General features: G+C 38.8%; 7 protein-coding genes across 14 annotated transcripts; 1 reads left to right on the forward strand and 6 right to left on the reverse strand.

Moving 5' to 3' along the window:
* Positions 1–240: 240 nt before the first annotated feature.
* LOC131301929 (GTPase-activating protein GYP1) lies at positions 241–12,457 on the reverse strand. Its single transcript, XM_058328433.1, has 10 exons — positions 12,271–12,457; positions 10,580–10,730; positions 10,091–10,274; positions 7,008–7,078; positions 5,562–5,699; positions 5,357–5,448; positions 2,473–2,744; positions 1,876–1,961; positions 1,572–1,673; positions 241–689 (listed from the first exon to the last, which is right to left on the reverse strand). Exons 1-10 carry the CDS (start codon positions 12,369–12,371, stop codon positions 528–530), a joined length of 1,359 nt encoding a protein of 452 aa, XP_058184416.1. The 5' UTR covers positions 12,372–12,457; the 3' UTR covers positions 241–527.
* Positions 12,458–13,356: 899 nt separating this feature from the next.
* Positions 13,357–27,654, forward strand: LOC131301930 (uncharacterized). 5 transcript variants are annotated; one of them, XM_058328436.1, is made up of 8 exons: positions 13,357–13,644; positions 15,678–15,749; positions 16,722–16,755; positions 17,463–17,693; positions 17,856–19,284; positions 19,755–19,831; positions 22,286–22,367; positions 25,187–27,654. In XM_058328436.1, exons 1-8 carry the CDS (start codon positions 13,562–13,564, stop codon positions 25,201–25,203), a joined length of 2,025 nt encoding a protein of 674 aa, XP_058184419.1. In that variant the 5' UTR covers positions 13,357–13,561; the 3' UTR covers positions 25,204–27,654. The 5 variants fall into 5 exon arrangements, with proteins under 5 accessions (XP_058184419.1, XP_058184421.1, XP_058184417.1 ...); XM_058328438.1 differs by having other exon boundaries at positions 13,358–13,644; positions 17,463–18,792; positions 18,994–19,284; XM_058328434.1 differs by having other exon boundaries at positions 13,358–13,644; positions 17,463–19,284.
* Positions 27,655–33,979: 6,325 nt separating this feature from the next.
* LOC131301931 (uncharacterized) lies at positions 33,980–42,059 on the reverse strand. Of its 4 annotated transcripts, XM_058328443.1 has the most exons (12): positions 41,852–42,050; positions 40,664–40,805; positions 39,416–39,604; positions 38,869–39,057; positions 37,523–37,707; positions 37,292–37,387; positions 36,672–36,717; positions 35,931–36,037; positions 35,653–35,778; positions 34,761–35,559; positions 34,482–34,730; positions 33,980–34,372 (listed from the first exon to the last, which is right to left on the reverse strand). In XM_058328443.1, exons 2-12 carry the CDS (start codon positions 40,674–40,676, stop codon positions 34,236–34,238), a joined length of 2,136 nt encoding a protein of 711 aa, XP_058184426.1. In that variant the 5' UTR covers positions 40,677–40,805; positions 41,852–42,050; the 3' UTR covers positions 33,980–34,235. The 4 variants fall into 4 exon arrangements, with proteins under 4 accessions (XP_058184426.1, XP_058184425.1, XP_058184423.1 ...); XM_058328442.1 differs by having other exon boundaries at positions 34,482–35,559; positions 38,869–39,045; positions 41,852–42,059; XM_058328440.1 differs by having other exon boundaries at positions 34,482–35,559.
* A 6,424-nt stretch (positions 42,060–48,483) lies between these two features.
* Positions 48,484–49,991, reverse strand: LOC131301933 (CBL-interacting serine/threonine-protein kinase 14-like). Its single transcript, XM_058328445.1, has one exon. It carries the CDS (start codon positions 49,914–49,916, stop codon positions 48,660–48,662), a length of 1,257 nt encoding a protein of 418 aa, XP_058184428.1. The 5' UTR covers positions 49,917–49,991; the 3' UTR covers positions 48,484–48,659.
* Positions 49,992–53,239: 3,248 nt separating this feature from the next.
* LOC131301641 (F-box/kelch-repeat protein At3g06240-like) lies at positions 53,240–54,337 on the reverse strand. Its single transcript, XM_058328016.1, has one exon. The coding sequence runs from the start codon at positions 54,335–54,337 to the stop codon at positions 53,240–53,242; it is 1,098 nt and encodes a 365-aa protein (XP_058183999.1).
* A 2,763-nt stretch (positions 54,338–57,100) lies between these two features.
* LOC131301642 (F-box/kelch-repeat protein At3g23880-like) lies at positions 57,101–58,381 on the reverse strand. Its single transcript, XM_058328017.1, has one exon. It carries the CDS (start codon positions 58,379–58,381, stop codon positions 57,101–57,103), a length of 1,281 nt encoding a protein of 426 aa, XP_058184000.1.
* A 7,745-nt stretch (positions 58,382–66,126) lies between these two features.
* On the reverse strand, positions 66,127–67,846 carry LOC131301932 (CBL-interacting serine/threonine-protein kinase 14-like). The gene has a single exon (XM_058328444.1). The coding sequence runs from the start codon at positions 67,494–67,496 to the stop codon at positions 66,216–66,218; it is 1,281 nt and encodes a 426-aa protein (XP_058184427.1). The 5' UTR covers positions 67,497–67,846; the 3' UTR covers positions 66,127–66,215.
* Between the last annotated feature and the right edge of the window lie 39,761 nt (positions 67,847–107,607).

Genomic DNA, 107,607 nt, shown 5'->3' on the forward strand with positions numbered 1-107,607 from the left:
TAAACTGTGATTGAAAACGATGAAGAAAGACGATGCCTTGTGCTCTTTTTTCTCTGGACAAGACATTAACGAAGGTCAGATTTCCGAAAACACTATTCCGTGCTCCAGGAATGTTGCTTCAGGTCTCCCAAGAAGTATACGGTCCTATCCCCTAGTGTGTGGGTCCCATACATCGCCTGTAAGACAGTGAAGCGCATGCTCCTGGGACACTAAATATCAGTCTGCAAAGAACCGCAGGCATTAAAAATTATTGTTTTTCATTAATAAAATTGACAAATTCACAAAAAGTGAATATTTAGTAGTGTTACAGTCGAAAGTTTCGTGCTGTTTGGTCAAAAGGTACTAGTACATAGAACTCATTACACATACAAAGGTTAGAAATCATAATACAAATGGCAACAATAAGTTAGTTTCCCACAAAGGAAAAGGGAAAAAAAAAATACATATAGGAAAAGGAACAACAAAATAAAAAAAAATAAAAAACGTATTGCTCAGTCATCAGGGAAGAAACAAATATTTCCCTTTCATCAACTAGAGAAGTGGCTGGGGGAACTCTTGAACATGGTGTGCCACATATATGCTCTGGAAAGCACCATCTCCAGCTCTACATGGTTCCAGTTCTCAGTTGGAAGGTGTTGGAGGAACATCACCATCTCTTGGAAATCAAGTTTCTGGATCTTATCGGACCACTGAAAGACGAAGCAACATACAATTCAGGATTTTGGATTTCCGGTGAAAAAAGAAGTAAAAAACGAAGCAGCATAGACTTATCATAGATTACCGAAAGAGAGAGGTTTCATAATGCACGTAAGAGAAAGAACCATTCCAAAGGGAGAAGTATTTTTAAAGCTTAGACAAACAATAGCTCTTTATCAACTTACTCGTAAAAATTAGCTCTTTAAATCTGTTCTTTCAGAATTCAAAGCAACTATCCACAGGAAACATTTCAAGTTGGAGAATAAGTGAGTTTTAAAAATGAAACAACGTTGGCATACACCATGTAGGTGTGGATGGCAATAGGTGATGGCTTAGGCAGAAATAAGCATGGGAGATCATGAACATATTAACTACTGAGCAATTTACTTGGTATTATCCATGATTGGGTCGGGGGAGAGATGCATCATCATCCAGCATTGATAGCTTCAAATAAGAACATACTTCCCAACATTTCACCTGGTAAGAGACTCCTACAGTGGTACTGAGATAATGCAAGCTTTTAGAGCAGTTTGCAAGATTGACCTTGTGAAGCTATTTTTTGTGAAACATGTTTTGAACCATAACAGCCTTTCAAGATAACAAAAAAGCCGTATGTAACTGTACAAGTTAAAACAAAGCCGTACATAGTTGTACAAGTTAAAACAATTGTAAAGTTGTCCCAACAGACAAGCTTGAAACATGCATGCTTTAGATCTGTCTTTGACCATGTGTTCTTATTCATCCAACTACCCAAGTTATACAAAGACTCATGTCACTAGCCTGTGTCCTGGTATTCAACTTGAACGAAATTTTACATAGATATACAAACTTAATCACCAAAAAGTTCCAGCAGGTCAATTGGCAGAATATCTTACCGTTAAAAGAAAACTGGCAAATATGTACACAAGGAAATCTGGCAATGCATCTCCTTCAGCAAGGTATGTGTCCCACAACCGGGTAACCAGATGGAAAGGTATCTAAGAGAACATACAAATGCATTAGCTAACATTTCTATAACGGGAAGCACGCACACATCCGCACGTCATTAATTAGTTGGACATCCATTACACCTTGAGAGTTGAGACCAAAGGTTAGGCCTACGTGGAACAACAATGTATGAAAAAACAAAAATAGAAGGAACAACAAGAATCAAAATTTTGCTTAAGGTAAAAAACAAACCTCTCGTATTAGAAGACAATTGAACCACCGGAATGCAAACTGAAGGAATTCAAGCCCTTGCTCCTCAATGTGTCTCGAAACAGGTTCTGGAAAACAAAAAATAGGGCACATGAAAATTAAGTAAACTGGATCCTTAAGTATCTCGACACATGAAAAATCAAAAATTAGAAGGAAAAAAAGAAATAAATAAACACCCTCATTGTGTAACCCTCTCGACTCTCGCCATTTCCTCTTATTCCATTTGTACGCCCACTAGGGCTAGTCCATCAGTCCTGTGCCCTCTCTACAATCCAGTGTGATTCAAGGCTTTCAAGCACCAACAACTAATCAAGTCGAGTTCCGCTCCGATAGATGGTTAAACTACTTTTGCTCCATTTTGGTGGATGCTTTACACTTGAAAAATGAGCACATTTTTCTAGGGGATACAAGGGTTATAGTATTGGAAAAAAAATTAAATCAGGAAAGACTGAAAAATGTGAAAAACAAGCAGAAGAGAAATGGGGGACAAAAAATGATTTTAAAATTAGGAAAGAACATCAGCTTTCCAGAGGGGCACACAACAAGAAATTAAGGCTATTTAGCTATAAGCGGACATACCATCAATCCGCCTAACCAATTCCTTCAGCTTAAATACAAGCCTCTGAATTCCTGGTTGAGCAAAGGTGTAATGGTCTTGCATGCCATCGAGCAATTTTGATAAGCACCAATAGCAATCAGCTTCAATATCAGATATTTTCTCCGGAGGTAGATCCAAAGTTGTCCAATCATCCACACTGCCCTCCAAAAATTCGGATAAGAAAACTACTAAAAAAGGCGTAGCAAGATCATTTATTCCTTGAACATATCCACTTGCAGGATGTCGAATGGCCCTGGGGAACAGTGAGAAGATACAGAAACCTTGGATGAGAAAACAAGAAAAATTAGAAGAGGGAATAAATATGTCTTTATGGCCACACCATACATCTTAAACAGGCTGTTTATACCTTTTTTTAACACGGAAGGGTAAGAGAGTAATTCCACTTACCACCTCCGCTAGGCAATTGCTGACTAGGGAGGGGTATGAGGACCCTCTTAAACACCAGGTTTTTTATACTGAAAAAAGGAATAATTTATTAAAGATCTGAAGATTAGTCAAAGATAATCTAACGAAGAAGTAATAGTAATGGCCTAAGGGTACATCAAACAAAGTAAGGGATGGGTCAGATATAGCTGGTGGAGTTGCATTTTGCGCCTCATATTGAGAATAATCAAGAAACTTTATCCAAAACAATGACAAAATAAGCTTTATATGATATGACCAAGTTGCAAATTCATTGTAGGAGTGGGCCTATAATCCATGGAACTTTAAGATTCTCAATTTTCCTGAAATCTCATTAGTTGTCAATCTCATTGTGGAAGCAGTTCAAATTAAGTAAGTCACTCCCAAATGATAGGATCACAAGACCAACATGGATTCAATTCTAAAACATGAGCTACTGCAGCACAGAATCTATTTACAAAAATATAGGCTCGCAACTGCTCGTCAATATGTAACAACTAACAAGACAACCTTGCATAACCTAGAAAATATAGTATAGCGAAGGCCGACAAGTGCTCCTTGTTTGCATCAAAAACCAGGTGTCCGCACCAGCAAAGGGAAAAAAAAATTGGCTCCAGCGGCAGTCTGGTGGAGTCAGCTCCAAAGTTAAGTACCATGTCCAACACTCACCTATCAAGTCACTCATCATGAAGAGCTAGCCAATCCCCCAAATCCCCTGGTGGGGGGGTGTTGGAAGACAAGGAACAAGAGGAAGAGAAGAAACGAAAGAATGTACCAGGGAAAAACATGATGCATGACAACAATATCCATTACCAACAATAGTTTATAGTTAGTGCAGCAAGCCCGTCAGCGACCACAGCTGCAATTTCCAGTTGAGAACCCCTATCCTATAAGCTAATAGTTGAAATAATATTTTGCTTCCAGAAATCCAACCACCAGCAGTTTCCAGGACATGCAAACTTATCAAACCAAATATTCAAGGGGTGGACAACACACTCTTGCACGGATAACAAAAACTCTGCACGCACGCGTGGGGGTGGAGAGAGAGAGAGAGAGAGAGAGAGAGAGAGAGAGAGAGAGAGAGAGAACTATCGGATGTAAGTTGTTAGGAATTTACTCAAACCAAAACTTAAATCATGTGTCTGGTTATGATGTAATGGCCTTGGTAAGAACTTAAATCATGTATCTGGTTATGCTGTAATGGCCTTGTAGATTACGATTAATTGATTAAGAGAAATTATTTCTTCTTTATGAATAAGTACATCAGCTACTCTTTTAGATAAGCCGAATTTGCGAAGAGGGATATATCGTGGAGTAAGTTAGTGTTGAGACTTGAGAGTTTTACTCCAGTACTCCAGTATGCCTTGTTTGATCCCACACAACCATAGGTCATGCAGGCACATGGAGATTTGACCACAAAAAAAATTCCACTCAGTTTCTTCTAATACTGGTTTCATAACACTCTGTTCTCCTTTATTTGGGACAACCACGAGATCAGTAGCCTTATGAGAGTACCTTGAGCATTCTTGAGCTCTTCATTGCCATTCAACGACCCACACGTTCCAGATTGAATCACTTCACATCAAACCACACTTGCAGTGGCCTTGTATCTTTGGCCCTTTGTAACCGAGCCATCCAAAATGGAAATCAAAGCGTGGTGTGATTCAATCAAAAAGAGCTGATAAGGTAAGAGCAAGTGGAAATCTATCTCGCGGAATATTCAAGAAAAGACTTCAGAGGTCGATGTTCCAGATAAGGTTTGTACTTTCTAGCTTCGGTGGTGGATTTAATTACGTTGTTGAGGATCATTGGATTGTGTAGTTTTTAGCCTTAGGGAATCACTTGTTGAGGTTCATACATGAAAAGCTTAGGTCTCCTTCCTTGCATCTTTTGTTTCCCATGGATTGATAAGTTAGAATGACTAATGAGTTCGAACTAGGATTCTGCCCAGGTAAACAAAAGCTTGGTAAAAGAGACCGAGAAATTAAGTAAGGAGCAATCACACATGTAAGGTAAGCAAAGTGCTACGAGCTAAAGACTTGGGATTTTGTCCAACCACAGTCACTCCAAATCACAGTTCAAGGCACCCTAATGGATTTCAATTGAAAAGGCTTCCCAAAGGCATTGAAGGAAAGGTAGGATATCCGCTTTTATGGCAAAACAGTTACCACAGGCTTAGAGAAAGACAGGGCAGCAATAGAATAGCTCGAATGGCTGTTGTGTTCCTATTTGACCCCCAGTATTCTCAGGTAAAGGAATTATTTACTTGCCCTTCTGAATGAGGACCATGGAACAGAGACTATCCCTGCTTAGTTCAGTGCATATTTGACAAGGCCAGAGAAATCACTTGTTTTCTTGTTTGTATTCCGTATTTACATGTGGTTATCACAAGGCTATCCGAAACCAAATAAGGGAAAATCAAAGGAGAAAAGTGTATCTAACCATGTATAGAGGATGCGCTCCAAGGACTTCTGAACCGCTGCTTGCTGAAAGAAGGTGACATCAGGAACGGTTCTGGGACAATCCACGGAAATCTAACTAGGACAAAGAAGGTAAATCCTGTAAGAGGTTAGAATATGCAGTAGAAAACACGGAACAGTTAAGGCAAGCAATAATTGGAATGGCGTTTAGTTAGTATCCTCACTACCTGGCGAAGCATGGTAATCTCCTCATCTGTACGCTGAATATCTGGAATGTCAAAATACTGAGCAACACAATCGAGATATTCAAGACGCTTTCTTCTCAGAACTCCCTCCCTTCTATCTGAATTAGTGGGTGCATATCCCTGTTGACAGTGAACTTTTTTCATTTAAAAAATGCAACAATTCAATAAACATCTGGTTAGCAAAGCATCACATCAAGTATGCGCTTTCCTGTTTCACAAAAGGAATTAATTGTCATAGAATGCTTCTGAATCAGCAGACAAGGAGCTAGAGTTGTATACACCAATTACAGCCATATTTCAAAGTCCTAAAAGAACCACAACATAATACTTGCAAAACAAGGGTTGGATGACAAAATATGGTTAGCAGACCGATGAGTCCAAGACTATATAAATGCAAAAGAAACAGTAGAATCTCTTGCCTGTAATCTTGGTGAAAAAAGACCACATGCATGTCGAACAATATAAAATTTAAGTCCAAACCTAGTCCACTTATTATTTATTATGTGTGAAAGGAGTTCAGTTTGGAAACCTCCATCCTACTTCATATTTCTTGTTGGTCCCTGCATCCAACGATTACCAACAATATGGGTCTCAGGGAGAGGGAAATAATTGCACAGGAGGGCACTTTTAAAGAAGCTTTAATAAAACTGCACACATAACATGTGATGACATTGCCCAATCATCATGTACCAAGCCCAATTAGGAAAATGATGGAGACACGTATTCTGAAAGAGAACGAAACCATTAAATCAAGCCAAAACCCAAGATTACAGCAGGTAAGAATGCCTTCTAAACAGATATAGTTTGTAATATTGGTATCGGTCCCCATACCGGTATCGGTTGCAATGTGGCGGTTTCAGGGCGTGTCATCCGTAGCGCAAGGGTATCACTGACCATCAGTGACCGTAGGTGTGAATTTTTAAAATTCCGCACAACATATCACTGATACCACCGTTACGTATCAGCCGATACCGTTACGTATAATCGATACATATGCGACTTTCCTTCACACCGCAATATCGGTCGTATCAGAACTTGGTACCTATGATACCGATACATATCAGCCAATACTGATACGTATCAATGATATTTCAAACCATAAGGCTAAGCCCTAGCTTAGCTCCAACCTGGATTGTTATTACTGGTCCATTTGGAAGGCGCCAAATAAATATAAACTAAGCACAACCATAGACAGCATAATCCTGGCACAAATGTAATGGAAAATTCTGCGTATAGACTTGTCTTGTTTTTGTATATACCTGCACTAGTCATGCCAAGCCCTTTATACCATAATGAAGGCATCATCTGCCAACCCAGTAGACAAAAAGCAATGACTTTATACATTCTGATCGTTGGATGCATTGACAAATACTACCAGTCAAAATGCCTCATAAAGTTAGTACTTGGTGTGTTACAAGTCAAGCTTACCAAAAGAAGCCTCCACACAGTTGGCCGCAAATATGGTGGGACGCCACTCCAAGCTAACTCGCGCAATTTGTCTGCAATATAGGTCATCAGGTAATAGAAATTTTTTTGTTAATGTTTGCAGCTCATAAAACGAAAATGTTGAGATGGATGTGTGCCAAGACTTTGCAAGAGAGAATAATAAACGAAACCTTTGCAGAATGAAAGCGGTAGTACCGACAAAAGATAAGATGACAGAAAATAGATTAAGGTGGTTTGGACATGTCTATCACAAATAGTTCGATGCTATAGTGAGGAGCGATATGGTTATTGTAGATGGTAGCAATAAAGGGAGAGGTAGATCAGACTTGACTTTAGAGACAGTAGTTCGAGAAGACCTAGGTCTCTTGGATATCACAGAACAGGATGCCCTCAACAAAGCTCAATGGGGAGAACAAATCATGTAGCCGACCCCAATTGATTAGGACTTAAGGCTCAGTTCGATTTGGTTTGATTACAGCACCTAAAACCTGATATATATATATATATATATAAAATAAAACAGCTCAGTATTTGAATCCTATGTACATAAATCTAACGGCCCAAACTTATCCTTCATAAATCCTACGGCTGCAAAGAGTCAGAGGGCTGGAAAATCCTATTTTCAATCTTCTCTAACCTTTCCTATTCCAACTCTCTTTTGTTATGGAAAGATAGAAAGCAATAAAACTTCATTGTCAAAAAAAAGAGCCGGATTTTGAAATAAGAAAGGGAAGTAATATTTGAAACCTTAGCACTCTCTCTCTCCCCGAAGCAAGGCGAAATCTTCTCTAACTTTTTCCTATCCCAACTCTCTTTTGTTATGGGAAGATAGAAAGTAATAAAATTTCATGTATAAAATTAGTGCAAAGCAAATCGTAAACTAAACAAAAGGGTAAGAAATATTTTTGCTTATCGGTTGATCAATTTCATTTTTTTTGATGTGTTTTTTTTTGTAAACTAAACAAAAGGGTAAGAAATAAAATATGTTTGATCCTAATTTAAGAAAAAAATCTTTCCGTATAAATCAGTTTCGTTGGCTGGGTGGTTAATAGTTCCACAATTCATTTTAGTTGTATTCAAAATGCGTTGCGCCGTGCCTTCAGGCACAGGCAAACTCTAGTATATATATACACAAAATCAAACGGAAAAAACTTTAACTTGTGCCTCAAATTAATATAAAGTAAACTGTATACGAAAATTCCCTAGAGTATGATATAATAGTACGCACATCACTTTTAATCGCCTAAGCGGCAAGCCACGTCGCGGTGGGCCCATTCTGACCCTTCTTAAACACGAGACGGAGGATTTGGATTACGGCATTACACATGGTACTATGTATCCTACTTACTCAGCACTCCCCGAGGATGAGTTGGCCGCTGGGCCGCTACTTTATATAAGGAGGACTTGCAATATTTATCCTCCACCATACACTCTCTTCGCACTATAGGGGCTACACTCTCTTTACAACATGTTAACAATACACTTGCTGCAATATTCTCTCTCTCTCTCTCTCTCTCTCTCTCTCTCTCTCTCCCCACTTTGGTTGCCTTAGCTCTCTCCCTTTACACACACACACACACACACTCACTCTCTCTCTCTCCACTCCGGTTGCCTCAGCTCTCTCCCTTTACACTCTCTTCGCACTATCGGGACTAACTCTCTTTACAACATGTTAACAATACACTTAGTGCAATATTTATTCTCCATCATACATAATTAAAGATATTCCAAGTCAAAAAACTTTTAGATGTACAATAAACAAGGTTTATTCGTTTCCATCTAAATTGTTATGTTAGAGCTTGTCCAACATTGGTTAGTTATAACTGATAACCCACAAAACTAGTATGAGCCTCTACAGCTTTCCCTCCTTACCCAATTGCTTTTGAGTTGGATACTTAAACATTTTTATTTTGAAAGTGACAAAAAGTTGGATATCCCTTATGTCCATCTAAACCGCGTTGTGTTAGAGCTTGTCCAACATCAATTAGTTATAAACTCCAAACTAGTATTTCAGCCTATGCAGCTTTCACTCATTGCCCAATTGCTATTGAGTTGGATACTTAAAACATTTTTTTTTTCTTGAATGGCTAAGAAAAGTTGGATACTTAAACATGGTATCAAAGGTAGGCTTTTGGACAAGACTCCCTTGTTTTTATTGCCCCTTGCCCCCTTGTTTTGCGTTAAGTTCACCTTGTTTTGTAGATCCCTATGTTATAGATATTTGTTCACATCTCCACATGAGTTAGAGGTCGCACACGTAGGCTCTGTCCCACATTGGTTGCCTTCAACCCCCAAATCTAGTGTATCCCTAAGAGTCTCTGCATTCATTCTCAATTGGCTTTGAGTTAGATACTTTTAACAGATTGAAAGGTTTATGTTTCCTAGGAGACCAACATGAAACATAAATAGAATCCCAAAATTTCGACGTTTCAACCAAACATACCAAAACACACCAAAATTCTACAAAACATGCAGAGGCGTTGAGTTGTTTTAAATTCTTTTGACATTTCCATTATGTTTTGGATATGTTTTCCAAGTGATTCTGAAGCATTCAATATACTGCCAAAGCATTACCTTTTCCAAACTGAGACAATGTGCCAAAACAGAATTTTGATATTTGACAATAAATACCAACACAGGGAGTAACTAAGAGAATAGTGTGGCCCCCCCAGTATCTAATTCTGTAAATACTACATGCAATAAACAATGGACAATCAAGCCCCCATTGTTATGCTGGAATTGAACATGCCCCAAGGGGATGTAAACTATTTGTCGTAAAAACAATAAGAGGATAAAAATAGATCATTTTTTGCTCAGCATATCTGCTTGTTGAAATAAGGAACAACCGACAGAATTCTAGAATCAGCAAGAAGATAAACTTAAACGTATAACGGGTAGGATCCTAGAGTATTTGACAGCATCACTAGCATCTACGCCTCTAGAAGAAGCCTTCCGTACAAACATGTTTAACCCTAGAACATCTCCTTTCCAGATTATCATCCTTTTCCATAAACTAAAGAACCAAACCTCAAAGGTAAAAGGGTAGAAAATCAATAGTAGTATACCTAAGATGACTGTTGGGCCTGATAATGCTTTTGTGAACTTCATCAGCCTTGCAGAATCAGTAGCTCTAGCACCAATGGTCGACTTCTGAGACTCTTTGGAAGTATCCTCTCCACTGGAGGTTGATGTTCTTGACTTGTTACCAGTTGAATTAGTACTTGGAGTGCTTTTACTTTGGATATCATCCTTCATTGATGAACAAATAAATGGCTTAAAACAGACGAAATCACCAATGTCCAAGGCATGAGTTTGATATTACTATAATAGTCTTGGTAACCACAGCCCAATCGCCAATAAAAAAAACTACAGAAAATGCAAAAAAAGTTTGAAACACATTTCACAAAATGCAATATTCTTTCACAGATTTTGTATACACTTCTCTAGGATAGCAATGCACTTTTACCCATTAAGGGGCAGCCGTTTGCATTCCTTTTCTATAAATGAACCAAATTATAAGCATGTTATTACTTATTCGTAGTAACTGCCATTACCTCAACAGAGTCATCCAGCCATTCACTTGTTCCGGCATGTTTATTTGAGAAACTCCTGTCGGTATCCGGAGAGCGTAAGCTTGAGTCGCTTAGTGGGTCAGATCTACGTGTTAACATAACCTTGCCAGGGAAGCTGCGACCTTTAAGAAGCCTAAATAGTGATGAAAGGATGAATCAGATACAGAACCATTTTATGTAACATATTCCTCATGTGGACAATGATAGTTAAGCTCCCACCACATACTGATGAAATCACAAAGTTGTATGCAATAAAGGCAATATGCAGTAAACTGTTATAGTTCGAGACAAATTGGTACAATATATCCCTTTGAGGCAAACTGGTGATCTTGAAACTACTAAGAATATGGAACTTGGATTCAATGCAGCAAAGTCAATTTTTAGCCACTAAATGAAATAAATTTATTTACGTACAAGAGCAACAAGCCTAAAACCAATTCATCCAACTCTTGAAACTGAAAGTTATACTACTCGTGACCAGTACAAGAACATGCACACACCACAAAAGCAACAAACCCTATTGGCTTCAATTCTCATAACATTACTAGAGTTTTGCAGATACAGAGACATGGGCGCGCGCACAGCTTATAAGCTTACATGTATATAATTATGCATGCACAGACTAAGGGTGCGTTTCCGCTAAACTAAATGGACTAAATCACATGTTTTCACGAATTTAGGCTCCGTTTGTTTCGATGTAAAATGTTTTATAATGTAAAATATTTTCCATGTAAAATGTTTTTTCAGAAAACAAACTTCCAACTTTTATTTTTCGGTGTTTGGTTGGCACTTGAAAATATTTTCAGAAATCAATAAAATAGTGTAGAAAGAGAGGGGGGAGGGCTTAAACGGTGGAGAGATCTGAGAATATTAGAATTAAACGTGGATCTGGACTGACGATTAAGAAAACTGAGTAGTGAGAATTACAGTAGAAGGCAGCGAGTTCATTTCGAAAAATAACTTACGGAAGATTTAAGGGTAAGTCATTTTCATCCAATTGATGGAAAATGTTTTACATGTAAAATGTTTTTCTAATTTTTTCCACAACCAAACATCGAAAAATAAGTAAAACATTTTACTAGAAAACATTTTACGCCCAAACAAACGGAGCCTTATAGGCAGATCATTCTCCTCACATACATCAACTAAAATACCATTTAGCGGAATCAACTTGACTATTGTCATGCCTGTAGTCCATTAGTTTAGCATAAAAGCACCCTAAGAGAGCAAGAGACAGACAGATAGAGAGAAGATTTGATCTTTCTCGTGTAGAATATACGCTCTATGCAGAAAAAATAGGTTGATAAGCATTGAAAAAACAAGCACAAAATCCTCCAATAAAGTTACAAACCTAAAAACCAGAACACCCACATTACCCTTTTCACTAACCAAATCTAGTGCAAATCAATTCTAAGCTATCCCAAAACAAATCACCAAATCCCAAAACAGATCAGACTACATATTATCAAAACCCACCAAATTCAATCAGATCCGGGCGATTTTCTCACCTCTAAATCTAAAATTTCCGATCCTACAAACATTTCTCCCAAATGGGTACTCCAATCTGGTGAAAAATTAAACGAGTTCCACTGAAATTAAAATTCTGGGTTTTGGAGCACAGTCATTGGGATCCAGATGAACTAAGTAGGGAATTGCAGAAAGGACATACATACCCCTGTACATTTCTTAGCGTTTGGTTGAGACTTGTGAGAGTGGTATTACTGCTATCTTTTCTTCGATCTTCGTCTCTGCTGTTAGTGTTGCTGCCGTTCATGGTTTCAGGGCAACGACCGTACTCTGCTTGTTCTTCCCTTGTCCCTTTTCAAACCTGAGCAGAGCTTATCAGAGAGGAAGTGGAAATTTTCAATTACACCCTTCTACTTTAACCATTTTCATACACACCCTTCAACTATTCTTACATAGTAAATTACGTCTCGACTCTTGAACCTTTACTCAAATTTTAACTTTATGAAGAAAAATTTCATCTGCTATGTTCCAATGGACAAACCCAAACATAAACACAAATTTGAGTAAAAAGGTCTAATGAGAACATAGTTATGAATTGTGAACAACAAAACAATCCTTCAAAAATATGAGTAAATGTTTAAGTCTCTCTTGATTTTGTGAAAATTTTAGAAAAACTAATGTGATTCAAGTTTGAGTCAAGGATTAAAGTAACTTTAGAGGGATTTCTACTCAAAATTTTGTTTTCATTTAGTCACTAAAAAGAGTAAGGTTTGCTTGGCTAGATGCCATGGAATCGATTGATCTATGTACAAACTCACATAGGGCCCAGAAAAATATTGACCATATGGATAATAATTAATTTTTACGCATCCAATTGACACATACGTTTAAACCCTGTATAGAGCTAGACATGGTACTGAGATAAGTCGGCTATGAGGCTTGGTTGGCTTAGTATTAATATTGTTGTAAACGAATTCTATTTGCTCTATCTCTACTTATTAACCCGCTTCTACACAAGTTTTTTTTTAAATCGTTTTTATCACGCTGTAGAGCACTATCCTGATCTCCTTTTCATAATATACAAGGCAGATTTTGTTGCCGCCGGAGATGAGTTGGATATGATTTTACAGTTAAAAAAATAAGTTAATCGCAAATCTATAAATATATGATCAAGACTTTATTTTTGAATCATAATAACCATCCAATTTTCTTGAAAAACACATATTGAAAATCTTCTCAAATTACTATAATTCGCGAGAGCAATAATTGAAAGAGGTCGTGACTCGGGAGCACGAGAACTAATAAAAAAGAGGTCGTGAGCAGTGAGCACCAGTGGAGAGCACAGTTGGAATTGAACTCTCGCTCTCGTTAAACCCTAGATGGATACGAGTAGAATCTCTCTCGCTCTATTTTCCATCAAATTTCTATAAAAAAAAAAAAAAACCGAACCCTAAACATTCAAAATACCTGCGTGCGTGCGTGAGACCAGAAACAGAGATGGAGGAGTTTCTATTGACGGACAGCGAATCGTTGTACGCCAAAGTCAAGTACCAAGAAAAACAGCTCAAACTCAAGAGAAGGTCAGTGCGAATTTCTTTCTTTCAGTTCAACATGTAAAAATATTATGCTCTCAGGAAACCCAGTTCGTTTTTTGTGCTTTTTATTTATTTATTTTGTATCTGTTGGACTGCTGCTAAAAGAACTGCTTTGTTTGCCATCAACTGGTAGAATTCTTCGCTCTTGTTTACCCCTTCTTTATCTTGCCATTCCAGCAACATGCTCTGTTTGGGATTGCTTCAAAAAAAATTTCACGAAGGGAATTTTTTTTATTACTCCCAATCTGTTTGGTGGAGTTTTTGTTTCTTTTTTTTTGGTAACCTGATGTCCGAGCCACCTTACTCTTGAAGTTAACAACCGGGTAATCCCTCCAGGGGCCCAAGGTTTGGATTGTTTTGGCCCAAGTGGATTTCAAACATTCGAACTCATGGAGTTTTACAATTGTTAGTTTTTTCATGCCCACTTGGCCAAACCCCTTGCGGTTTTTGTTCTATATTGGGGTTGTATTTTGTTTTACTTTTCCTATTACTATGACAAACTAAGTATTAGGCCCAAATATTGCTGGGTATGCATTTTTGTTAAAAAATATGAACTTTTTCTCATAAATTAAAAGAGCCATTGATATCTCAGAAATTGTCGAAAAAAGTTTGTTTTTTCTGACAAAACTTATTATGTTTAATTTCTTATTTTGCGGACCGAACAACTTTTTGAGACAGTGAAGGATTCCAAAAAAAGGGAAGAAGAAAATAAGAAGCTTTTTAGACACCCCAAGGAGTGCCTAAGTCTCAATTAATTGGCTCTGCTACTAAAATGAAGCAGAAATCTGCAGTGAAGAAGGAATGGGAACAAAGGGCAGAGTGGAACTAACTCCAGAGTGTATTGTAATTTCTCATATGGCAGAGTGGAACAAATGGAACCAAAAGCATTGCTCCGATAAATTTTCTTTGCAAAATTTGTGGCAATAATATCCTAAAATAGTTAAGATGACAGAGAACACTAAAATGCTATATTTCCCAACTTTATATTTTTGAAGATCTGAAATTATTATGTATTTCAAATCTTCCCCAAAAAGTCAGAAAATACTTAGAGGACATAATTACCCTTAATTTTGCTAAAAGATAGTTATCCAAATAGTTGATCATTTGGGCTGCATTGAAGTTGGACGGTTTCTCTATGGATAACAGGCTCTCAAAATACTAGTGGCATAGTTGTTATTAGGATTCGTTTAACTACGGACAATTGTACAAAAGGAATGTACCAGAAGGACAATTACAAATTTGAGGAATATTTTCCCGTTGTGTAAGTATATGAATTGGTCAGATGGTATACTGTTAAATCTTATGCTCTTAATTTCTGTCATATTTAAATGTTTGAGAGGTTCTACTGGTACAGATGCAAGTATCTGTACCAGTGTGTACAAATCTCTTTTTGGTCCCATTTTGAGTCTCAAAAAAATGATCGGAACCACTCATTTTATTTAAAATACTTTATTTACGGCTCCTACGAAAAATAAGTTCAATCCGGTATCGGTTAGGGCGTCTACAAAATGTCCAACTTTGTCCCAAAAATTAAGCCTGAATTCGAAAGCAAAGTTGGATGTTTCCTAAATGCTCTTTCCGATACCCGATTGAGCTTATTTTTTGCAAGGACCATAAGCAAAGTATTTTAAACAAAATGAGCGACTCCGATTATTTTTTTGAGATCCAAAACGGGCCCAAAAAAGGGTTTGTACCCATTGGTACAGATATAAATCTGTACCATTAGACTTTTTGTATTTAAATCAACTTCTTATAGCATGAAGTTATAGTTACACTCATGCGAAAGCCAAAAGGTGGATCAAGGTTTGGCAGATGTTTAAACAACTACGTTAGTAGTGTATCCACTTTGTGAAATGCAGAATTTCCAGTGGGATAATTTCATTTCATTAAACAACGCATCTTTTTGAGTTAATTTCCAACATTTTCTTTGTAATGAGGTCTGTACCTTCTGATTTTACATGACGTTTCATGGAAATTTTGGGTATGGAGCTTGAGGTAATCAGTTTGGGTCTGGGCAGGTGGTTGATGGGACTTACTTTATCTGATTCTGAGCAACAGCAGGTAATCAAAATGAAGCTTCGGGAAAACAAGTAAGGCCACAATTCTTTCGACCATGTTTGTTTTGAGACTCTAGACTCAAACTTTTCTCTCTGTGCACGGTCTCCAATAAGTTTTTTTCTCTCATTTCTCTATCTATCTCTCTCCACTCATTACCCTAGAAAACTACCTCAAAACCCAAAACAAACATGGCCAAACATGTCCTAAATGAAAGTCTGTGAATATGACTGTTGTATGAATCCAGTTTTTAAAATTTGAGTTTGACACTTGTTGATTGGGTGTGCTGATTAGTTTTTTTTAAATTTCTGTAGAGTGGCATGGGAGTTGTGATAATCCTTATTATATGTGTTGCAACTTGGGTGTTCCTGCCTAAGTGTCAGAGTTTTCATTGTTGACAGGCTTTAAGACTAGTGTGAGGGGAGCGAAGCATATGTGCCCGCTTGTATTCTACATGATGACAGACTACTCTGAGTTTTTTTGCTTACTATTTTCTGAGATTTAACTTCTAGGTGTGGTGGTGTCATTGAGTGATAAGAGCAGGCAATTAATCAATTTTGAAAAAAATATCCAGTTGTAAGCAATGTGGATCTTATTTTCTTCATGTTACTGTTCTGAATCACTCCTATATGTGAATGGGTGATGAATCTGCTTTGCGATCAAGTGTTTGGATTGAATCTCGGTAAAGCAAACCTGTGAGAAGTTGACTCGGCTATTTGAGGACCCAGAAAGACAAGATATTTTTTTGGGTTCACAAATGGATGGTACATACTTAGACTCTTGGGGCAATGCCCACCGAATGAATCAACTAGGAGGCAGTTGAAGACTTAGGCAGCGATCACAATCATCAAAATGAGAGAACAATGATGACTGCCTACAAAGCTTTTGTTCACTTTTTTTTTTTTAAAACTTTTCTTGATTTCTTTATTTTAGGCTTTCCTTGATTTGATTCTTGCTTATGCTGTCATGCTTGCTGATGTATTGTTTTTTTGGTTCTTTATCAACAGGACTTTACTGGAATCATTCCTTAGGGAAGATGATGTAAGTATTCCCCTTAACCTGAAATGATATTGCTAAAAGTTAACCTATAGTTCCATATCATAAGGAGGAGTGCTCAAGTTCATTATGACTGCATATAATGAGGCATCAAGACTCGAGTTTTCTGTTGCTTTAACTGTTTATACTTGTACTCGACGAAATGTAGCACCGACACTCCAAAAGGGCGCCGTGTCCACGTATTGGACACGGGAACACGGCTGGGACACGCAGGGACACATATTGGACATGCCATGAGGCATGTCCAATAATTTTTATTATTTTTTGATAGGGGACACGGCTAGGGGTCAAAATGTAATATTTTTTAAATTTTTGTGGGTTAATATGAAATTATTCAAAACAGTTGGGTTAAACTGTAATTATACCTTTGAAAAAATTTATGCAATTTGTGAAATTATTCATATGCAATGGTTCATAATTTTTTTTTATATGTGTACATATATTTATTTTTTATTTATTTATACACGTGGCGTGTCCCCCGCCATGTCCGTATCCCCATTTTTTTAGAATTGCTGTGTCCCGTGTCCATGTCCGTATCCATAGCCGTGTCCGTGCTACATAGGACTACTACTCGTAGCCCTCATATGTGTCTTAGGGTCTGGGGTGGGTGGTTTTGCTTGCTTGAAGGAAATGATTCCCCAGTTTCTTCTCAATGCTTAACACCTGCTTGATTGTCTCAATATTATTTTCAGGTAGACTTTGAAACCATTAAAGCTTTTGTAGAAAAGGGATTTGGGGCATGCAATCTTGAAAGAGATCACTATGTAGATCAAGATAATAAAAAAATCTCTGATTTGTTAGCTGACTTGAGAAATCATTTGTCCGTGCTTGATGATATGACCAACAAAGGACTTCAACGTTTTGCTGAGGTACTGACAGGTGGCTCAATTAAGTTTGAGAAAACCCGTTTGAAAATGAAAAAGGTAATCAGAGAACTTCTTCCACAAGTGCTTGAAAACTGGAAAGATAGAGATAATCAACTAGCTGATGATATATGTCAGCTTCTCAAAAACCCTGGAAATTTTAAAAATAATGGAATACTTTTTACTCCTTCACCCCAATCGTATCATGCTTCTGTTACTAAGGTACTGGATGGACTTGATGATATACCTTCCCAAACCTTGAGTGCAATGGACAGGAAACTAAGAGGTGTCCATGGATATGTTCCCCATTTATGGCCCTCAAATTCTGGCTGGAGACGAAGAGCTTTAATTGGTCAAGTGAGAAAAAGTTGTATGGCAATACTATCAGAACTTGATGAAGAAGATGAACTACCGGAACCACTAGCTAAAGCAATTGCAGTTCGATGCTTATCAGCAAAGGTAATAGAAGGTTGCCCCTGTATACTACCCGAGTTTTGGAAATTCTCTCCCAAAATTGAAGCCTTACAGGATGGGCTTGCAAAGGCCATATGGCTTCTCAAACCCAAAGGGAAAGGGAAAGAGAAAGGGAAAGTAAGATTTCCAGAGCTGAAGAATTTGCAACTGTTGCTTGACCCAAATTCGGTGTTACCGAAAAGGAAATTACGAACTGCAGTAAGGAAGCTGTTGATCGAGTATCTTTTCGAATGCAGTGATATGGACACAGTGCCCGAATATTTGTTAGAAACACTTTCAATTGTCAATAGAACCTCTAGAAGGGCTCCATATGGATTTGTATCAAAGGAAGAAGTAGAAGAAGAGGTAGAATTCGTGCTGAGTGTAAGTGCTCAGATAAAACAGGTTTCGTGGGACTTGCTTCCTGAATATGAGTTTGACTTAGATTTTGCAGATGCATATGGGGAGGATTTAGAAGAAAGCGACGATGGTGATGCTTATGATGTCTTTGTAAGTGTTGAGCAACAAGAAGTGGTGCTCCCAGAGAATAACGCATGTCATTCTCATGATCCATATGACCAAATAGAGACCATTGGGGAGACAGATCCAGCTAATTCTGAGTCACCGGGCTCCCCTATTGAAGAAAATGAGTCTACCCAGTTTCTTACACCCAATAGAAGGTCAAGCAGTGATTCTTTGCTGAGAAGTGAGCCTGAGCATTTTACAATAAATTTAGTTGATTCTTCTCCTTCTTCCTCTTCGTCTTCTGAACTTTATGGTTTAGAGGATATCGAAGAAAATGATTTCTGTGTAAGAAGTGCGAGGGATTTGGAATCGAGTGATGCCCATTCACTTGCATTCAAAACTACGCTAAGTGGCTCTTCATCCCATTTAACACCAATTACAGGGTTTGATCAGAACCATGTTGAGGGACAAGAACCTAATGTAGACCAAGGAAAGCCCCCTGATTTTGTTTCTTCTAACTTGTCATCTGGGGTAAACTTTATGCATGACAAGCAAAGCATGAGTAGAAACCAGTACATTGCTGTCCAAGAAGCATGTGACAAGACAAGTATTGTGGCCTATCGTCTCATTGGAAATGTATTGGATGAGTTTGCTCAAATAGAACGTTGTAATTTATATTCGGGTGATGTATCATATCTCAGAGGTGATAGTTCAATTCGAAAGAATTCCGAAGGTACGTAAATGCTCTTTAAAGTCCTATATTCGTCTCTCACTGAAATAAGTAAAGTATACATTGCTTTGCATCACTGTCATTGCAAATGCTTGTTCCTGTTCTTCCTCTTGTTCATGTATGTAATAGCAGTCATTTTAGTTGTTTACTAAAGGAAACTGTTATTGAAACGATGTGTGCAGTTTGCAGAATTATGGTTGCATTCCTGTTTCCTTGACCATTTTAATTTCTGTGTTTGAAAGAAAAACTAGATGGTTCAAATTATACTAATGTGTCCACTTACAATTTATTAATTCCAAGGATGTGGGGAATTATATGCCTGTAATTAATTCTAGTAGTTCCATAGCATTGCTGTTCCTGGATGGCAATTGACAAGCACAGGTGTGTTCTGTTGTGAAGTAGTTCTCGATTTGCTTCTCCTTTTGAGCTCAATATATGGAGTGGACACTGTGTAATGTGCAACTCAATTGCAGATTCTGATATATCAGTGGACTATTCAAGAATTCATAAAGATTGCTTTGTTAACTGCACCTTAGTTAGAACCACCAAGGTCTTGATTTTCATCTCTTGTGCTAGTGTGTAATTTTCTCCTCTCATGTTAATAGAAATGAGAGTTAGAAACCCAGTTTAAAAGGGAAAAGAAAGGAAGTAAATGAAAACAGCAAACTTCATTTAGCCTAAAGGCATTGCTTTGAGTGATTCCTTTCCGTGGAGAGCTATCTGGAGCATGCTATCTGGAGCACTCATGCTCGGTGCTCCAACCAAGGTTTCTTTTTTTGTTTGGTGTGCAGCTAAGAATGAGATTCTCACAATAGATAATCTTGTACAATGTAGAATGATAATCGTGAATAGGTGATGCATGTGCTTTAAAGATGGCGAATTGAAGTCACATTTGATTATTCATTGTGCTTTACCCAAGGATCTTTTTTTTTGCTCGGCAAAAGAAAGAGTTATATTAAGGCTCGAAGCGATACATCGAGGGGCTTAATCAAAGTAAGCATAGAAAACTTACACGATCAAGCAGAAAACGGAAAAAAGAGGAACCACCAAACATCGTCCTCCAACAAAACATTGGAAGATCACACCTCAACTAGACTAAGATCTCGACTTACAGTTTTAGAAGCCTAATTCCATCCAAAAAAACCTTAAATTCCTCAACCGTGTACAGCTTGATGTCGAACTTTGCCTTTACCCACATAGCAACTCTAGTTTTTACCTTGTCAACGACGGCCCAACAGATATTGAAGCGTTGTTAAAAACGAACTCGTTACGTACTAACCACAGCGACCACAACGTTGCAAAAAAAGACGCTTCCCACAAACTTTTCTCAAGGTTCCTAAATCTATTATCCATCCACCTCTTGAGATGATCTTGCAGAGATTTGGAGCACACCCATTGTACATGCCACCATTCCAAAATCCGCGACCAAACCTCCCACGAAAATTTGCAGTGTAGAAACAAGTGGTGCGGAGTTTCCAAAAACAGAGAACAAAGAGGGCACAAGGTAGATTGGCCTTCGAGAATCAAGTTTCTGTCCAACAATACCGATCTTGTCGCCACCTTGGATTGAACAGCCATCCAAGCAAATATTTCTACCTTCGGGGGGCTAATGTTCTTCCACAAGCGTTCTCTCCCCAAACTTCCGGACTGCCCACTATTTTCCCACTGATTATACACCGATTTTACCGAGAAACGATTATCAGAGGACCATCTCCAATTCAAGGAATCACGACTGGACGAATCCAGAAAAATTGGTTGTAGCCTCTGCTTTAGTTCCTCCATTTGGTTAGATTCCCAGTCTCGTAGCATTCGGCTAAAGGACAGGTTCCAATTGTCGACTCCCGTTCCACTCCAGAATGCATTGACAACCGCTTCTTTTTGAGTAGAGATCAGGTATAGACGAGGATAGTCCTCTCTAAGAGTCGAGTCCCCCAACCATACCTGGTTCCAAAAGGAGATCTCCAAACCAGAATGTACTTGCATTCTAAAGCCCTCCTGGATTATGTTTCCTATGCATGAGGAAACTTCCCCAATGGCACAAATATCTCTCCAACAGTTCGAGACCTTACCCGATGAAGGCATACGGGTAAGCCAACAGTTTTGTTCTAAACTGTATTTTCCTTTGATTACTTTTACCCAAGGATCTTTGGGTGGCGGTTCTTGTTTGGTGGGGCATTTCATGGTTTTTTCCAGCGACGGTAGTGAAACTTATTCAGGAATGGGTTGGGGCCAGGGTTAATAGAAGAAGACAGAAGCGTTGGAGGTTGACTCCACCGTGCTTGATGTGGCTCATTTGGAGCCTTTTCCTTTCTAGTTTGTTTAGTTGGGAGTCGAGGGAGAGCAATCCTTCCCTTGATCAATTTCTTGACATGTTAGATGTTTTGGCGTTTGGAATAGGCCCACTAGGCGACTAGGGTATAGTTTCTGTTGATTGAGCAGAAATTTTTTTTTCCTGGTTTTTTGGCCTTTTGTTCTTTGCTTTCATTTGTTCATGGGTGGCATCCCCTTATGCCTTTTCACAAAAACATATTATTCATCGAAAAAGAAAAGACAACGCTGATTGCATATCACTTCAACCATATTGTATTGGAAGTAATCCGCTCCTGACATGTCTTCAAGTTCTTTCACAATTCAGGTTGCGTAGTCTTCTACTGTTGATTGGACTCGTGGATACACAGGAGAAACAACAGTTCCATGTTTTATCTATTTGAAAGCCTTTTGTCGGATTTATCATCAGTTTGAGTGAACTTTTAATTTCTGACCCGGCAGTGTTTTCTAATTGTCTTGCATGACTCTTTGTACCTGGCTATCTTTATTATTATCTCAAGCTGCTTCTTGTTTTAAGAAATTGAAATATGCACTTTTTCCTTGTTAATCCTTGTAGCTATAACTGATGACTAAAGAATTTGGTCTCAATCACTGTTTGTGTCCTTTCAATTCTTTTTCTTGTTTTCCTCATTATTTGGAGGGTGATGGATGTTTATATTTTCCAAATTGTGCACAGTTGCAAAAGATGATCAGATGGATGTTCACGGTTCAATTATCATTCAAGCGCTTGAAGAGCTATTACCTTCATTCCCTGAAAGGTACTTTCCTTTCTTCAACTAGCTGTTTTCAACTATATTCAACTGTGTTTTCTTTTGCATTGTTGCTTAGAGTTTTAACTTGAGATTGGTTTTTGTAAATTCAGTTCCCACCACATGTCACTTTTAGTGGAATCATGGAACTAATATTTGTGTTTTCCTGGAGAAGTGAGTGAATTCCTCCAAGATCACCAAAGGGGCTGAACCTCTGTACATGAGGATTGTATAAAGCAATCTATAAGATATCAACAAACTTAAAAGTTTCATATATACGGAAAGAAAGAGTCGCAAAGGAAATCTCCTCTTGACAAAAATGAAAGTTAGAAAGGTTTCATTTATCAGGATCCTCAAAGGTACATTGATTCTGCTTTCAGTAACTAACCGAATTACACGTTCTGGAGCCACTTTGCAAGCCTTCGTCATCCTCTTTGATTAGCACCTAATCGGCTAATCAAGTTGCAAACTGAGTCCCAAATAACCCGTGAGATTCAAAAGATGAAAAAACACACTCCTGTTAAATCTCAAGCCGCGACGTACTAATACAAGAGATAATTGTTAAAGGATCAAAGTCAAAACTGATTGGCATTTGGCAATGGGTGGAGATGCTCCTTGCCTCATATGCAAGTTTCGGTGATGGTAATGAACTGATGTCCAGCAGAGACGTAAACAAATAATCAATGTCATTTGTATCACCAATGAACTAGTTGCTCTTTTTGGCACACATTAGGGGAAATCTGTCGATAAGAACTACATTCTCGCCCAAAAACCTCCCAAAGCCTAGTTCTAATACCGTGTTAAACCTTCCAACTCAAAGCCGATTGACAATGGCTTATACACCAATTTTATAGGTATATTAACCAATATGGGACAAGCTTTGATGATCATGTAGCGACTCTTTTTGATTTATTGTTCATAGAACACCATTTGCAAAGCATCATAAGCCATCCAAATTGCCAATAAAAACATTTTAATCTGATCCATGGCACTGTCCAAACTGTAAGGACACCTGTTGTAAGTTGGAATCCCATTTTCCAGTTACTCTAGCAGTGGAAGAAAAAGTCCAACCTGCAGCCGGAAACTGAGAGAAAGGATTTATGATGAACCACCCACCATCGCCCTTCAAACACTTTCTTCAAGCCTCATCCAACATATATCTCTTTTTCTTTTTTTTTTTGGAACCAGGCAATTTTATAGAGGGAACAAAATCCAACCGAGTAGAGGAGAAAACCCTGTAAACAGAATACAATCAAGCCTGGGCTACAGAGCTTGGCACAAAGAGAAAAACCAAGAAGACCACCCTAGCTACACCCAAAGGAACTAAAAAACTACTAAAAAATTGAGTCAAGGATTCCCCAATCCATGCAGATGGTAATGTTATCCACTGTCCTGGGAACATTCCGCAATGAACTAGCACAGGCTTTAACTTCTTCAAGTATTTGATGCATCACTAAATCAGAATTATGCCCAATCCGTCGAAAGATACGTCCATTCCTCTCCCTCCAAATGTAGTAAATAGATGGAGCTAGGCATAGCTTGAACAGAGAGGCCCAAACAGAATTATTCTTGCAAGAGTGAGAGCTGCAAGAAACTTCCGATGCAAGAGACCAATCATGAGTGAAAGAACCAAACTTGGCTCTGATGCCTAACCACACCCTTGAGGAAAATTGGCAAAAGAAGAATAAGTGAGCATGTAATTCAACACTCCCCAAGCATAAAACACAGCTACTATCATGGACAATCCCCCAAGCCATTAACCTGTCTCTAGTATTCAACCTTCCCTGAATAGTTACCCATTGCATAAACCATAAAGAACCACCTCGGAACATGCCTTGTAGACCATCCCACCTCAGGAGCTGAAGAAGAGCCTCCCAGGCAGACTTAGCAGAATAGCACCCTGATGAAGTCAAGGTCCAGATTACTGAATCTACATTTTCAGGATGAGGTAAAAGGGTTGGGTCAGTGTTGGCAATGATATCTAACTATGGCAGATCTGCTTCTATGCCATCTCCAGCTTCCATTATGAATTATAGAACACACCTTAGCTTGAAGAGATCTACCAAGATTAGTAACACACCGCCAAGATTGTGCCAATTATCTAGCCACAGAAAAGTATTCTCACCATTCCCAATCTGAGTTTGATAAACTGTTGACTAACTCTCCTCAGATCAAAGAGCTTTCTCATTGTCCAGGAAGAGTCACTAGGTAACTTCATAGACCAAATGCAATTGTGTTTTATAACATACAAATGAACCCATTTAACCCAAAGAATGTCTTCCTTCTTGCAAAGGGCCCATAAGTGCCTCATCATAAAAGCCTTATTCCAATCTTTTAACCTTTTCAAACCTAAACCACCTTCTTTCTTTGGTGTACACACTGCACTCCAAGCCACTTTGGCTCCAGAGGATTTCAGCTCCACTCCTTGCCAAAGTAAAGCACTAAGCATACTCTCAATCTCCTTCATAAGCTTGCAAGGTAAAATAAAGATCGAGGACCAATACACCTGAATACTAGACAAAACTGAGCTTATTAATTGAGCCCTTCCACCAAAAGAGAGAGATATACCTCTATCGCAGTTACATTGGAAACGTTGAGCAGTTCTAAGGTGCGGGATGTCCAAACCCTGAACAAGGTCAAATTTTGTCGTGTTTTCGTAATACATACTTTACGGGTTCTTAATATGATGATACATACTGTGATACTCATATATTCATACATCTACCACTTTCAGGAAGAAGAAATGTATGCATACAAAAAGCTGGCTAACAGTAATTGTATTTTTGTTGGTACCAAAGCATAACCGGTATATGTGTTTATATTTGCAGTGGGAAAGAGAGAGTGAAGGAGTTGATGGGTTTAAAGTAGCTTCTCAGCTACCACACCTAGAGGTCAGTTGAGAATTGGGTTATTGGAGCTGTTTACAAGGAGCATAGATTCTCGCCCACAAAAAGGTGAGAAACCAAATCTTCATCTTCTTGCGCCGGAGGTTGTTCAATATTGGATTGAATGTTCCTCAATATTTTAAAAGAGGGACTAGTTCTATGGCATCCCAGAATGAAATATTTGATGTTGGGTCAGTTCTTTGTGTAGCTCAAACTTGTACCGTTCTACTGTAGCTCAGGCTTGAAGATGACAACGAGGCCACCAGTGAACTTGTCATTAAACGAACTTGTCGTTAAATTTGAATAGTGAAAGCACCAAAGCAGTTCCATCTAGGGGGGAGCACTGGTCGGTCCGGGTCGGGTTTGGCCCTGGCCCACCACCCGAACCGACGTTGGTTTGGCAAAACTTCAACCCGATATCGACTGATGTTCTTGACAAACTCAGCCGACTTGACGTCGTTGGTTAGCCGGTTGGGTCGGTCGGGGTAGTCGGTCTGAACTCTTGGCTCCCATATTCAAACGAAGATCTGCGAATAGTTGGATAGAAAAGAAGAAAATACAGACCACCATCTATCACCGTTTACCGTTTCTCCACCATAGTCCCTTATCGTCATTGTGCTGTGGGAAATGGAGATTGTTGAGTGGGATTTGGACTTTGGAGGCAAAGTGAGGCGGTGAGTAGCTCCATGAATGTAAATATTTTGAGAAGGCAAGATAAGTCTCTGTCTGACTTTCTTGTCTTGGGAGAAAAATATAAGAAGTGTATAATGTATTTACTCTCTGTAATCTGACCAACCAATCTAAGTATGCCACATGAGGTAGGTAGCACAGATATTCGGTTAATGGGTGAGATTAATTTTACAACCGACTCAGACCGATCACTCGCATTTTTCAAATGTTCTGCACCTGATTTTGACCGATCAGTTCATGAAATCCGACCGTAGCTGCTCGGGTCGGATCGGATCCAATCAGATCGATCGGGTTTCTTGGTTGATTGGATATCTGCTCACTACAAGTTCCATCCCAGTTACGTATCTTCTTATTTGTTTTTTCCCCTTCTTAAGCATCAATGCAGTTGGATTTATTACCATGTAGTTAGTTACTCTTTTCAAGTCATTGACTTCAAATGCGCATAGTTCATATTTTTTTCAACGAGATTCTCATATTATCGTTTAATATTTTAGATGTTTTTATGCTCGATATATCATCTTTGATTGAGTTACCTCAAAATACGGATCCTCGAGAGTGTACTAAAAAGTTTTTACTGGTTTGAGTCTTTGTGAGTACATGAGGACTTTCAACCCTTCTAATGTAGGATTTGGAGATTGCAAGTAGTTTTGTAGTTTAAATTTCTAATTGCATTATTTTACTACAAATTTTTTTTTTTTGGATGCAGGCAAGCCTATTCTCATAACGTTCAACCCCCGAATCCCTTTCATTTCAAATCCAGTCGTCGAGGGGAACATACAAGTTTATCACACATTATAACACAGTGTAACAACTTGAAAGCTACCACAACTGTCAGATGAGCATTTCAATAATGAATTACAGTCCAGCTGAAGTGGCTTATGAATATTGAAACCTAACCTTGAGGACAAGTAGTTAAAAGAATAAGGTTTGTTTGGAACGTATGAAAAAGAAAAGAAAGGAAGGGAACATAATTTTTCCTTGTTTGGTTTGAGAGGAAACAAGAAGGAAAATAACAAAACAATGAATACTTTTCCTCCACACTTTCCTATTTTTTCCCCAAGTTCCAAACAGGCCCTAAAGAGTCAATGTTAACAGACTATTTATACTAATATATGCTCATTGTGTGACCACCATCTTGTACTTAATAAAAGAAACATAATTTTTTTTTGATAAATAAATAGTTATATTAAAAAGAAGGTATAAAGGGAATACCACCCGAATATAAGAGAAGGTCAAAAGACAAAAAGGCCCTATACAATGCCGAGAGAATAGTAAAGCTCAAACCAATCTGAAAATTGTTCAAGGGATGAAAACAATCTCTCTTGTCCCAACTATACAAGCTATTCACTAAAAAAGATTTAATAGAGCTTTTTCCACCCCTTCAAAAACTCTTGGATTTCGCTCACGCCGTAAAAGAAACATATTATTTATGACGTAGTTGCACTTCAGTAACTTATGCACCCTTACGGTTTAACAATTATGTACAGAGAAGTATTAATGACTCATTAACTTGCCTGCAAAGGTGACTGCATGTAGCTAGTGTAATTAAATGAGTGTTTAATGCTGTTTTCATCTTCCTTCTAACCCTTGGCTAGTTAGCTATCACGAGGGATGAGGGGAGGTGGGGGTGGGGTATCGTTGGCTTGTATCATTCTACTGGTATATTTGGTTCTCATCCTTTCACCCACTTTGATTGCGGGGTTTGAATGCTTGCCCAGCAAGAAATGGCGCAAATACGGAGGTTGCCAGGATGGTATAGTCCCTTCATGTTGTGAGAACCTTAAACGACATGATCAACATTGTGTGTCGAATTATGTCAAAACTTTCAGTGAAGATCCCAAGCTGTTGGGCTGGTTTGCCAATTGGAGCAGTTACCAACTTCTTTGGGAAGATGTTGGGTGCGCTGAATTACGATGATCGATCGGCGGAAAAAGAAGGATTTGCTTACCTTTAGTTTCTTCGTTTTTCACTCATTCAGTAACCCAATCAGAATGCAAAAAACATTTAGCAAAGCATCGGATTATGTCAAAACTTTCAGTGAAAGATCCCAAGCCGTTGGGCTGGTTTGCCAATTGGAGCCGTTACCAACTTCTTTGGGAAGACGTTGGGTGCGCTGAATTACGATGATCGGCGGAAAAAGAAGGATTTGTTTGCCTTTAGTTTCTTCGTTTTTACTCATTCATTAACACAATCAGAATGCAAAAAACATTTAGCGAAGCATCTGAAGATAGGGAAGTGGACAAGTTACTAGGATAGTTGTCTTCCCAGTCTCTTTGGGAAAACCACGAGTGTTCTTGATATGCAAAAGGAATGATTTGCCTCACTAACCCGGCCGCTAAGTTTTTAGATATACCAGTACTGCGATCAAAAGGCAACGCAAAGATATAGTATAGTAGGTTTGTGTGAACAAATAGCCTTTGACAGAGCTCAATAGAGAAAAAAGATTCATGTAGCCGACCTCAAGTGATTGGGACATAAGGCTCGGTTTGGTTTGGTTCACTGTGTCAATTGTTTGTAAACCCATATCAGTCCTAAAGGTCCCATTCATACAAGGTGCAGTAGTGCTGTTGAAATCGTTTCATACAAATATTGTGACCTATTTAGACCAAAAAAACAACGTGGCTGTTGATATGGATACTCTTTCACTACGAAGCCCTAGTTGAAGCTTTGTGTTTCAATGTATTCGTACTATCGGTTGTAGAAAGCATTGGCCCATCACATTGTATGTTGATGGGGGTTAGGAGGATTTAAACTCCCAGCATGAACTAAGTCTTTAGCGCTCTTTACCACTTGAGCTAGACCTCAGAGTCAGTACTTCGCAATAAGAAAAAAGGTCATCGCCACATCGCGCCACGAATGAAATTTTCTTTGGCAAATCACACTCGGCCTTCGAAGTTTTTTTTCTCTCTCGTCACAATTGGGTCTTGTTTTTTATTGTGACACTTTAATTTTGTGCATTGTGCCACATAAGGACAATTGAGATATCGTGCGTTTGATTTTCCTACAGAAATGATTATGTGGAGTACACAGAGAAATTTTTTAACGGCCAACTTGGTTTTCTTTAGAGGCCGCATAGTATTATGATGACCTAATCTTCTTCACTACAAATAGCTGTGCCTTCAACTATTGATACTTTGACTAGTCATGTAACGACCCGCGACAACTGACCTACTTACCCTTCGCCTAAACATGTGGCTCACTCAAAAAGTTAACCTCAAGTTATATATCCAATATATAGTTGGTCACGTTTCATTACATACCGCTTCCTAAATGTTTCCAATGTGGGATCGCAACGCCTTCGTTGCGTCCCCACGGTCCATCACTCTCATCCACCAAGCGATGTGAGACAAGTACCCGTTTAAGCACGGTAAGTTTCTCAAACTTGTTTCATGTGGGATACGCCCAAGCACGACAGCACGTTAAGCTTTTGTTGGGCCCACCCAAGCACGTCTCCTTGGGGGACCCACCTCACACTTCCGGTGCAAGCTCTGATACCACTTGTAACGACCTGCGTCAACTGACCTACTTACCCTTTGCCTAATCATCAAAAGGTTAACCTCGAGTTATATAACTAGTCGCTTTTCATTATCATTATATACCACCTCGTCGCGATTCATTATATACCACCTCGTTATATGGGATTTTATCTTCTATTTGTGTCATTCTTGTTACCGAAGGGTGTAAATCCTTACGTTAAAAAGAAAAAGGGATGTAAATCTATAAACTCAATAGGCTTGTAATTCCCTTCGGATCGCGAAAGGGGAGTAGAAGGCTTTTAATATATGCAAGTCACTGCCACTCCTCAACCACAGCTGCGAGTCACTTGCTCAGTATGCCATTCATTCACCCGGAAAACTTGTGACTCGTCGCAACCAACTTACAACCCAAGCCCACGCATGAATTAAGGTGCGAAGCCGCAATACATGCGTTTATGACCTAACTCGAAGTTGAAATTTGAACTCATCGCTGAGTTTCGCGGTTTCAAAAGTCTCTGTTTGAGAGACTGGTGACATCATTGACTTACTCTAGTAAACTGCATTCGAATATCTTTAAACTGACGTCCGATAATGTTTATCTCTTGAGAGTACTAACCTTGCCTTCTTCAAACCCTCCTAGCGCTATAAAAGGAAGGTAGCTCTTCTAGTTTGATCAATGCATGTGACCTTCAGTGCTAAAACTCTCCAGTGCTCCACTATCCCACTCTAACCTTAGGATACTTGCTCTTCACTCAGCATGTCGTCTACACAGCTCCTCCCATTAGACCTTCGTTTCCAATTTCCATGTTTTTTTATTTAAATATAATTTGGCACTAAAGATCTCTCCAGTATTGCTATGCCATATGAGTTACTAATGTGGCAAAGGGGCTTTGACGGTGGTAGGGGGTTCTACAGAGGGCTTTGGACATGGAGAGGTTTTACTTGGTGTTGTTTGGTTGATGGAGGTGCCCCTCGGGGTTGAGGGTGGTAGGGAGTTTGAATGATAAGTTGCAAGAGGTGCTTTCTTTAAGGTGGTGACAGTGGTGGTAGTGGTCTTGTCGGACATATGGAGGTGGGGAAGATGGTGGTTGTTTTGCATATGTAGAAGAAAATTGGAAATGAGTAATTTCAAGCAGAAATTTATTCACACGAGAGGCATGTGATCTGTTTGGTTTTTGGCCTTGCTTTTTGCCGACTTTTTTGGTGCCGTCTTTTTGCCTCTCTTTTTTTTGTCCCTTTCTTTCTTCCCTCTCTTAATTCTTATTAGATTTGGCGGAATCGGGAAAATATAAAATTGTAGATCAAAGTTGAAAAAATTTCATAGAAGACAACTAAAATGACCTAAAAAGTCTGTCTTCCCCATGTATACCAACTTTTTTATGGGTCTTTTCCGTCGTCTTATATGAACTTTTTTCAACTTTGGTCTATGTTTTTATACTTTTCTGATTCCTCTCATAGAAACGAAAGATGTGATGTAAAAAACTTCACCCAAATCTAATAAGAAAGAATTTAGAAAAAACAACCAAAAAGTTCGCGGCAAAAAGTTAGGGCAAATGGGGCCTAGCGTAAACACTGTTCCGGATTGCACTTACTCAACATTTAGTGAAGGTTAAGGTTGAGACAAATTAACAACAAATTACAAGGACTATTGTTGCAATTTTTCCTTACAAGGAAACTGAAGCATTACATAAATGCATTACACACCCCGCATAAGGTTTTACTTGAAAGTATTTATTAAAATTGAAACCGAAGAAAGACTTCTTGAAATGATTCCAATGGTTCCTATTCTGTTTTTTTTTTTTTTTTAAATTTTTTTATTATTCATCTCTTCCACTTATACTCGGACGTCTACCAAGCTATATTTTCACCTTCCCTCTGACTTGTTGCATATGTAGCTTTATTCCTTACTCCAAGTGGGGAAAAACCATAGCATTCGGAAATGTGGGAAAAAGACCTAGCGTGTATTATTCTTGTCGTTTCGGCCCTCTTTCCTTCACCTACTTTGGGCGACGATGGTTCCAACAGGGTCTGGTTTCGATGCAGTCATAACTGGGAATATAGCTACGATGAGTGCCTCCAAGGTGTAAATCAACGATGTTGTGCAGAACTTAAACTACATGATAAGAATTGTGCTTTCAACTACTGGTGGAATCCTTTTAAGGCCTGGGCTCCTTACAAGCCTGCTTGGGAAAAAGCAGGGTGTGCTGATTTGAAATAACCTTATTAACTTAACTTAAAACCACGCCATAGGGAAAAAACTTGGTTAAACGAGAAGCACGTTGATGATCTACGACATGAGTGTAAAGCAACATAAAAGGGATACCTGAACTCATGTCTGGAGCTGAAGTTGGACCGTATCGGCCTACAAAAATCATTCAATTTCTGCAATTTTTGATGTGTTTGAATTCTCTTTCTGTTAAAGTTCCTGGATCAAATAGCATTCCAGATTATGTAAAATCATACACTAGAGCCTAACATAGCTAGTTTAAGGGGTAATTTAGCATGCCATGTCGTAATGAGTATCTCGATGCAGGTTTGTTTCTGGGGAAAACATATTTCTATTACCAACCCTGGACACGCGGTGGAAACTACCAAGCTGGAGCCGGTAGGGGCAGGTGTGCCGTGGAATGCAAGATATTTCTTCTCTGAAAATGTGCAAGATTTGTGGTGTAATAAAGTAAATTTGAAATTTGTGTAATGTGGCCACACTCAGGGATTGTTATTTTTACAAATTTTAGATTATGTACAATTTTTATGGGTATTAACCATGTTGATTATGTCTTCTAATTATGTTTTAAGTGTTCTTCTCTCTTATCTATCACTAACTATGGTGGTAAGGTGAATGAGACCGAAACTGAGGTCCCACCATATGTGGATAGTGTTAGGAGTATGTTTAGCCCCGATAAGAAGCTATGGAGTCTCAAACCTATGCATTATCCAACTAAGTCCGAGTTTTCAACTACTGATCCAACCCCTCATTGGTACCACATTGAACTAGTAGGCACAAGTCTGCACTATAATCTTTCAAAAGGTGTCAAATAGAATTAATAATCATTACTTAATTTGAAAGGAGCTGTAAGTCGCGACTTGCATAATTTGTTGTGTGCATTTTTTTCATACTCCCGTTTTTTGATCAATTACTGGAGTGTAATTTAGTACATAAGGAGGTATTAATGAAAGGGAAATGATTTTCATACTCCCATATTTTGATCTATTATGACACTTCATTTTTGTTGTGTGCATTTTGTTTGCTAAAAGACAAAAAAAAGTGTGCCATAATAATAAAATGGAGTGTGAAAATCATTTTCTTGAATGAAACTGCAATTGATGAAGGAGCAAATTGAAGCTCTGTATCAAGGTTTTGTAAAGGTTGTCATCTTTTTCCTACTGTAAAATCCGTTCTAATTCTCTGGTTTCCTCTCTCCTCCCACTCACTCTTTTTTGCTGGAGCAATTCTGTTTAAATTTCACAAATGCTTCCAGTCTTTGAACCATCGTCCGAATACGGTCTGTGTAGAGAATTCTGCTCTAGCTTGCATCGAATCCAATTTGATCAGCATAAGTGCTGAATGTTGGAAGAACCTCATAGAAGTCGATGACCGCTGCGTGCATCAGTGGTTGAAGTTTATGAGCCCTTTTCAGGCCGTCTTCTGTCAAAGCATGGTGTTCGAAATTTGGCCCCAACCATTGACAATACATTTCAGTCCAAAAAAATACACTTTCGATGACCGGTCTCTGTGACCAGTATTGATTGTCGCGGAAGAAAAGGTCATTCATGACTAAATATGGGCTTTTGGCGATGAAAATTTTAGTCACCGAAAGTGCAATTTTCCTGTAGTGAAATTTTAACCGGTTGACAATTTTCCTGGAGCTTGTACTTCTTTACTTGTAGCAGATTTGTAGAGTTCTAGTGATACGTTCCATATCAGTGTATTAGAAGTTTGAGCTGCATGTAATGGATCAGTCCTTACTATTGAATAACTAGGGCTATTTTTTTGACAAAGTCAAGTGTTAGGACTAGTTTATGTACATCTCCATTAATTTTAGAAGCCCAATCCAATCACCCACTTACGGAAAGCTCAATTAAAGCCGGAGCAAAGCTCATTATGGAGGGACCCCATAGGAGTTGATAACTCTTGAGAAATTTTAAACCTGGGAACTTAAGAGAGACCACCGCCGAAACCTTTTGAGCTATTGTTCGTCTTCGATAAATTATTAGGCCAATAAAGAATGGATCAACGTCACACAGTCAAGTGGTGTGAAAATCATTCACTTAAATTTAGCTTTCATTGTATAAATGCCAAGTGTATGAACGTATCGAACTAGCCCGCCAATGAACTTCCAAGTTCTTTGTTTGTGTTTTATAGGACATTAGGGTTTTAATGCTCAAATCCGTAATGAATCTACTGATTATATGTTTCAATTTGGATTTTTTTTGGCGGTTGGGACTTCTGACAAGAGTATACTAAATAAAAAAAATTAACTTCAATAAATATAGCCAGAGCTTTTAATTTTCAACAAATGCGTTTCTTATTTTCTCTTTTCTTTTTTGCTTGATGGGACAGTTCAGATTTGAGTAAATCCAAACCATTTATTGAAGTAGTAGTCGATCCAGATTTTGATTGATTGGAGAGGATCCAATTCCACAAAGAAATTGAATCAGGTTCAATTTTTAAGAAAATTAGTCCAGGAGGGAAAAAAAAATGTCTAACCATAAATGGGTACCGATCTCATGAAATGATTGAAACACGACGAGAAAAACTGCAATGGCTCATAACCAGGGGATGATTTTGTGGTGAATTGAGAATATATCAATGACAGGAATGGCTACAAATTTCTATACCCATTGGAACGCAGACGCCGCCTGGTGTTTGGCTCTTGTCGAGAAGACTTCTGAATAATACCAATCGGCTTCTGAGCTGGAACAGAAAGATGTTTCGTAGAAGAACAAGACGCATTGTCACCTGAACAAAGATGTCGCAATGAAGAGTTTGATAACAAATTTTTCTCAAGTAATCAAGAAGAAGAAATTTAATGGAGCTCAGTCTCACTATTTGCTAGATATGTATGTACCTCCCCATTGTCCCCAACCATCTGCAGATTGCGTTCCGTTTGATCGGATGGGTTCAGGAAGAGTAGCCTGCTGTATTCCTCCCCAACCTTCAGTATCTTGCAACCCTTTTGGTTGAATTTGGTCGAGTTGAGTAGATACATGTTTTGGTCCCCAACCTTCCACAGGTGTTCCTCCCCAAACTACAATAGATTGCGTCCCCTTTGATTTTACTCGACCGAAGTGAACAGACACATGTTTTTCTCCCCAACCTTCCACGGACACGTGTTTTTCTCCCCAACCTTCCACAGGTGTTCCTCTCCAAACTACCGTAGATGGCACCGCTTTTTGTGGAGTTTGGTCGAGGTGAATAGACTCATGTTTTCCTCCCCAACCTTTCGCAGGTGGTCCTTTACGAACTGCTGTAGATGGCACCAGTTTTTGTTGAATTTGGTCAAGGTGAATAGACTCATGTTCTCCTCCCCAACCTTTCACAGGTGGTCCTCTCCAAACTACTACAGATTGCACCGCTTTCCGCTGAATTTGGTCGAGGTGCATAGACTCATGTTGTACTCCCCTCGAAACTACAGAAGATATTTGGTCGAGGTGAATAGACTCATTTTGTCCTGTCCAACCTTCCACAGGTAGTCCTCTCCAAACTATGGTCGATTGCACTGTGTTCGGTTGAATTTGGTCGAGGTGAATGGACAAACCTTCTCCTTTCCAACTTTCAATAATCGTTCCATCCCAACCTTTCACGGGTGGTCCTCCCCAATGCACAATTTTTGTCAGGGTAAAAGGAGTAGTTCTCTCTGGTTCCCCCCAACCTCCTATAGTTCGCATCTTTTTTGTCATGGTAGGATCAAGAGAAAGATGAGAATCAACTGTTTTTCTGTCAACGTTTGTGGTACTTCTGTTTTCTAGAGCGGGTATACATTCACTACCAAATAACAGTGCCCTTAACTTGCTTCCTTGGATCTGGCCATCCATGAATGCAGAGACATAATATATGGAACGATTGATTAACTTATTGATCTTTTCTACTTGCTTTTTCCCTACTACTCGGGCAACATTAAGAGATCGATCAGTGAAATCCTCAACCTGTGAGGACCAGAAATGTCATGCGTTAGGAGGCATTGAAAAAAAAAACCCGGATGAAACTTAAGAATGTTCCAACCAAGAAAGTAAAGTTACACTTATGCAGCCGAATTTAGAATCCGGTTTCTTTTTTGATGTTGACTCCCATTTTTTGAATATCCAAGATCCTTCATATATGCTGGCACACAGGCCTTTGGGCCAAAGTTTTTCCACTGATGCAAGCTGCAATAGACATACCATCCCAAGATGTCATATATTTCACACTTAACAATCATACCTTGCATGGAACCAAAATTATGTACGATATGAATACCTGCAAACATTGCATGCGGTCATAATTTAAATCCATACGCCGCAGGAGGTACAGTCATTACCTTGACAAGTAGGGTAATAAAGAGCTCCCCCAGGGATTCTTTATTCATTTTTCCGAAATCCAAAAGATTATTGATCATCTTTCCCACAGCTGCTGAATCAATCCCATCTACAATCAACCAGGATGACACACCACTATATGTCATGAACAAGCAATTTAACAAAGTAAGGTGAAACTTTCCATTGGGCAGCAGCTGATAAAGAACCTAATAATCCAGACAGACTCAAGAGCAACTACATGGTGAGGTCCTTGGGTCAGTGAACTCAAGTACCAATGAAAAGAGACTATAATGCAATCAAAATATCAAAGGGAAATTAGGATTCAAAAGAGAGAAGCAAATCCTAGTCTAAGGAGATGAGCCCATAAGGGTACAGAGAGAAACTAAGTCTCAATCAATGTATTTCAATATTCTTAATAATCAAAAGCTACCAAATGAAAGACCAACTCCTCAATTTATGACCCTAATACCAGTAAGGAACCGAAAATGACACAAAGACCCTCAATTCTACTTCATCAGACTATAAATTCAATAGGAAAACATGTAGATCGTGTAGAAGCAAGGTGATGAAAAAACAGAATCATTTGTTGGTCGAGAACTTGTTTGGATCGTATCAATCACTTTCAGACATACCATCCAATGATAAAATATGAGGTTCTTGTCTAAAGTCGCGGAGTTCCTTTCTTTCAATGAAATTATATGACAGACAACATGTAATCCTACATCCAGTGGAGATGGTATTACCTTCGAATATTGCAGAGAAAGGAGGTAATATAGGAGGATCACGAGTCTGCAGTGCAAACATTAATATCAGACCAAAAGGGGAAAAAAACAGGAAACCACAAATCAATATAGAAGAGAAACACAAAGACAGAAACACCACAAGGGAGAGGTACCAAAATGCCTCTGATATATCTTGAACACAAATTTTGGGTTGTTTATTGGAGATGGTGAAGATGGTTCTATTGTCTATGGAGGAGGATACCTCCATTTTATAGAGAGGCTAAGCTATGTTGGGCAGCTCACCTCTCCCGGTGTCCTTGTTTAGCCATTAAATAAATATAGTATCATGCGCCTATGTCCAATTATGCTACCACATCGAGAAGTCCATTGCATCGGGCAAGAACTCTTCTTCAACCTCAATGTAAGCTCATGTGCAGAAGGAAAATGTATTTTCCCTCTAAGAACCTAAACCATTGAGGTTACCTAATGGTTCCAATCTATGTTCATTTCCTGCTTATTCCAGTTCAAGGCACTTTGATGCAACTTTTGATATTTCACTCCTGCCCAGTAGACATAACATCAACGGGAAAGTAAGATATAGTTTGCGATGACGCCCTTGAGATACGATAGCATACTCATACCTGAAGATGGAAAGCTACTAATGATATTATTGATAAAGAGTTCAGAGTTCGATCTCTTGAGCTGTTAATCCCATGTGCTTTTGCCCAAGCTTTCATCTGTAATGACAAAATGCTGATATAAATAAGGTCTGTGCCCACAAGATGATATCGCGAATTGGTGAGGTGAAGTGACGTTATCATAAGTGCAACAATCTAAACGAGGTTGAGAACAAAAGAATATCATTAAATTACCAAAAAACATAGTTTCTGAAACCTTCCATCGATTGAGGAAATCATGCGGACAATCTGGGATTTCAGGATTCCGTCTCTATTCTCAATTGAAATGTCACATTCAATTCCAGTTCCTCGATCAACAATTTTAAGAATGGGCACATTCGCAGACAAGATTGGCTGCACACTAGAAAGATGCCCCTTCCCTATGGCATAGAGTCATAGACACATCGATTAGAAGTATCTACACAAAAATTGTACTAAACAAACACTAAAAACATCAAGAGTTACATATGCCCTAAGACACAAGAATTATATATCCACTAAAACTAAGATCCTGCACAAGTCAAAAAAGGGATCTACAGAAATCACAGAAAGAACCTTAATACATTGTAGGTAAACAAACACAGCACATACTAATGTGCAGGAAAAATCATCGTCAAGGAAGATATAGAATCATAATCATAGACATCATAAAATAAGAGCAATGAGATCAGGCAAGAACCTAAACCATTGAGATAGAAATTAGCAATTAGCCAGGTATCAACTTCCCTAACCTCAAATATTGGCAACACGTTCACCTGGCCTAAATTGACAATGAAATCATTGCATATGAGGGTAATTTAGTTCGGGAGTAGTATATCACATGATGGGATTTTATTGTCATTGCCTATGAGATTTTCGTCACTGATGAGAACAATTCTTCCTTGCATCCGAGGATTTTCTATCTTTGTTCGTAGGACACATTTAATACTTCAAGCCATATATAGAAACTTAACTTGATTAACACATGGCCGAAGTATTCATTCCCAAGTTATGAATCTATATAACATACAGCAATTTACGGATAATGTTCCAATTACTTCAAAAGTTCCCTTTGTTTAAGATATGAACTACGATCTAAAAAAATCTTGAAACAATAGTATACCCAGGGCTGAGGGAAACAATCATGCTCCCGATTAGTGAAGAAAGATAACAACATTAGAATAATTCAAGTGACATCATTAAAATGGAAAACAGACTTCAGTTAGTGAAAAGAATAATATTTATACCAAATTAATGAAGCATAAATCAACCACGACTCCTTTCCAACCATCCAAAATTTTTGGGATGAGGCATTAGTGTCTTACAACAACAGAAAACGTCACTACTTAGATAACACCAGTCATCAAAAAACAATAACACAAAAGTTGTTTCATAGATGAGAAACTGAACTACAGGTAGTTAACATAATCACATGCTCAATCTTGTGCAAAGGGTAAATGTTAAAATGCATCAAGTTCATTAAAAATTTTGCAGGAAAAACCTTGACAATTACAAATTACCATCCAAAAAGAAAGAAAAAAGAAGGATAAGATATTAATTACTTCGAAGGGCATATAACTTTTTTGCAAATTTCCGAAGACTTTGTATCTTCTTCTCTTGGGGGAAATCGCCGTCCTTGTTAGTAAAATTAACAGACAAATCCAGATCACTTTTGGGACTGAAGATATCCATTAAGAAAGAGCCGAATTCCTCCACGACAGGAATGTCGTCAGAATTTCCTGAAACAAAAGCTAAAACTATGATTAAATAGTACACATAACTGGTCTGACTCATATTAGGAGAGGGATGAGCTAGAAAAGGGATCAAAATACGGAATGTGACACATCAACAGACGAAAGAAATTCGTAAATCTATACAGTACAAGAGACTTCATCGCGTTTCACACGGTAATTTCATGAATTCAAGGACTTGCATTTAACAAAAACTTCCACCATGGATAGTTTGGTAAAGCACAAACAATGATTTATGGTGCAATGTCGAAGGTGAACGAATATCATCCTACACCAACTAGTGCAAATAGCTTGCATATTAGTACATCTTAAATTCAGGAGACATGCGTTCGAAGATAAAAGAGCTCAGCATAATTACCATAGATTTCCTTTGCCATTGCATTAAAGACTCGAACCAAATCTTTGCGATTGAAATAGTCAATTGGCTTTGGATGACAAGCTGCATAGACATCGAGAAGGATTTCCTCGAGTGCAGGAATACGTTCAGAGTTGATTTGGTTCTTCTGTGTTCCCTTCAGTTCAAGCTTCTTTACTTTCTTAAGTACACCTGAAATCAACCATCAGTTCTCCTTTGAACATTAAACTGTCATTCAAAAGAACTTCACAAATTTAATGACATATTACTTCAAACAAAATAATTTGAGTGTACCCATATTCCAGATAATGTATAGTTTAGCAAATTTCAAACCTAACAATTCAAAACCCATTCGTCCCATAGTTCTGCAACACTGGCAAGAAAAATAGAATTTGTCCTAGCCAAAAGACAAGGAACCCTGCATGCATTGGAGTAGGTATTCTAAACAGGCATATTTATGTGCCCAATCTTTCGCCTATGGAAACAAGCTGACGTACTAAAGGTGGCAAGAGGACTACAATTCCAGACGAGACATCTTCATTGATGCTTCGGCTGAGGATTATGGTTTGTTGGTGCACTGATGAGCATTGAAGGAGCATATTGGATGTTTTCATACTTGCACTGATATCGTGGAATGCAAACACTAGGTCTATGAGGAGTTGATGACAATGACACACACCTGGAGAGAGAGATTACCATCTCATCTAAGAGTTCTTGATTGTGTTGACAGAGCACTAGACTTTTAAACAGCTAACAATTAAGTTTAAGTCATATTAAATAATAAATTGCAAATCTAAAAGATATAATATCATATAACATTCTTTTATTCTTGCATTAAAACTCTCTCTGTATATGTCAAATCACATAATGATATGGTGGAATCGAGGTAGCTTGCAAACAGATACCAAGCCTAGGTATTTCATCTCAGAAATGAGTCCTATAATGTGGCTCCTCGTGCAATTTGTCCATATCAAGAAAGTATAGGTAATGTGCACAACCATTGGGTTTGCAGCACAATATGACTTCTTTGTATCTCCCTGACTCACTGAAAATGTTCATCAAAATACTTTGGACCAGTTCCCCAACAGCCTCTATAAAGCCTCCCAACCTTGATTAATTGCATAAAGCACCAACAAATAGATAAATAAAAATAACAACTTCGGATTCCTGGCCGATTTCGGCACTCGTTAAAAGGGGTAAGTTAGCAGATCTTGAATCGACGTGTATACATGAGTTCTTTGGATTACGCACTTTTCTTTCCCATTCCCCTGGCTAGGGCCCAGAAGACTAATGATGAAGAACTTCAGCAGCTGAGAGTCTGAGATGTTCCCATCCAAAAAAATGTACGAAACTTCGATACTACCTGTGTCACTTCATTACCAACCAGTCCAATCTGCATAAACAAGATAAAGTGGTTAGTGTTAGATTTTAGCATCTAGTGACTTTACAGGAGGTATCACATCCCATCAAAACTGGAATATGTGGAAGGATAAAACAACTACCCACTGGTTCTCTGGTGATTGATACCTTCACACTTAGCCATATACATACTCTCATTCAACACTTCCCACTACCTAAGGGATACAATTTCCCTCTGTGTCATCAAAGACAACCAGTGTGTTATTGACGCAACGCAACTAACTCAAGGAGAGGAGAGAGGATGAGAAAATTAAGAGAACTCTCTGGTCCATTCAGATTCAATTGGGACAATTCTGCGAAGCAAAGGATTGGGTTGGTTCTGGGTTCGGATTCACTCTAAATTCGGATGAATTACACTTCACCATATTTTCCTTTTTTTCTAATTTTCTTACATAGACCAGGTATTCATCCTTGTGAGTTTGCCCTAGGCAATGTTTAACATTGAAACTATTTATGGGGATAAAAGAAACAATCACACCAATTCACGCAAAAATCGAAAGAGACAATCCTCCATATATAGTTTCAATCTTAAACAATACCCTTGATAAACCTATTTAAGCACCTCCAAATCCGTACCACAAATTAGAAAGGGAGAAGAGAAACTGGAAGAAAAGCCAGAGGATAGAAAGCTCTTTTACCAAGTGGGCTAGTGAATTTGTCACGGTTCTTGATGCTGGGAAACTTTTATGCATATCCAAATTCCACCAATTCACAACCCCAAATGGGCTTTGCTCATTGCTACGGCCGTTCGAAACCTCTCGGGTGCTATCGGTTCGAAACCTCCGAGTAAGCTAGCCCGAACAACTTAGTTATAAAAACAAATTCCACCAATTCACGCGAAAAGAGAAAAAAGAAACATAGAATCTTCCATCAATAGTCACTTTTAAACATCAAGAAATCATCAACCAATTCACATAACTATTTAAGCATCTTCAAATCAGTGCCACAAACTAAAAATTGGAGAAAAGAAGTTGGAACAAGAACTGAGAAGGAAATGCAGAGGATAGAAAGCTGTTTTACCAAGTGGGTTTGCGAACTTGTTACGGTTCTTGATGCTGGGAAATTTGCATGCAAATCCAATCCTCAATAATCACTGGGGGTAAAAGTTGGAATTCTTGTTTTTGTTGTCTCCACTGGTTGCGTCAGTAGCAGAGGAGAGAGAGAGAGAGAGAGAGAGAGAGAGAGAGACGGAGAAAGAGAGAGACGGAGAGGGAGGGAGGGAGGGACGGACGGACAAGGGTCAACGCTTGGATGTAATTAAAGGTGCATATCCGGCTGGGAATTGACTGAAGCCGTTGCACGGCGTCGTTTTTATTTGTTAACAATTCCCAAGTTCAACATGCGAGGTTAAAGGAAAAGTTGAATGGCCCTTCTCAAGAGAAAAGCACCTTTGCTATTGGTACATGCATATATGTACGTACGTCGAATACATACCCATCTCAGGTCCAAAATAATTGATTCGAGCCCCTCATTTTGTTTAAAATAGTTTGTTTGGGGCTCTTGTAAAACATAAACTCAATTCGAAATCGGTAAAGACATTTACAAAACATATAACTTTGCTTTATAATCCAGACCTGGATTATGGTCTGGATTATAAAGCAAAGTTGGATGCTTTAATTTGTAAACATTTTTACCGATATAAGATTGAGTTTATTTTTTACAGGAACCCTAAACAAACCATTTTGAATAAAATGAGCGGCTCGGATAATTTTTTTGGGACCCAATATGGCTCCAAAACACATATGTACGCGATGTATGTACCTATGTGTATAAAGAAAATAAAAGGAAATTACGAGGAAAATGAATTTCTCTGGTTTGGGTTCAAGAGGAAACAGAAAGTCTAATGGTACCGACCAAACCTCCACGGATCGCCCATTCGGTGGTCAGAAACGGCTCGGTACGGCTGTCGATACGATTTCCGTTGGCTAATGGTTGGTACCATTAGTAGGACTCCAAGAGGAAAATAGAAAGAAAAGAAAATTTTGAACTTTATTCTCCGTTCAGTTGTGGTGTAGGAAATAAATTCCTAGAAAAAGTAAGGTGAGGTGAAGAGAAAAAAAAAGTTATTTTTCTATATGTGTTCTCTTAAAAAGAATCTTGCAGGAAAATTAGAATTTTTTCATTTTGGCAAGATCTATTTTGCAAGAAAGTGTTTTTTAGTGAGAAAGTTGAAATTATGGATCATACAATTTTTCTGATAACTGAACACATAGAAAGTTACAAAAAAAATCATTTTTCCATCATTTCCATGCAAGTGAACGGGGCATATAAATTCAAAAGTTAGTTGCTTCCCATCATCCAAATCTAGAAGCTTTCCTTTCCTCAATCGTTCCCCTCTTGAAAGCTTTCCTTTCCTTCCGATTTTCTTTTTCTTTTCCTTAAAATAGGAAGCAAACGATCATTAAGGAAAAAAAATTATTTTCTTTTCTTTTCCCCCGTTTTCCCTAGGTTCCAAACAGAGCATAAGAAACTCTCGCAGCACCTTCGAGCCATCGGATCGTGCATCCGACGGCTCGAATCTCATTTCGATAATAAACGACTTTCGATCGTTGGTTATCGAGATGAGATCCGAGCCGTCGAATGCATAATCCGACGACTCGAATGTGCGCAGCATGGTACTAGGCACCTCACTGCATAACACCAATCTAGAAAAATGGTTGTTAGAGTATTTCCAATAGAATCTCAAAGTCGTGCAATTTTTCAGTGCCTAGCGAGACCTGACCCAAGAGGTGAATACACCTTTTTTATTTTGTTTTTTTCCGTTTGGAACCTCTTTCAAAGCTCATTGAATTGATTTATTTCAATTTTCAAATCCAACTAATTTAAAGTAATTTTTCTTTTGATATTCATAATTATGAAAGTGAATTGTTGTATTTAATCATTACGCCACAGTATAATTACGATTCGACTCCAGCTGATCCACGGTCGAGTTAGTGACCCGTTCACCCAATCACTTTTTCGGTTTACTATGATTTCTAGATTTCGAAACATCAACCCAGAAGTCCGAAAAATCTCCAGATCGAATTTGCATAGCAACCAATAATCAACAAAACTTGTTCCACTTAACTTTAAGTGGAATAAGTTAATTTTGTCCTTCTTTAAATTTTTTTTTGGTTAGTTTTGCGTTAAATTTTTGAGACTTATTCATTCGTCTCAACGAGAAGAATAAAAAAGTATAAAAATTTTACTTCTACCCAATCATTTTAGAAAATAACCACTTTTTAGCAAAATAAGTCAAATAAGTTGGCTTTTTTTTTTTTGTGTGCTAAAAAGTGATTATTTTCTAAAATATTTAGGTAAAAGTAAAATTTTTATATTTTTCAATTCCTCTTGTCAAGAAGAATTTATAAGTCACAAAAGCTTAACACAAAATTAACAAATGTAAAAAAAATTTGAATAAAAACAAAAATACTAAAATTGCTAAAAGTTGAGCGAAATTGGGTGTGAGTTGGATAAAGAAAGAAAATGGAAGTCCTGCTTTTTAACTACCGGTAACTTGGTGTTCCGGTTCAAATCATTTTGCCTTGGTCCCCTTCGCCGGATTCTAGCGGTTGTGCCATTGGTCTCATTTCAGTCATCCATTGTCATGTTTCTCCATGACAGAATAGAAGTACATGTGTGTTTTTGCATAATCCGAGAGTTAAAAAAATGTCATGCCGTGACATCTTCCCTCGTACATCCCACAATGCACGAGAGGAGATGTCTTCGCTGTACCTTTTCATTTAGTTGATCTCACAATGAGCCAGGTTGAGCAACCTCCTTGACCACCTGTCCATCCTTAGGGGGACATCTTGGGGCTACAAGAATTTTTGTGTTGACATTCTTTCTATCCCATCTTCATAAACGAAACTTAAAGGTCCCGTTAGATAGATGAGATTCGTAAAGAAATGTGATTAAAATTGAGATTGGTAATGAGAATAGATTGATAATGAGTATGTTTGCTTGGAATGTGATTAGATAATGAGATTGGATTGATAGAAAAAATTGGTAATGAGAAGGGGTTATGATTGAACTATGAATACCAAGTCCCAAGAGGTATTACTAATACCCCTAAAATTCGGCTTCCCCATCCCATGTGATTCACAATCCGGAGCCATTTGTGTTACCAAATAAGGAATTAATAGTCTGAAGAGACTATTAGTCCAGTCATATGGCCGAATCAAGTTATCAAATGGGGCCAAAATACTTTTGCGGTTGGATTCCACCCTATTTTAGTACCTCGAAAACTCACTTTATTGATATATAATGAGTCTTGATCCGATTTAAAATGAGTGAGTACATGCTAGCATTTTACCGAAAAGAATTATTTTTTGAACCATTGAAAGTAAAATGGTCACGTTATTTGATGTAGAAATAATTTTTAATCCAAACTACTTGTGTTAGAAAGTAAATTGAAGAAGCTTTCCAATAGTTCAAACCACGCACAAATCGATGTTCTGGAGTGTCTGGGTTAAGTCCGCAGAGTTTGACCTATTGTGCACCTTTACTGTGCCCCAGGCGCCAGTTTATTCATCAGGGCGCATTCTCAAAGCTGCATAACAAATCAAACTTTGCAGGCTTGCCCTAGACACTTCCTAATTCTTATTTGCGCGTGGTTTTAACCATTAAAAAGCTTGTTCAACACTGTAGAGACCCGTATTTTCCAAAAATGGTTTAATGATTTTATAAATACTAGAATACCGAATAATGAGAAATTTGTGGATTTATTTGATTTGGATCTTAAATGATAGAATTGTAACTTGAGAGAGTGGGTGTGTGATTAAAGGATATGGGGGTATAAATAGGGGTGTGTGTATGCAGGAGATTATTTCATCTCCTTCTTTCTCTCTCCCTCACGTCTCCTCTCTCTTTCTCTCTAGCCGGCCATACCTCTCTCTCCTCTCCCTCATCTTCTCTCCTCAATTTCACCTCCATAGAGTATGATTCCGAACAAAGTCTGAGAATTAAAGTTGTTCTACGGAACGAGGGTTACCTATCCATCCAAGAAAAAATTACGATCGGATCACGTAGGAGTTTTGGTCTCGCTCGGATCTTTGGGGTTTTGCTCAAAACCCATGAGATAGGGATTTCTTACTCTCTCTATGTGTTTATGAGGTGATTATGTGCTTGGATCGTGCCTTGATTCATTGTTGTTGTTGTTGGGATTTTGTCTTTCGAAGTCTGAAAATTCGCTGAAAAACTCCGGGGTATTGATACCCTAAAACGGGGTATTGATACCCCAGCCTTTTCTGGACAGCAGCCGTCCAGGTATCAATACCTCATATTGGGGTATTGATACCCCCCTGTTTTTCTGGACAGTTTTGACATGTCTTGCTCTTCTCATACTCGTTTGAACCCCGATCACTTTTAGCACTCTTTAAACACTTTTGAATCGCTTCTAAACTTGATTGTTCGTATCTCAAAAGATTTGTTGACCAATCGATCTCCTTGAGCTCTCGTCATAACCTAGAAAAGTGTAGAATTAAATGGTTAGGATACTCGTTCATTATTTTACGCTTTTGGTTGATTGAAGTAGATGTTGTGGTATGTCTTAATGATCGATATAGACTTGTTAAGCGTTATAACATGACGTGATGATTGGTGAGTAGAGAAACGTACAATGGAGGCATTATTGAGTATCTTTGGCCGTAAAGTATGTCATAGGGTTCATCGTTGGTCGATGGGGTTTTGCCTAATGGTCCGGAAGAGAATAGGGTAACTCATATCTTCATACATCGTTTAGATGGATCATCCTATGTTCATTTGGTATTCGTTCCATAGATTCTCGTTTAGAACCTAGCGGGCAGTGTGTCGGGAGTCGTTGTGGGATTGGTACGTGACGTAGGGCGTCGTGATAGACTTTGAGAGATAACGTGACCAAATGTGTTTAATGATGTACAAAAGGACATGTGTGTGAGTTTAAAATGTATTGAATAACGACGAATGAAAGAATGTGGCCTTGAGAAGTGTTGCCTTATTGTATTCGGATTGTTAATGCTTATACATTTGTGTGAGTTGTGAATTTGAATTGAGGGTCCTGCAACGCAAGGTGTGGTAATGCGGAAACCCAGGTGGAAAGAATTCACTGTAATACAAGGGGTGGTAATACGGTTGAAAGTCTCGCATGATGAAGGAAGTTATGATTGGTTATAGAAGTTCGTGATGTTGTTGAGTTGTTTGTTGCTCGGGATGGTAACTGTTGAACAAAGGAATAAATGATTGATTTTATCAAAGTTTTGAAAAGAAAGAAATTTGGTTTTGGAAAAAGGATTTCTATGAAAAATCCTCCGGTATTCCTAAGCGAATCAACGGTTCCGGTATTTGGGCACAAATCAACGGATTCCGGTATTCAAGCAAATCAACGGAGCTTGATCCGTGAAGGTCGAGAGTTTTCTCAAAGTTATTTTGGCAACAAAAAGGAAACGTTTTTCTTTTTTTAGAAGAGGCTTGATGGTAAAAGGTAAGAAATGAGGAAAATAAAGGTGGCAGTCATTGAGAAATCTTAAAATGATTTGAGAAAACGGTATTGGGTTGATTAGATTGATTTGTGCTTAAAGCTGCTCCTAGTTGTTGTACCAATGGCAAGGGATATCCATAAGACGTATTGAATTCCTTAGTCGCTGTTTGTTGGTTCATTGTGCCTTTTGTATCTTCGATCGTCTATTGGAAATCATTCATTCTTGTGGCACGTTTCATCGCATTTACATATAGCTTGGGTATAGAATTTTCTACTGGGCTAGTGTAGTTCAACCTATCATTTTCAGGTACATCTCAAGGATTTTGACGCGGAGTGCATGCTTGACTTCATATCTTTTGAAAGCCATCTCGAGAAGTGATTCTATGATCTTTTGAAAGGATTAAATTGTAAATTCATTTGAAGTTTTTTTTTCTTATTTCTGATATTATGTAACCTCTAAATTTACTGTCTTTAACTAACTATAGAGTTTGGGCCGTAGTGCCAATGTTGTAAATCTTTAAACTTGAAAACCTAGTTTGTTAATGATTATTTGGAATTCTCTCTTTGGGTATTATCTGTATTATGTGAGGATCATTTATTAAAATAGATTATTTATTTATGTTAAAAATCAAGGGCGTGACAAACACAAAAATTATTTTTACATCAAAAGACGTCACCGTTCAATCTCAGTGGGTCAAAAAAACTATTCATTTTGGTAAAACACTCGCATCTCTCTCATGTTTAATCACGTGACGAATTTATATAATGATAAGTAAGATTTTCAAAGTATTAAAAGATGATGAAAACAAACAATGAAAATGATGGAGTTTAGTTTATGATAAGTAGGTCAAAAGGAGGTCGATTCAAAGATCATCTTAGCTAAGACTAAGATGCGTTTCTCCGTCCATCTACACATTCTAAATTTCATTCAACACACGCATCCCTAATTATAAGGTATTTGTCAATGCCGTAAGAGTTTCACAGAATTCATATTACGCCATGGTACGATTACAACTCCAGTACTCCTGCTGACCCGTGGTCAAGTTATAGTGACCCGTTCACCCAATCTTTTTTTCCGTTCACTCTGATTTTTGGTTTCAAAACATCGACACAGAAGTCCCAAAAATAAAAAACCATATCAAATTCGCTAGTACAGTGGCAATCAAAAATCAACAAATGAGTGGGATAAACAAAGACAACAGAAGTTTCGCTTTTTAACTACCTGTAACTTGCGGTTCCGGTTTATAAACAAAAGGAGATATACTTATTACGGAGGTGCTGCAAACAATCAATTAACTTTTCTCCAAATTTTTTTTATTAAAATCAAGACCGTTCAAAACACTTTTGAACAATCACGATTGTGTTTATAGTACCTCCGTAAAAAAGATTTTCTCAAACAAGAGTACGGAGCTGGGTTCTAAGCTTATCTTTCCATAACTCAAGACTGGGCGCATCCTCATTCTCACCCCTCCTGATTTCAACAATCACCAGTTCGTCCGTTAACCGGTGAATGTCAACTGTAAAAACGATATCCCCATTTGGCCCTTGCACCACCTGCACCGCAAAATCCTTCTTCCTAACCACCGTCATCCTCCCCTCCTCCGCCTCCGCCACCTCCACGATTCTCCTGACTATTCTCTCCGGTGACTCTGCCGAAACAAATCTATCCACTCCAACGGAGCAATCCGGTGAATCGATCAAACAGGACAGATCCAGACCGTGCGACAAGGAAATTATATCGAATGCGTTTAAGAAGTCGTACTGTTTGTTGCTGTCGTCATAATCTTCGAGACCAAATAAATCATCGGAGCTGGTTTGGATATGTCGGTAGCCTTTTTTGAACCACGGGTCATCGATGATCTGGTCGACTGTGATGCGAGTGTTTGGATTTGAGTCCAGCAGACGATGAAGAAGCCGTTTGAGCTCAGGAGACATCCATTCAGGACACCGAAACTCGCCTTTGAAGATTTTACGATACAGCATTATTATATTCCGATCACTGAACGGAAAGTAACCGGCGTTCAAAGCGTAGAGTATGATTCCACATGACCAAATGTCCACCTTGGCGCCGTCGTATCCTTTATTCGCAAGGATCTCCGGCGCCAGGTAGGCAGGGGTCCCACAGAGCGTGTGGAGGAGGCCGTCGGGTTGGATTTGAGCCGTCACGGCGCTGAGTCCGAAATCGGTCACTTTCAGATTCAAATTCTCGTCTAAGAGGAGATTCTCGCCTTTCAAATCTCGATGGAAAACGCCTCGGGAGTGGCAGTAACCGAGAGCGGAGATCAGCTGCTGAAAATACTTGCGGCTGACATCTTCGCTCAACCGTCTTCCTTTGACTTTGGTCCACAACTCGCCTCCCTTGGCGAATTCAAGCACGAAGTAGATCTTCGTCTTCGTCGCCAAGACCTCCAAGATGTGAACGATGTGAGGGTGGTGCAGCCGATGCATGATAGAGATCTCACGCTTAACGTGCTCCGTTAAACCTCTTTTCAGCACGTTCTCCAGGCTCATGGCCTTGATCGCCACGCTCTGCCCCGTCTTGAGGTTCCGGGCGTGGTACACCTTCGCGTAGGCTCCTTGCCCGAGGAGCTTTCCTAACTCGTACTTTCCGAACAGGATTTTTTCTCGTACATTGCCGTGGTCATCCATAATCAGCCGCTCGAAATTCTCGGCAAAAAGTAAGGATGTTCAAGAGATACTTCTTTCACAAGAGACCGAGAGAGAGAGAGATGCGGATCAAAAAAAGAGAAAAAGAGAGAGAGAGAGAGAGAGAGAGAGAGAGAGAATAGAATCAAGTTAAGAGAAGAAATTCTAATGCTACAGGGCTAAGGTTTGGTGGGAGATAATTAAGGTGTTACTTTTTGCCTTTATTTTAGTCAACAAAGGGATGGAGCCGTCAACGTTCTTGTTATTGGCCGCGCAATTGTTTCCAGAAGACTTTTCCCTTTCTCAAACGTGTATTAACCAAGTTTACGAGACGTGTGGGACTTGGACCAATAGAGTCTGGTAAGCATTTACCATTCCTCATGGGTCTTATTTACGTAGCTATGTAGTTTAACTAGTTCTATTTTACATAGCTATCCTATCCTATCCTATCTTCTTTTTTTTTCCCTTTTTTTTTGCCAAAAATAGTATGATAACCAGGAGGTTTAGATTTACAATCTTTTCACTCCAGTGTCCACAAACCACGATGGCGATCCTTGATCATCAGCCAGCATTTCGACAACCGGATGCCCAAAACCAACTAATGAAATTCCAACAAAAACCGGTAAGAAACAGGAGAGAAACACTTCACAAAAGGGAGGAGGTCTTCACAAATAGAGCCCATGTCAATCGTCCAGTCCAGATAACTAAAGCCTGACCGGAGAGGAAAGAAACTAAATGAAAATCAGAAAAAAAAACCAAAAAACCTAAGGAAAAAAAAGGAAAATCTCATAATCAAAACACAACCATCCAACGCTCCCACTCCGACAAACCAAGCACGCACCAAACGGACATAGTCAACCACATCCGCAAACTCCTAACCACTTCTCTTGGAATCAAACTTGCCAATGAAAACTGCATCCACTCGGATTCTTTAAAATTCTCAACAAATAGTAATCACCAATTAATTACTTCTATTTTGGGAAGTCTTATCTTCTAAGGATGTTCAACAACTAGAAGTTCTGATACGTGACGCTTAGATGATACTTCTTCACAGAGAGAATATAACTTTGTTTGGAACTTGTGGAAAAGAAAGGAAGAAGAGAGAGAGAGAGAGGGGAAATATAAAGAAAGCGTCTTCTCTTGTTTGATCGTAGAAAGAAAATAATAGGAAATTACGAGGAAAATTCACAAATGAATTTCTCTGGTTTTGGTTCAAGAGAAAAATAGAAAAGAAAGAAAAATTTTGAACTACCTTTTCCTTTATGGCTCCGTTCAGTTGTTGTAGAAAAAGTAAAGTGATTGAAGAGAAAAAATAAATTTATACTTTTGTGTGTGTTCTCTTGAAAAGAATCTTGCAAAAAAACTAGAATTTCTTTATTTTGGCAAGATCTATTTTGCGAAAAACTGTTTTCTAATTAGAAAGTTGAAGCTGTGGGTTATATAAATTTTTTGGTAACTGAATACACAGAAAGTTAAAGAAAAACTGATTTTTTCATTATTTTTCATTATTTCCGTGCAAGGGCATATAAATTCAAAAGTTAGTTGCTTCCACCATCCAAATCCAGAAGCTTCCCTTTCCTTAGCCGTTCCCCTTTCTAGAGCGTTCCTTTCCATTCTATTTTCTTTTTCTTTTCCTTAAAATAGGAAGCAAGCGACCATTAAGGAAAAAAATTTATTTTATTTTCTTTCCTCCAGTTTTTTCTAAGTTCCAAACAAAGCATAAGAGACTCTGGAGGTTGAAGAAAAAGTTCTGAAGCTGCCGGGGCTAGGGATTTTTTGTGATCATTTTAAAGTTAATTTCTCTAAAGAGCATCTCTAACCCATCTCTAAAACACTAAAATGGAGAATGTATATGACATATTGAAGGGAGATTTTGTGCATTTATAGTTTCACTTTTTGCACTTTATGAGGATTTATGACGGAGCCATTGTACCTTTTAGATATTTGGGTCTCCAAATTGTCTTTGGTTCTCCAACTATGGAGACCCTAATCTAATTTTGGAGAAAAAATCTCTAAAAAATATGATGAATCCCTTTTATATCCTCAGTTAGTATTTTTGGCCCCTGATGAAAGGAGTAGTTTAATTTTATTGATATAATGGCTTTTATTTTTGATTGTTTAACTCTGAAAGAATCCCTTTTTTCCTGTGAGTTTGGTTTTGTTAAATGTGATTGTAATCGGGTTGCACATTGTTGTGATCAAAAGGCTCTTTTGAATGGTTGGTCTGATTTGTGGACTTCTATTTTGCCCCATAGAGTTTCCAACTGTTCGATGTTTAGACTTTTATGCCTTTCAAATTAATAACACTTCTCTTCTTTTATAAAAAAAAAATGGAAGGAGTAGTTTATTAATACAAGGTAACTTATCCACAAGGAAGAGCATAGGAACATTAGGGGTCACTTCCATCCATACATCAAAATCTACGTCAAACGGTACATTCTCAGCCACAGGGTGTGCTACCCAGCTATCGATTTTTTGCGCTTAATTGTATTCAAGCTTCTTGAACCAAGTAGCAATAGCATCGGCCCCGATCGGGGCCTCAAAGCTTAAAAAATCGACTCAAAAGGAGTGAAGAACTCGACCTGCAGCACTCCTTCCAACATCACTTCCGAGTTCCGCCTGATACAAACTCCAGGAACAACCTCCCTCGCTACCAGTGATTCATCGTGAACTACTGATCCCTTACCCTTAAACTTCTTAGAAAAACCAGCGACATGATAAATTTTGGAATGAGAAAATATAAAATTTCAGATTACTTGTTGAATGACTGCCTAATATTTTCTAGCGGGAATGGACTCTGCTTCTTGATTATTAGAGACGAATCATGCAAATGATGGACTAGAATTACATGTTTCATACCGTACGGTTTCATCCAGATCCTACTCATCCCCAACAGAACCATTTCGTAGAATGCAACTTGAAAAATTTCAGTTCACATATTCTTCTTTGTGCATGATCAAACGTGTATTAACCAAGTTTACCAGACGCGTTGGACTTAACCAAGAGGGTCTGGTAGGCATTTTACCTGTGTGAATTCCTCAGGGTCTTATTAACCCAGCTATGTAGTTTAGCTAGTTCTATTTACGTTGTTATATATCTATTGTATCCGATTGGGAAACTAAAAGGAAACTGTGGATACTTATCTTGCGTATCCGATATGTGTTGAAAGGGTATCTGTAACTTTGCTTCATAGCTCAATGTACATTTCTGTAAAAGAAGTACTTCTTGCCTTCATGCATAAAAAACAGAAAAATACAAAAAAAAAAAAAAAAAAAGGATGATCACAACCTAATGAAATAAGCCTTAACATTATCAAAACTAAACCCTTACACTAATTCCATTTCCTCCTCCTCCTCCTCCTCCTCGAAATCTAACATTGCATCACTAGAATCATGAATTCCTTCATTAAGCAAAACTAGGCTCTCAGTGTAATTTATCACATCATGCACTCCATCCACTCCAATCTCCTTAATTTCTTGCCTTTCCATGTCATACGAGTACAATTCCTCATTGTTCAACCTGCCAAAAAGAATTTCACCCTCCTTTAGAGACGGTAAAGGGTATGATAAACTCTCAATAGTATGTAGTCTTATGGTATGCAACTTAGTCCAAAACTCTGCAACACCATAGTCCTCCAACACCCACAAGTCCCATGATACAACGCCCTCTATTATTTTGCAGTTGACAAAATAAGCAAGTTTTTCGCCTACTACGGAAAGAAATTCACACAGGTGGCTGGTGGGAAGGGGAAGGTCATATCCAGGGATCGGTATCTCTTTGAAAACCTCATCCTCCATATGGAATCCAATTATCAAAATTGAGTAAATCGGATTGCCACTCTTTTTTCGTGCTATCCAATGGACAGCTCCGTTAACAGACGCAGGGCGGCAATGATTTGTCATGACACATCGAACGCCATCACCTATCCACGTCCTCCAAGAATTTGTGCTCAGAGTGTAGATCTCGACTTTTGGAGAGCCTTGGACCTTGTCGTGAATAAGTCGAACGACCTTATAATCATTAGCTCGGGGGACGAACGAGAACCCGTGAGCTAGTTCGTAAGAGGAACGAGATTGGAAGCGAGGCTTCGGCAGGATCTTGAATTTCTTGATTGAAGGATTCCATAAGAGAAGGACACGAGAATATCCCAATCTCGCTCGGTTACTCATAAAGAGGCAGAGTAGGCCATTACAAGAACCAATGATCATGTAGGGCCATCCCTCGATGATATTTGGAACTTTGAGTTGCTTCTGCTCCGTGAATGTTTTGCAACAATATAATGAATAAAAATGTTTGTCACCAAAAACTACTTTATAGGACTTGAGGAGAGAAAACAACGATTGTCGATACCGGTAGAACAACCTTGCCGGTTGATAAGAAGTTGGTTGTTGATGAAGAAAGGGTCGGCAATTAGGGAGCGCCATGATTTGCAGACGCACATGCAGTGCCTCAGTGATTCGACAGGGAGTCTTATGAGGATATCGGTCACGGTTTCCATGGGCAAGCTCGCGAACTCTGACATGTCTTGGTTGAGGTTTTAACTAGTGGCCGTTATGCTATGGATTGGCTGGTTCCTGATACGTATGGGTTATATGTACCTATGGATCACACACTAAAACTGCGACGAACTCCTGCAATAGAGTGAGGATCGAGTTTCTTCCTCAATTTTACGGTGCATGCAAAAGCTCGAATTGCCCTTAAATGATAGAGAAGGAGAACTATTGAGAGAGAGTTTCTTGGAACTCTTTTTGATCTTTTTGTTTATCTCTTGTGTGTGTATTATGAATATTCTGTATGAATTATATAGAGAGAAGGGAAAGTCTTCAATACACACCCCTTTAAGGTGTGTACCATATGCACCTATTGTGTGGTTCATATTGTGCCACCTCATAAAAAATTACTTGTAGGACCGGTCATTCATAACATTTTATTTCGTATCGTAACTTTTATACTAAAAATTCGTAACTTTTCAACAATATGATTCGTAACTTTTTTGCAATAGATTCGTAACATTTTGGGATTCATAACATTTTGGTGTATTTTAATAAGGGTGTATATGATACACACCCAAATAAAGGGTGTGTATTGTAGCACTTCCCGAGAGAGAAAGAATCCTGAATGTTTTAGAAGTCTCTAATCCTAGGGTTACTTTAATCTCTTTTATCTTATCTCCAAGATAAGACATGACTCTCTAATATATGGGTCAACGCATAATGCCCATATGGGCAACCCGATTTGGTCCTGGACCCGGCCCCAAATTCCAACACACGCATACATGGAGTATATAGGAGTAGTACACGAGAAGGCAAAACATTAATTTGTGTGATGTCTTGGGTTGAACTGGTCAAGAATTTTAGATTCTTTAGGAGTTGTATTTTTCTCCTCCTATTTTTATTTTTATTTTTTAGTGGTGGAGAGTCGTTAATTGACTATGTTTTTTTATTTTTAACACGAAGAAATTGAATATGCATATTGTTTGAAGTGCTTAGTTATTATGCCCCCATCCATGATGTCACCACTACTTGTGTTCATATCCTGAAACTGCATTGTTTTTCTATTATACCCCTAGTAATATATTAACATCTACAAAATTATTGAGTGCCCCATACTCCTTTTTCACTGTACATGTATGGCGGGATCCAAGACAAAGTACATGAAACCCACTATAATGTGCGAAAGAAAATGAGCCCGAGGCGCTGAATTATCACTCCTGTGAGTGGACAATGAGTCACAATATTGCTGCTTCTTTTTGGTTTTGAGTGGTTGATCTTCCGTTGTCTTTTATTTTTTTCAATAATTTTTTTTTTCAATCTTTTGACAAGAATAAAACCTTAATATTTGAAGAATGGGACCTTAAAAAATGATACTATTACGTAATATGGCCGGCTTTTGACAATAAAGAAAATGAATTGGATCTTCTCAGATTTTTCATTTAGACCGGAGGGGACTGTTTTTAAAGTATTTGGATCCTACATTATTGCAATCAATGGTTTGGATATGCTAATAGACTATTAAATCATTAATTATGCCCATGTATATATGGTCGAGATTTGGATTGTTCTGTCAAGTCCAAAACTTTAACCAGAGAGAATCCGATCCCGTAAGAAAAAGTTTTGAAGTTGTGCTACTATCTGTATAACATTGCGCAGAGAACCTTCAAACACCCACCAAATTTGACCCTTGATCACCTGGTCCCCGATTGTTGCTGCGGGCAACCCCAATTGCTGGTTTCTATTGATACTACGTATTTTCGTCAAAAGATCTCCGGTTTTTTTTTCTGGTGAATGAAACGGAAGTGCAAGTATGATATTCTGTTACTTCTGTCAGAGAATATTACCCCGTCACACTGCACCAGTAAAAGATCTCTTACCCTCCCTCTTCAACATCTCAAGCAAGAAATCAACCCAAGTGTCAATGGGCCCAGGCAAGCACCAGTGCACATAGTCATTATACATGGTCAGCTTGCGCGCATACAAATCCTTTTTATAGCTGATGGACTAGCCTATAATTGCATATTTTTGATAACTTAGATGTATGGGTTAACTTACGCGCACCTAGACTAATCTCGAGGAACAAATTCTACGAGTATTTTAGTAAAGCTATAGGTACATATGAGATTGTACATATGGATTTTGTGGGGGCCCACCTCGTGTTCCACAAACATGATTCGAATTGGTCATTATTTTTAAAACATTTTTTTATAAAGCCCTGTAAAAAATCTGCTCAACCTGATATCAATAAGGATTTTTTCTGAATTTGTAGGAGCAAAACTGAGCAGTTAAGTTGTTTCGCCGCCCCAATTCCAAAAATAAATCCTTACCGATATTGGGTTGAGTGATTTTTTACAGGGTTCCATAAAAAAAATATTTTAAAAATAATAAGCGGTTCAACTCATCTTTGTGGGCCTGAGGTGGGCCCCACAAAACCCATATGTACATCGTATGTACAATCTCATATGTACCCTATAGCCTTTATTGAAATTCTACTTTCCACTTGCGAAAACACATTCTCGTTAGCTCATGTATTTTCGCAATTTTGATCTTGGAAGGATCAAGGGTTGGTGTTGTCACCACACCTTGCAAGGAATGGAAAAATTATTGGGTGGCCCATAATCCTTTTTCACTTTAAATATTTCTATAAATGAAACGGTAAAAAGTTTATTAGTAAGAAACTTGATAAAGGATACATCAAATCAGGGAAAAGAACAGAGAAATCCAATCAAAGGTTGAATGTGCAAACAAGAAACACCCGAATAAAACAGAGGGCAAAATTAAACCCAACAACAAAATCAACCCATTAGTACTTCCCTTACACTTGAAGAAATCCATTGCATCACTAGCAGAATCAGGCATTGGTTCATTAAGCAAAAGAAGGCTCTCTGTGTAATTTATCACTTCAAACTGCATTCCATAATCCACTTCAATCTGCTTAACTTCTTGCTTTCCCAGGTCAAACGAGTACAGTTCCTTTTTTGTAAACCCACTAAAAAGAACTTCACCCTCCTTTGGAGGCTGCAGAGGGTGTAGGACACTCTCAATAGTATGTGATCTTATGCTATGCAACTTAGTCCAAAACTCTGCAACACCGTAGTCCTCCAACACCCACAAGTCCCATGATACACCACCCTCTGATGTGCGCTTGACAAAATAAGCAAGTTTTTCACTTGCAACGAAAAGCTCTCCATTCGGGAAGATGATGGGACGAAAAGGGCCATATCTAGGGCACGGTATCACTCTGAAAACCTCATCCTCCATGTGGAATGCAAGTACCGAACAAATCGGATTTCTCCAACTAACGAGTGCTATCCAATGGACAGCTCCGTTAATGAACGTAGGGCGGATACCATCTGTCAAGGTATATCCAACGCCATCACCAGTCCACGTCCTCCAACAGTTTGTGCTCAGAGTGTAAATCTCAACTTTTGGGGAATCTTTGACTTGGTTGTGGATAAGTCGCACGACCTTGTAATCGTTGGCTCGAGGGATGAACGAGAACCCGTGAGCTTGTTCGTGAGAGAAACCAGCCGGGAATTGAGGCCTCGGGAGGACCTTGACTTTATTGATTGAAGGATTCCATAAGACAAGTGCTTGATAATATGCCGACCTCAATTCGTTTATCATAAAGAGGCAGATTAGGCCATTACAAGAATCAATGACCGTGTGATGCCATGACCCGATGACATCGGGAACTTCAAGTTGCTTCTGCTCGGTAAATGTTTCGCAACAACGTAAGGAATAACAAAGTTTGTCACCACAAACATTGCGGAAAGTGAGGAGAAAACAACGATTGTTGATACCGGTAGAACAACCTTGCCGGTTGATAAGAAGTTGGTTGTTGATGAAGCAAGGGTCTGCAATCAGGGAGCGCCATGATTTGCAGACGCACATACAGAGCCTCAACGATTCAACAGGGAGCCTTATGAGGATATCGGTCATGGTTTCCCTAGGCAAGCTCTCGAACTCAGACATGTTTTGGTTGAGATTTTTAGATAGTTGCGGATGTATTGGCTGGCTCTCCGTACGTATCACTTTATATCCAATTTTTTGCCTGCTTTACAACTGCTAGCATAAATACTTGCCACACAATCCCGAGGATGGTGACTTCATTTGGGTCCACATATTTTTCCTTTGGTTGAAAAGGTCTGCCTCATAATGCGTAAGGAAATTAACTTGTGTCCACGAAGTAAAGAAAGACAAATTCTACCCTCACCTCTCAATATTCACCACTCCCGCCACCGCTAAGCGGTTTGAATTTTAAAAAACTCTTAAAGGTAAGAGTTTTTTATCGATCCGAATCATTGATTGCCGAGACAGACAACAAGATGTTGAGCAGTCTTTTATCGGTATTCACTGAACTTGATTTTTTTTATATGCTTGAAGAACTCGACGAGCTCCACACAATGAACGATTTTGATTATTGATGTGACCCCCGAAATAAGCCAAAAAAAATTGAAACTGGACCGGACTAGAGTAGATGACATGACCTGTGTCCTGCTTTCATATTTACCAAATCACTAATATAGTACGGTACAGTACGAGTATGCATATGGGTATATGAAGCATTATAATGGGAAATGATTTTGTCAAAAAAATACACTTCCAGGGGAGTGATGTTAACAAAAAAGGGAGTGACAAAATCAGTAGCCATACATTGGAAAACATACATAATTTTTGAGATGCACAAAAATAATAAAAGTGTCATCTAAATTGCGACGAATACATCTTATTAATTAAAAATAAATTTAATGAAATGGAATAGATATCACCACCGGAGATTTCCTAGTGATACTTTTTTAATTTTTTTAATCGGCAACAAAATCTTAGCATCTGATACTGTTAGAGGAAAATTCGGTTTCCTAATCAGTTGCTTAATTGATTGATTGAGGATCCATGATTGTAGCATAGAAATATTGTATATTTATTCTTTTTTAATTTAACTTCCTTCCTAGTTTAGCTTCTTTGTATATAAAAGGGTTTGTATCTTTGTAAAGAATTCATTTAAAAAATAAACCCATATTCTCTCAATATTTCGTTCTCCTAAATTCAACATGGTATCAGAGTTAGGGTTCTATACCTAGCATTTTTTTTCTCCCCACCGTAGCTATTTTTCTCCATCAAAACTGGATCCAAGTTTTGATTTTTCTAAAGCCTTTCATTTTCTCTATCAACCTATCATGGGAGATGACAGTGCTTCTTCTAGTCTCAAACTAGGGCTTGACCCGTCAAGCCGTTATTATTTTCATCACTCAGATACTTCCGCCACCAAGCTTTGCTCACAACTATTGAATGGCGAAAATTGGGCAACATGGAGTGGATCAGTTGAAATTGCTCTTTCCGTTAAGAACAAATTAGGTTTTGTTATTGGAAAGTTCAAGAAGCCTCCAAGTCTACCGATTCCGATGAGTTTGATCTATGGGAAAGAGCCAACCATATGTTGATCTCATGGTTTTCTCATTCAGTTTCACCGGATCTAATTCCAAGTGTGCCTTTTGCTCTCACAGCTCAACACGTTTGGGAGGATTTTCGAGCCTGTTTCGCTCAAGGTAATCTGCCTCGAAGATTTCAAACCCAAAGTTCCATTGGTTCACATGTTTGTTGGGTTTTGCCCATGCGATATTGAAAAAGAAAAAGGAAATAATTATGGTTAGTTTGTTTTTTAATTGGTTCGGTGGTGCAGCAGTGAAATGGGTTGTCTCTCTAGAATCCTCTCTTTAATTAGCCGGCTGTGCTTGAAAAGTCCCAAGGAGCATTTGTGGCTAGTTCAAGATATATCTCGGCAGATGAAGAGGCGTGTGCCAGCCTTTGTCAAGCCTATTAATAGGCTTACTGTGCCGTGTGTGACAAGTGAGTAAAAAAAAAGCAGAGAACCAAGAGAAAAGTCAAGTGTGCTGTGTGAGTGAAAAAAAAAAAGGCAAGAGAGCAAAATTGTGTGAGAATATTGGTGAGTTTGTGGGAGGGATAAAAATATCGAGAGCTTGAGAGCTAGAGTAGGGTATTTTGTATTTCATTGTGCTCATTCAATATTAGTGGAAGTTGTTCTCTCTCCGTGGACGTACCCGAGTTTGGGGAACCACGTAATCTTGGATCTCTTTTGTGTGTAATTGTTTTTCGTTACGCTTTCGTTGTGCTAGTGATCGGGTTTTTACCCAACAATGTTCAGGGTGCTATGTCAATAGCACACTATCATAGCTCCATTCTTTTATGGCTCCGTTCTATTGTTGTGTAGGAAATAAATTTGTAGAAAAAGTAAAGTGACCGAAGAGAAAAAAGAAATTTATATTTCTGTGTGTGCTTTCTTGAAAAGAATCTTGCAGAAAAATTAGAATTTCTTTATTTTGGTAAGATCTATTTAAACTGTTTTCTAATTAGAAAGCTGAAGATGTGGATACTTCTTCACAAGAGAGAGAGAGAGAGAGTTGGAATGGAATCAAGTTTGGAGAAGAATTCTGAAGCTTGAGGGCTAAGGTTTGTTGGGAACAATTCAAAGGTCCTATATGAATTGAGTAAGATAAATGTGTTAGTACTATTTCTATTTTAGTCAATGAAGGGATGGAGCCTTCGCGGGATGGTTCGCGTTATTGGTCGTGCAATTGTTCCGAAGACTTGGTTGTTAGAGCATCTCCAATGGAATTCCAAAAAATATTATGTGCTAAAATGCGTTCTAAGTAACAAAAAAATCCTTGTCACTTCTGTGATGACCCAAGTGACGTCATGATGATGATGATGGGTGGATGACCTCACCAAAGAGGTGATGTGAAAAAGACCCGTTCTATTAATTTTTTTATTTTTTAAGTACTTATTTTTTATTTTACAATACATACAAAGGATTTGATCTGTTCTGGGTTGGGATTCACTCTAAATTTGGATGAATTGCACTTCACCCGTGCGATATTTTCCTTTTTCTTACACATACGAGGTAGTCATCCTTGTGAGTTTGCCCTAGGCAATGTTTAAGATTGAAACTATTTATGGCGATAAAAGAAACAATCCCACCAATTCAAGCAAAAATCGAAAGAGACAATCCTCCATATTTACTTCCAATCTTAACCAATGGGAAATGCTAGGTACAAAGAAAATTTACTCCGAAAGTACTCCAAAAACAACAATCAATGGTTGAGAATCACTTTGATGATTGTATCATACACATCAAAGTGAATCTCAACCACTAGTTGATCTTTTCGGTGTAGTTTCGGGGTAAATTTTCTTTGTCCCTAGCATTTCTGGGGAAGAAAAGCCAGAGGATAGAAAGCTCTTTTACCAAGTGGGTTAGTGAATTTGTCACGGTTCTTGATGCTGGGAAACTTTTATGCATATCCAAATTCCACCAATTCACAACCCCAAATGGCTCAGATTTGAGATTTACGGGTTTGCTCATTGCTAAGGTCGTTCAAAACCTCTCAAAACCTCTCAGGTGCTATCAGTTCGAAACCTCTTAGGTGAGTGTATGCTTGCCCGAACAACTTATGATACTTCTTCGCAGAGAGTATAAAGCTTTGTTTGAAATTGTGGAAGAGAAAGAAAAGAAGAGAAAAGAAAAGAGAGGGGAAATGTAAAGAAAGTGGATTCTTCTCATGTTTGGTTGTAGAAAGAAAATAAAAAGAAATTATGAGAAAAATGGGTTCTAAGAGGAAAATAGAATGAAAAGGAATTTTTTGAACTGCCTTTTCTTTTATAGCTCCGTTCAGTTGTTGTGTAGGAAATAAATTCCTAAAAAAAGTAAACTGAGGTGAAGAGAAAAAAAGAAATTTAATTTTATGTGTGTGTTCTCTTGAAAAGAATCACGCAAGAAAACTAGAATTTCTTTATTTTGACAAGATCTTGCAAGAAAGTGTTTCTTAGTGAGAAAGTTGAAGTTGTGGGTCATACAATTTTTTTGATAACTGAATACACAGAAAGTTAAGAGAAAGTTAATTTTTTTTAATTTTTTATCATTTCTGTGCAACTGAACGGAACATATAAATTCAAAGTTGCTTCCCATCGTCCAAATCCAGAAGCTTCCCTTTCCTCAGCCGTTCCCCTATCCAGAGCTTTCATTTCCTTCCTATTTTATTTTTCTTTTCCTTGAAATAGGAAGCAAACGACCATTAAGGAAAAAAATTATTTTATTTTATTTTCTCTGTTTTCCCAAGATTCCAAACAGAGCATAAGAGACTCTGGAGTCTGGAGGTTGAAGAACAAGTTCTGATGCTACCGGGGCTGAGGATTTTTTGTGATCATTTTAAAGTTGATTTCTCTATGAGTTGGTCAGTGACATAAATAATGTGAAAGCAATTTTATTTATTTATTTACTGCAGTCGATGAAGGGATGGAGCCTTCACAAGATGTGGGCGTGCAATTGACGTCTCCAATTGAATCTCAAATCTTATGTGCTTTAAGGGCAACAGCACCGGATTCTGTATAACTTACTTTTTAGGTAAAGTAGAGAACCAAGTGTTGAAAACACCCCTACAGCAGCTTAGGGATCAGCTTAGGTATTATACATTTGTCAAAAAAACTCGGTACTTTTCAGCGAGCCACTGTTCCGAAGGTAAAGAAAAAAGAATTATTTCTTTAGCCTCTTGGAGTACTTTATCAGAAAAAATATAGGTACCGACGGATTTTCCACCGAAATCGTACCGACGGCCTCGCCGGATACACGAAAAAAAGAGTGCTTGATCCAACACCCTACACATATCGAATGCCGTTGTTTCTCGTGCATGGCCCCTCGGTTTTTTTTTTAGAATTATTGAACGGTTAGGATCGGCCGTCCGGTGGCCGGAGACGGCCCGGCGAGGCCATCAGTACGATTTCGGTGGAAAATCCGTCGATACGGATAGCAGCACTCGTACTTTATTCCCACTATAAACATGCACCCCTCCTCTCTCTCCTCCACGCAAGTGACAACTTTTTGAAGTAGTAATATTTTTATCAAATAGAGGTAAAATACCTACCTTTGCTGTAGAGATGAGGAAAAAAGTGGTTGGCTAAAATACAAAAGATAACATTTTGATAGCCATTTTACATTTTATTGATGTATATGCTCTAACGTGTATTGAACTTATAAAATACAATACTCCTTTCGTATCATTTTCATCGTCCAATCTCAAAATACTATAAATTTAAAAGAACATCATGATTATCTTTTCAAAACTTTACATTTTCAATAATACCTTTGAGTAGTTCTTCTAGTCTCAATTTGAATTTCCCACTCATGCTCTTAAAGTTGGAGTCAGAAACTTTGGGGGTATCAATTCCAAAAATTGTGGGGGTACTACCAAGTATTTTGAAGTCTAGAAAGGCATAAAGTATAAAATTTAAAATTTAAATTTTCCTCTTCCAAATTTGAGAGAAGGGTAAAATGGAAAAGCTAAAGAATTTTGTGCTTTTGTCTTGTCAAATGGACAATCTTTTTGAGACATAAAAAGGAAAATTTTGGACAAAAAAAATAAGATGGAGTAAGTATATGATATGATGTTCAACGTCAAATAAAAAAACTTTTGTACTATATTGAAACAGTCATCTCATTGATGACATTGCTTGCTTGGGTGTTGCGTGCATGACCAGACCCAAGAGGTGAACACACTTTCTTTATTTTTTTTCCGTTTAAGAACCTCTTTCAAAGCTCATTGAATTGGTTTATTTCAATTCTCAAATCAACTTAAGTAATTTTTCTTTTGATATTCATACTATAATTATTAAAGTGAATTGTTATTGTATTTAATTATTACGCCATGGTTTGATTCCGATTCAATCCAGTTGACACGCTGTTGATTTCGTGACCCGTTCACCCAATCTCTTTTCCGGTTTACTTTGATTTTCAGGTTTCAAAACATCGACGTAGAAGTTCGAAAAATATCCAGAATTTGCGTAGTAGCAAAGCAATAATCAAAAAATGAGTGGGATAAATAAAGACAACCAAAGAAACCAGGCCAACAACTGGTTTTCTCACCCTTCCTCTCTTACGGCCCGTTTGGATGGAGAGTTTGATTTAGATGGATATGTAATGAGGGTGGATTTAAAAGTAGATATGTAATAAGGGGTAATATGTTAAGAATAGTGGATTTGTAATGAGGTGTTTGAATCATAGTTGTTAATCCCGTTCCGTACCGGCCGGTACGTACCGGTTTTGAAGAAAACCGGTACCCTAACACCGCAATACCGTTCCGGACCAAATACCGGTCGGTACCGGCCATTTCGGGAAATACCGGCCGGAAAACGGTTACCGAAAATTCCGTCCGGAATTTTGCAGAGGTTTTTTTTTTTTTTTTTTTGGTTCTGGACTTAAGAAAAAAATACTAATAAAAAAAAAGTTGCCGGTTTCAGAATTTTAGCAAAACGTGGGCTTAACCATAGTACGTGCGCGACGCTTAAATCCCGGATTTGCACCCCCCCTGCGCACGAATAACCCGTGACGCGCACCCGGTTAATTGGTTTCCGAATCAGTTTTTCCAAATTGCCTTCGGCCACGGCACATTTTCCCGAGCGCGCGAAACCTCTTATTGGGTTCTCATTCACAAGATCACTAGTTTGCAAAGTCATTTAAAGTGGAAAAGAATTTTGTAACTAAGCAATGTGGGACTAGAGAATCTCTAGTAGAGATATTTTATGATGAATTGTATGATATGGGAGATTTTTTTGAATTATAATTATATATAATTATTATATATATTGTAGTTGCGGTAAATCCGAAACGGTACCCGGTACCTGACCGGTACCGGTACGTACCGTACCAGTAGGAAAACCGGTACCCTGTCCGAAACGGTATTCAGAACTATGGTTTGAATGCTTTTTTGAGAAGGGGGATTTAAAGGGTGAATATGATGAGATAAGATGTCAAATGACTTAGTTGCCCCCAGTTTATTATTTTAATAGATAATAAGGATTAATTTCATTATAATTAGAATATATACATATTTATCATTATTTTTTGAATAAAATAAATTCATTTTATCTTTACAATGTTGAAACCTTAATATTTATTATGATTTTTTTTATAAAAAAATTTAAAACCAAATTTTATAAAATAAAATCCTTATGTATTTATTTAGAGTGGTTGAAAATATGTGAGTGGTAATTTTAAAAAAACATAATTCATACATATATACATAATACATATACATATGTATATGTTATTGCCTTGTTTACCACAGAAATCCCAAAATCCCCGCCCCACTTTACTTCTTCCCCACCTGCGGCTGCAACCAAATGCCCAAATCCCCGCCGTATACACCCAAATACCCCAAATTCCCTACACCTTCACCAATGAAAAACCCAAATCCTCAAATCTCCCTCAAAATCTCTTCCGATTACAGGCAAGAGAGGACCTTGGCGAATGAGCAGAGGAAGAGGGAGGGCGGGAGGAGAGAGAGCAGCTCCGATGACGAGCGGTAATCTTTTCTGTCTTCGTTTCTCTCTCTGTAACCGAATTTCTTAATTTTTTTTCTTTCTCTTCTGGTTCAAGGGGGGATTTGGAAGGGTAAAACCGGCTGAAAACCCCTGGATTTGCCACCGACGGGGTTAGACCAGCGCTTCACAAATCCACCTCCAAGTGGATTTGAAGCCGCTACAATGTTTATCTCCGGCTCCCTCAAAACTCAACCAAACACCGGATTTGAGTGGGACCAGGACTACAAATCCGGCCGCCTCACAAATCTGCTTTCTTCTCCGCCATCCAAACAGGCCGTTATCGAAGGTCGTTGTTGAGGTTCAGGGTTATGGACAGTTTCTGAACTCTCTTTGGACTAACATACTAACACTCCGCTAACCCTGCTGATGTATACAATATTGAAAAAAAAAAAATCAAATACTACCGAAGTCCCCTTGCTTAACTACCGGTAACTTGGGGTTCCGGTTCAAAAGCAAGAGTACGGAGCTGGGTTCTAAGTTTCACTTTCCATAATTCAAGACTAGGCTTATCCTCATTCTCACCCCTCCTGATTTCAACAATAACCAGTTCGTCCGTTAACCGGTGAATGTCTACTGTAAAAACGATATCCCCATTTCGCCCTTGCACCACCTGCACCGCAAAAACCTTTTTCCTGACCACCGTCATCCTCCACTCCTCCGCCACCTCCTCGATTTTCCCGACTATTCTCTCCGGCGACTCTGCCGAAACAAATCTCTCCACTCTGACGGAGCAATTCGATGATTCGATCAAACCGGACAGATCCAGACCGTGCGACCACGAAATTATATCAAATGCGTTCAAGAAGTCGTACCGTTCGTTGTTGTCGTCATAATCTTCGAGACCAGATAAATCATCGGAGCTGGTTTGGATATGTCGGTAGCCTATTTTGAACCACGGGTCGTCGATGATCTGGTCGAGTGTGATGCGAGTTTTTGGATTCGAGTCGAGTAGACGATGAAGAAATCGTTTGAGCTCAGGAGACGTCCATTCAGGACACCGAAACTCGCCTTTGAAGATTTTACGATACAGCATCATTCTATTCCGATCACTGAACGGAAAGTAACCGGCGTTCAAAGCGTAGAGTATGATTCCACATGACCAAATGTCCACCTTGGCGCCGTCGTATCCTTTGTTCGCAAGGATCTCTGGCGCCAGGTAAGCAGGGGTCCCACAAAACGTGTGGAGGAGGCCGTCGGGTTGGATCTGAGCCGTCACGGCGCTGAGCCCGAAATCGGTCACTTTCAGATTCAAATTCTCGTCTAAGAGGAGATTCTCGCCTTTCAGATCTCGATGGAAAACACCTCGGGAGTGGCAGTAACCGAGGGCGGAGATCAGCTGCTGGAAATACCTGCGGCTCATATCTTCGCTGAACCGTCCTTTCTTGACTTTGTTCAACAACTCCCCTCCCTTGGCGAACTCAAGCACGAAGTAGATTTTCGTCTTGGTCGCCAATACCTCCAAGATGCGAATGATGTGAGGGTGGTGCAGCCGGTGCATGATAGAGACCTCACGCTTAACGTGCTCTGTCAGACCTCCTTTCAGCACGTTCTGCAGGCTCATCGCCTTGATTGCCACGCTCTGCCCCGTCCTGAGGTTCCTGGCGTGGTACACCTTCGCGAAGGCTCCTTGTCCGAGGAGTTTTCCTAACTCGTACTTCCCGAACAGGATTTTTTCTCGTACATCGCCATGGTCATCCATAATCAGAGCCCGCTGGAAATATTCTCAACAAAAGGTAAGGATGTTCAACAACCAGAAGTTTTGACACTTAAATGATGGAGTACTTCTTTCAAGAGAGAGAGAGAGAGGGAGATGGAATGGAATCTTGTTTGGAGAAGAAATTCTGATGCTTCAGGGCTAAGGTTTGTTGGGATCAATTCAAAGGTGATTTCTATATGAATTGAGTAAGATAATGTGTAAGTACTTAGTCAATGAAGGGATGGAGCCTTCGCGGAATGTGGTTCGCGTTATTGGTTGTTGGAGCATCTCCAATGGAATCTCAAAGAATATTCTGTGCTAAAACGTGTTCTCTTACTAATAAAAAATCTTTGACATTTCTGTGATGACCCAAAGTGTTGTTATGATGACGATGGGTGGATGATCTCACCCAAGAGGTGAGGTGATGATATAAGTCTGACCCATATGTTCTTGATAAATCCATCTTTTCTTTTCTATATCTGCTGTCTTGCAATTGCTTCAATTTTCTCAACAATTTTAGTGTTCAAGACTTCTTGTTGCCTTCTTTGGACTGATTGTTTTTTCACGGATTAACCACTTAAGCTAGCTTTCATATTTACCGAACAACTAATATAGCACGGGATTCATGGCTCTTATTCATGCATGCATTTTTGTGATCGGCAATACTATTTTATATATTAAAGAAATTCGATAAGGGTACATCGAGGCGGGAGGGTATTCAACTTGGTTGGATGAGAAAAAAAAAAGGAAAAGAACCCAAAAGAGGAAAACCATGCACCCAAACAACAGCTACATGTTGGCCTCAGCCTCACCGACTCAGTAGAGATCGTGGCGTGCCACCGCCTCAACCCCACAAACAGCAAGGTCGACACTGAATAGATCACCGAAACATACAAAGCCCGAACCACTGGCATTGAAACCCAAGAACACCAAAACACTTTGACCCCAAAACGCAGTACCCTCCATTGTTGTTATTAATGTAGCAACATTTCAGGTCCCAACTACAAGATAAATTTGGGATGAGAAAGTATAACATGTCAGATTGCATGTTGAATGACTGCCTAAGATTTTCCAGCTGCGGGAAATGGATTCTGCTTCTTGATTATTAGAGAGAAATCATGCAAATGATGGACTAGAATTGCAGTTTCATATCACATGCTTTCATCCAGATCCTACTCATCCCCAATAGAACCATTTTGTAGAATGCAACTTGAAAATTTCAGTTCGTATATTCTTCTTTGTGCATGGACAAATGTGTATTAACCAAGTTTACCAGACGCGTGTGTTGGACTTAACCAAGAGGGTTCGGTAAGCATTTTACCTGTGAAATTCCTCAGGGTCTTATTAACCCAGCTATGTAGTTTAGCTAGTTCTGTTTACATTGTTATATATACCTATCGTATCTGAAAGCGGTAAATTGGGAAGCTAAAACAAAACTGTGGAAAGGGAATCTGTAACTTTGCTTCATAGCTCATTGTACATTTCTGTAAATGAAGTTCTTGCCTTTATGCATAAAAAAAAAAAAAAAACAGAACAAAAAACCTAAAAACCGAATGAATGATCACAACCTAATCAAATAAGCCTTAACATTATCAAAACTAGACCCTTACACTTATTCCATTTCAAGTACTTCTTGCCTTTATGCATCTTTCATGATCCTTTTAGCTAGCTCTTAATATAATACCCAACTTCTCTCCTATTCCTTCTCCTTCTTCTCCTTCTTATCCTTCACCTCCGCTTGCTTATCCTTTGCCTCCTCCTTCTCCTTCTCCTCCAAATCTATCATTGCCTCACTAGAAGAATCAGGAATTCCTTCGTTAAGCAAAACAAGGCTCTCAGTGTAATTAAACACCTCAAATTCAAACTGCATTCCATCCACTCCAATCTCCTTAAATTCTTGCCTTTCTGAGGTCAAATGAGTACAATTCCTTATCTTTCAACCCGCCAAAAAGAATTTCACCCTTCTTTAGAGAGTGCATAGGGTGTAAGAAACTCTCAATAGTATGTGATCTTATGGTTTGCAACTTAGTCCAAAACTCTGCGACACCATAGTCCTCCAACACCCACAAGTCCCATGATACACCACCCTCTATTACCATATACCGGTTGACTAAATAAGCAAGTTTTTCGCCTACAATGGAAAGAAATCCAGACACGTTGACGTTGGGAAGGGGAAGGTCATGTCCAGGGATCGGTATCTCTCTGAAAACCTCATCCTCCATAGGAATGCAATTATCAAATCTGAGCAAGTCTTAGAGCATCTCCAACAATCACACCAAATTTTTAGCCATTTAAGCAAGAAAAAGTACAATTTCTCTCAATTGGCTAGTCATTCAATACATGTGTACCCAGTAGCCTAAGCAAAACCATTAGCCATTTGTACCAAATCAATCCTCTCCCCTCTCTCGCCCCCTCCCTCTCTCTGAAACTTGCAACAGTAGCAACAGAAACCAGCAACACAACACCATGGCTATTTCCAATTACAAACCCAGAACCTATGTTTCAGTTGACAACCTCAAACCCACAAATACAAAATCAATCCTCAAAAAAGTTACAGATCAAACCTCAAGATCAAACCCACAAATCAATTCCAGTCAAAAAAACATAAATTGAAACCCACAAATTCAAATCCAGCCGACATACACACATATATATATGCCTCTATATATACACACAGTATTAAAAATTCCAAAAACCTACCGAAAACTCGCCGGAGAGTGGAAGCAAAGTGACAGAGGAGTCGGAATCCGATCCACGGGCAACGGCAGACGATGACGGATGACGGTGGGCAAGGCACAGTAGCGTGAGTTTTGATTCTGAAATCCGCTGTCATCGATTTACCAGATCCACGTCTGGGTTTGCTGAGAGAGAGAGAGAGAGAGAGAGAGAGAGAGAGAGAGAGAGAGAGAGAGGCAAGCGAGGGTCTAAAACCTCGCCACAGCAGGCGAGTGGTTTTGGCGGCGGGTTAACTGGCGAGGCCGGAGCGAGGCTGTTGTGTCTGGGTTTGGGAGCTTTTCGTTGCCAATTAGCCGGAAATCTCCAGCAGCCGAGGCTGCTGGAGATGCTTTTATTGCCACATTTTTTGTGTCCTGTCCAATGGACTGCTCCGTTAACAAATGCAGGGCGGCAACGATTTATCATGCCACATCGAACGCCATCACCTATACACGTCCTCCAAGAATTTTTGCTCAGAGTGTAGATCTCAACTTTTGGAGAGCCTTCTACCTTGTCGTGAATAAGTCGAACGACCTTGTAATCGTTAGCTCAAGGGACGAACGCGAACCCATGAGGTAGTTCATGAGAGGAACAAGATTGGAAGCGAGACTTCGGGAGGATCTTGAATTTCTTGATTGAAGGATTCCATAAGAGAAGGACACGAGAATATCCCAAAAAGAGGCAGAGTAGGCCATTGCAAGAAGCAATTATCAAGTAGGACCATCCCTCTATGACATTGGGAACTTTGAGTTGCTTCTGCTCCGTAAATGTTTTGCAACAGTGTAAAGAATAACAAAGTTTGTTACCAAAAACTTTACGGGACTTGAGGAGAAAATGACGATTGTCGATACCGGTAGAACAACCTTGCCGGTTGATAAGAAGTTGTTTGTTGATGAAGAAATTAAGGGTCGGCAATCAGAGAGAGCCATGATTTGCAGACGCACATGCAATGCCTTAGTGATTCGACGGGGAGTCTTATGAGGATATCGGTCACGGTTTCCACCGGCAAGCTCTTGAACTCTGACATGTACGTCTTGGTTGAGGTATTAACTAGTAGCCGATATGCTATGTATTGGCTGGTTTCCGATACGTACTATGGATCACGTACTAAACAACGACAAACTCTTGCAATGGAGTGATACTACGAGGAGAGAGTTTTCTATAACTCTCTTTGATCTTTTTGTATATCTTTGGTGTGTATACTTTAGAAGTCTTCTAACCCTAAGAGATGAGGATTACTTCAACCTCTTCATCTTATCTTGGGTCATCGGGTCATGCCCATATAAATGACCCGATTTGGTACCTTACCTGGCCCCAAATTCCAACACACACATACCTTATTCCCACACAATTCCTATGATGGCTTCGGAATCCTCCCGAATTTGGACTTCTCATGTTCGCACTGTTGGCAGATCAAAAAAAGAGTTCATTGCTCTTATCTATGGACCAGCTGCTTATTGACCGATAGATCATGAATCCCCTTCCAACACCAGTACTTCCACATGATACAACCTCCGCACAAAGTGAGCAACCTCCCTCGCTGCCAGCGATTCATCAAACAACTACATGATAGATTTGGGATGAGAGAGTATAGCATTTCAGATTGCTTGTTGAATGACTGCCTAAGATTTTGCAGCTGCCGGAACGGACTCTGCTTCTTGATTATTAGAGACAAATAATGCAAATGATGGACTAGAATTGCATGCTTTCATCCAGATCCTACCCATCCCCAACAGAACCATTTTGTACAATTAATGCAACTGGAAAATTTCAGTTAGTATATTCTTCTTTGTGCATGGTCAAACATGTATTAACCAAGTTTACGAGATGTGTTGGACTTAAACAAGAGGGTCCGGTAAGCATTTTACCTGCGTAAATCTAACATTGCATCTTTTATGATCCCTTTTGCTTTTAATATATGATACCCAACTTCTCCTTCTCGAAATATTGCATCACTAGAATCATGAATTCCTTCGTTAAGCAAAACAAGGCTCTCAGTGTAATTTATCACATCCTGCACTACTCCATCCAGTTCATGATCAATCTCCTTAATTTCTTGCCTTTTGAGGTCAAAGGAGTACAATTTCTTATCTTTCCACCCGCCAAAAAGAATTTCACCATTCTTTAGAGACTGCAGAGGGCATAAGAAACTCTCAATAGTATGTAGTCTTATGGTATGCAACTTACTCCAAAACTCTGCAACACCATAGTCCTCCAACACCCACAAGTCCCATGACACACTAAAAACCGGTCGACAACATAAGCAAGTTTTTTGCCTACAACAGAAGGAAATCCACACACGTTGCTGTTGGGAAGGGGAAGGTCATATCCAGGGATCGGTATCTCTCTAAAAACCTCATCCTCCATATGGAATGCAATTATCAATTTTGAGTAAACTGATTGACACCTATTTTGTGTGCTGTCCAATGGACAGCTCCGTTAACGAATGCAGGGCGGCAATGATTTGTCATGGCACATGGAATGCCATCACCCATCCACGTCTTCCAAGAATTTGTGCTCAGAGTGTAGATCGCAACTTTTGGAGAGCCTTCTACCTTGTCATGAATAAGTCGAACGACCTTATAATCGTCAGCTCGGGCCTCGGGGGATGAATGCGAACCTGTACGATTGTTCGTAATAGGAACGAGATTGCAGGCGAGGCTTCTGGAGGATCTTGAATTTCTTGATTGAAGGATTCCATAAGAGAAGGACACGAGAATATCCCAATTTCACTCGGGAAAGCATAAAGAGGCAGAGGAGGCCATTACAAGAAGCAATGATCAGGTAGTGCCATCCCCCGATGACATTGGGAACTTTGAGTTGCTTCTGTTCGGTAAATGTATTGCAACAACGTAAAGAATAACAAACTTTGACACCAAAAACTTTGGTGGAGTTGAGGAGAAAACAAGGATTGTCGATACCGGTAGAACAACCTTGCCTGTTGATAAGAAGTTGTTTGTCGATGAAGAAAGGGTCGGCAATGAGAGAACGCCATGATTTGCCTCAGTGATTCAACGGGGAGTCTTACGAGGATATCGGTCACGGTTTCCACTGGCAAGCTTTTGAACTCTGACATGTCTTGGTTGAGGTATTACATAGTAAAACAGGGACAAACTCCTGCAGTGGAGTGATACTATAAGGATCGAGTATCACCCTCAATTCTACGGTGCAAAAGCTTTGATTGTTCTTTAATGGTAGAGAGACAAGTAAAGAGAGAACTAGAGAGAGAGAGAGAGTTTCCTAGAACTGTTTTTGATCTTTTTGTATATCTTTGGTGTGTATACTTTAGAAGTCCTCTAACCCTAACCTTAAGACATGAGGATTACTTAAACTTCTTCTATGTTATCTTGGGTCACCGGGTTATGCCCATACAGATGACCCGATTTGGTCCCTTACCTGGCCCCAAATTCCAACACACACATACCTTATTCTTGTTGTAGGATCCTGTTCGGCGTCTTCCTCTCAGGGTTGGCTCGGCTAAACCGCAAGCTGTCAGAACACCACCATCGACCGCCTTGGTGAACTCATTATTGCCTGTCTCTCTCTCACACAACGAACGAATTTCAAAGCTCTCGAAGTTGTGAATTTGCTGGTTCAGAATGAAGAGAGGATTGCCCATTATATACTGCTCAGGAGCCTTTGAAATCAGCCAGGAAATGAATACGAGAATTGAGTTCTTAGCTTTGAATAGGGGAGAATCAATACACAAAACTGCCAGAATGAATGGCAGGTGCAACCTCTATTCATGGGGTATTATTCAGCCAAAAAACTGCTGAAAAATTGAATAGTCTCGTCCAGATTCAATGAACCGACGGGAGCCTTTCGGTTGTCTCGGGAGACCCTCCAGACGTCCCAATTATCATTCACAAAATCTGGAAATTTTCCAACAATTCCCACACAATTCCTATGATGGCTTCAGAATCAGCCCGAATTTGGAAGAGTTTTTTTTTTTTTTTTTTTTAAATCTGAACCGTCCAAACACATCTGGACTGTCAGAATTAGTTACACAATGGTTGTGCACGTAACATTTTGAAATATTGAGTGGCCCAAGTCCTTTTACTATACATATTTGGCGGAATCCAAGACAAAGTATATGAAATATGGTAGAAAATGAGCCCGACGTGCTTCGCTGAATCGGTCCTATGAATGGATAGTGAGTCACAAAATGAGAGGGATGATAGTGTGTATTGGTGAAATATTGCGAGGTTGTTAATGCTAATTTACCATTGTCTTTGTTATATTTTCATATTGAGGCGGTTGTGTTTTTTTTTTTTTTTTACAAAAGAAATTTTATTAGTCTCCGAAAAGGTACAAATATTAAAAGGACAAGGGCACCAAAAGAAAATATTAATAACCTAGGACTACTCGGAATCCAAACCCACACCTTGAAAATGCAACCCTAACTGCAAATGCACACCGGCCAAAACAGTCGCCAACACTGGGGACACATCAAACCCACTACCGGACCCGGAGAGCCAGCCTCTGTTGCTGCTCCAGAGCGGCAAAGAAACTCTCCCAATGCTGAATGAACCATTGCCGCCACTAGATCCCTAGAAACTCGCCCCTATTGCTGACCCAGAAACGTGAAACTCCAATCGCCGCCTTGCTGCCCAGAGCGAAATCACCGTCATCGGAACCCAGGGAACTCCCCAGCATCAGCTTCAGGATTTTAGTTCAGCTGTGACAAAATTGTGTATAAAATTTTTGCAATGCAAACTCTATCTCCAATACAGATTTTTATTTGTTTAAAAATAAATTGATCCTGATAAGTTTTATTTTTTTGTCATATAAAATCTATTTACTCACAAAATTAAATAGATTTACACTTACATTGGCTATGTGCGAATGACCCGGTGTAACAATAATAAGGAAAAATCAAATTATATTAAGAAATAAAAAAATTTAGTGTATTTTTTACTGTAAAACCCAATGGCTTTGCTTGAACCCCCTCAAACACTAGTACTAAAGCCACCCATGCTTACGTTATATAATCGGAGCAAAGATTTAGGTGTATTTGTGTAAACACAGGGGGAAAAATTGATATTTGTTGCTCACGTGAAAGAAGAATAGCACTTCACTTGTTTCTTTTGTTTATTTTTGCACCGCTTTAAGTTTTAAATTCTCAAAAAGTCAAACTTATTCAGATTGGACTAATTTTGTATTCTTGAGCTATAATAATTTGTGTCCAAATTTAGTTGGATTTTTATATTTTAACCTTGCACAAGTAACTCAGAGCTGACAACACTAAGGAAAACTTAACTTATAGTGTACACAAAAAATAAAATTTTTTAGTTTCATTTTTTGAACCCAGAGGGTACTAAGTGGAGCCGCCCCTGGAACTCGCCCTTGTTGCCCCAGATCACCGAAAGCCACCTCAGGCCCTTGATGCCGCCTCCACAGAGCAGCCGCTGCCAACCCCTCTGCCGATCCGAGCAGTTTAACTACTTCTATTTACATTGTTGTATAACTATCCAAACGGCGTCGTTGCAAAATTAAGCGGCCATGAGCAAAAGAGGGCGGCCAAGAGTAAAAGAGTGCGGTCACTGTTTAAAAGAGAGGCGAGGTTCCGTTTCACGCTTTCCGGATAGTGTGGCCACGAGCCACACTCTTTCTTTAATACTAGTAATTTTGTTCATGATTTACGCATCTTCTTCTCACACGAATACGCAGGGCTTGCAATGAAACTTACATAGAAATTCTCGATCATCTGATTAGGGCAGCAGCAGAACACCATAATTCCTTGTGATCCAAAGAATTTCCCTCATTTAAGCTTCTTCATCATTCTATTTCCCTCATTTGCAGCATAGTTCCTGTAACTATTTCCCTCATTTTGCTCGGTGGATGAAGATGATTTTGTGGAATTTTTAACTAAGAATTTCTTGCACCACTTCCAGTCCAGCTTCAGGGACGTTTATCTGGGCAAGAGCCCGATTACTATGCTTGATTATTTATTAACTTATACAAGATAGAAAGGCACAGAGGATTGGGAAAAGAAGGATGGGCAATTATCGAAATGATGTGTGCAACTCATTCTATAAAAACTGAAATTAGGCATTGAGCTCTCAACATTGTACTAGTGAACTTCAAATTATCTAGCATGAATTTGAGGTTGTATCAAAAGGAAATTATTTGAAACTTCTCAAGGTTCTATCAACTTCTTTGGGGCCAATGCATATGGAGATTTGCTCTGGCTTTAATTGGGCCGTGAGTTGGCGGCGGAATTGTGCCCCAGAATTAGTCAAGGTGCGCGTTAGCTGGCCCTGACACCTGAGTTATCCAATTTTTTATTTTATGATGAATCTTTGACTAGGGTCGATTCTCTCACAACAGAGCTTAGTGAAGTAGAAACCACTTGCCGACTTGGAAGCTATGGCTTCTACTGTTCATTTGTCCCCACCCTCTGATTTTCAACCACAAGCAGGTATTGAGACGGTTTTAAGTGTATGGCTAGAAACTGTATGCCTGATGTACACTATAGTTTGTTGGAGTTAAAAAAACGTTTTCTTTTTTATTTAGTCAGTTTTATTGAACCAAACAAAGTACAAGAGCCAAGGGGCATTCCCCAGATCAACGCAACAATCTAACAAAGCAACCGAATTCTTGCTAGTACAAACAAACGACAGAACAACTTGTGAATATATATTTTGTATCTTGAACCTGTGAATATATGTTCTAACAAAGCACAAGTGCCAAGGCCACCACTCAAGCTTGGTTAATATATTTTATAGGCTACTCCACCTATTGCCAATTGGTTTTAGCATGAACCTGCACATGCTTAGTAAACACTCTAGCATGAAACTGCAGTCCCTAGCATAATAGCCTATTTGCATAAGATTTCTATATGTTTCTCCAAGAGCTAATGTAGAATCGATATACAAAGTGATTTTGGCATTAACCCCTTCTTCACCACTGGATTTGTGCTCGAAAATCCTAGCATTCTTTAACGTGGTTTAAACCAGTAGCAAAAGAAAGTTTAGGAACTAAATGTTGCAAGCTACCAACTGTCTTATGAGTACTAACCCATTCAACTTCCTGAGCTAGGCGCAAAGGTGGCCTTCTAATCCGATTCTTCTCCAAAAAGTACCTCACCACCTTCTTTAGAAACATTGCTTTTATAAATCTTTCATTTAGGCTAAGGTGACCTTCATTTTGCATATCCATACAACTGAGTCAGTCATCAGATCATAGTAAAGATATGAAGTGTTTCAATTACACCAGAAGGGCGTGTGTCTCTTACTCTCTCGCTCTTTGAACCTTGTAAGGATAGCATAGCAGGTGACCAATCCGGGGTCGGGTGGAGTCTTCAGTTCTTTGTGTGTGTGAGAGAGAGGGACTTGTTCTTCAATGCAAGAATCTGGGTAAATCGCTGAACTAAATATCCAAAGCATGTTGTGTGTGGGACACGGATACACAAGGCCAATAGACATTTCGGTGCTTCTCGGGTTGGAATGTAGATGCATAGATTTTGCTCAACTTTGCATCCATGAAGTGATATCTAGACAAAAACAATTATAATATCATCCCCCCCAATGTAGGATTTATGACTGAGGAGGTTCATAACATGGTATCATGGAATATAAAGACTTACTAGTCCTGTATCAAGCAAACAACTAAACTTTTGTATGTTCCAGTAGGTGGAGCTCAATTCCTTTTTTCAGTTTTAACTACATAGAGAGAGAGAGAGAGAGAGAGAGAGAGAGAGAGAGAGAGAGAGAGAGAGAGAGCCTAGTTTCAATTGAGAGGTCACAAATAAGATCGAGAGGGGCCCAAAAAAAGCCCCCCAACCAAGAACGGAGACGAAAGCTATTCAATTCACTCTGCATCCTCTTAAAAAAATAAAGCTCGCCATCGTTTTTAGGAATAGAAAAGGAATGACCTCTACTACTAATAGTAAAAAGAAGTATATGAGTTGAGAAGAAATTAATGTCTGAAAGTGAACTACTGCCATAGCCCACATTGCATCATCGGCTTGTTTTGATTGTGAACTGATACAGGGAGGAGTTGACGGTGTAAAGTCATTGTTCATATAGTCAAGTCATATCTTCATATTGCCACGTAAGTACATAATAAATTTATTATTTTCTCCTCTCTTTTTGTGACTGCTATTGTTGGATTAGTGACTAGATTGTGGTTTATGTATTTGATTCAAGAGAGTGGAATTTCTTGCAAAACTTCCAATCATTTTCTGCATCGCTTTGTAGGAATTGGTGATTTTTTTTTTTCCTTTGGTTTTTGCATATGAATCAATCGAGATTCTATGTTGAGTACTTTACCATATGGCTTTTTTTTCTTAGCTGCGTTGTTTTCGTTTTGGCATTCTGCCATTTAAGATGGTTAGATGGTAGTGTAAATCATGGGTTGCTAACATCAACTGATGTTGTCTTTCCAATTGCAGGTGGTTAAATAGATTTGAAATGACAAGAGTCGATGATGATAAAGTTTCTCAAATAAGAAGAGGGATTGTAGTTGCTAAGGATGGTTTGTTTGTCTTGAATTGCAGGATTTGCAATTCATCCGAGTAAACATATTTTTCCGGTGGATTTTTAGTTTGTAATTGAGAGTTTCTTTTGCGACTACTTGTATTTGACACTCAGATATGCATTTTTGGATTCTATGTTTAACTAGCACAGATGATGGGCACTCTGCTCTCTAATTAGTTGTACATATACTCGTTGAACATGTTGATTTGTACAAGTTGTGACATGGTTTTAAGAAGCATATCTAGTTTAAGGATATTTAGAAAAGGAATGATCATCGGGGTTTCTTATGAGTTATGATGCCCTTACTTTCGTTGAAGGAAAAAAATAAGGTTGCAGACGAAATTTTAGGTTAGGACAATTAATCCAAGCGAGGTAATTCTGCAAGATGGGGGTAGTATATTATCTAGGCAATCTTTAGTGGCTTCTTCTCGCCTCCTTTATCACCGAGTGGTCATTTAAGATTTAAGGTTCTTAGCTGGTGATTTGGGTGGTTTCCCTCTCCATGATGGCATTTATGCCCCCCATTGTTTCATTGGCTATCATTAAATGTACTTAGATACGGATTGTGTCGTACTCTTAGTATAGGATACAAGATTTCTCGAAATTTCATTTTAGAATTAAATTCCAAAAAAAAAAAACATTAGATTGATCTTAGGAATTTCACTGTTTAATTCCTCTTTTTCCTTGCAAATGGTTCTTGCTTTTGTTGATATTGCTCATCCAGTCACTCACTCTTAGCATTTGAAATTTTCAACAAGCTGTGTAACGATTCAAATTAAATCACCCGTAAAACGAAGTTTGGGAGTGTCCGGGGCAAGCCCGCAAAGATTGACATGTTCTACAGCTATGATGCGCCTCAGGCGCAATTACATGTGCCCTAGGCACATGTCTGTGCACCCCAGGCGCAGTCCTCAAAATTGCCGAACAAGCAAAATTTTGCACGCATGCTATGGACACTCTTGAAATCCGATTTGCGTGTGGTTAAGAACCATTAAAAAGCTTATTATATCTACTTTCTAATCGAAGTGGTTATGGTCCAAATTTGTTTGTAATTCAAACGACATGACCAAAATTGTTTGTAAACGTTTAAGAGCCTTGCTTTGAACGAATCTCGATGATGAAATGACTTTTCGTACGCTTCCATGAAATGTGAACTCTGTGAAACATTTAAGCAATGAAGAAAAACTTAAGAATAAGGGATTTGAGCATTGAATGAAACTTAAAATGTGTTTTTGGCTTAGTGCTAACAACCGGGTTAGCCTCCAGTAAATCTAACAACCGGGTTAGTCTCCAGTAACCCAAAGTTTAGAATGTTTGACATTCCTGATATTCAAAATTCAAGCTTCTTAGACGGAAGCCCTTTATTTGCTTTCTGATCATGCTAACTGACCAAATCCTTTGGGGTTGTTTGTGGTAGGGATTTATCGTTAGAAGATTGTGATTTTTCCATCTAGATTTCCTTCCCATTATGAATCACAAGATCAGGTGGCACACTAGGGAAGCCCCAAGTGTCGCCCTCAGAATAGAAATGTTAGATTTGAAAAGGTTTTTGATATTCATGATCTATTTTTTATTGATGGCGCTCCACTTTATTCATGAAGTTACAAACGTTAAAATTGGAGCGCCATCAGTAAAAAGTGGAGCTTGAAAATCAGTTTCCATTTGAAAATTCGAACAAAAATGCCGCACGCATAACGGTTGTGCAAAACTCTTTGCACAACCGAATGCTACCCGTCCATTATTGTAATGGACAGTCCAGATTCGCTCAGGGAACAAATAAACTATTCGCACGAATAGTTTACTTAAAATTTGGACTGTCCAAACACATCTGGACTACCAGAATTTGCTACACAACACACACAACAGTTGTGTGTAGCATTTTTTTCGAAAATTTGAACCCCTACTTTAATGGATGGTCGGCCAGGGTATAAGACCAAAGTTAATTTGAACCCTACAGCCATGGATGGTTGGTCAGGGCATAAGACCGAAGTTTGTCCACAGAAAAAATATTATAGAAAAGAAGGAATTCTTTTTAATTTACTTATTTCCTAACTTTTCCTCAGCTTAACCTCGCATTTTGGTGTCAATGACATTTGCTTAATAACTCGGTATGCAGTCCAATGAGATAATTGGAGAGATCTATAATCACGCCGTCCATTACTAGGACACTAAATTAAAGTTGTGACAAAAATCCATATAAATTGATCCAAAACAAAAACTAATAACATGAGAGTGTGGATGTTAGTGCCAACTTATTACAACTATGCCAGTGAAGGTATATATGATCGATGTTTGATAGGATTAGTTGATTGCAATTAGGTTCACTTGTTATGTCTAGATGCCATATGGGAATCAGACATAGAAACCATCGATCTGAAGGCGTCAACTCGGACAGATAAACACTACGTAATGCAATACATAGATGAGGGTGTAATTGCACTTGGCCACATTGAATTGCACTTGGTCGCATCGAATTGCTCTTGGCCGCATCAAATTGCACTTCTATATAGGTATGGGCACCACTACTTGATCTTTTGCAAACAAACAACTAAAATAACCTAATCCAAACTCTAAATTAGAGGGAGATTTAAGGTTGAGGGCATCCAAGTCAATACAACAAGTGAGACAAGCTATAGATAAATTAGTTTTGGCCGCATCGAATTACACTTGGCCACTACAACTTACTCTTGGCCGCATCGAATTGCACTTGGCCGTATCGAATTACTCTCTTGGCCGTATTGAATTGCACTTAGCTGCATCGAATTGTACTTGACCGCTACGAATTACTCTTGGCCGCATCGAACTGCACTTGACCGCTTCAAAATGCAACTGGCCGCATCGAATTACTCTTGGCCACTTCGAATTGCACTTGGCCGTGCAATTCGAGGCAGCCAAGTGCAATTAAAAGCAACCAAGTGCAATTCGACGCGGCCAAGTGCAACTCCATGCGGCCATGTGCAATTCGAAGCTGCCTAGTGCAATTCGACGCGGCCACGTGCTATTAGACGTGGCCAAGTTCAATTCCTCTCGGCCAAGTGCAATTTGAGGCGGACAAGAGTAATTCGTAGAAGCGAAGTGCGATTCGATGCGGCCAAGTGCGATTCGATTGGGCCAAGAGCAATTTGATGCGGCCAAGTGCGATTCGATGTGGCCAAGTGCAATTCGATGCGGCCAAGAGTAATTCATAGCGGTCAAGGGAAATTCGATGTGGCCAAGAGTATATTGATTTTTCTTGAATAACTGAATATTTTTGTTTGTAAATAATGCATATTTAATTCCATCCCTGGTACATTGCTCCTTTTCTTTTTTCTTTTTTTCGACAAATTGTTGCAGCAAATATATTATTTTTAAGTTTGAAAATTATAAATAATTACTTATTTTCAAAACATGTTCAAACCTTGTTTTGTTTATACGTTAAAAGACTGGTTTTTAATTAAGGAGAAGAAAAATAAGATGACACCCATTGCAAGTGGAGTGGAGTGCAGTTGGTGTCTTCCTTATACTCTGAAGCACGTGGGCAGGGTTCGATTACTGCGGTAAGCACCCATCCCTCTCCTCAAGTCTCCTAGGATATAGTAAATTAGGAATAATGAATGACAAAAAAAAAAAAAACCACCCCTATTACGTCACAAACAGTTTTCTTCTTAAACTAAATTTGCAGACGTCTCAACATTGCATAGCTATTTGTAGGAAATTCCAATGCATCTATTTCAAGTCTGAAGCTAAGATATTACCATGTGATATGAGCGTTAAAGCAGATGTTTAACTCTCCCCAACAGACTATGGAGACTTGAAACTCAAGTATCGAGCGAAAAATTCCAAGCAGTTAACTTCACGCGCATGTATTTATTATGGAAAAAAAACAATCCTTCTATGTTTGAAGCGAATACTTCTATTTCTATTTGCTTAGACTCTGAGCTAAATATCCAAAGCATGTCGTGTGTGGGACACGGATACACAAGGTCAAAGTAGATGCATAGATTGTGCTCAACTTTGCAACCCCAGTGACTACCCTGCAACATTTGTAGCAAAAGTATGAAGAATGAAACAGTGAAATTCCTAATATCATCGCGAATTTCCTTGTAATTGGAATTCAATTGTGAAGTTTTGAGCAAGCTTGTACCATGAGTACAACCCAGTCATTATTTAACTTAAATCAAGGACAGAGAGTGAAACGATGGAGACATAAGCTTCACTGTGGAAACAGAAACAACCCGGATCGCCAGCTGAACTCTTACAGCTTTGCAGCTGTTATTGAAGCAAATATTTCAAAACAAACCAAGATATCAACTGGCAGTTGTGTGCAGCCATAAGCATTTGTTGCCCTTGGTGCACATTGTAACAAGCCTAGCTTCCTTGGACATAATAACCAACTCTCGCAACTGACGGACTGTTTCAATTGGAGTACATGTGAGGGAAGCAATACAAAGAAACAATAATATTACAGTTCTGAAATCAGTGAACAGGATCAAGAAGTTCTACAGCTTTGATGCGCCTTGGGCGCAATTTAATGCACCCCAAGCGGAGTCCTCAAAATTGCCAAACAAGCCAAATTTCACGCACATGCTACGGACACTCCCAAAATTTAAATTGCGCGTGATTAGAACCGTTAAAAAGCTTGTTAAATCTATTTTCTAATCGAAGTGGTTTTGGTCCAAAATTGTTTGTAATTCAAAAGACATGACCAAAATTGTTCGTAAACGTTTAAGCCTTGCTTTGAATGAATCTCGATGATGAAATGACTTTCTGTACGCTTCCATGAAATGTGGATGGTCTATAAACTCGGTGGAACACTTAAACAATGGAAAAAAAACTTAAGAATAAGGGATTTGAGCTTTGAATGAAACTTAAAATGTGTTCTTGGCTTAGTGGCTCTGACGATTTCTACAGTGGTTTGCTTGCTACCCTTTTTCCATGAACGAAACCAAAATATTTTTATAGTCGGATCCCACCATCTTTTTATACTTTTAAAACCTATTTATCTATATAAAACATGTCTTGATCCGTTTTAAAATGAGACAGATGTAAGTGTTTTACCAAAATGAATTGTTTTTTGATCCACTGAGGGTAAAATGGTCACTTCTTATGATGTATGAATACTTTTGAATCGAAATCACTTGGGTTAGAAAGTAAATTTAACAAGCTTTGTAACGGTTCAAACCACCCGTAAAATGAAGTTCGGGAGTGTCCGGAACAAGCGCTCAAAGATTGACTTGTTTGACAGCTTTGATGCGCCCCAGGCGCATGTCTGTGCACCCCGGGTGCAGTCCTCAAAATTTCCGAACATGCTAAACTTCGCGCACATGCTACGGACACTTCCGAAATTCGATATGCGCGTGGTTAAAACCGTTAAAAAGCTTGCTAAATCTACTTTCTAATCGAAGTGGTTTTGGTCCAAAATTATTTGATTATAGAAAAATCCTCGCATGCTCAATATGCGAAGTATTGAGGAAACCGGCTTGACATCTTTTTGCTGAACCTCGCCTCTATTAAATGCGAGTTTGTAACGTGTGCTAGCCCGACGCCCCCAAAGTGAGGAAGATCATCGGTTGTCGTCCACATGTATCTAGTAACTGATTCCGGCCTTGCATTTCAGGAATGCAAAAGCTCAAATTTTATCAGAATTATATACGATTCAAATCAAGCTTTCGATTTCTTCCTTTCACGTTACCTAATTTATATGGTGAATACCCCGAGGGGTTAGCCTGCTGGTCAAGACCTGGGACTTGGGACTTAGGGGTTTCTCCCTCCTAAGGTCTCAGATTCAAAACTTCTCAGATGTTATCAACTTCTTTGGGGCCAATCTATACGGAAATTTTCTCCAACCAACGAATCTGCAGTCCCTTGCATAATGGCCTATTTACATAAGATATCCTAAAGTTTCTTTTGTTGCTGGTTAAACCATTTCAACTTCCTGAGCTAGGCGCAAAGGTGGCCTTCTAATCCGATTCTCCTCCAAGAAGTACCTCCCCACCTACTTCAGAAACATTGCTTTTATAAATCTTTCATTCAAGCAAAAAGGGGGAATTCAGTTAAGATCAAAACAGCTTTAAAGTACATATGTCATGTGCATGTGTGCTTGCTGCTAATATGTAGGACAAGAGAGCGACTGAGCGAGAGACAGAGTGGTACAGGGGCAGCTTGCGAACTAAGATAGATATTTCAGTTCAAAAACATATATAATCTTCTACCATTGAACTCAAATTTCAAATCAAACTCAGATATCAACTGGCAGTTGTGTGCAGCCATATGCATTTGTTGTCCTTGGTGCATATTGAAACAAGCCCAGCTTACTTGGACATAATAACAAACTCTCACGACTGTCAGACCATTTCAACTGGAATACATGTGAGGGAAGCAACACAAAGAATCAATATTGTTACAGTTCTTGCTTGCACTATCAATATTATAACAGGATCAAGATATTCATTGCCCCCCATAAAATTTACCTTGCTTGCACTGTCAATGACCTTATGTAATTAAATGCTTTTGCTGTCCGGGTAACTGTCGCTGAAAAAATGTTTGCTGGAGCTAGACGTTGGTCCACTTACATCGAAAACAAAGCTAGATGAGAAAATATTTTACAAATCCCAATTCCCAAACCGAAATGTCCCATTGAAACTCATTCAAGCATAATTAATCACGTCATGTTGACAACCATTGTGCGCAAAATTACATTTGAATCACTTATAAATATTTCAAATGTTGGAATCAATTTGGATGATCAAACCCTTCAATAATTACTCTTGGATGCAAAGAATTTCTCCTAGCTGCAAAAAATTATTTCTGACAGCAAAAAATTACTCCTAGCCGTGAAGAATTACTCTTGGCCGCAAAACATTTTCGCGGCCAAGAGTAATGCTATGCAGCCAAGAGTAATTCTTTGGGCCAAGAGCATTTTTGTGGCCAAGAGTAATTCTATGCGGCCAGGAGTAATTCTTTGCGGCCTAGAGTAATTATATGCGGCCATGAGTAATGTTTTGTAGCCAAGAGTAATTGTCAAATAATTTTGAATCGAAACCACTTGGGTTAGAAAGTAAATTCAACAAGCTTTGTAACTATTCAAACCACTTGTAAAACAGTGTTCGGAAGTGTCCGGGGCAAACCCGCAAAGATTGACTTGTTCTACAGCTTTGAAGAGCCTTAGGCGCAATTTCATGCGCCCCTGGCACATGCTTGTGCGCCCCTGGCACAGTCCTCAAAATTGCCGAACAAGCCAAAACTTTGCGCGCATGCTACGGACACTCACGAAATCCAATTTGCTCGTGGTTAGAACCGTTAAAAAAATCTTGTTAAATCTACTTTCTAATCGAAATGGTTTTGGTCAAAAATTGTTTGTAATTCAAAATACATGACCAAAATTGTATGTAAACGTTTAAACCTTTCTTTGAACGAATCTCGATAATGAAATGATTTTCCATATGCTTCCATGAAATGTGGATGGTCTATAAACTCTATGGAACACTTAAGCAATGAACAAAAACTAAAAATACGGGGATTTGAGCATTGAATGAAACTTAAAATGTGCTTTTGGCTATGTGGCTCTGACGATTTCTATAGTGGTATGCTTTCTACCCATTTTTCATGAACGAAACCTAAATATTTTTATAGTCGGATTCCCCAATCATTTAATACTTTTAAAACCCTATTTATCTATATAAAATCGGTCTTGATCCGATTTAAAATGAGAAAGCTGCGAGTGTTTTACCAGAATGAATTATTTTTTGATCCACTGAGGGTAAAATGGTCACTTCTTCTGATTTATTAATAACTTTGAATCGAAACCACTTGCATTAGAAAGTAGATTCAATAAGCTTTGTAACGGTTCAAACCACCCGTAAAATAGAGTTCCGGAGTGTCTAAAGCAAGTTTGCAAAAATTGACTTGTTCTATAGCTTTGATGCGCCATGCGCCCCAGGCGCGTGTCTGTGCGCCCCAGGCGCAGTCCTTAAAATTGCCAAACAAGCCAAACTTCGCGCGCTTGCTACGGATACTCCCAAAATCCGATTTGCACGTGGTTAGCATCGTTAAATAGCTTGTTAAATCTACTTTCTAATTGAATTGATTTTGGTCCAAAATTTTTTGTAATTCAAATGACATGACCATTTTACCTTCAATGAGTCGAAAAACACATCATTTGGATAAAATCCTCGTATTCCCTTCATTCTAAATCGGATCAAGACCAATTCTATGTTGATGAATATGATTTTCAAAGTCCTAAGGCATGATGGAAATGAATAATGAAAAGAATAAAGTTTTGTTTATGAAAAGTTAGCCGGAAGCAGACCGATTTAAAGATGATCAGAGCCATTATGAAAGCAGACCGATTTAAAGAAACTTACTAAAGAACTTTCCAACCACGAAAGATGTACATAATAAATTTATTATTTTCTCCTCTCTTTTTGTGACTGCTATTGTTGGATTAGTGACTAGATTATGGTTTATGTATTTGATTCAAGAGAGTGGAATTTCTTGCAAAACTTCCCAATCATTTTCTGCATGTCTTCCCTGGTAGGAATTGGTGATTTTTTTTTTCCCTTTGGTTTTTGTATATGAATCAATCAAGATTCTATGTCGAGTACTTTACCATATGCCTTTTCTTTCTTAGCTGTGTTGTTTTCGTTTTGGCATTCTGGGGCATTCTGCCATTTAGGATAGTTAGATGATAGTGTAAATTATGGGTTGCTAACATTAACTGATGTTGTCTTTCCAATTGCAGGCAGTTAAACAGATTTGGAATGACAAGATTCGAAGATGATCAAGTTTCTCAAATAAGAAGAGGGATTGTAGTTGCATGCTAAGGATGGTTTGTTTGTCTTGAAGTGCGGGATTTGCGATTCATCCGCATAAACATGTTTTTTCTGGTGAATTTTTAGTTTGTAATTGAGTGTTTTTTGCGACTACCTTTATTTGACTCAGATATGCATTTTTGGATTCTTTGGTTTTCGTAGGTATTTCACTGTTTCATTCCTCTTTTTTCTTGTCAATTGTTCTTGCTTTTGTTGATATTGCTCATCCAGTCACTCTTAGCATTTGAAATTTTCGGAAAGCACAATGTTGGACAGACGACAAATGGAAATTTATCTTCTATCCACGAACCACAAATTCAGTCCAAAAGCCTGTTTTCTCTTGCTGCTTGATGACTGAAATGCATATAATGAAAATGCAATGAGTTTGGGTGGTGCTGACTGAACAATAAATGGAAATTGAGAACACAAATTTTGACAGCTAAAACCCAAGGGTGCGACTTCGCATCAGTGAAGAAGAGAGCAAACAGGCTCCTCAATAGCAATTTCCTATGTAAAGTTCATTATTTTCCAGTTATTGGGAGTTATAGAGAGAGAGGTGGCTACCACTGTCCAATTGTCTACATGTGCTTCGAAGTTCAAACTTGCCCACAACTTCTGTTTTCTCAGCATCTGCTTCCAAGCTACTCGTGTTCGAGTACGAGTTTGTTTCTGCTAGATGAAAGCTCGTTTAAGATCGGGTTGTTACGTAAACAAACCAAAGCTGAAATATTAAAGCTCATTAAGCTTTCTAATCAAGTTTGAACGTGTTAAAACTCAGCTCTTTTGGTTTATGATATCTAACAAGTTCAAGCAACTCAAGAACGGTTCGATTAAAGGTGGTCTTCTTCTGTCTCATTTGGTTAACAAGCTAAGCAGCCTAAGATTGAGCAAGATATTTTTCAAGTTCGTTAAGCTCATAACTAAGCTTAGACAATTCACAACTCAACTTATTCGGCTCGTTTATCAGCTTGAATTATATGCCATCGCTACAGTATCAGCACTACCATAGAGGAATTGACAACAATGATAAACAGAAAGGCTAAGTCCACAATGTGCGACTACGGATCAAAAGCGTGAATCAAATAGAATACAGCAGATGCAACCCCAGCGACTACAACTAAAATATTCCTATCCCTGCAACATTTGCAACCTTAATCTGAAAACTTTCATAGGCAAGAGTGACTGGATGAGCAATAGCAGCATAAGTATGAATCATTTACAACAAAGGAGCAAGAAGAATGAAACAGTGAAATTCCAAATACCATCGCGAATTTCCCTGCAATGGGAATTCAATAGTGAAGTTTTGAGCAGTCTTGTACCATGAGTACAACCCAGTCATTATTTTACTTTAATCAAGGACAGAGAGTGAAACGATGGAGACATAAGCATCAGTACCGCGGAAACAGAAACAGCCCGGATCACCAGCTGAACTCCTATAGCTATGCAGCTGTTATTGCAGCAAAGATCTCAATTGAAACTAAGATATCAACTGGCAGTTGTGTGCAGAGCCATAAGCATTTGTTGTCCTTGGTGCATATTGTAACAACCCTAGCTTCCTTGGAAAATAACGAACTCTCGCGACTATTGGACTGTTCCAATTGGAGTACATGTGAGGTAAGCAACAAAAAGAATCAAAATTACTACAGTTCTGAAATCAGAGAACAAAGAATCAAAATTATTACAGTTCTGAAATCAGTGAACACGATCAAGATGTTCTACAGCTTTAGGCGCAATTTTCTGCGCCTGGGGCGCATGTATGTGTGCCCGGGGAGTAGCCCTCAAAATTGCCGAAAAAGCCAAACTTCACGGGTATGGTGCGGACACTCCCAAAGTCCGATTTGTGTGTGGTTAGAACTGTTAAAAATCTTGTTAAATCTACTTTCTAATCGAAGTGGTTTTGGTCCAAAATTGTTTGTAATTCAAAAGACATGACCAAAACTGTTTGTAAGCATTTAGCCTCACTTTGAGCGAATCTAGATGATGAAATGATTTTTCGTATGCTTCCATGAAATGTGGATGGTTTATAAACTCTATGGAACAGTTAAACAATGAAGAAAAACTTAAGAATAAGGGATTTCAGCATTGAATGAAACTTAAAATGTGTTTTTGGCTTAGTGGCTCTGACAAATTTCTATAGTGGTATGCTTTCTACCCATTTTTCATGAACGAAACATAGATATTTTTATAGTCGGATTCCACCATTTTTTTATACTTTTAAATGCTATTTATCTAAATAAAATTGGTCTTGATCTGATTTAAAATGAGAGAGATACGAGTATTTTACCGAAATGAATTGTTTTTTGATCCACTTAGGGTAAAATAGTCACTTCTTCTGATGTATGAATAATTTTGAATCGAAACCACTTGGGTTAGAAAGTAAATTTAACAAGCTTTGCAACGGTTCAAACCATCCATAAAATGGAGTTCAAGAATGTCCAGGGCAAGCCTGTGAAGATTGACTTGTTCTATAGCTTTGATGCACCTTAGGCGCAGTTTCATGCACCTAGGTGCATGTCTATGCCCCTCGGGCCCAGTCCTCAAAATTCCCGAACAAGCCAAATTTCGTGCGCATGCTACAGACACTCCCGAAATCCGATTTGCGCATGGTTAGAACCATTAAAAAGCTTGTTAAATCTACTTAATTTCTAATCAAAGTGGTTTTGGTCTAAATTTTTTTGTAATTCAAAGGACATGACCATTTTCCCCTCAATGAGTCGAAAAACACATCATTTGGATAAAAGGCTTGTATTCCCCTCATTCTAAATCGATCCGATCAAGACCAATTCTATGTGAATGAATATGATTTTCAAAGTCCTAAAGCATGATGGAAATGAATAATGAAAAGCATAATGTTTCATTTATGAAAAGTTAGTCGCGCGGAAGCAGACCGATTTAAAGATGATCAGAGCCACTATGAAAGCAAACCAATTTAAAGAAACTTCCTAAAGAGCTTTCCAACCAAAAAAGATGTACATGAAGTTTGGAATTAGGCTTTCTATTCTATTTCTCTGGAGTTTGTCACACCTCACATTCACAAGGAAGAAAAAAAATAGAATATATGCTAGGATGTCAACTTGTTTCTAACTTAAGTCGAACCGCATAGAATTGTACTAGTCCGGAAGCACCGTCGCGTGATGCTCTAGATCACTCTAGAACCCACCAAACATTTACGGGGGAGCCGTACACTTAGTCATGGGTCCCAAAAGAATGCATGGTGGTTCTAAAGCAATACAGAGTATCACGTGGCGGTGCCTCCGGACTGCTGAATAATTATACCATAGTATACTAATACCCAAACATAATTTGCTTTCCTCCTCTCAAGATGATAAACGATATACTCAAACTATGGTGAGCAGTAAGTAGTAATATTTGTGGAGGTCAAGCTTATAGGGCTGGTACGGTCTATTATTTGGTCAGTTCCCATTTTGGTCTATTCGTGCACCATGTACCTTTATGCATGACTCATCAACTTTAGTAGCTTAATTGCTAGGCTGTGTATATTAATGTGCATTTGTAGTAGAATTATCTTTTGAAAAACACAAATACCAAAATTTATTAGCTAGGTATATGAATCCATCAGGTTCTTAAACTCCCTTTAACAGTGAATCAATTAATGTGGAATGTGACCATCTAGTGAGAGTCTTGGGCTGTAACATGTGAAAGGTCAGAAAAAGAGAGTAAAAGTGTGACTTAGGGCTGCAAATGAGATGAACTGAGTTGAGCTTTAGGATGTTTTGCTTCGTTCGTTAAGTTCTTAAGCGAACTTGAGCTGTTTGACGAGCTAAGCTTCAGCCGTGCTTTCCTGGGTTTAAGTCAAACTCGAACTGGCCTTTACCGAATTGAGCCTCAAACAATTCATGAACTGCTCAGTTCAAGGGTTGAAACATAAATCCAGCATTCTTTTGCCCTTGAGGTATTTAGACAGTTCCTTTCCACAACAAAGCTCGAAGGATACTTTCACCTTGACGGTGCCCACAATGAAATGTGTTTATCGAATATCCTAGCAACCCAAGAACACTTCAGTTGTGTCAACTCCCTCAAAGATTGACTTGTTCTACAACTTTGATGCGCCTCAGGCGCAATGTCATGCGCCCCAGGTGCATGTCTGTGTGCCCCGGGAGCAGTCCTCAAATTTGCCAAACAAGCCAAACTTTGCGTGCATGCTATTGACACTCCCGAAATCTGATTTACGTGTGGTTAGAAATGTTAAAAGCTTGTTAAATCTATTTTCTAATCGAAGTGGTTATGGTCCAAAATTGTTTGTAAACATTTAAGCCTTGCTTTGAACGAATCTGGATGATGAAACAACTAAAAAAATTATTGTGCATAGTAAAACGCAAAAATGTTGTGCATAGTAATCAAGCTTTCAAAACTTAATTTCCGGCCAAGAGTAATTAGTTGCAGCCAAGAGGCATGTAAAATACAAGAGCATCATGCATCGTAATCACGCTTTCAAAACTTTGCGGTCAGGTGTTATTCTTTGCGGTCAATAGTAATTATTTGCGGCTATGAGTAATTCATCGGGGTCAAGAGACATGTAAAACCCAAGAGTATCGTGCATGCATAGCAATCACATTTCAAAACTTTGCGGTTGGATATATACTTCTATATGGGTATGGGCACCACTTCTTGATCTTCTGCAAACAAACAACTAAAAAAACCTAATCCAAATTCTAAATTAGAGGGAGATTTAAGGTTGAGGGCATCCAAGTCATTACAATAAGTGAGAAAAGCCAAAGATAAATTAATTTTGCCGTATTAAATTACAATTGGCCGCCACGAATTACTCTTGGCCGCATCAAATTACTCTCTTGGCCGTGCCAAATTGTACTTGGCCGCTCCTAATTGCACTTGGCCGCATTGACTTGCACTTGGCCGCATTGACTTGCACTTGGCCGCTTTGAATTGCTCTTGGCCGCATTGAATTGCACCTGACCGCTTCGAATTGCACCTGACCGCTTCGAATTGTTCCTGGCCGCGTTGAATTGCACTTGGCCGCATCAAATTACGGCCAAGTGCAATTCATAGCGGCCAAATGCAATTAGAAGTGGTCAAGATGAATTTCACGCGGCCAAGAGTAGTTCAAAGCGGCCAAGTGTAATTCAAAACGGCCAAGTGCAATTCAATGCGGCCAAGAGCAATTCATAGCGGTCAAGTGTAATTCGATGCGGCCAAGTGCAATTAGGAGCGCCAAGTGCAATTTGGCACAGCCAAGAGTAATTTGACGCGGCCAAGTGCAATTCGATGCAACCAAAAGTAATTTATCTTTAGCTTTATCACTTGTTGTAATGACTTGGATGCCCTCAACCTTAAATCTCCTCTAATTTATATAGTTCAAACAGCTCTATATATAAAGGGCGCCGCTATTCGCAGCCCTTTATTTTCTCCCGTAGCCCACAACATTTCGGTAAATGGTTGTTGAAAGTCATACATAACATTTCGGTAAATTGCTATTGAAAACAAGATTATATTTCAGTAACTACATGTCGAAAATATGTACAACTTTTGGTAAACAACTGCCGAACATACATTTTCGGTAAACATCTGTTGAAAAAAATATTATATTTCGGTAATTGGATGCTGAAAATATATCTCAATTTTGGTAACTAACTGTCGAGTATAATTGGAAATTTTTAACGGGCTATAGGAGTAAATAGAGGGCTGCGAATAGCAGCGCCCTATATAAAACGGTTGCTGTCCAGTAATCCTAGAGTGGTTTTGCAACTGCATATGGTGTCGGCATCGTTCGTTGAAGCAGATATTACCAAAGAAAGCAATTGTTATCCTGTGTGGTAGATCCTGCACAACACATTTTTACCTGAAAAATCTATATTATAAAATAGAGCGGTTTTTGTCTATACATATAAACCCAGCACCCTCTACAACCGTCTGATCAATATTTCATGTTAGTTGTAGCCGTCCGATCGAGAGGATACTTCCTAATCTAAACTCCCCTAACCTTATGACCGGTAAATCTTTTCAATTGATTGATTTTACGTTGTTTCCTTAACAAGATTTTCCTATTTAAATTTCCTACATCCAACTCAATAATTTCCTTTTAGGTTGATTTTTCTACATTCAAAAAAGAAACAAACATTTTTTAATTCATACACTAAAAGGAAACATTCTTTGTTTTTTAAAGTTGATAATTGTTGTTTCTTTAAAACGGGGTAGCATTCACATACGTTTTCCTTCAACAATGAATCTACGTTTTCCATAATAATCTAATTCATAAGCTTATCTAAGAAGAGAAGAAATCAACTTCCTTTCTACCTTGATTGGAGAAAGAGAGAGGGTCATTACCTTTGCTTTTTCAGAACAAAAGGTAATCAAATCTTTTTATTTTTTTCATTATTCTAATGTTTGTACATGTTCTCTCCCTCTCTCTAGGTTAGATGTTTTGAGGCAATTTGGAGTCATGTTATCTGGAGTAGAACACTGTTTCTCTCCATGGATAATTTTTTTAAAGTTGTAATAAAAAATGTTGTGTCGCGCCTTTTTTTTTAATCGGCGTATTTTGTTGTGCCTTTAGGCATGGGCAGTTACGAAATCCATGATACTGTTTTTGGAGCTTTTCTATGGTCATGACAGTATTACTATTAATTGAATTAGAGGTTTGGTTTGTGATGATATTGATTTTTATATTCATAAATGTGTATGGATTGGTGTATGACCTGCGTAATTGTACATGTCTTCCAGTTCTTTGTTAATACAAATCTTGCTTATCCACAATGAAGGCTTTACTACTTATTATGAGTTAATTGTGGGATTAGGAATTTGTGAGACCGGTTGTCGGTCAGATTTTGATTCGTTAAATTATGATTAATATTGTAACCACCCGAATTGGGACGTTACAAATATAGTTGGGGTTCTGATTAGAATTCTGACCCATTGTCGGTTTCGGTCAATCAAGGGCAAGGACTTGAAGTTTTTTTTGTAGTCCAAGATGTTATTTGTTAATGGGAGTAAAAAAAAGAACATTTTTATTTTCCTTTCATGTGCTTCCTTTTTGATAACTCAGATGTCCATGCCAATTTTCGAGCACCTCAACTAATCCTGAGAGTTCCACTGCCCATTTGCAGGGAGTTGCAGAGAGTACTCAATACTGACAATGCCTCAAAGAGATATGAATATGTTACCCCCAACAATTTGATGACATGAATATGTTACTTTATTGATGATTGCCGGGAAGTTGTAGTTGATATAGCTGCTATGGGTTACTTGACTCTCCTATCTACCAAGGTAACTTGGGGCTTTTGGCATCTTTCTTTGTGTTGTGCCTAGCTATAAAACGTGCAAGGGCGCGCATGTGGTCTTATTGCACGTGTTGGAGTTAATAAATTGTTACGTTGAGCTTGATTTTTCTTAGACTTCGATTGTGCTCTAACGTAGACGGGCTCACTTGAAATTTAACAAAATGGGGTACCTATTGTCATCTATTACTTCTCTAATTCTATTCAATTTTGGGTTAAGAATACGTTGCGCCGTGCCTTCAGGCACGGGCATCCGCTAGTAGCAAATAAATAGCATCCAACCGGGTTGTATTTTATATCAAACTGGAGGACTTTGCATCATAACTATTCATAACAGCATATTTTTGCATTTGCCTGACTGTTTTTCCTTTTTTCACATATGTTTTTTCCTTTTTTCACATGGGTTTCCGCAAAAACTCGTGTCAATTGCGGGACTGCAACTTTTCTTAGTCTCTTCACTGTTAGCATTAGTTATTTAGTATATTGTACGTGCCATGGAATCCGGCTTCTGGTGTATTTTTGGGCGCATTTTTGATAGATTGGTCAACGTACGTAGCAGCAAGGATGGTGCATCGCCTATTTATCGTTCTTTTCCGGGGGGCCAAAACAATGCGAGATGTGCTTATCGAACAACTGGAAGCCCCATGACATGAAAACAAGTTAAAATGAGGCTCTTTTTAACTATGTCAAAAGACTCAGAGCATTGAACATTAAAAATCAACTGGGATCAAATCTAGAGCTCATTTACATATCCATTGGGATTAAACTTAGCGTACTGTTGGAATGGTCACTTCTTCTGATATATGAATAATTTTGAATCAAAACCACTTGGGTTAGAAAGTAAATTCAACAAGCTTTGTAACGGATCAAACCACTCGTAAAACGGAGTTCGGGAGTGTCTGAAGCAAGCCCGCAAAGATTGACTTGTTCTACAGCTTTGATGCGCCTTAGGCGCATTTTCATGCGCCCCAAGCGCTTGTCTGTGCTCCCCGGGCGCAGTCCTCAAAATTGCCAAACAAGCCAAGCTTCGCTCTCATGTTATTCAAATTATGCGGCCAAGAGTAAAAGAGTGCGGCCAAGAGTAAAAGCGCGCGGCCATTGTTTAGAATAGAAGTGTGGTTCCGTTTCACGCTTTCCAATCCTATGGTATCCAACTAAACTGGAGGTAGCCTTAATGGTATTCCTATTGGATGCTAAGATCGTTTTATCCATTTCTTGGTTCTAGGGGCCTTTCTCTAGTTATTCTTTTCTAGGTCTCTAGTCTGCGCTTAATGTTGCCTAAAGGGGTTCTTTAAGGCCCCAATTGTTGTCATTTTTAATTGCGAGGACTCGGTCCATTTTGATATGTTGTTCTAATAGTTCTACCGTGGTAGTAACAGAGGACAGGCGATGGTTGCTAGAAGCCAGGCGGCGACAATTGAGAGGTCACAAATAAGATAGAGAGGGGCCCAAAAAAGCCCCCCAAACCAAGAACGGAGACGAACCATTCAATTCACTCCGCATCCTCTCAAAAAAAGAAAGCACGCCATCGATCCTAGGAATAGAAAAGGAATGGACCTCTAATACTAATCGTAAAACGAAGTATACTACTGCCATAGCCCACGTTGCATCATCGGCTTGTTTTGATTGTACAACTGATACAGGGAGGAGTTGACGGTGTAAGTCATTGTTCGTATAGTCAAGTCATATCTTCATATTGCAACGTACGTACATAATAAATTTATTATTTTCTCCTCTCTTTTTGTGACTGTTATTGTTGGATAAGTGACTAGATTATGGTTTATGTATTAGCTTCAAGAGAGTGGAATTTCTTGCAAAACTTCGAATCATTTTCTACATCTCTTCCTTGGTAGGAATTGGTATTATTATTATTTTTTTCCGTTGGGTTTTGTATTTAAATCAATCGAGATTCTATGTTGAGTACTTTACCATATGCATTCTTTTTCTTTCTTAGCTGCATTGTTTTCGTTTTGTCATTGTGCCATTTAGGATAGTTAGATGATAGTGTAAATTATGGGTTGCTAACATCAACTGATAATTGTCCTTCCAATTGCAAGCAGTTAAACATATTTGAAATGACAAGATTCGGTGATGATCAAGTTTCTCAAATAAGAAGAGGGATTGTAGTTGCTAAGGATAGTTTGTTCCCCACAAGCCAGACTCTATAATACTAGTAAACGTGTTCGTGATCCACGCATCTTCTTCTCACACGAATACGCAGGGCTTCCAACGAAACTTGCGTAGAAATTCTCGATCATCTAATTAGGTCAGCAGAAGAACACTATAATTGAAAGTAGAAGTATTCGCTTCAAACAAAGAAGGATTGTTTTTTTTCCATAATAACTACACATGAAGTTAACTGCCTGGAATTTTTCGCTCAATACTTGAGTTTCAAGTCTCCAAAGTTTGTTGGGGAGAGTTAAACATCTGCTTTAACGCTCATATCACGTGGTAATATCTTAGCTTCGGAGTTGAAATAGATGCATTGGAATTTCCTACAAACAGCTATGCAATGTTGAGATGTCTACAATGAAGAAAACTGCTTATGAAGTAGTAGGGTGTCTTTTTTTTTTTTCTTCTTTTATTAATCCTAATCTCCTTTATCCTAGTGGGATTGGTGCTTACGGAAATCATACCTGCCCATGTGCAATGGATTATAAGGGAGGCACTAACTGTACTCCACTCCACTTACAATAGGGGTGTCATCTTATTTTTCTTCACCTTAATTAAAAACCAAGTCCTTTAACGTATAAGCAAGCCAAAGTTTGAACATGTTTTGAAACTCATTTCGAGTGATGCTTGAATTAATTAAATTCGACTTTGATTCAATTAAATTGTAAGTACGTTAAGACTAACCCCATTCTGCTAAAATTTCTTTAAAAAATAAGTACTTATTTGTGTTATTCTTCGCAGTCCATAGTAATTATTTGTGGCCACTAGTAATTCATCGGGGTCAAGAGACATGTAAAACCCAAGAGCATCGTGCATAATAATCACATTTCAAAACTTTGCGGTTGGATATATACTTCTATATGGGTATGGGCACCACTACTTGATTTTCTGCAAACACACAACTAAAAAAACCTAATCCAAATTCTAAATTAGAGGGAGATTTAAGGTTGAGGGCATCCAAGTCATTACAATAAGTGAGAAAAGCTAAAGATAAATTACTTTTGGCCACAATGAATTACAATTGGCCGCTACGAATTATTCTTGGCCGCATCAAATTGCACTTGGCCGCATCGAATTACTCTCTTGGCCACATCGAATTGCACTTGGCCACGTCGAATTGCTCTTGGCCGTGCCAAATTGCACTTGGCCGCTCCTAATTGCACTTAGCCGCATTGAATTACACTTGGCCACTACGAATTGCTCTAGGCCGCTTTGAATTGCTCTTGGTCGCGTCAAATTGCACTTGGCCTCATCAAATTGAGGCCAAGTGCAATTCGAAGCGGCCAAATGCAATTCAATGTGGCTAAGAGCAATTCGTAGCGGCCACGTGCAATTCGACGCAGCCAAGTGTAATTAGGAGGCATTGAAGAGTAATTGGACGAGGCCAAGTGCAATTTGATGTGGCCAAGAGAATAATTCGATGCGACCAAGTGCAATTCAATGAGGCCAAAAGTAATTTATCTTTAGCTTATCTCACTTGTGGTAATGACTTGGATGCCCTCAACCTTAAATCTCCCTCTAATTTAGACTTCAAACAGCTCTATATATAAAACGGTTGCTGTCCAGTAATCCTAGAGTGGTTTTGCAACTGCATATGGTGTCGGCATCGGTCTTGAAGCAAATATTACCAAAGAAAACAATTGTTATCCTGTGTGGTAGATCCCTGCACAGCACATTTACCTGAAAAGTATCAAATAAATCGCATCCAACTGAGTTGTATTTTACATCAAACTGGAGGACTTTCCATCATAACAGCACATTTTTGCATTTGCTTGACTGTTTTTCCTTCTTTCACATGGGATTGCGCAAAAACTCGTGTCAATTGCGGGACTGCAACTTTTCTTAGTATCTTCACTGTTAGCATTGGTTATTTAGTATATTGTGCCATGGGATCCGGCTTCTGGTTTATTTTTGGGCGCATTATTGACAGAGAGGTCAACGTAGGTAGCAGCAAGGATGGTGCATTGCCTATTTCTCGTTCTTGCCCGGGGTCAAATTAAACGATGCGAGCTGTGCTTATCGAACAACTGGAAGCCCATGACATGGAAACATGTTAAATGCGGCTCTTTTAACTATGTCAAGAGACTCTATACATTGAACATTGGAAATCAACTCAGCATACAATTATTAGGACCAGACACTAGAAAAGGCATCTGGGATCAAATCTAGAGCTCATTTAGATATCCATTGGGATTAAACTTAGCATACTGTTGAAATGGTCACTTCTTCTGATGTATAGATAATTTTGAATTAAAACCACTTGGGTTAGAAAGTAAATTTAAGAAGCTTTGTAACTGTTCAAACCACCCATAAAACTGAGTTCTGGAGTGTCCGGGGCAAGTCCGCAAAGATTGACTTGTTTTGCAGCTTTGATGCGCCCCAGGCGCATGTTTGTGCACCGTGGGCGCAGTCCTCAAAATTGCCAAACAAGCCAAACTTTGAGCGCATGCTATGGACACTCCCGAAATCTGATTTACACGTGGTTAGAACTGTTAAAAGCTTGTTAAATCTATTTTCAAAATTGTTTGTAAAAGTTTAAGCCTTGCTTTGAACGAATCTCGATGATGAAATAATTTTCTGTACGCTTCCATGAAATGTGGATGGTCTATAAACTCTGTGGAACACTTAAGCAATGAGGAAAAACTTAAGAACAAGGGATTTGAGCATTGACTGAAACTTAAAATGTGTTTTCAGCTTAGTGGCTCTGACGATTTCTATAATGGTGTGCTTTCTACCCATTTTTCATTCCTGACTAATCAAATCCTAATTCACCCAACATTACGAACATTCCAAACATAGCCTACTTCATATCAGCCCTCAACAGTTAAAATTCATTTTAAAAAAAAAGTATGGAAAACTTGACAGATGATGAGTTAGAGAGGGGAGGGATCTGTTGAAGTAGTTCGAGATCATACGTAAATCGCATTCCATAGATGCGGGTTTGGTTCATGGCTTTGCCCATGCTAGCATAGAACTTGTATTCCTGAAATGCCAGTTCTCATTAATCCAAATGGCGTCATTGCAAAATTAAGCGGCCAGGAGTCAAATTCCGCGGCCTAGAGCAAAAAAGGGCGGCCAAGAGTAAAAGAAATCGGCCATTGTTTTCAAGAGAGGTGTGGTTCTGTTTCACGCTTTCCTGATAATGTGGCCACGAGCCACTCTCTTTATTTAATATACTAGTAATTTTGTTCGTGATTCACGCATCTTCTTCTCACACGAATACACAACGCTTGCAACGAAACTTACGTATAAATTCTCAATCATCTGATCTAGGTAGCAGAAGAACATCATAATTCCTCATGATCCAAAGTATTTCCCTCATTTCAACTTCTTCATCATTCTATTTCCCTCATTTGCAGCATAATTCCTTCAACTATTTCCCTCATTTTGTTCGGTGGATGAAGATGATTTTGTGGGATTTTAACTAAGAATTTCTTGCACCACTTCCAGTCCAGCTTCAGGGACGTTTATCTGGGTAAGAGCCCGATTACTGTGCTTGATATAAACTCATACAAGTTAATTATCTTCTTCTTTTAATTGAATGAGGGTTCATTGAGTAGTGGATTGTCATTTGACCGGAATTTTTCAGTAGGGAAAACAATCTTATAGTGGGCATTATGCTTGGTGTTTTTTTTTTAAAAAAAATCTTGCTGCTAGGTAGGTGTTTGAGAAATCTGGCCATGCACTTTTTTTTTTTTTGAAAAGTATGACTATGCACTTTCTTGAGTTTTTTTATCAAAGTAATCTCATTTTTAAAATAATTGGCCAGAATACTCTAGTTTTCAATTAGAGTATTCCGGCCAATTGTTTTAAAAAAGAGATTACTTTGATTATCTTTTCCTTTGGGCCAAATTAATCAGCATGCAGAAATTCTCAACTGGTAAACTTCAGCGATTTTCTCGTGTTTTTATGCTTCTTTGCCATTGTTAGATAATGGTGTTTGTCAATCCTAAGGCATCCAACTAGATTAATTTATGATAGCCGGTCGTGATGAACACTTTAATTGTTGAGATGTAAAGACAATTTTGGAGTCGTAGTAAAAATGGCCCGGATGGTTTTAGGTCCCACCCGGGCGGTTGGGCACGAAAAAAAAAAAAAGACGCGGGTTTTGGCCTTTTTAGGATTTTGTGAATTAGCTTGCTTGCGCATATAAAAGCAAAGCTAGGGCTGCCTCCTTTTGTAACTCTGACATAATTTCATCATAGTGAAACACCCCAGCACCCCGTGGACGTACGATTAAGCAATCAGCTTAAGTCGGAACCACGTAATCTGTGTCTTGTTCTTTTCTTGCTTTATATTGTTTTTTGTTCTGAGTTTGTTCTTCGATTGTGTGCGTTTGCTTGTGGGTTTGGACGTTCAAATCTGCAACATTAAACCACTATTTCTTCCTTTTGCTTCAATGTTTTGATGCTTTTTTCCTTCTTTTTACTATCCCTTAATGACTTAGGGGTTTGCTCCCTCCTAAGGTCTCAGATTCGAAACTTCTCAGGTGCTATCAACTTCTTTGGGGCCAATCCATATGGAGATTTGCTTCGGCTTTAATTGGGCTCCCCGTGAGTAGGCAGTAGAATTGTGCCCCAGGATTAGTCAAGGTGCGCGTTAGCTAGCCCCATAGTTTTAAATCGCGGTATCGGTCGCGGTATATCGGTATCGGGACGTATCGGTGAAACGTAGCGGGAATCGGGTGTCGCGGTCGTGAATTTTTAAAAATCATCGGCAACATGTATAAAACTTGAAAAATGTACTTTTGCGGCTTTTGCCCCCAACATTGGCTTACTTTTCTCTAGTCCCACATTGGCAAGTTACAAAACTTCTATCTACTTTAAATGAATTTGCACTTTAGTGGGTTTGTGAATGAGGGCTCAAGGAAAGATCTTGCGCGCTCAGAAAAATGGGTGGCAATTTGGAAAACTGATTCGTTAACCAGTTAACCGGGTGCTCGTCACAAGTTATTCGCGCAGGGGGGTGCAAATCTGGGATTTGAGCCTTGCGCACGCACTACGGTTAAGCCCACATTTTGCTAAAATTCCAAAACTTTTTTTTTTCCTTTTTTTCTTCCTGAAACGTTTTTTTTCCCCGAATCTGAAACGTTTTTTTTTCCCCTTTTTTCTTCCTGAAACATTTATTTTTTCCCGAATCCGAAGCGTTTTTTTTCCCTTTTCCCCCCTTTTTTCCGAATCAGCCGAACCGGTCCACAAAAATCCGGTACAGACCGATACGTATCGGATTTCGGCCGGTTCACCTGTGATTTCCAGTCTCCCGCCGATACGGTTTGTACCGGCCGATATTTAAAACTATGGCTGGCCCTGACACCTGGGTTATCCAAAAAAAAATTATATGGAGGATCTTTGGCTGTGGTCGATTCTCTCGCAACAGAGCTTAGTGAAGTAGAAACCACTTGCCGATTGGGAAAGCTATGGCTTCCACTGTTCATTTGTCCCCACCCTCTGATTTTCAAGCACAAGCTGGTATTGAGATGGTTTTAAGTGTATGGCTAAAAACTGTATGCCTGATGTACACTGTAGTTCGTTAGAGTTAACAAAATGTTTTCTTTTTTAGTTAGTTAGTTTTATTGAACCAAACAAAGTACAAGTGCCAAGGGGCATTCCCCAGATCAACGCAACAATCTAACAAAGTAACCAAATCCTTCCTAGTTCAAAACAAATGACAGAACAACCTATGAATATATATTCTGTTTCTTGAACCTGTGAATATATATTTTGTAACTTGAACCTGTGAATATATATTCTAACAAAGTACAAGTGACAAGGCCACCACTCAAGTTTGGTTAATATATTCTAGAATCTACTCCACCCATTGCTAATTGATTTTGGCATGAACCTGCACATGCTTAGTAAACACTCTAGCATGAATCTGCAGTCCCTTGCATAATATCCTATTTGCATAAGATTTCTATATGTTTCTCCAAGAGCTAATGTAGAATCGATATCCAAAGTGATTCTGGCATTAACCCGTTCTTCGCCACTGGATTTGTGCTCGAAAATTAATCCTAGCATTCTTTAACCCCATATGTGGTTTAAACCAGTAGCAAAAGAAAGTTTAGGAACAAAATGTTGCAAGCTACCAACTGTCTTATGAGTACTAACCCTTTCAACTTCCTGAGCTAGGCGCAAAGGTGGCCTTCTAATCCGATTCTTCTCCAAGAAGTACCTCCCCACCTTCTTTAGAAACATTGCTTTTATAAATCTTTCATTTAGGCTAAGCCGACCTTCAATTTGCATATCCATTCAACTGAGACGTCAGTCATCAGATCATAGTAAAGAATCTAAAGATATGAAGTGTTTCAATTACACCACAAGGGTGTGTGTCTCTTAGTCTCTCGCTCTTTGAACCTTATAAGGATAGCATAGCAGGCAACCAATCCGGGGTCGGGTGGAGTCTTCAGTTCTTTGTGTGTGTGAGAGAGAGAGGGACTTGTTCTTCAATGCAAGAATCTGGGTAAATCACTGAACTAAATATCCAAAGCATGTCGTGTGTGGGACACGGATACACAAGGCCAATAGACATTTCGGTGCTTCTCAGGTTAGAATGTCGATGCATAGATTGTGCTCAACTTTGCATCCATGAAATGATATCTAGACATAAACAATTATAATATCATCGCCCCAAAGTAGGATTTATGACTGAGGAGGTTCATAAAATGGTATTGTGGAATATAAGACTTACTAAACTTTTGAAAGTTCCGGTAGGTGGAGCTCAATTCCTTTTTTCAGTTTTAACTACATAGAGAGAGAGCCTAGTTTCAATTGAGAGGTCACAAATAAGATCGAGAGGAGCCCAAAAAAAGGCCCCAAACCAAGAACGGAGACGAAAGCCATTCAATTCACTCCGCATCCTCTTAAAAAAAGAAAGCTCGCCATCGATCCTACGAATAGAAAAGGAATGACCTCTACTACTACTAGTAAAAAGAAGTATACGAGTTGAGAAGAAATTAATGTCTGAAAGTGAACTACTGCCATAGCCCACGTTGCATCATTGGCTTGTTTTGATTGTGAACTGATACAGGAAGGAGTTGACGGTGTAAGTCATTGTTCATATAGTCAAGTCATATCTTCGTATTGCCATGTAAGTACATAATAAATTTATTATTTTCTCCTCTCTTTTTGTGACTGCTATTGTTGGATTAGTGACTAGATTATGGTTTATGTATTTGATTCAAGAGAGTGGAATTTCTTGCAAAAATTCCAATCATTTCTGCATCTCTTGGTAGGAATTGGTGATGTTTTTATTCCTTTGGTTTCTGTGTATGAATCAATCGAGATTCTATGTTGACTACTTTACCATATGGCTTTTCTTTCTTAGCTGAGTTGTTTTCGTTCCGGCATTCTGCCATTTAAGATGGTTAGATGGTAGTGTAAATCATGGGTTGCTAACATCAACTGATGTTGTCTTTCCAATTGCAGGCAGTTAAACAGATTTGAAATGACAAAGAGTCGATGATGATCAAATTTCTCAAATAAGAAGTGGGATTGTAGTTGCTAAGGATGGTTTGTTTGTCTTGAATTGCAGGATTTGCAATTCATCCGAGTAAACATATTTTTCTGGTGGATTTTTAGTTTGTAATTGAGTGTTTTTTTTGCGATCCTGTATTTGACACTCAGATATGCATTTTTGGATTCTATGGTTAACTAGCACAGATTATGGGCACTTGGCTCTCTAATTAGTTATACATATACTCGTTGAACATGTTGATTTGTACAAGTTGTGACATGGTTTTAAGAAGCATATGTAGTTTAAGGATATGTAGAAAAGGAATGATCATCGGGTTTCTTATGAGTTGTGATGCCCTTACTTCCACTGAAGGAAAAAAATAAGGTTGCAGACGAAATTTTAGGTTAGGACAATTAATCCAAGCGTGATAATTCTGCAAGACGGGGGTAGTATATTATCTAGGCAATCTTTAGTGGCTTCTTCCCACCTCCTTTATCACCAAGCGGTCATTTAAGATTTAAGGTTCTTTGCTGGTGATCTGGGTGGTTTCCCTCTCTATGATAGCGTTTATACCCCCATCATTTCACTGGCTATCATTAAATGTACTTAGATACAGATTGTGTCGTACTCCTAGTATAGGATACAAGATTTCTCGAAATTTCATTTCAGAATTAAATTCCAAAAAAAATAAATTCAGATTGATCTTAGGAATTTCACTGTTTAATTCCTCCTTTTTCTTGCAAATGGTTCTTGCTTTTGTTGATATTGCTCATCCAGTCACTCACTCTTAGCATTTGAAATTTTCAACAAGCTATGTAACGGTTCAAACCACCCGTAAAACGGAGTTTGGGAGGGTCCGGGGCAAGCCCGCAAAGATTGACATGTTCTACAGCTTTGATGCGCCTCGGGTGCAATTACATGTGCCCTAGGCGCATGTCTGTGCGCCCCAGGCGCAGTCCTCAAAATTGCCGAACAAGCCAAACTTCGAGCGCATGCTACGGACACTCTTGAAATTTGATTTTGCGTGTGGTTAAGAACCATTCAAAAGCTTATTATATATACTTTCTAATCAAAGTGGTTATGGTCCAAATTTGTTTGTAACTCAAACTACATGACCAAAATTGTTTGTAAACGTTTAAGCCTTGCTTTGAACGAATCTTGATGATGAAATTAAATGACTTTCCGTATGCTTCCATGAAATGTGGATGGTCTGTAAACTCTGTGGAACATTTAAGCAATGAAGAAAAACTTAAGAATAATGGATTTGAGCATTGAATGAAACTTAAAATGTGTTTTTGGCTTAGTGGCTCCAACGATTTCTATAGTACTATCCTTTCTACCAATTTTTCATGAATGAAATCTAAATATTTTTATAGTCGGATTCCACCATCTTTTAATACTATTAAAACCCTATTTCTCTATATAAAATAGGTCTTGATCCGATTTAAAATAAGAGAGATGCGAGTGTTATATACCAAAGTGAATTTTTTTTATCCACTGAGTGTAAAATGGTCACTTCTTCTGATGTATAAATAATTTTGAATCAAAACCACTTTGGTTTGAAAGTAAATTCAACAAGCTTTGTAATGGTACAAATTACCCATAAAACGGAGTTCGGGAGTGTCCGGAGCGAGTCAGCAAATATTGACTTGTTCTACAGTTTTGATGCGCCTCAGGCGCAATTTCAAGCGCCCCAGGCGCAGTCCTCAAAATTGCCGAACAACCAAACTTCGCGCGCATGCTACGGACCCTCCCGAAATCCATTTTGTGCGTGGTTAGAATTGTTAAAAAGCTTGTTAAATCTACTTTCTAATCGAAGTGGTTTTGGTCCAAAAATTTTTGTAATTCAAAAGACATGACCATTTTACCCTCAATGAGTCAAAAAACACATCAATTGGATAAAAAGCTCATATTCTCCTCATTCTAAATCGGATCAAGACCAATTCTATGTTGATGAATATAATTTTCAAAGTCCTAATGTATGATGGAAATGAATAATGAAAAGAATAAAGTTTCATTTATGAAAAGTTAGTCGAAAACAGATTTAAAAGATGATCGGAGCCACTACAAAAGCAAACCGACATAAAGAAACTTCCTAAAGAGCTTTCAAACTACGAAAGATGTACATGAAGTTTGGAATTAGGCTTTCTATTCTATTTCTCTGGAGTATGTCACACCTCACATTCACAAGGAAGAAAAAAAAATAGAATATATGCTTGGATGTCAACTTGTTTCCAACTTAAGTCGAACAGCGTAGTATAATACTAGTCCGGAAGCACCGTCGCGTGATGCTCCAGATCACTCTAGAACCCACCACACATTTACTTGGAAGTCATACACTTAGTCATGGGTCCCACAAGAATGCGTGGTGGTTCTAAAGCGATATAGAGTATCACGTGGCAGTACCTCCGGACTACTAAATAACTAGACCATAGTATATAAATACCCAAACACAAATTTGCTTTCCCCACTAAAGATGATAAACTATACACTAGGGGATCAACCATAGAGCAAGTCAACTTCATTCCTCAAACTTATGTACTCAAACTATGGTAAATAATATTTGTGGAGGTCAGGCTCATAGAGCTGGTCTATTATTTGGTCAGTTCCCATTTTGGTCTATTCGTGCACCATGTACCTTTATGCGTGGCTCATCAACTTTAGTAGCTTAATTGCTAGGCTGTGTTTATTAATGTGCATTTGCAGTAGAATAATCTTTTGAAAAACACAAATACCAAATTTATTAGGCATATGAATCCATCAGGTTCTTAACTCCTTTTAACAATGAGTCAATTAATGTGGAATGTGACCCTGTGAGAGTCTTGGGCCGTAACATGTGGAAGGTCAGAAAAAGAGAGTTAAAGTGTCGACTTAGGGCTGCAAATGAGATGAATCGAGTTGAGCTTTAGGATATTCCGCTTCAGTCGTTAAGTTCTTAAGCGAACTCGAGCTGTTTGACGAGCTAATCTTGAGCCGAGCTTGCCTAGGTTTAAGTTGAACTCGAATGAGCCTTCACCGAATCGAGTCTCGAACGGTTCACAAACTGCTCGGTTCATTTGCTGCCCCCTAGTGTAGTAAAACCGATGAGATGTATATTTCATTTCTTGACGAATAGCGGTCAGTATTGTGGTTTTCTGCGTCTCTCGAATACTTTCTCATTTGGCCAACTCTTCATCAAATTCCTCCGTCTGACCATCTGTCACTGTTTTGTGTCGAAGCGAAAATGATCGATTTGACATTGAATCCAAAAAAT

This window comes from Rhododendron vialii, chromosome 9a, assembly GCF_030253575.1.
Source record: "Rhododendron vialii isolate Sample 1 chromosome 9a, ASM3025357v1".
Lineage (NCBI taxonomy): Eukaryota > Viridiplantae > Streptophyta > Magnoliopsida > Ericales > Ericaceae > Rhododendron > Rhododendron vialii.

Bases quoted from the DNA above. Each gene is read 5' to 3' on its own strand.
- LOC131301930 (XM_058328434.1), top strand. From the start codon at position 13,562: ATGGAGGAGTTTCTATTGACGGACAGCGAATCGTTGTACGCCAAAGTC. The intron at 19,285-19,754 runs GTACGTAAATGC...ACTCAATTGCAG, and splicing joins AATTCGAAAGAATTCCGAAG to ATTCTGATATATCAGTGGAC. The intron at 19,832-22,285 runs GTCTTGATTTTC...AATTGTGCACAG, and splicing joins CCTTAGTTAGAACCACCAAG to TTGCAAAAGATGATCAGATG.
- LOC131301641 (XM_058328016.1), bottom strand. From the start codon at position 54,337: ATGGCGCTCCCTAATTGCCGACCCTTTCTTCATCAACAACCAACTTCT.
- LOC131301931 (XM_058328440.1), bottom strand. The intron at 36,718-37,291 runs GTATGAGTATGC...TTTGCACTGCAG, and splicing joins TAGTAGCTTTCCATCTTCAG to ACTCGTGATCCTCCTATATT. The intron at 35,560-35,652 runs GTAACTTTACTT...TGGTCCTCACAG, and splicing joins CTAAATTCGGCTGCATAAGT to GTTGAGGATTTCACTGATCG.
- LOC131301929 (XM_058328433.1), bottom strand. From the start codon at position 12,371: ATGAACGGCAGCAACACTAACAGCAGAGACGAAGATCGAAGAAAAGAT. The intron at 5,449-5,561 runs GTAGTGAGGATA...TGTCCTAGTTAG, and splicing joins AGATTACCATGCTTCGCCAG to ATTTCCGTGGATTGTCCCAG. The intron at 1,674-1,875 runs GTTTGTTTTTTA...ATGTTCTCTTAG, and splicing joins ATTGTCTTCTAATACGAGAG to ATACCTTTCCATCTGGTTAC.
- LOC131301933 (XM_058328445.1), bottom strand. From the start codon at position 49,916: ATGGATGACCACGGCAATGTACGAGAAAAAATCCTGTTCGGAAAGTAC.
- LOC131301642 (XM_058328017.1), bottom strand. From the start codon at position 58,381: ATGTCTGAGTTCGAGAGCTTGCCTAGGGAAACCATGACCGATATCCTC.
- LOC131301932 (XM_058328444.1), bottom strand. From the start codon at position 67,496: ATGGATGACCATGGCGATGTACGAGAAAAAATCCTGTTCGGGAAGTAC.